The sequence below is a fragment of the Lotus japonicus genome, chromosome 6, assembly GCF_012489685.1.
Source record: "Lotus japonicus ecotype B-129 chromosome 6, LjGifu_v1.2".
NCBI classification, from domain to species: Eukaryota; Viridiplantae; Streptophyta; class Magnoliopsida; order Fabales; family Fabaceae; genus Lotus; species Lotus japonicus.
This window is the reverse complement of record NC_080046.1, coordinates 50,015,148-50,132,494: the sequence shown is the minus strand read 5'-3', so window position 1 is coordinate 50,132,494 and position 117,347 is coordinate 50,015,148. Positions and strand designations below refer to the sequence as shown.

The 117,347-nt window shown below is 35.4% G+C and overlaps 14 protein-coding genes and 1 pseudogene across 17 annotated transcripts; 10 read left to right on the top strand and 5 right to left on the bottom strand.

Moving 5' to 3' along the window:
* The first annotated feature begins 10,007 nt into the window (after window positions 1-10,007).
* On the top strand, window positions 10,008-14,279 carry LOC130723699 (probable WRKY transcription factor 32). Its single transcript, XM_057574817.1, has 5 exons — window positions 10,008-10,328; window positions 10,414-10,463; window positions 12,088-12,746; window positions 12,861-13,019; window positions 13,718-14,279. The coding sequence occupies exons 1-5, from the start codon at window positions 10,181-10,183 to the stop codon at window positions 14,070-14,072; spliced, it is 1,371 nt and encodes a 456-aa protein (XP_057430800.1). The 5' UTR covers window positions 10,008-10,180; the 3' UTR covers window positions 14,073-14,279.
* Window positions 14,280-17,678: 3,399 nt separating this feature from the next.
* LOC130722840 (uncharacterized) lies at window positions 17,679-22,669 on the top strand. Its single transcript, XM_057573689.1, has 5 exons — window positions 17,679-19,127; window positions 19,812-19,869; window positions 19,968-20,051; window positions 20,188-20,329; window positions 22,020-22,669. The coding sequence occupies exons 1-5, from the start codon at window positions 18,632-18,634 to the stop codon at window positions 22,398-22,400; spliced, it is 1,161 nt and encodes a 386-aa protein (XP_057429672.1). The 5' UTR covers window positions 17,679-18,631; the 3' UTR covers window positions 22,401-22,669.
* A 4,765-nt stretch (window positions 22,670-27,434) lies between these two features.
* LOC130721860 (putative F-box/LRR-repeat protein 23) lies at window positions 27,435-29,879 on the top strand. The gene is made up of 2 exons (XM_057572443.1): window positions 27,435-27,896; window positions 29,049-29,879. Exons 1-2 carry the CDS (start codon window positions 27,553-27,555, stop codon window positions 29,566-29,568), a joined length of 864 nt encoding a protein of 287 aa, XP_057428426.1. The 5' UTR covers window positions 27,435-27,552; the 3' UTR covers window positions 29,569-29,879.
* A 5,797-nt stretch (window positions 29,880-35,676) lies between these two features.
* Window positions 35,677-42,378, bottom strand: LOC130722419 (protein MIS12 homolog). The gene is made up of 8 exons (XM_057573141.1): window positions 42,140-42,378; window positions 41,997-42,054; window positions 41,761-41,880; window positions 41,330-41,422; window positions 41,114-41,243; window positions 40,220-40,357; window positions 40,085-40,138; window positions 35,677-36,130 (listed from the first exon to the last, which is right to left on the bottom strand). Exons 1-8 carry the CDS (start codon window positions 42,259-42,261, stop codon window positions 36,114-36,116), a joined length of 732 nt encoding a protein of 243 aa, XP_057429124.1. The 5' UTR covers window positions 42,262-42,378; the 3' UTR covers window positions 35,677-36,113.
* On the bottom strand, window positions 36,225-39,356 carry LOC130722418 (uncharacterized). Its single transcript, XM_057573140.1, has 2 exons — window positions 38,371-39,356; window positions 36,225-38,309 (listed from the first exon to the last, which is right to left on the bottom strand). The coding sequence occupies exons 1-2, from the start codon at window positions 39,269-39,271 to the stop codon at window positions 37,492-37,494; spliced, it is 1,719 nt and encodes a 572-aa protein (XP_057429123.1). The 5' UTR covers window positions 39,272-39,356; the 3' UTR covers window positions 36,225-37,491.
* Window positions 42,379-44,054: 1,676 nt separating the features above from the next.
* Window positions 44,055-47,155, bottom strand: LOC130722162 (probable 26S proteasome regulatory subunit p27). The gene is made up of 5 exons (XM_057572810.1): window positions 46,871-47,155; window positions 46,715-46,775; window positions 46,510-46,608; window positions 45,426-45,789; window positions 44,055-44,306 (listed from the first exon to the last, which is right to left on the bottom strand). The coding sequence occupies exons 1-5, from the start codon at window positions 47,009-47,011 to the stop codon at window positions 44,285-44,287; spliced, it is 687 nt and encodes a 228-aa protein (XP_057428793.1). The 5' UTR covers window positions 47,012-47,155; the 3' UTR covers window positions 44,055-44,284.
* Window positions 47,156-50,334: 3,179 nt separating this feature from the next.
* On the top strand, window positions 50,335-55,807 carry LOC130722161 (leucine aminopeptidase 1-like). Its single transcript, XM_057572809.1, has 9 exons — window positions 50,335-50,995; window positions 51,074-51,268; window positions 51,735-51,960; window positions 53,051-53,177; window positions 53,296-53,391; window positions 54,244-54,321; window positions 54,666-54,726; window positions 55,001-55,188; window positions 55,479-55,807. Exons 1-9 carry the CDS (start codon window positions 50,350-50,352, stop codon window positions 55,605-55,607), a joined length of 1,746 nt encoding a protein of 581 aa, XP_057428792.1. The 5' UTR covers window positions 50,335-50,349; the 3' UTR covers window positions 55,608-55,807.
* Window positions 55,808-59,848: 4,041 nt separating this feature from the next.
* On the top strand, window positions 59,849-61,993 carry LOC130722192 (6,7,8-trihydroxycoumarin synthase-like). The gene is made up of 2 exons (XM_057572848.1): window positions 59,849-61,008; window positions 61,260-61,993. The coding sequence occupies exons 1-2, from the start codon at window positions 60,103-60,105 to the stop codon at window positions 61,863-61,865; spliced, it is 1,512 nt and encodes a 503-aa protein (XP_057428831.1). The 5' UTR covers window positions 59,849-60,102; the 3' UTR covers window positions 61,866-61,993.
* A 2,674-nt stretch (window positions 61,994-64,667) lies between these two features.
* On the top strand, window positions 64,668-67,168 carry LOC130726507 (serine decarboxylase 1-like). The gene is made up of 6 exons (XM_057577786.1): window positions 64,668-64,806; window positions 65,025-65,225; window positions 65,355-65,586; window positions 65,720-65,913; window positions 66,042-66,178; window positions 66,408-67,168. Exons 1-6 carry the CDS (start codon window positions 64,770-64,772, stop codon window positions 66,969-66,971), a joined length of 1,365 nt encoding a protein of 454 aa, XP_057433769.1. The 5' UTR covers window positions 64,668-64,769; the 3' UTR covers window positions 66,972-67,168.
* A 2,952-nt stretch (window positions 67,169-70,120) lies between these two features.
* LOC130726506 (6,7,8-trihydroxycoumarin synthase-like) lies at window positions 70,121-72,007 on the top strand. The gene is made up of 2 exons (XM_057577785.1): window positions 70,121-71,145; window positions 71,244-72,007. Exons 1-2 carry the CDS (start codon window positions 70,231-70,233, stop codon window positions 71,847-71,849), a joined length of 1,521 nt encoding a protein of 506 aa, XP_057433768.1. The 5' UTR covers window positions 70,121-70,230; the 3' UTR covers window positions 71,850-72,007.
* Window positions 72,008-73,266: 1,259 nt separating this feature from the next.
* Window positions 73,267-75,747, top strand: LOC130721981 (serine decarboxylase 1-like; annotated as a pseudogene).
* A 10,096-nt stretch (window positions 75,748-85,843) lies between these two features.
* Window positions 85,844-87,756, top strand: LOC130724064 (6,7,8-trihydroxycoumarin synthase-like). The gene is made up of 2 exons (XM_057575234.1): window positions 85,844-86,854; window positions 86,950-87,756. The coding sequence occupies exons 1-2, from the start codon at window positions 85,940-85,942 to the stop codon at window positions 87,553-87,555; spliced, it is 1,521 nt and encodes a 506-aa protein (XP_057431217.1). The 5' UTR covers window positions 85,844-85,939; the 3' UTR covers window positions 87,556-87,756.
* Window positions 87,757-87,861: 105 nt separating this feature from the next.
* On the top strand, window positions 87,862-91,321 carry LOC130724063 (transmembrane 9 superfamily member 10-like). Its single transcript, XM_057575233.1, has 7 exons — window positions 87,862-88,076; window positions 88,627-88,791; window positions 88,884-88,993; window positions 89,092-89,200; window positions 89,290-89,402; window positions 89,515-89,665; window positions 89,765-91,321. The coding sequence occupies exons 1-7, from the start codon at window positions 87,948-87,950 to the stop codon at window positions 90,920-90,922; spliced, it is 1,935 nt and encodes a 644-aa protein (XP_057431216.1). The 5' UTR covers window positions 87,862-87,947; the 3' UTR covers window positions 90,923-91,321.
* A 402-nt stretch (window positions 91,322-91,723) lies between these two features.
* On the bottom strand, window positions 91,724-97,141 carry LOC130722158 (probable cyclic nucleotide-gated ion channel 5). 2 transcript variants are annotated; one of them, XM_057572805.1, is made up of 8 exons: window positions 96,898-97,141; window positions 96,727-96,812; window positions 94,789-95,371; window positions 94,419-94,631; window positions 93,965-94,266; window positions 93,459-93,570; window positions 92,896-93,132; window positions 91,724-92,633 (listed from the first exon to the last, which is right to left on the bottom strand). In XM_057572805.1, exons 2-8 carry the CDS (start codon window positions 96,789-96,791, stop codon window positions 91,944-91,946), a joined length of 2,202 nt encoding a protein of 733 aa, XP_057428788.1. In that variant the 5' UTR covers window positions 96,792-96,812; window positions 96,898-97,141; the 3' UTR covers window positions 91,724-91,943. The 2 variants fall into 2 exon arrangements, with proteins under 2 accessions (XP_057428788.1, XP_057428789.1); XM_057572806.1 differs by having other exon boundaries at window positions 96,654-96,812; window positions 96,898-97,140.
* A 1,557-nt stretch (window positions 97,142-98,698) lies between these two features.
* On the bottom strand, window positions 98,699-102,962 carry LOC130722160 (1-acyl-sn-glycerol-3-phosphate acyltransferase LPAT1, chloroplastic). 3 transcript variants are annotated; one of them, XR_009013801.1, is made up of 8 exons: window positions 102,741-102,948; window positions 102,613-102,656; window positions 102,460-102,520; window positions 102,133-102,318; window positions 101,631-102,037; window positions 101,380-101,481; window positions 99,383-99,682; window positions 98,699-99,120 (listed from the first exon to the last, which is right to left on the bottom strand). XR_009013801.1 is itself a non-coding variant. In XM_057572807.1 (8 exons), exons 1-7 carry the CDS (start codon window positions 102,790-102,792, stop codon window positions 99,470-99,472), a joined length of 1,065 nt encoding a protein of 354 aa, XP_057428790.1. In that variant the 5' UTR covers window positions 102,793-102,957; the 3' UTR covers window positions 98,699-99,120; window positions 99,464-99,469. The 3 variants fall into 3 exon arrangements, 1 of the variants encoding a protein (XP_057428790.1); XM_057572807.1 differs by having other exon boundaries at window positions 99,464-99,682; window positions 102,741-102,957; XR_009013802.1 differs by lacking the exon at window positions 98,699-99,120 and adding an exon at window positions 99,895-100,108 and having other exon boundaries at window positions 99,544-99,682; window positions 102,741-102,962.
* Window positions 102,963-117,347: the final 14,385 nt, after the last annotated feature.

Sequence of the window (117,347 nt, the reverse complement as noted above, 5' to 3'; positions counted from 1 at the left end):
GAAACGGTTTTATAAAACATTATAATTTTAAAAGATTTGCTTTAATTATCTAAGATTTACCTAGATTACTCCTTACTAATATTGCATCAGCCATCTCCTCCCCTATATGCCTCTACTGTGAACCGGTTGGCATGGAGGAAAAATGATGAAGATCACTCGAGTATGCAACTTGCTTCATGTGATGCTGATAATTGTGTAAGTTGATAATTGTGTAATGTTTGCCATAATTGTTGTTGAGTAATTAGATTATTTTCCTCATCCTCTTTTGATATATTTGTTAGAATATTCTCAGGTACGTCAAAATTGTGGCTCATCCGAGAATATTTCTTCATCATCCCTACTGTTCTTCATTCTTTTTAATTTTTTTTTGAGTTTTAACCACTTTCTCTGTCTTTTTAATAATGGTCCCTGGATTAAATTTTATCAAATAAAGAACCGTGAACTGCTGAAGCAGTTGAAACAACTTCCATTTTCAGGTACTACTTTCATTCCATATTTTCTTAATCCTATTGTGTCGTCACCATGGTAATCAAGTTTGTTTCCTTTATGGGCAAATTGAAAATTGAAATGATGATTAAAGAAACTTAATTATCAGTATCAATTAGTAATAATTGAACAACTTCGGTTGTGTGTGAAATCCTCCCTACTATTGCTTATTGCAGGACCTTGCCTAAAGTTCATTTGCACTGAACTATGTCAAGAACTAAATTCTATTATGTTCTCATACCTATTTTTTAGTCAACTTTTTGACCTATGATGTTTTATTCTCTTTTTTTCTCTATTTCATTAGTTGAAATTTCAGAAACAATTAGAGCTAACTGAACCATGTTACTTACTGATGCTGCTATGCTTTCATTCCTAATATTGCAGATTAGTTTGCTTCAATTGCATTTTGCGTTGGTCCAAGGTGGCTGCTGGGAAGCAACGTTATCCACCTTCTTCTGTAAAATCAGCTACTGATTATATCTATAATGTAGACAAATTTTTTTTTATCATATATGGAGTTGATGGTAGTTGCTTCCGGCGTCAATATGTAAATTCATATGTTAAGGATAGGTTTGGCAAAACTTTTCTATCAATAGTGTTGTCAATTCAGAATTAGTATAAGCAAGATAAAGAAGCAATTTAAAATCACCAAGATTCTGGAACTGGTTAAACTTGGTCAAGTTAGTCAAGCATTTATTAATTCATGAGAATGACCACCTCAATCTCTAATCTTTGATTCTTCAATTACTTTTAAGTTTTTAAGAGTTGCAAATAAATAGAATAAAAAAATCTGCAAAGAGTACTCTGACTTCTTTTTTTCTATCTATGGAACTTACCTTTAGAACTTCAGTAGGTGTTCTATGTTTTTCCTCATACACCAATTCTGTAAAAACGACTTCGAGTTTTTTGTTGATTAATGGCTTAAAAGCATATTTGGTCCCCCACGATTTACTTTCGTGCAAAATTGGTCCCTAAATTATTTTTATAGCATTTTCAATCCCCCACGTTTTCTCCCGTTATGACAGTTGGTCCCTGAGCTCTTTTCCGTCAAAAATTGGACGGATCTCTCCTACATGGAAGCTTTTTAATGATGTGGACAATATTAGGAGAGAGAAGGATCATGTGAGAGGCACGTGCTCTTCTTCTCCTTCTTCATCTACCTGATCCCAACCCAAAAAACACCAAATCCCTAATTTCCCCAAATCCCAATTCTCCAACATCGATCCTTGGCTATGGGTTGCTATGGGGGTGCGTCAAATTGCTGGGACGGAGGAGAAGCTTCATCTTCTTTCTTGAACTCTCATCTATTACAAAATTTCTTGCGCTTCCATCTTCTTCCTTTTCAGGGACAAAACAAAGGATGAGAATTCGGTTTCATTTTCAATGTTTTGGTGGTTGTGGTGGGGCTGAAATTGATGTTACGGATGAGAGTGAAGGTCTCTGGTGAGAAATGGAGGAGGAAGAGAACGTCCTCACAAGCCTGAAAAATTGAAATTGAGAGAGAACGAAAAATTGATGTTACTTGATCCATTGACTTGCTTTGCTTTGAACATCACAAGCCTGAAAATTTGAAGAGAGAAAACGAAAAAAATAGAAGGTAATTTGAGTTCTAGCTAGAAGCATTTTCTTGTGTAAGATGGTAATTTGAGTTATGTACGAAGATGGTGGTACAAATTGAGTTTTTTTTTAAATTACCTCTTCACCATTGATGGCTCTCTCACCTTCTTCTCTCTGGTTTATGTAAATGTGCAATTTTGGACCTTCACATTGCTAATTTGTGATTATGAATTAGGATTTTCAAAGGAGGGTCACGTGCAAGGCACATGTCTTCCTCTCTCTCCCACTAAGCTCCCTCTCTCTCAATAAGCTCCTTCTCTCTCCTCCACGCGAATTAAAATTTGACACGCAAAAACTTCTGTTCAAATTTTAACAGAAGGACCAACTGTGGTGACGGGAGAAAATGTGGGGACTGAAAATGCTATAAAAATAGTTTAGGGACCACTTTTGCACGGAAGTGAATCATGGGGGACCTAATCTGCTTTTAAGCCTTGATTAATCTCCATTTATGTACCCAATGGTCAATTCTTTTACTTACATCAACCATGTAACTACAGGATGGTCCAGCAGTTGCACACTCCTTTACCAAAACGCTCCAATTCTTTAAGTGAAACACACAAGTTTAAGCCCAACTTTATTTTTCCTTTATCTATTATTGTCATATAAGAGTAAACATCAAAGGTCTCATATCACTTTCCCAATATAGATGTATCAAACAAAGTAGTATGAGTATGAAATATATACAATGGACATGATCAATTGATCACAGTAGTTCAGACTACTCTTCGGTTCCTTCACAATCCTTTATGATTTACCTTTCACAATTCTGATTTGTGCTACTATCACACCCTTTTTTTCTAAGATTAATATGTGTTCTGAATGCTTTATTGGTGATTTTTTATATGTATGCTTTGTGTTATTGTCTTCATGTTCATGAAGAATGTGAAACGATTTTCTGTTGATTTGGATTAAGCTTAGTTTGATGTATCAAATACAATAGACATATTCCCCATGCAACGCGCGGGTAAAAAACACTAGTATATTAGAAAAGAAGAACTTCTATCAGGCTGATTTGATGACGTGTCATTCTCACGTTAATTCTTAGTGACGTGTCATTCTCACGTGAATTCTCATAAAAAAAAAATCCACGCGTCATTCTCATGTTAATTCTCATAAAAAATACATTTTAAAATTTTAGATTTGATTTGGATTTAGGTTTTTTATTTCTTGATTTTATCTTAATTTATTTTTTATTTATTTTTAGAGTATTAATTAATTTTTATGGTATTTTTATTAAATTTCCGGATTTTATGAGTTTTTATTGTGATTCGCTAGATTTTGATAGTTTTTATCTATATTTATTTAGTACATTTTTAAATTTTAGATTTGATTAGGATTTAGGTTGTTTATTTCATGATTTTATCTTAATTTATCTTATTATTTTTTTAGAGTATTAATTAATTTTTATGGTATTTTTGTTGAATTTTCGGATTTTTAATTTATTCAGGATTTATGAGTTTTTATTGTGATTTGCTAGATTTTTGAAATTTTTATCTATCTTTATTTATTACCTTTTTAAATTTTATATTTGATTATGATTTAGGTTGATTATTTCTTGATTTTATCTTAATTTATCTTAAAATCCTTAATTAAATAAAAATCCGAAAATTCAATAAAAATAACATAAAATTTAATTAATACTCTAAAAATAAACTTTTTCAAGGTGGTGCTGATACATGTGGTGCTGATAATTGTGTAATGCGATAGTTGTGTAAGTGTTTGACATAAATGTTGTTGAGTAATTAGGTTATTTTCCTCATCCTCTTTTGATATATTTGTTCCTCATCTCGCGTTTCAAGGTATTAAGTTCTCTACTCTTTCTTTTCTTGCTTTGGATTATCAATATTTATTTGGGTTCTTATTTTCTGTTTTCATTTTATTTCTTTGTTCTTTTCTGAGTAGGATGAAGAGAATCCTAACGAGAAGAAACTATAGGAACCCAATAATTGACAAGAGAAGAAAGAAGAATCTAAGTTCGTGTGAGTGGTGAGTTTCTGATTTAGGTTTGATGTGAGAATGTTATATAAGCTTTTCCCGTCTAGATTATGATTACTTCATTGGTGAGATTCATGCTAGATTGTGGAGACCCCAAGATACAGGTGCTCGGAGCTGCTTGCTGATTTTTCCTATAGCTTCAACTCATATATTTGGTATCAAAGATCTCTTTTATGTTTAATCATTCATTATATTTCTTTTCAAGTTGGTTATGATTCATGAAGGCTAATTAATTGATGTTCCTTATCTTTTGAGTTAATTTGCTAGCCGAGATAAGATGAGAACGCTTAAATGATGATATTCAAATCCTTTCTTCACTAGATTTCAGTTTCATTGACAGGTTGAACTTACCTGTCATTGTTTATGCTTATTTTCTTATAAGTTTTTCTTTTCATTTGTGTATCAGGTTTTTCTTTATTGTTATGAGATAATTATGCTTCATTCTATGAGTCTGTCTCCTCAATTGCGGTTGCTTTGCATTAAGGAAGTTGAGTCTGGTCAAGTATTGTGATAATTTTTAAATGTTATCATCATCATTGTCCTTGGGTTGGATCTTTGGTCTGCAAACTTTATTTTTCTGGTGAAAGAAAGTTTTGGGAGATGAGGGATTGATCTCATCTCTTAGTCCAAAGAAAAGTTGTTATGGTATTTGTAGTGAGTAGTTTCTTTTAGTTGAAGAATATAGAAGGTATAGTATCATATTTTATATTTAATCCAAGCTTTTTGATTAAAAGACAAATTTTAAGTGAACTGTGTTTTTGTGTCAGAATAACTTTGCTCTCTTCTTCCAAATTTATTAGTCGGTGATGCATCATAATAATAGGACAATCTAACTATTAAATGGTAGCTTAGTGGTGTACATTATTTGACTTGAAAGCAGGGGCAGCAGAGGCATGAGTTTCAGAAAGGGGAGACTAAGATATAAAGGAACATAATTTGTAAGAAAATTTCAATTTTTATCAACTAAAGAATGTGGAAAAAAAAACAAAACAAGAATGAAGTAGCAGCCCAACCTAAGAAAAAACTCCTTTGTTGAAGGCCAAAACTTAAAGAGGACATTTTACAAACAGTTGGTGTGCATAATTTTTATAACTTTTTTTTACAAGCAAAACACAAAACCACAAATTTAATCTCATATAATCAGACCGATTAACAAGGTTATTAAAACTGGACCGTTGATCAAATCGGTGAGGGAATTGGTTCACCGTTCATTGGATCAATCGTAGTTGAATTGTGGTCTGACCGGTATGACTGCTATAAATTAAATATATAATTTAAAACAATTATATAGTAGATTACAAAAATTGATATTAAATAATTACCAAATTTTAACTGAGAAATTAAATTTATATTTACCTTAAATATCACAGATTCAAATTGATTTCAAATAGTTTTAGAGGATTGTTTAAAAATTAACACACAAAAATGCTATCAAATGCTTCGTATAAGTTAAAACTATTCTTTTATATTTTTTATTACTATGTTGGAAAGAGGTGCAACTCTAATGTCAAAAAAAGTGCAGCCCAATAGCTTTCACGTCAAATAAAAAAGGTCCATATGTAACAAAACCCTAATATCTATTTCTAATTTTAATTGTTAGTGGATAACACAGAAGTTCAAAAGAATGTTTACTGAATCTGAAAGAGAAACGCAAACAACATAGAGATCACCTCTTCCTCTCAGCTCAACCTTCCCCTCCCTCCTCTCCTTCTCAAGTCTCACACTGCTTCAATTTTTTTTCTTGAGACATTCCAAAAATTCAGGGGTGACTAAGCATGGACAAGTCACCCCTGTGCCTCTGCCATTACTTGAAAGTGAATTATGTCATGGAAAATCTCTCTTCACTTCCATGTATGTAATTTATGGCTTATGCTCCATAAACTAATTTTAGTGTAACATTTAAAATTATGTGTCGTACGACGACTAGAGAACTATTAATCTATTCGCATACAAATAATTTCATGTTAAAACTAACATAAAAATTAATTTTAATATCATTTCAGTACTTTTTTTTTAGTTTTTAAAATCAACTTTAGATGTAAATATAATTAACTATTTGATAATTTGATGATAAAAATATTTGTGCGGAGATTAGAAAATATTAGTACAGATATAATTTATATTTATTTATGTTTAAAGAATTAAAAGTTTATACAAGGGGAACAAGCATGAAAAATTTAATAGAGAAATAAGTTTTGATATAATTTCTATATTATACAACACAATATCATGTTTTTCTTTTTGGTCAACTCTCAATTTGATGATAAATTTTTTTTGCGGAGATTTGAAAACATTAGTACATATATAATTTATATTTATTTATGTTTAAAGAATTAAAAGTTCATACGAGAGGAACGAGCATAGAGAAATAAGTTTTGATATAATTTCTATGCAACATCTGGAAGCCAAAATAAGTCTTAATGATAGTTTATCTTTTTGGCCACTTTATATTAGTTAATTCAGTATATGCTTACAAAGCACTAGAATTGAGTGTCTGAATTTATGCTCTTTAAATATCTACATCTTTATTATGATTGTTCTTACATTCTTAGTATCTTAAATTTTTTATAATTTAAAATATTGATTGATGTTTCAAATACAATAGACAAATTACCCGTGCAACGCGCGGGTAAAAAACACTAGTATATATATATATATATATATATATATATATATATATATATTAGTGCATGTCAGACCAACAAATATTTTAAACTCAAAATAAAGTAAAAAAAACATTAAACCAAAATACTAAAAAGACTTTTAAAACTAAAAGGTTTTTTAAAGTTTATTATCAACAAGCGGTAACAACAAAAGTTAACTTAAGGTGCACCTCATCACATAGAATAAAACCGTTATGTAAAGTGACAAAAAAAAATGCATGAACAGTACTCCCTCCGGTCCTATTTATAAGCAACAAAAAAAAATTCACATAATTTAAGAAATGTAGTTAAACTAGATAAAATGCATTAAATATGTCTTAAATCAAAATAAACTTCCAAAATTACCCTTTGTTATTAGTGTTGGAAAGTGGGAAAGAGAGAGAATAATTAAAGAGACACATTTTACAAGTTAGAATTAATAAGAGCATCATTGGAAAAAAATAATTAATATAGCTCAAACTTTCATTTGGTTCTTACTACCTCCGTTCTTGATCTTTTGTTGTTTAAGGTTATGCACATTGTTTAAGAGTGCAATCATTGATATATTTGTTGACATAAACACCCCTATTTAATGTTGAGATAAAGTGAAGAAAGAGAGTGATTGTTATTGGTTAAAAAAATTGTTATTATTTTGATTGGTGAAAATAAAAGGTGGTAGGTGAGAGATATAATATTATATGAGGGTATACATGGAATAAATTGTAAAAAAATGCATTGGATTTGTAAAACAACAAAAGTTTTGGAATTTAGGCCAAAAGTTAAAACAACAAAAGATCAGGAACGAAGGGAGTATAAAAAAGACCAAGATTTTTCTTCTCTTTCATGCTTATAAATAGGACCGGAGGGAGTAGAACTCTAAAACTTAAGGTAGTAGATATCTAATATGTACTTAGTAATGGAATACGAGAGTGAGGAAATTAGTCATGAAAATTCTAACTTGGAGTGCTTAATCATCGTCACTCCAACTCCTTTGCAGTATGTAAGTCTTTCAACTTTCTTAGATGATGTGTTATTGGAAATAATTAGCTAGGGATTAGGAGGAAGAGGATTGGAGTAGTAATTCAAGTGTTGGCTCCTTAGAGAATTTTTCTCGCCTCGATTCTTACACCATTCTTACCAAATTTCACCTAGCTTATGGGTTGTAGACAAGGTGAACAAGTATTCGACACTCCTAATTTAATGAAGGATGAAGATTGAATTGATCAAGATGTCCGAGAAAGAAAATGCATCTTTTCACTAGAATTTGAAAAAACAATAAAGAATGATATATGTGTGGTTTTTAGGGAGAATCATCCAAGAAATATCCCCTCTCAATCTTGGAGATGACACTTGGGCCTGCCTTGAGTGTACTAAGAAAAATGATTTCTGAACCACTGAATAGTAGAAATAACCCTAAACACCCATTTTCCTACGGATTTTGTTTCGGATCCCTAATTTAGGAATTTCAATTTTACACGGTTCTGTACTTTATGGTTAGTCATGTGTATTTAGGTGATTAGTTCAGTGTATTATTTGGCCAAATCCCTAATTTAGGAATTTCAATTTTACACGGTTCTATGCTTTATGGTTAGTCATGTGTATTTAGGTGGTTAGTTCAGTGTATTATTTGGCCAAATCCCTAATTTAGGAATTTCAACTTTACACGGTTCTGTGCTTTATGGTTAGTCATGTGTATTTAGGTGGTTAGTTCAGTGTATTATTTGGCCAAATCCCTAATTTAGGAATTTCAACTTTACACGGTTCTGTGCTTTATGGTTAGTCATGTGTATTTAGGTGGTTAGTTCAGTGTATTATTTGGCCAAATCCCTAATTTAGGAATTTCAACTTTACACGGTTCTGTGCTTTATGGTTAGTCATGTGTATTTAGGTGGTTAGTTCAGTGTATTATTTGGCCAAATCCGCAGGAAAAAGGGGTGTTTAGGAATGTTTTACTGTGTAGTGGTTCATGAATCATTACTCGTGTACTAAAGATCTTTCCTAAACTTAAGCTTAAGGTTCACTTTACCTTATCCGAATCTTTCTCATCCTTGCCCATTTAACCATAGCAATTTCCCGACTTTATCCAAACGTTTGAGCCCTTGTCAGAACCTATGAAGCTTTATTGAATCATTTCTCTATCCTAATCCCTTAATTACTCTTCTTCATATTCAATTCAATGTTTCTAACCTTAATTAGAGGAGGCTTCATTACCCTCTAAAGTCACATGAAAAGGAAGATTAGTGAGGGTTATACTCAAATCGTGCAAGAAACTACAAAGACAAGTTCATTCTAATTAATATGTCTGATATTAATACTTTCTCAAGTCAAATTGGACCAATATCTTAGTATACTCCATAGTTCTATCTTTTTTTTTTGTTTGGAGCATACACATAAAGTACAAGCCCAACTTTGTGTGTGTTTTATTTTGAAAGGACACATTGTTATCAATGCTAGTGGTCCAAAAAGGAAGAAAAGAAAGAAGAAGAAAGAAAGAGGTGGATGATTGATTGTGCAGTCAAAGAAGAAACCGCTAGAGAATAGAAGAAGAGCATACCATACGATACAACGTTGGTTAATTAATTATAATTAAGCCTTAAAGGGCTTAATTGCAACTTTGGTCCCCGACGTTTACCAATGCCACGATTTTGGTCCCCACCTAATTTAATTACATGGATAGTCCCCGACGTTGTAGGCCGTGTGCAACGTTAGTCCTACCGTTTATTTCTTAATGGAGGAAGCTTACGTGGACGTCCAGTTGGAGAGAGAAAGGAGGTATGAGGAGAGAGGGAAGCACGTGAGTATCACGTGACCCTTATCTGAACCCATTATACCCAAACCCTTGACCTCCCTGGAACGAAGAAGGTAACGCGATTTAGATCCCTAGGGTTTCAGATTTGGATATAATGGGTTCATATAAGGTTCACGTGATACTCACGTGCTCCCTTCTCTCCTCAGATCTCATTTTTCTCTCCAACTAGACGTCCACGTAAGCCTCCTCCATTAAGAAATAAACGATAGGACTAACATTGCACGCAGCCTACAACGTTGGGGACCATTCATATAATTAAATTAGGTGGGGGACCAAAATCATGACATTAGTAAACGTCGGGGACCAAAGTTGTAATTAAGCCTTAAAGAATCCATATGGCAACCAATCCATGGTGCCATTCATTCACAAACACGCACTCTGTAAAGCAACAGAGAAAGAGAGAGAAAGAAAGAGTCAATACCAGTCAAAGACACATATACCCCAAACACAAACACAAACACACAACAACAAAGTACACAACACAACAACACACACACTTCACACCTCGCTTTAAAGCAAACACATGAAACAAACACTCTCATAAATCAATCGAAACCTCAATCAAATCAAATCAAAATTCAAAACCAAACAACACACAAAATGAATTAAGAGAATTCATCAGAATCAGACCATGGCCGAGACGGCGACTCCACGACTCACTCACTCGCCGCCGCCGCCACCATCCACCGAGTTACGCACTTCCAGTCCTCCCGATGAAGCGCAGCCCAATTTGGAAACCCTAGCTACCCCCTCTTCGCCACCGCGCCATCACACCGATCGTACGTTGCGTTTCAATTACTCTCTTTCTCGTTCAATTTTTTATGAAAGTAGAATAATAGTGTGTTGTTGATGATGATCCTGCAGATTTGCAGGGAAGCTCCACCGCGCCTGAGAACGGCAAAGATGAAACTGAGGTTAGTGCATTTCTATGTTTTTTTATTAATTAATTCAACTGGAATGTTTTTTATAGAATCTTTTGACTTGAATTTAAATGCTTGTTTTGCTGTTTGATTGTTTTGACTTTTCATGGATTCTTTGTTAGTGCTCTGCTTGCGATCTCAGCTATCTTGTGAGAGATACTGCAATTTTGCTTAGTTTAACATGAATTCCAGTTCTTATTGCAAGAATCAAATAACAAATAGTATAGTTAATGTAGTTTATAACATTGAATTTGTTCTCAATTTATATTAACTTTCTGAAGTTACCATTAACCCACTTTTCTTAATTTATTTTCATCATTAATGTATAGGAGACTGGAAAGGGAGAGAGAGTCCAATTTAATAAAGGGTATTCGTGTAAGAAAATAATTAATGCACTACGCACTTCAAGTTGGTTTTTATAAAAAGGAACAAACTATACCTCAAATTTGGTTCTTATAATAAGTTCCGGAGGGAGTAAATCTGGGTCTAACCCATTTAAGGATCGATGCTTGTTGTTTAAGTTTTTTTTTTTTGATAAGCAAAGCAATATATTGATGAGCACAAGGGGTGCTAACCCATATACAAAGGGGAAGAAGAGGAAAAAATAAGAACAACATCACCTAACAAGCTAAGATTGAAAACACATGTAACAAACCAAAAAAACCAGCAATAGATACCCCCAAACAGCACCTTACACTGCACTTAACCATCGTACCAGACCTCCTAACCCCCAAACATGACAGTTGCAGCACTTCCATACTAAACCAGAAACTTCCAACACTGACCATCCAAACTGAGACCAGCCGAATCCCACAGCAACTAGAGAGAATGCAAGCATGCCGCTTGTTGTTTAAGTTATTATGAGTTGCTAAATGTATAGGTTTACTGGATTTTTCTGTCTCTGCTTGAAAGTTGTATCTATCATAAACTCTGAATGAAGTGCATCTATTCCTCAGTTTTTTTTCCTTTTAAAAAATTGGGTTTACATTTTAGAAAAGATAACAACGCGATTGAAACTTGCAACAGGACGGTAGAGATGGGTAAGTTATTCCAGACAAAGCCTTTTTGGGCCTTAAAAACATTAATAGAGGCCTACAAACTAGGGACTGCATGAAACTTGAAAGAAATTGTGGTGTCAAATCCAAATTCTGACTATAGGATAGTTTCATAATAATCCAATAATATACCATAGAGATATGATGTTGGAGCAGCGGAAGCATGTTACAAATTAACCACCATTTAATATATGAATAATTCTTAGAGGTCTTCACCCTAGCAGTTTAAGCTTCCAAAAGTCTTCACTTTGCAGTTCGGCTTCCTGTCTCAACAAGTTTATGGATTCAAAAAGTGTGTATGCTTGTATGAACAATAGAAATCATCCAGTCATGAATGGTGATTTAAAAGTGCAGTGAACAAAACTAATTTTCTTAATAATACCTCCCAGGTGGGGAACACAAGTTTTATTAAGAGAGTAGCCATTTGATTGCTTACTTGATGAACCATAACCAAGATAACTTTTAATATTTTTCAATTCAAATTAAGCTTAAGAAAGTTCCACGTTCTGTACATCCCATATTTTTTGTTTCCTTAGCACTGAAGTACTCTGTTTTATGCACAGGCGCCAGCCAGGCCTCCAGGCAATGAAATTATTGTAAAGGACGCAGTTGAGGAACCTCAAGTGGAAACAAAGAACCAACTCCAGGCGTGTTCAACTCCATTGTCTGCCCCTAGTCCAATGGTACCAGAACAGAGACTTTCTCCTCCAAAGGCTACCAGTGTATATGTGCTGGAAGTAGACAAAACAACTCCTTCAAGTGGTACAACTTTTTCTTCTGTTCCTGTTGCAAGGTCATCTGCAACCGATGGATATAATTGGCGGAAGTATGGTCAGAAGCAAGTGAAAAGTCCTATTGGTTCTCGAAGCTATTACAGGTGTACTCATTCAGCTTGTTGTGCTAAGAAGGTTGAATTCTGTGACCATTCAGGTCATGTGTCGGAGATTGTATATAAAAGTCAACACAGTCATGATCCACCACATAAAACTAATCCTGCTAAGGAAAGTAAGTCCCTGGCTTCCAAGGAACCTAATGTAGAAAACACCGTTCCAAAGCAGTCTGTCAAAGTTCTAAATGATTCTGATCCATCACCTTCTCCGAAAAACCCTCTTCAAGAAGCACCTCGCAATCCTGATAAGAAACGACAAAACTCATCTGACAGTGGGAATGGTAAAGTTACTTTTAAGGAAGAGGATATTAACGAGCCAGAGCTGAAAAGAAGGCAAGTTGCATATGCATTCATTTTCTTCATAGGAAAATAATTTTAGAGAAAGCATTTTTCCTTCTGGGGCATGATCTAGCAATTTGATGCTCTTTCCTTTAATTTGTTAACTAGAATGAAGAAAGATGATTCAACATGCTTGGATTCACCAATAAAATCTGGAAAGAAACAAAAGTTTGTTGTACATGCGGCAGGGGATGTGGGGATATCAGGTGATGGGTACCGATGGCGCAAGTATGGACAAAAAATGGTGAAGGGGAAACCTCATCCCAGGTGCATTGCTGTTTGTTTTTGGCTCTCATTTGCATTTTATTTTCAATTTTGTTCTTGATGTAATCAGTGGCTCTTGATGAAACTGTTGAAATTTGAGTTATACCATTTAACGGATTTTACATAAACAAAAGCCTTGTCCCACCAAGTGAGGTCAGTTATATGGATCACATGATAAATTATAAAAAATGAAATTATAGAATCTGATAAACAGAGGAATTTATTTACTTGCAAACTGATATCTGAAAGACTAAGATGCAAATTCCTTTAATGATTTTCAACTAGTGCTTTATTTACTTTTGCCAGTTTTAAAAATTCTTAGAAGTTGGGTTGGGCCAAGCTTTAATTCAAAGGCTAACTCATGAGTTAAGGATTGTTCAAAGCATGTATTTGCTCTACTTTGGCCATATCTATCTTGATGTGGGATCTCAACAAAAATAATGCCCATATTCATCATTCTTTTCTTCTGTTGTCTTTGTTATGTGGTGTTTGTAGCTGCACTACCGAGCTTTATAAATAAAAAGGGCTACTGTGTCTGTTAGGGTATCAAATCTTCAAAATCTGTTGCATGTGGTATTGAGTTCTTAGGAGCCCATTAGAGCAGTAGAGCTTAGGATTTTGTGCTCTTTTCAATATTGTTGTGGTCTAACCTATAACATGGCTTTAATCCATCTATCTTCCAATATGGCTTGGGTTTACAGAAACTACTACAGATGCACTTCTGCTGGATGTCCTGCCCGGAAGCACATTGAGACTGCTGTGGATGACTCGAACGATGTCATCATCACATACAAGGGAGTACATGACCATGACATGCCTGTGCCTAAGAAACGACATGGCCAGCCAAATGCTCCACTCGTGGCTGCTGCAGCACCTGCTTCAATGAGCAATTTGCAGCTCATGAAAACTGACTCACCAAAAAACCAGAAAAATTCTCAATGTTCCGGGGAAATTGGTGGAGAATTAACTGGGGAAGCCTCGGAACTTGGTGGTGAGAAAGCAATTGAATCAGCTCGAGCTCTTCTGAGCATAGGTTTTGAAATTAAACCTTGCTGAATACATGTTTCAGAACCGGTACAATTGTATCTATATAAATTAATTGGTAGAGGTCTCATGTAATTTTAGTGGTGTCCCATGTATAAATTATTTCTTGAGTTCCCCCCCCTGCGTAGTAGTGGAACAATTCATGTATGTGCTTGCATGTCTGAAACAGTTGGCTTAGTAGAGCAAATATAGAATTGATTTGTAGCCTTTATTCAGTTATTCTCCTGGAGAAGTGAGATCAGGTGAAAACAGCATTATCATTCAATTTCTCGTCTGAGACGGATGATGGCGGTGACACAGATCAAATAAACATGTTTTGGTCAAGTTGATGGGAAGAAGAGGTATGTGTTTTAAATCAAAATATTTAGTTTTAAAAAAATTATTTGAAGATGTACATGGAATCATGGATGATGGACTAACTTAGGCGTGCATTTGATGAGATGGAGCCATGGAGGGATGTACGCATTAGCTAAACTGCAACTGATTTAGTCATGACTCTAGTGAATGTTGAATATGGCTGAATGATATAAACCTCATTCTCTCCTACTCTATTTCTCTCTTCTTCCCCTGGAATGAGTATGAATATTGTTGCGCCGTGACAAGTACCTTGAAGCACAAATTTCAACGGATTCAGGGGCAAATTCTAACTGGTGGTCTCCCCCCACACCAAGATTAACACAGGTACGATCTGACCGTGTACTCGAGGCATGGTGAACCACCACTAAGATAGTTTTTGGCCTCTCTTGTGTGAACATGCTGGAAGAGTTATGCAACCATGGAGCCAACACAATCAAAGGCCTTTATTAACCAATTGATTAACATTCAATATATATTGAATGCCTTTATACGGTTATTTTTCATGGATGGAAATACCATGAATGCTAGGCTTGATACTTGAAACCAATTTTGGAGATACCATGCTAAACTAATGAGAGGCTTAACTGAAATAGGAAAAAGGGGATAAGATAATATATGGCTCTTGAATGCCATTATCCAACACCCTGTTCTTCTCTCTTTCCCTCTTCTAGTTCTGACCCTATCATCATTTTTTAACAAAACCAAGATTATAATCTAAATTTAATGAAATCCAAGTCTCTAATCATGTCAGTACACCATCTTCAAAGGTTATCACATTTCATTAAAGCCGTATGGACCAAAGAGTGGCAAACTATGGAGTCGTCCTTACCTTCTATTGTTTCCCCCCTTACTAGCCTATGAACTTGGAGAAAATGAGCTTTACCAAATTGCGGAGGCACAATATCAAAACCTAACCAAACATAAATATAGGACAAAACTAAGGAAGCATACCTACTGTCCAGAGAATAAATGAATTGAAAATTGTTGGTCATGACATGTGGTGGATCACTAATTTCTTCTTGCCAAATTGTGTTTTGTAGAAGCTAATCTAGCATCACCAACCATAAGCTTAAAACTTACATAGGAATATAACTAATCCCAAATCCAGTAAAAGGAGGAATCATTCACACTCTGAAATTCTTGAGCAGATTTAAATTCTGAAACAAGAGGAAAGCATAAGTTGACTTAGCCATATACACTTCAGTGCCATCTAACAGCTAAAACCATTCATTTAAAATTTATCAAAAAAAAAATCATTCATTTAATTATATTTTTCGGAGCATCCAATGATGAGAAATTCTTCAACCAACCAAAAATAAGAACTACTTCCATTCTACAACTAGGATTATGATGATGATTAGTATATGTAGTTGGTAAAGAGCTTGATTGATTGTTATTGTTAACTAGTTTGGTTGTTGAGCCAAATCCGAAGTTACAAATAAAAAAATTCTACATGATTAGATGGTAATTTTCAAAGCCTACTGATTTATTTATTTTTTGTAAACAAAGCCTCTTGATTGTTGAGGTTCTATTACCGCTTATATTTGTCGGCCAATGTGCTTATGAAGTTGATAAGAAAAAGATTATGGAGAAATTTGAACATGCGATCTGTATTTGTTTTGGAAAAGTGCTCCTTAATGCTCTCCAAATATTAAGGGCTACACCACTAATTGCGTGCCACTTAATGGTGTTTTAGGAAGTAAATTAAATCTTGCTCTTTTGACATGTTTTCTGCTTTTGTTCCTTGAATGCTAGCTTTCTCTCCTCACTTTTATGTGGGTACTGAATGGAGTATAACAATGTGGACTCCACAGAAATTATTAACCTATGCATTCTTTTCTCCGAGTTGATAGTTTTTTTTTTTTTCTTCTGTAGACATAGAAAGAACTTATGTGACTTTTAAGTTTTACCTATTTAGGTTTTTATTCCTGTAATTTTTTTAATTTGGATATGGGGTGAACCATATCCTAGATGTGCCAATAGAATTCAAGATAAATGAGTTTCACAATTTTTTCCTTTGTTTTATGAAAATAAATCCAATTAGTTAGACCAACAAAAAAAAAAACCATACTTGTCCCTGAATGATAATTCAAGTGATAAAAGTTGAGGGTGGAGATTGGAAGGTCCTAGAATCAATCCCTTAAGGGTGTAATTTATCTTTTCAATGTAAAAAAATAAAATTAAATCACATTCACACCACCAACCAACAAATAGAGATGAAAATATAACAAATTGTTCATAGGGGTAGGCCCAAAGCAAACTTGACCAAATCAATAAATAGACAGGTCAAGTACTTTTGAAAAATTCATTTAGTTAAAAAAATATTATAGGTCACTTAAAAAGTCTTATAAACCTATTTAAAAAATACTTAATATAATTTTTTTATATTCTTTTTTAAAATTATATTTCTGTTATAAAATTTTAAAACTATATATTTATCGCCTTATTTGTAGGTTTAAACATATTAGACTGTATGATCATTTAATATATATAATCTCAAGGAAGTATGACACAGTTTGTATCCGACAAATTATAGGTTCGAGCTCTTACTTGTTTCCTTAAGGTAAAGTAAATGTAAGCTTTTCGTTAAGTGGTGGTCGACTTTCCCTATAATCATCCTATTTATAAGTAGATTTACATAGTTCATTTTAGCTCGTTGTTGTTCGATAAATTTATTAACCTATTTACACAGGGTCAGTCCCGATATTTTGGAAGCCCTGAGCAAATAATTAAAATGGACCCCAAATAATTTTAACGTTCGAAAAAAGTAACATAAATAGTTATTAACGACTAGACCAGCTCAAGTCATTAATAACATCTTGAACATTAATTATTAGAACTAAATTTTATTTTAGGAGAAAGTTTAATGAGATTTTTTTTTGGGCCCCTTCTTTTTGGAGGCCCTGGGCTGTGAGCCTGCTTGCATAGAGTTAGGGCCGGCCCTGATTTACACATAAATTTGTTATTCAAGTAAAATGTCTTATAAAAGATACTTTTAAATAGATTATTAGATCTTAGACCTAGCAAGACTTTCAAAACAAAAGAACCATATTCACACCTAAAAAAAGTTGTATAATGAGGATCAAATCAGACAGAAGTCTTTAATTTTTAGGTCAATCATATGCAAAATCCGGTCCGGCCTAACCCGATGCTGTCCGGTTCAACCAAACATGTAACAGAATGGAAAAACATACACATGTCAATGAACAAGGAACATCCAATAAACATGTAACGGTGACAGCCGGTAAATCTAATCTCTCTGTCTCTCTCTCTCTCTTGGATTCTCTCACTTCATCAATCAACTACGATTTTACTTTCTTTTTTATTTATTATTTTTTTCAAAAAATATCTATAACTTCATTGTTGTTGTTGATGGTTTCTTAGTTCAACCCTCTCAGAAGACACCCTTTTACCCCGCATTTTCCATAGCTTTCTCTACTGTTTTCTGGGAAAATATGAACCAAGCATGAGAACTGCAAAGAATGTGTCAGCTTTATTTTTTTACTCCATGTGGGGCAGCTGAAAATTTTTGAGCTTTGATTTGTGACACATGCTTTTTCCCTTTTGAGGTTGCAGTGCAGAGGCTCTCTATCTCGTTTTCCACAATGCAGAATGGAATCTCAGAGTTTCGAGGCTCTGACTTTCTGTGAAGCTAGCTCGGTTTTGAAAACTTTCAGGAACATGAAACACAACCCTTTATTGGCTCCATTTTAAAGCCTCTAACTTTTTGGTCAAAAGGTGAGCCCATTTTTCTGACTCTTGATCGTGTCATGTTGGTAATAGCCAAATCCTATTATTTGATTCAGCTGGTTTTTCTGGGTTTTGAGCTGATTTAAAGTTCTGGGGTTTGAGAGGAATGAGGGTTTGAGTCTTCTAGTTACTATTGACTTTCAAAGTTGGGATTTTTAGTGTAGTTGGGTGATTTGAGAGTTTTAAGTGACACCCCAATACAACTTTCACATCAATTGGTGCATTTTGGAGCTAAAGTATTGAGATCTGTTTTGGGAAGTCAAGTCACTGTGTACTTGGTGTTTCCCAAAGTTTGAGATTGATTCTGGTTAGTGTGGTTTCTTTAGCCTCCAACTAGTGAAAAAAGGAATAAGGCTTTTAATGAATTTTATAGGCAGTTTGATGGATAATTAGAGCTTGAAGATTCCACTTGGTGAGATATTTAAGAGGTTGAGAAGTCAAAGGTGTAGTGTTTTTTCTTATCAATGTCTGGAGCTCCCAGATTGAGGTCTATGAATGTTGCTGATTCAGAGGCAAGGCCTGTGCTTGGACCAGCTGGAAACAAGACAGGGTCTTTGAGTTCAAGGAAATCAGCTTCAAAGCCATTGAGGAAGGTTGATAAATTGCTGGATGAGGCTGCATCAGCAGTCAAAGAGAAGAAACCCCATCAAGTGCTGTCTTCAGTTGTTTCCTCCTCTCCCAAGTCATATCCTGCTGCCAGGGTTTCTTCTCTGCTCAGCCGGCACGAGCAGTTACTACATTCTAATTTATCTCTCAATGCTTCATGTTCATCTGATGCCTCTACAGATTCATTTCATAGTCGAGCATCTACTGGAAGATTGACACGGTCCTATAGCCTAGGTACCCGAAGGAAACCGTATGTGTCGAAGCCGAGAAGTGTTGCTTCTGATGGGGTGTTAGAATCTCCCCCTGATGCTTCACAATCCAAGAAGAGGTGTGCCTGGGTCACTCCCAATACTGGTTTGTTCTTCTTCTTTGAATTTTCCTAAATTATTCAGGAAACATTAGTATGGATTGTGAAATAGCATGATGTGAATGTATTTATCAGTGATTATACTATGCTTAAGCCTTTGTCATATACTTCAGTTTCTTTTGGATGTTGAATTAGTCAGGAGAATGAGAGTACATTGTAGTTCATTCCAAGTTTGACTTGCATTATTAGATATTTTTACATGTTTTTGAGCTGATCTTGTCAATAATTTGATTCTCATTTTCAACATATAACATTCTTGAATATTTAGGGTTGCATTGACTATATATCTCATTGGGATAGCAGAGTATGTGTTTCCATATAAATTGTCAAATTAGCATGACCAGGGGGTGCTTTTGCTACAAATATTCGTGTATGCTATGGATTTCTCACACAAATATAATAAAATATGTTTTGGAATTGGATGCATACCTTTTTACATGGATTTTAATTGGTGTTTTTCCTTGTTGAAAAGAAAATTGGAAAATCTTAGTGTCTACATGATATGAACCTGATATGCTGATGAGTGTTGAGATAACTGCACAGGAGCCAGCTATAACTTTCCTTGAAATTCCTCCACTACACGTCTACACTTGTTGAGTTTTAAGTTCTGAATTATATATCTGGTATTTTTCAGTTTTGTTTTCTGACCAAGTTCACTTTTTTAATACCAGAACCATGTTATGCTACTTTCCACGATGAAGAATGGGGAGTTCCGGTACATGATGACAAGTATGTGTTACACTGAAATAATCTTTTTTGCTGGTTGTAAAAGGAATATTCATTCTCTATTTTAGTTGCCATGCTTGAACATTTTTAATCTCATGCAGGAAACTATTTGAGCTACTTGTACTTTCGATTGCTCTGGCTGAACTTAGTTGGCCAGTCATTCTAAGCAAAAGGCATAGTTTTAGGTATTCTTCTCTGTATAAACTCTTTAGTTCTTCTCTCTTACATAGTCTCAAATCTTTACTGACCAGCTACTTGATGACTTTATTCTCAGCTCTAGCCTATTATGTTTGCATCATTTTTTAATAAGGTTCTTTGCAGGGAAGCTTTTGCAGACTTTGATCCGGTTGCTGTGTCAAAGTTGAATGAGAAGAAGATGATGGCACCAGGAACAGTTGCGAGCTCCCTACTTTCTGAGCTTAAATTACGTGCTGTGATCGAGAATGCACGTCAAATATCAAAGGTAAGTTAATTTTCACTTGAATTATGCAACCGTCTAAATGTGCAAACTCTTGGGTTGTTCATCAAAATTGTTTATTACTTCCTGTTAGAATATAATATAAAACCATTAAAGTGGCCCTTACCCAACAGCTTAAGCTTTTGGGATTAAGTGGTTATTTGACATGGTATCAGAGCCTCTATGGCCGAGAGGTCTAGAGTTCGATCATTGCTCCCCTCACTTTCTAATTAAAAAGTGGAATTTAATTAAGCACATGGTAGGTGGGCCTGTGCAGTTATCCACGCTTCAAGCCCAAAGAGCTCTTGCGTGAGGGGGCGTGTCAGAATATAATATAAAACCATTAAAGTGGTCCTTACCCAACAGCTTAAGCTTTTGGGATTAAGTGGTTATTTGACACTTCCTGTACCCTTGGAGACAACCATGGGATTCAAGTTTTGCATTTTGCAGCATTTCACTGCCATGAGCCATCTCTAAATTATTTCTCCTGTTTTATGGGGCCCCTGGGGTACCTGCATGGTTATCCTGTTTGCTTTTGTTTGTTAGGATGGTCAAATACTTTATTCACTGCAAGAAGATAATAGCCTTTTTTTAAAACAAAATTGCTTCATTTTCTGCATTGATCTTTGGAAGAATTACCAAAACAGGAAATCAAGTCATAACTATTCCAATAGAGGGAAACGGAAAGCATTAACTGTCAATGTGAAACTGAATGATCCTTCTTACTGTGTCATATTTCACAAAATGTGCACCAACTGTTTATATGACTGGTGGTATTATATCTGCAAACTACTTTAAACTTTGGTGGTTTTATGAGAGTACATCTCTCTCTCTTAGCCATGATAAACATAAAATATCATTTTCTCCTTCCTATGTAAGTGGCTTTTCCCTTGTACCGCTGTACTTGTATTTGGCACAATAGTGGGGCCACTTGAACTTAAATGCAGTAACATTAGCAGTTTGTGCATAGTTTACAAAACTAATTACATGAGTAGAATCAATCATGTCTGTTTTGGAAATTGACACATTTTCTTCCCCTTTTTAAGAAAGATTTGAAGTTATTTTTCCTACCCATAGAACTTTGACTTGTTGAGATGTTTTGAGTTTTGCTCAATCAATCGGATGACTGTCTAAACCTTCCATTTATTGTTCTTGTCTCCCTGATGAACAATTGAATGACATACTGCTGCTGTTTATTGATAATTTGATCAGGTAGGTTAGGTAGCAAATATCAATAGGATGGTGGTCCTGATCTTTATTCAATTTGCATGACCCCATATGGAACAGAATATGATTTTAATCTTCTGTACAAAGTGAGCTTGTAGTATCTAATTTATAACAATGATGTGCTACTCAATTATTTGGATTCTTTATGCTGCCAGCTCGCTTTGGCTAAGCTTGTACGTCTCAACTCATGCAGTGCATGTTTGGAAAACCTTTTATAATTGACACTGAAGTCAGAATCAATTCTTGGGAGTAACTTATGAGAATAGCTTCTGGATTTCATAATTGATTCTGATGAAAGAGAAGCTTATCCAAACATGCTAGTGAACTTGAAGCTTTTTCCAAACATCAATCAGCACTAGAATGCCCTTTCTCACCTAGTAGCCATTATTGCAGATTGCAGAATTTACATTATTGCTATAGCTTTAATTATCATGGCAACTAACCTTTTGCAGGATTTTCCTGGTGCCAGGTCATAGATGAGTTTGGGTCTTTTGACAAGTACATTTGGAGTTTTGTGAACCATAAGCCAATAGTTAACAGGTTCCGCTATCCAAGACAGGTCCCTGTGAAAACTCCAAAGGCAGATGTCATCAGCAAAGACCTGGTGAGAAGAGGTTTCCGTGGCGTTGGCCCCACGGTGATATATTCTTTCATGCAGGTTGCTGGTTTCACCAATGACCATCTCATGAGCTGCTTCAGATTCCCGGAGTGTATTGCTGCAGCTGAAGGAAAGGAAGGGAATGGCATCATGGATAATATTAACTCTGAACAAAAGGAGGGTTGTGATAACATGATGGAATCCAATCTGTCTATTGCCATTGATGAATTGAGTTTCTCCTCTGAATCCTAGTTCAACAGTGTTGCTAGTGTACTTGTCTCTTAGCCTTGGATTAAGTGTGATGATGGAGGGGAATTTGTGTAAAAATCTCATGCATTATTCCCTAAACATGATGGATTCTTAGATTGTAGGTTACTAAAACCAGTTAACTGGGTATCCTTCTGCTGTACTAAGCTTCTGCATTACCAATTGGTGTACAATTTTTTGTACAGTTAAAAAGATTAGTGATTAGTATTTTCTTTGAAGCCAATGGCAGCTGGCAATAGATAACCATTCTAGTTCTTGTTTTGTGTCACCATCTCGTTACAGAAAATAAAAATGGTAAGTAGACACTCATAGTGGCGCCGATGTCCAAAATTACTAGTGTGATAAAAGAAGAGAACAGAGAAAAGTGATAGATATAACATATGATTTGCTAGGAAGATAGAAATAGTGTGAATGTGGGTAAAGATCAGAATTGTACAAAAAAAATATTATAGGTGCTTTTCTGGAGGTGCTTCCAGAGTTGAACATAAATCTTACTCAGCTATTTATTGTTAGAACATGAGGTTTGTGGACCATTCTGGTATAGAAAACTTAGAAACAGACAACAAAGGCCTAGACAACATTAATGACTCATAACAAAGATAGTTGCTTTACTCTGAGAACACGAATCTTTTAATATTATCATGCATGCTTAAAATTTCACTTGATTTCATCACATTAATATGGGTTTTGTAAATATTGATTGAATAAAAGGCATGTCTACAAAGTGTTAACATTACAAGAATGTGAATTTTAAGTGAATGAGGGTAATATTTGAATGATAGTGCCTCTTGTGATGAGTGACAGTGATAGAACACTGGACACTGGTTTTCCATGTCACAGTGGAGCAGGGTGCATGTTGAATGTTGATAAACATCTGCTGCGTTTGGTCTCCAGATCAGCAACAATTGTGGGGTATTACTTGATGTCTTAAAATGATAATTGTAACGTGTGGTCGCTCGTGACATGGAATAGTTGAGAGTTTTTTTTTTTTTTCTTAGTCTTGTTGTTTGATTTGGGTGATGATATGTAAACATCGAGGTTTGGAGCAGGCATTCAATAGACATACGCATTAGCGGGATTTTTAACCACCGTAAATATTAGTGACCTTTTTTAACCGTCACTAATGTGTATGTCTAAAGAATATCGGCTAATATTGTATGTCTATATAACATTTTCTGTTTGATTATTATATGATTATTTTGCTGGATACCAAAATTTGTAAAATAGAAATTAGATCCTGATTTTTTTTTCTTCAGAAATGAGAACGGAACCTCCCAAAATTTATTAACAGGCCTATTTATGGTAGAGGAAAACCGTGGTAACACCTGAAACACGGATTTACTCATGAAAGGAGCAAAAACAATATCTCAAATATCAAAACCAACAAAACTAAAGAACAAACTAAACGAGTCTAACACAAACAATACCCATTTTATGTGCCTAATCAAACCTTTTATAAGGCTAGGGAGATTCTCCTGATTGTTAAATAATAAGGTGGTTTCACTAGCACCACTACTCGTCAACACATCCGCCGTCTTGTTCCTCTCTATAAATGTGATAAATAGAATTATCCAGAATATCTAATAACTCTTTAAGTTGTTCCCAAAAGTCCCAAAGACACCAAACCTTACAAGAATGAGTCTGAATCCAACTAACAACAACATTACAACCACATTCAACGTCTATACCATCATATCTCAATTGCTTAGACACAAGCAAGCCTTTAAGAACCACGCGTAATTCAATTTTATTATTCGAGCAATTGCCAAAAGATTGCAAAAGCTAAAAATTAAGTTACCTCAATAATATGGATGTTGTGTCACCGAATGATAACTCAAGTGGTAAGAGTTAATGACATATGGGTTAGGGAGAGAAATGTTCATGATCAATCTTTAGAATGTGATTTATCTTTCCAATGTAAAAAAAATAATATAAATATTGTTCTAACTAAATTAATTATCGACCTCGAGGCAGGTAGTTAGTTGTATTTAATAGTTAAAAAAATTGAAGTTTTGCAGCTTTCTATAGGAAGAAGACTCATGAGCATATACTGTTTTTTATTTATAAAAAAACATAATTTTATTTCAATTTAAGTAGTTAAATTTATAACTAATATAATTGGTCATTACATGATTAAAATTGTTGTTTGGTATTGAAGAGCAAGAGATAGATTCAAAAGTTCAAAACCCACTGTATTAAGGGCACTGACAATCAATCATTGACATTAGGAAAATGAGTTTGGTCTCTTAACAAAACATTTTTAGGACATACGACTACGTGTTATCCAATTCTCTACCAACTATGTAAGACTTTCTGAGTAGATACAAAGGAGTGGGAGTAATGATATATACACACCTCATTTTTTAAACACTTCATTTCCACCTCTTTTTATTTCTATCTCTCTCATCTTATTATCTATCGCATCTCATATTTTCTCTCTCTTACTTTTTCTTTTCTTCCTATCTCTCTCACCATTCCACCTCTCCACCTCAAAAGAGAAGTGTGGATGAAACATTATCCGATACAAAGCCTAGAGGAGAGGCCGTCCACATAATTAAATTGGATTGTTTCACTTAACATGGCACACTAATTAGTAATTACAGGTTACCTGAATGATTAAATCACAAAAGTACTCGCTTCAAAAAAAAAATTCACAAAAGTACTCATGATACGACCGTTCAGAACACACCCTCCGGTCACTATTATAAGCTAAAGTTAGCTCTGTAGATTCATTCAATAAATGATGTATGTGATCATTAAAATGGTCACATACATTATTTATTGAATGAATCTAAAATACTAACTTTTACTTATTCCAGTTTAACATGTAATGTAATGTCAAGTTTGACAATTTCATACCAAATGTAATGGAGCATTTAATAATAAAATGGTTAGTTTTAAGATGTTGTGCAAGCAATATGAGGTAAACAACTGTTTCAAAAAAAAAAAAAGAGATAAACAACTACTTTAAATGTGAACACCTAATTTTGTCATATCCTAATAATATTAGTAAAAATTTAAAATAAATAAATAATAGTTAATACATCTAAAATATATAATGTTCAACACTCAAAATTTTAATAACACTAATTAAATTAATAAAATAATTCCGAAAATTGATAATAATAATTAAGTAAATAAATTTGAAAAATTAAAAATAATAATTAATTAATTACGAAAATAATAAATAAATACTGCAAATAATTAAAGATCTTCTACAAAAATAATTGGAGAATGATTTCAAGGAATAATTAGAATATGCGATTTAATTTAGGAAATGATGAATAAAATATAAGGTGAATCAGAGAGAGGTCAATTAGGGGCACCAAACCTTAGGCAGACAGTTATAAATAGATGAGATTATTGGTAGTAGAGGCAGGCTCAGAGGGGCAGAAAGGAAACAGTTGAGTGACATTTGTGAGTTGTGGTTATACATTTGAGTGTGAGAAAAGGATATTGAAGTGGAGGGAAAGTTCAATGAGTAAAAAGGTTTTGTGCTTCCACTAAGTAGGTACCCTTACCATCTTTATGTGTGTTTATACATGTGATCTTGAATTTGTGAATGATGTAACGGCATGATGATTTTCTTATGTGTATTTCATTGCCAAATTTCTTGAACTTCTTTGAGTTCTTTCCAATGTTTTTAATTTGAAATATCTCTAAATCACTAAAAGGGAAATAAATTTAGAAAATAAATTTGAATCGCAGAGGGAGTAACGCGAGATCGAACGCGAGCTGGAAAGAGAGTAACTGAGTTGTTTTCTCATTTTGGTCCCTCAAACAACATATGGATCTCATTTTTGCCCGGTCTTTATTTTTTTTTTCTGGCCTAACAATTAACTATGGGCCAGGCTGCTTAAGTGATTAAAAAAATGAGTGCCTTGCCTTATGTTTTTGCCCAGGTTGACCTTAAGAAAACCAGATTTTCTCTCTTTGGCCAAATTAAATTTTTTTTGGGCCCGAAGCCTGGGCAAGTGCCCAGGCAAGCCGGGCCCTAAGTCCTCCCCTGGCCGCCGCCAACAAGAATATGATTCGTGGTTCGAGGAGCTCAACTGAGAAGGAAGATGCTCTCAATCTTGCTTGAGATGAGAAAAAAAAGAATGAGAGACGAAGTGTCTCTTAATAATGCAAACAATAAGATCGCTAAGCTGGAAACGAGGATTGCATATGGAATAAAGGTGCATATATATGCATTCGCGTCCGTCAAACACGTAAGCAAGTTGTCTGAGCTCATGGTCAAACGAGACCAAAGTCCGCGAGTTTCCTAATCATGAGGATTAAAACCCAAAAATTCTCTAGTGAAGAACTCATGACAACTGAATTTCACTCATTTTAGAGGGAACAAAAATTAGTTAACACAAAAAGTGTATTCACTAATTTATTATTTGATATTAAATGCTAATATTAAATAAAGGCTTAATTGCAACTTTGGTCCCCGACGTTTACCAATGCCACGATTTTGGTCCCCCACCAAATTTAATTACATGGATGGTCCCTGACGTTGTAGGTCGTGTGCAACGTTAGTCCTACCGTTTATTTCTTAATGGAGGAGGCTTACGTGGACGTCCAGTTGGAGAGAGAAAGGAGGTATGAGGAGAGAGGGAAGCACGTGAGTATCACGTGACCCTTATCTGAACCCATTATACCCAAACCCCTGACCTCCCTGGAACGAAGAAGGTAACGCGATTTAGATCCCTGGGGTTTCAGATTTGGGTATAATGGGTTCATATAAGGTTCACGTGAGTTCACGTGATACTCACGTGCTTCCCTCTCTCCTCATACCTCATTTCTCTCTCCAACTGGACGTTCACGTAAGCCTCCTCCATTAAGAAATAAACGGTAGGACTAACGTTGCACGCAGCCTACAACGTCGGAGACCATCCATGTAATTAAATTAGGTGGGGGACCAAAATCGTGGCATTGATAAACGTCGGGGACCAAAGTTGTAATCATCGTGCTACCCACGAAACTCATTACATACAAGATAAGCTTTGTGGTTAGTTTCCAAAAAAAAAGACTTTGTGGTCTGTGGAAACCGTGTGGCTCTTTGAAGTTTGAACACGCTTTTGTTTTTCAGACATTCCAATTTCCTTTTTCATAAAAGGTTATACCCAGTGTCCACCGTTTTGTTTTCGTGATGGGGCGTTCCAGAGGAAGAAAGAACAAGAGCAAGAAGAAGAAGAAGAAGGAGAAAAAGCCTAACTGGCTTGAACTTCCATTAGACGTGACTGCAAAGATACTACACAACCTTGGTACCGTTGAAGTCGTGAAGACTGCATGTCATGTGTGTTCTCTATGGCGGAACATCTGCAAGGACCCTCTCATGTGGCGCACCATTGATATTCCGGCCAGCCCTGCAACTTCACGTTCTTGTTCGGTTAACGTATGTCGCTTTGCCGTTGACCAGAGTTGCGGTCTTCTCCAAGAAATCAATATTGAGCTTTTTGGCACTGATGTTCTGCTCAAATACATAGCTGATAGGTAATATATATATCCATCGATCATCATTTTATTTTTGTTTTCTCTAGCTCTTATGCTTCGTGATTGAGCTGGGAACAACTAGTATAGGCAGTTTCTACTTATATTTTCTATGGTCGTCGTGGAGAATGGAGATATTTATAATCTTTTGGTGGTGCTTAATTTTCAAAGTATCATATTATCTTGGGCATTAATTTTGGTAACAAATTATACACCGCAAAATTGCGCAATACAAAACATACCTTCCGCAATCATATTTGCGCAAAAATTCAAAATAAAGGATGATATAAGAATGTAAAGGGGTGGTACCAAAATTAATCCATGTTATCTTAGGTACACTTACAAATGAGGTGTTTTTTATTTTTAATAAAAAATGTAGAATAGAAAGAAAACACTCGAAACAATTGTGTAAGGTCGTTCAATTCCTATCATGCTTAAAGACCAGCAGAGATTTAATCTTAGATAGAAGCGCCAGGAAATATTCTTGAAAGAGTACCCACCAAATAAAATTTACTAGAGATAGGGATCTCCCTCATGTGTTTTTATTACACTCCTATTATAACATGATACTTAGGTTGAAAAATAACAAATCAATGGAAGTTAAATATTACGAATGTTAGTGGGTAAGGTTTTTTCTTAGGCAAAGACATCAACAATACATTTAGAATTGTACTCAATTGGTGTTGACATCCATAGTGCGTAAGAAAGAAAAGACATAGAGTAATGAGTCATAATACATTCATTTCATTTTCACTTTACCTTTTATCTATTTCTATTCTTTTTTAGTCACATCACTAATCATGTTCTTTCTTTTCTTTGTATCTCTTTCTTCTCTCTACACCATTCACACTTATTAAAGAGTATTAATCAAACTTAACTAAAGAAGACTAGGCGTGATATATAATGTACTTTGATAGGATAAGAATGAGAAATAAAGAAAAAAAATGTGTACGCCAGATGTGTATAAATAGTTGGGGTCTAGGTTTAGCCGTTTATGGATGGATTTAGTCCGCGAAAATCCCTCAAACTCAATCAATATCAACACCATGTCATGACCGTTTAGGTTTGGTTGATTTTGTTAAAAAAGAAAGTAGGTTTCTGAGTATACTGATTTATATATCATCTTATACTTTTAACTTCTTACAAATTTTACAGAGCAACTCACCTACGACGCCTACGCCTTTACAAATGTTGGGCAGTTTCAGAAAGAGAGTTGATTCAAGTCGTAAAGAAACTTTCTCTATTAGAGGAGATTGACCTTTCATTTTGCTACCTATCTAGACATGCACTTGAAGTTATTTGCCGATGTTGCCCTCATTTGAAAGTGTTGAAATTCAACAAGAAGAGAGCATATGAGTGTTTCAAGAATAATAATGTGGCATTTGCTATTGCAAAAACATTGCATGAGCTTCGTCATCTCCAGCTCCTGGGAAACTGTCTCACAAATGATGGCTTGCTTGCCATTCTTGATGGATGCCCTCACCTTGAATCACTTGACCTGCGAGCTTGTTCTAATGTTGATCTGAGTGGAGCTTTGGGGGAAAGGTGTCATAAACAGATAAAAAAATTGCTGCTTCCATATGAAGATCTAGATGATATTTACTGCAATGATATTGATGAGGATGGTGGTAACTATTATTATGATGATGAACGTGATCTTTGGGTGTCATTCTAAATGGCATGATTTATTATTATTTTTCTTGTTTGCTATGGAGATTTGGAGCTATGTAGACCGGGAATGGGAGATGTCCTTGTGTCGTATCCCGCAAGAATGCAATTCAGTGGCGGATCACATTGCGAAGGTCATTGCTAGAACCTTGAATCAGGAGTTTTGGGTAATTGATATTCCTTCCTTTGAGTTGAAAACCCATTTGCTTTGTGATGCGCTTTCTGTAGTGTAGTGTGTCTTTGTTTGTTAGTTTTCCGATGGAGAAAAAAATATGAATATTGTTTAATTTTTTAAGGTTTTGTTTTAATTTCCTCCGATTTCATAATTTGGGCATCAATCCATGATCCTTCACCATGATGGAATAGAGCCCTGTTTTGGAAGAGCATAAAAAACAAACAACAAAATATACATAATACATTTAGCAATTAGCAGAAACAGAAAGTTATGCAATAATATAATCTAACCCATTTAATTAGGAACTAACACAAACATTTTCAAAGTATTGATACTTGAATCTCGCAAATTCAGCTTTGTAATTTGTATGCAGTTTTAAGTTTCACCGATTTGCCCACAATAATTTTAGCACTATAGAAGCAAATTCAAACTAATCACTAATCAGCATAGAGAAAAGACTTAAGAGTAAAGGGAGCAGTCATCAAGTCCAGTCCAACTAGACATACTCTTATAATAGCTACAAATTCTTGAAGATCTTCTAACTTCCCATTTGAGAGGCTTGCAAATAGAATGATCAACTCGATCGGAAACATAAATGTTAGAACAATAATGCGAATACATATTAGAGTAGTGAGAATCGCATAAGATTTTATTCACACAGTTCAACCAAATTACCTACGTCTGCACCTATAGAGCAGATATATTTCCATTTATATTAGTATTCAGAAAACTCCAGGGTTACAATGTTTTTTTTTTGGCTTAAATAAGTTTTTCGTCCCTAACCTTTACGAAATGCTTGACTTTGGTCCCTCGCCGGAGTAAAGGTAGGTTTTAGTCCCTAACTTTTGTCAAAAGGTTTGGTTTTGGTCCCTCCGGAGCTCTGGGTCAACGCCGGAGCTCCGGTGGCCCATGTGGCATTGCCACATGGGATTAATGAGGCCAGGTGTTATTATTATTTATTTTTTTTAAAAGGAAATTAATTAGGGTTTCTGACTTTCTGGTCAATTCAGCCCTCTTCTTCTCGTCTTCATCTATGAAACCTCCACTACCAGCCCTTCTCTGACTTGCAGGAGCTTGAAATCATCAGATTCTATGTATATCCATATCCAACTATGAAGAAAGAAGAAAATAATTTAAACATTAAGACAACACGAACTATATAGTTGAAGACAACAACTTGGTGAACAACTTCAAGTATAACATAGAAACAAAATTTAAATGTCACCGGGAACAATCACATTTGCAGTAAGGGTGCTAAAAAACCCATTTACAAGAGGAAAAAGAAGAAACAGTACAGGATTCAACAAAACAAAAAACATCTCCCAGCCCAGTTGCAGAACACAACTGCCATCAGCAGGGTACACTGGAGCCAAACAGAGAACACCAGCAACATTCAGATCTTCGAATCCTAACTTTGTAGTGACCCAAGGTTTGGGTTGGGAAGAAACCCATAAATTTTTGGGTTATGGAGAAACCCAAAATCAAGACGAGACCGCACCACCATCACTGCATCACCATTGCAGGTCTGAATGTTGTTGCTCTTCCCTTTCTTCCTCTGAAATCGAACAAACAACCACACGCGAAGGGTTGGCTCGATCTACTCTCCAAAGCTTCCCTTCATCCTTCACTCGGTTGGCTCGATCTACTCTCCAAAGCTTCGAACTTTCGATTGTTCGATTTCAGCAGATCTGGCGTTTGGGAAAAGGGAATTAATGGCTAATTTGGTGGGGGTGAAGACTATGGTCATGAGGTTTTTTGCCGAGTAAACAGCCATTTTGGTCCTTGATTGTGTTCACTTATGACGGACTGGTCCTCATATTTTCAAAATGGTTGTTTTTCATCCCTGAATGTGTTGTCGTCGGTCAAGTTCGTCCTTGGTTGAGTTTTCCGTTAGTCCCTGAGACGGAAAATGTCAAATGTCACGTTTTTTACACGTAAGCGTCCTACGTGGCACGTTTTCATTTTCCCTCCCAAAAAATAATGTCAAATTCGTCCCTCATTGGTACCAAAATAGTCCATCAAGCTTCCGCACTCTCTCTCTCCCTCTTCCTTCTTCTTCTCCCTCATCCCATCCCAGAAAATAATGTCAAGTTCGTCCTTATTCCTCATCTTCAAATATATTCATCATTATGGAGTTCTTCATCTTCAACCATCTTCATCATCTTCTTCAACAAAATCCAGAAAAAACCCAAATAGATTGGTCATTGATGAAGAAGAACATACTAAAGTAAAAATCCTAAATTTACCCACTTTCAATCCTTCAATTCAACACCATCTCCATCCAACACTCCTCACCTCCAATCCACTTCTCCCTCCAATAATTCATGACAGTGTCATTCCCACTTCCCCTGCCACTAAACCACCAACTCACCAAGCAACAACCAACCTCACCGTCCTTGAGCCATCGACCACCACCATCGCTTCTTCCTCACAAGAAATTGGTCCCTGCCACATTAACCACAAATCCTCAACCAAGCCCTTCACCCAGCCACAAGATGATGAATAATCGAACCAGGATAAACCCCAACACCAACACTTGAATAAATCGAACCCAGAAGCCTCCGTCGATGCTGCCGTTCGACCCGGCCACTACCGTGAGTTCTCCACGCCTCGCCGCACCTTACCACTTCAAGCTCCGCCGTGAACCCAGAGAGAGGAGCCTTCGTCGGCGCACCAGATCTGACCACCGCGCCATGCGTCGTCGCTTTTCTTCGATGGATCTGTGATGTTGGATTTTTGATCGAGAAGGGGAAATAATTAGCTGGGTTATACAGTATGTGGGGGTGGGATTTACTATTTCATTCTATATGGGTAAGGCTGCTGCATAATCACTAAAGTGGTAGCCTTGTGGGTGGGTATTCATTATATTAAATCTGGTGTTGTATGGTGAAATTTTTGTGAGTTTGAGCTCAGATTCATCACTGAAATTGAGTTCTATAGAGAAGTTTTTGGTTTGTGAATTTTGATTACTTTCTTTATTTACGGGTTGGTGTTTGTGAACAAAGGGGCTTATTTTGATGGCACATGTTCATGTATTTAGGTGGAAGATGCGAGTGGTTGGTGCGGTGAAGATGATGAAAGATGAGGAGGATAAAGAAGATGAAGGATGATGAAGATGAACATAATGAAGAAGAAGAGCAGGAGGAAGAAGAAGCATAAACTAGGGATTAGTTTGACATTATTTTCTAGGAGGGAAAAAGAGAAGGTGCCACGTAGGACACTTGCGTGGAAAAAATTCTTGTCATTTGGACATTTCCGTCTAAGGGACCAACGGAAAATTGAACTGAGGACTAACTTGACCGACGGCAACACATTAAGGGATGAAAAAAGACCATTTTCAACAGCTGAGGACCACTTCGTCATAAGTGAACACAACCAAGGACCAGAATGGCTGTTTACTCGTTTTTTGCCTGAGATAATGGCGCTTGGGTAGCAGCACTGGTTTTGGAAGAGGGCACTAGTTAGTGGGTAGGGTTTTCAGTTTTTTGATATGGGAAAGACGAAGGGGATTTTACTTTTAGGGGTTTGGGTTATTTAGGGATTTTAATTTGGAGTTTGGGGTTATTGAAGGTAAAGTTATTTGAAGATGAATGATGAAGAGGTGGATAAATTTCTCAGATGAATGATGGAGTTTGAGGTTAGGTTAAATGAGTTATTAATTATTGAGTTAATTTTTTTTTTTAAATAATAACACATGGCCTCATTAATCCCATGTGGCATTGCCACATGGGCTACCGGAGCTCCGGCGTTGACCCAGAGCTCCGGAGGGACCAAAACCAAACCTTTTGACAAAGGTTAGGGACTAAAACCCACCTTTGCTCTGGCGAAGGACCAAAGCCAAGCATTTCGTAAAGGTTAGGGACGAAAAACTTATTTAAGCCTTTTTTTTTTTGAAATTGGGTTACAATGTTACAAGCATATATAGGGATACTAGTGATCCAGATTACAACAATACCCCTAAACTGTACCGCGGAGGGCTTCACCCCCCGCACCCCCAAGCAAACAATTGGGCCAAACGCAAGGGCAAGAGCCTTGCCCATTTGACATTATCCATGAGCCATACTCAACAATCTCCACATTTTCCAATATCAAATCCCTTTGAAGACAATCTTTGCGTTGACTTTTTCTTGTACACCCACTTGCAACTTATAGTTGTCTTTCCCTATGGCAGCTGAACAATATCTCATGTCTCATTATGTTTTAAGGACTTCATCTCCTCTGCCATAGCACCCATCCACTTATCTTTCTAGCTCCTAGCTAGCCATAGCCTCTCGAAGGTAGAAGGGTCTCCTAAACTGGTAAGAAGAGCATATGCAGCTAAGTCTTCAAACCCATGTCTCACTGGAGGCGTAATACAACTCCGTGTCACGCACAAATGTATAGCCTTTTACTCCACTTGAATCATGTACTCCACATGAATTTGAGTCTGGTTCATCCTGATGTTGAGGTACAATCCACTTTGGACTGTTTCAATATCGACTCAATGTCCACCTGAATCTTGTCTTGACTGAAATTTTCTACCTCGGTATCTGGCACAACTGTCACATTGGACTGTTTCAATATCGACTGCTCATTAAATACAACATCTCTGCTAGCAACCACCTTCCTCTTAACCGGATCCCACAAATTATACCCCTTCACACCTTTATTGTACCCAATAAAGATGCATTGTTTTGACTGGGGTCAAGTTTATACCGATCTTCACTAAAAATATACATGTGTTGGACACCAAAAAATCCTCAAGTTACTTAGATCAATGGGTTACATGTTCACACCTCCTTTGCAACTTTGTCATCCAATGAAGCCCGCGGTGATTTGTTGACTAGATAGCCTGTCATATTGAGTGTTGCTGCCCATAAACCTTTTGAAAAACTAACATTCAACCGTGGCGAGTTTATTTACTTTTTTTCAAATATTTTTCAATTAAACTCCTCAATTCAAAGATTTATAAAAGGAAAAAAAAACTCGGTATAATCAGATTATTTTTTAAAAATTAACTAATATTCCCAACTCATTTTATTGCAACTTCATCCAAATATTAATGGACAACATCTGATCTGGTCAAGCACCTCTTAAATCTTTTGATATGACAAGAATAATTGAAGTAACCTGCTCAATAACATCACAAAATTTTGGAATTAATGAGGGATCATGAAAAACGGGTTCACTCAGAGCCCCTGAAACACAATTTCCAACTCGATCTAAGAGAGAACTTGCGTGCACACCCATAGCAAGATAATCTCTCATCTGCAAAGCCTGTTGAGTGTCATCAATATCACCAAGAGCACCTTCCCCAAAAAACTTCAAGCAATTTTCATAATGGGCTTTTGCCTTTGGATCTCTACTACTTATTTCAACCAAAGATTTGAGTAGAGTAATTGCATTGGTCACATCGGCACGAACCACATCAATTGTGAACTGGCCAAGGCTAACAAGATCTTTTTCACCTGGGCTTGAATTTAAAAGGGTTGAACAAAATAAAGGATTTTTAGTTTGCTTGCAAAGCTCACTGATACTCACTATTTTGTTGGTTGCATCGAAAGATGCAACAAATAGAAGAAAAGCTAGCACAAGGGATGAGAAGAAGTTAGACATTGTGTGGTTTTCCATCACTTCTAGGTTTGATATTTTCAAGTTTAACAAGAGTGATTTTATAGTAGTTGTCCTTAGAATAAATGTACTGATTTTTTTTTTTTAGAAAAAGTAATGAATATTATTAATATAAGGAGTCTGAGCCAAAAGCAACCGCAGACAAGAAACAGTGTACAATACGAGCTGAACCTGAAACAAGGCGACCAAGCTTCACTCTGCCCTAAGGAAAATAAACCCACCATCAACCCACAAAATGACTATGGATAGTTCCCAAAAAAGAGTCTCAGTAAAACCTTGCTAGGCAAAACCCAATGGGAAAAAAACCTAGCAAGGAAAAAGAGTACACAATCCTGGGAAAGCCATTCTGCATCTGAATACAAATTTATAATCTAGTAGCAGCTATCATGGTCCCAAAATTACATACAAATGACCAACATCAAGGTAGTATGCACATATCCTATAACACTTGTTGCTAACAAATACAAGAATAAGATCCTCCACCATTTTGCACACCCGCAACTTATAATTGCAATTTGCAGCAACACCAATTTGTTTTGTGTGAACCAACAGCACCAGCACCTTAAATGATATTCAGCAGCAATAAAAAGCACATCAGCAAAGCCACAAACATAAAATCAACAACAATTTCCATAACAGCATCCTCATAGAAGCACCCAACAGCAACAACACATTTTAGTTTGTATGAGCCAGCCCTCTAGAACAGCAGCACCAGTACTCAAATAAATGCTCAGCAACAGTAAAAATCATCTCCTCTAGGCATCAATCTAAACCGCAACACCCCCTGTAATAATTCAGCAGCCGTAAAAATAATGCTAGCAAGGCATCCAAGACATAAGCACAACAGCATTCTCATTGACACACCACAGCACCCGTCCTTTTCCTATTTCAGTAGCCCAAATTTTATAACATGAACAACACACTATTCCATGTAGCAAAGTACAAAACAGCAAACAACAACATAAATCTGTCAAATCAGCAACAGCTAAAAGGCAAAACAGCAACCAACAACAGCAAAAACAGCCTCCATTTCGAGTAACAACAGCAACAACACATAACAGCAACATCACATAACAGCAAAGCAATGACAGCAGCAGCGTATATCAGCACCAGCAATGACAGCATCAGCAACCAGCAATGACAGCACCAGCACCAGCACCAGCATCAAACACATATCAGCAACAGCAAAGACAGCACCAGCGACAACAGAAAAACAGCGATTCCAATCAGCAGTAAAAACAACAGCATCAACGCCAGCATGAAAATTCTGGCTTCAGCTGTTGAATTGCTTTTTTCACAATCTCCCTCTTTGTTGTTCCACCTAGCCTACGAACATTCCATGTGAACCAAGGTCCCGACATCTCAATTGAGGTGTGGGTGATTTTCACGGATTTGGGCTTCCAAACCTCTCAACATTAGTGCTTCTGAACCGCGCGGTTTTAATCCTAGCTCCTGACCAAGCAACCAAGCTCGCTGCGCGCGTGTTGTGACGCCATCCTCACCTGTAACTGGTTCTAAAAAATCAATCGGCAACGCTATAGGTTTATTTTTGCTACCCTTAGGCCGTCCCCTCTGTGAGCTTTTCTTAGAGGAATTTGTGTTTGGGGAATTGTGAGGCGTTGGTGTAGTTAAGTCAGCCAGCGATAGTTCTACTTCTTTGAACGAAGACTGAGGTTCCTGGAGAGGAGAAGAAGATTGATGTTGTGTGTCGCATCTTTGAGGGAGTGGAACGTTGCCAGTGGAATTCTGCCGTATTATTTGATGAGGAGAAGTTCGAACGTATTGTTCTTGACTTGCAGCTTCTGTCACGTTAAAAACAGAACCAAACGGTGCTGGTAGATAAGTTGCAAACCTCAATAAATCAAATTTATTGTGAATTCCTTGAGGCAAACAGGGCCTTTGCAATTGTTGAACTTGAAGTGGGTCCCAGAAAGTTGAGTAAAGAGGCCAACTATATTTTTGAGGAATATCCTGTGAATTGAATGAAAAACCTGTAACAGAATAGAATTTATTTGAAATAAAATCAGGAGATTTGAAAACAAAAGGAAAGATTTGTTTTTTGAATAACATATTTGCTTCTGTTCTTGTATTTCTCCTCCATTCCTCAATTTCCTCCACCGTATAGCCAGTTTCTTTCAGAACCTGTTACTGCTCCAAAACTTCCTTCCCTGCGTTGAAAGCTCCATTCAATGCAGTAAAATTTGAATTTTTTTGTTGCACCCCCTCCTGGTGCAAGGACGGGCAGACTAAGGCTGCCGCTGCCGCTGCGTGCGTGTCCTGTAGCTGTGCTTCACAATCACCACAATCACCGGAATGCAAAACTGAGTTCGTTCCTGGATAAATTCCTTCCACGTCCACCCTATTTTGGAGCCCTTCCATTGTATCATTCCTGAAAACCTTATCCTCTTCTCCTGAATCAACATCAGCAACAGCATCAAACTTTTCATCCAAACGCAAGACTGGTTCATGTACCTCCTGACTGAATATGTCATTATCATTTTCCGAATAATCGCCGAAGTCAGTAGCATCCTCCGAGTTGTATAGCTTTACCGGAGTCGACGGCATGGTTTCCATCTTTCCATAATCATAAGCATAGACATCTTTCTCTACTAGAATCACACATGTTGTTCCCTCCATATCTACTGACATTGAAAAACAGTGAAGAAGCGGATGATGCATACGAACAAGAATGCGAGCAAAATCCGCCCGATGGCGCTGTTTAGTTGCGACATCCACTTCCACAAATTTGCCCAGCCTATTTCCAATAGCTGTAAAAAAGGAATCCGACCATAAACCTAGCGGAACTTGCCACAGACGAATCCACACCAGATGAGCAACCCCAAAAGTTAGCGAAGTACAGGGGTGTAAATCCGTTAATTTCTGTTCCAGGAAGAAACTACACTCTTCGAGAGTTTCTGTCATCTCCTCCTTGCTCTCAAATTCTAACAGAAGCTCCTCTGCACCTAATGGTATTAAGCGAAAGTTGTACATACCAATTCGAGCAAGTTCGTCCTGAATCTGCACCTAATGGTATTAAGCGAAAGTTGTACATACCAATTCGAGCAAGTTCGTCCTGAATTACATCGACTGGTTTCGCCTCAAGAGTGCGAGCTCGTGCACAGCGTTGGTACCAGATAGTATCCATATCAGAAGGCAAAAATCTCAATTGCCCAACATCTGGTTGTCGTGGAGCCTCACGAATACTGACTTCTTCCTTGAGTGTCTCCTTTTTTATGATCGGAATTGCTTGTTTCTGCTCTTTCTTAGGCCGCCATATTTTCCTGGGCACGGAGTTAGTGGTGGCTTGTTTTGGGTTTGCCCTTTTAACCACCAAATAGTTGCCATCTATTCGAAGGCCATTCAGAGTTCGAATTGCCCGCCAAGCCTCTTCATCGTTCTGAAACCGAACAAATCCGTACCGAAAACGCCGCTGAAATTTTCTCTTGAATTGGATGAAGACATCCTTCACTCTCCCTGCCTTTCCGAAAATTGTTTTCAATTTTATCAAGGTAATCCTGTCACTCAAACCATCTACATAGACTGAGAAAGACTGGCCCTGTGTCTTCACGTCCTGACCAACACGAGATACCGTCTTGCGCTGGCTATTTTTTTTTACTGAGTCCGCTGGTATACTCCTCTGATAGTGCTGATCCTCTCGATCGCTCCCAAGCCATGGCCGCCACTCACGCTGTGATGTTTGGTGCTCCTGCTTCCATCGTGGCAACCAGTTTTGCCGTTGCGTGTTCCAGGAGCTCTGGTGCCTCACTCGATTGTTTGGTTCGTAGCCATTGGACTGAATCTCCGTTCGCAACCACCGATTCGCCCGCCAGACATGACCTTGCGCCGGCCACCGCCGTGATTGGGGCCACTGCCGTGATTGGGGCCACCACCGTGAAGGCAACCCGTCAGAGCCTCTCTCTCTCATACGAGTAATTGCTTATTGAATTTATTGAAACATGGTAAAAAATGCATGAAGAACCCTAATAGGAAAAATGACAAGAAGCAAAAAACACTTCATCTAGGTTCAGAGGCTGAAGGCGATTGTACTGATTTTAAAGTAGGAGTATTGATTTTTAATATTTTACTTACTTTTATATTGATTGTTTTCAAACTTTCCAAATCAAATCTAAGCATTCAAACTTTGACTAACAAATCTAGTCATATTATTTTTTGTAAAGTAATGAGTAAACGGAATTAATCAATAAATATAATATATTGAATAAATAAATTTAATATTCTGATAATTAACAAGATATGATTTATCTTTGGATCTTACCAAGATTCAACTAGAGCTTTTGGTATGCATGCGTCATTGTGATGGCTTTTTTATAATTTTGTTTCTGAATCCTTTGGTTCAAAACTTGGATTTTCTTTAATTTTGAAGGTTCTGTTTTTTCTCCACTTTCGTCACCATCTATCCATCATCTCTTGATGGAATAGTAGGTCTTGCAATCCATGATATTGGCAGTTCTTGAGATTTAAGTTTATGCTCATCACGAGTTCCAAAGAATAAAAAGCTAAAACAACAAAATATACATAATGCATTTAGCAGACACAGAAAGTTATGCAATAATCTAACTCATTTAGGAACCAACACAAACGTTTTCAAAGTATAGATACTTGAATCATGCAAATTCAAACTAATCAGCAGAGAAAGAATTAAGTAAAGGGCAACAGGTACAACATCCATCAAGTCAAGTCCAACTAGATTGAAGAAAATATACACAAGTTCACATACTCTTCATAATAGCTACGAATTCTTGAAGATCTTCTAAGTTTACATTTGAGAGGCCTGCAAACAGAATGACCAACTCAGTAATATAAACTTAAGCCTGCAAGGTTAATGCATGAAATTGAATGATTATTTTGTTACCTTTGACCGGATTTATAGCAGATTGGTCCATTTCAGGGCTGCAAATACTTTTTCCTTTCATTTGTTCAGTGTCTTTAATCAGGCTAGGGTTTAGATTTTTCACCTTCATTCCAAGTTCTGAGGCGGTTGTCATAATCTCTGGAGGAAACAAAAGAATAGTATATTTAAAGATCTGTCCACTTGAAAAATTCAACAAAGTAATATCAGCTATCACTTTGACAATATTGTCAATTACAAAATACACTTTCATTCCTGTCTATTTTCGTAAAAGAACAATGTAGGGCTCCAGGAATATGTTGTTGGTATTATTTGGTTAATACTTCACTTGAGATTCATGGTTTAAGATTCATCCCTCAAGTCCATGGCCACTCTAGTGGTGCTGGTGCCCCTAAATGCTTGATATGGTTTTGAGAAATTATAAATGAAATGAAGTTGTGCTCCCTTGCATGTAAATATTGAAGACATTCTGTGAAGTATTAAAGACAGTGAAAACCTGACATTTTCTAAAATGTACATTATTGGCAAAATGTTGAGATACTAGTTACTTACTTGACTGCCTACCTAATTGGGGAAAACAAAAAAAGCCAAGACAAAAGAAATGCCCTTTCTGAAGAGTTACTTAGAAAACAATTTCCAAATCAATCAATCAAATCTAATGCTAAATAAACTGCACAAATCCTAGGAATTCAATGTTCTTTTGGATCGTCAAATTTCAAAAAAAAGCATTATGCAGATGTTGATACATGCAGATTCAGGAATAAAAATGGAGCATCCCCCACTTAATTAAAATAAAAATCATACATACAATATCAGAATTACTTTCCAGTGGAAGAGAATGTTGCATGCTAAAGGTCAAAACATGAACAAAAAATTGATGAGAAGTTCTTCAGTTACCCTGAAACAACTCATGAGAAGAGTTTTGCTCATATGATTTCACCGCCTCATTGATATACCGAGCATTCAAAGTAGTCTGCCTCTCCAATGCCTGAACTTCTTGATTCAGCATTTCAGACTCCTTCCCCACCTGAAAGACAAATTAACCAAGAAAAACAAAAAAAGTAAGTATCAATTTTGCAAAAGAAACAATCTCACAATAACCATTCTTATTACCTCTGCTAGTTTCTTTCTCAACGAATCTAACTGAGCATCTACATCCGGATCAAAAAGAGCGCCTGGATCAACGTCATTCTTACTTGATTCATCCTGGAAGTACATTTTCTCCCAAGGTTAGCTAATTTAAAATACCAAAAGTGAAAAATATAAATATAGGCTAGGAAGCCTCGGCGCAACAGCAAGGTTGCTGCTATTTGACTTTGCAAGTTCGAGGCGTGGAATTAGTCTCTTGCAAAAATGCAAGCTAAGACTGCCTACATTAGATCCACAAAGTGGATCCGGCCCCACCTCAGACCTCGTGCATAGCGAGAGCTTTATAGCACCAGGTTTGCCATTTTTGGTTTAGGAAACCAAAGCAATAATTCTCAATTGTTACCAATGCACACGACAAGTTAAGCAAAGAAACGAATGCAGTAAAACATACATACAGTGTTAGGCATAGTAAAACCTTGGGGAAGAGCAAAACAGTGATGAAGACAGTATTTCTCCCAAACATCAAGCTGTGTGTCCAGCACAGATTGAACCCGTTGGCGAACGCGATCGACACCCTATTTCACAAACAAAATCAACCATGTTGAGCAATTAGCACAAATTCTCAACTAAACATAACCAATTAACCTAATTATCATTGAATTGAGTACAAATAAAACAAAACTAGACTAACCTGTTTCAGATTTTGGGATCTTTGGGTGGTTTCAGAGTTCAGGTGAGTCGATGCTTCCCTGCAAAACGAACATGAGTAAGAAATCGTGGAATTTCGTGATTTGAAGGGGAAAACGAAAAGGGAGAAAAGGAGGTTGGGGTTACTGGTAGAAGAAATTGAAGGCTTGTTGGACGACATCGTCGACGGTGTTGAGAACTTCGTTGAGGTAGAGTCGGGGATTCAGATTCAGCGATTCAAGAACTGCTTCACTCTCACTTCCTTCCATTTCCCGCCAATTTTCACTCTGTGACCCCGGTTTCCCCTTTCAAATGTTTTCAAAGAAACCGAAATGAACGTGCTTTTGTGAGAAGCTGCGGTGGTTGGTTCTAACTCGTTGTTTGCCACTTGTGAATTTAATTTTGGACGTCTCATATTAATAATCCTTTATGCCATTTTTTTTTTAATCCTTAATGCCATTTTTTTTGTGACATTAAGGATTATACACACAAAAATTCGGATGACGTGACGTGAGGTACCTCAAGTTCTTCTGTTTTAATCACCAAAACTTCTTCCATTGCCACCAACAGTCAATTAGAGTATCTCCATGTCACCATCGAGATGGAGAAAGAAGACAATGAGGAAGATAAGAATGCTAAGGAATTCGATGATTACAACGACGATGGAGGGAAAAATAGGTACGGTAAAAAATTTAAAGACAAGGATGAGTTCACAAAGAAGAAGGGGAAGCCAGCTTTGGTGTGGTTCTTCTTCTTTGAATATAAGCTCTAGATCGAATTGAATAGATGCCCTATCAGGCAAGATGAAAGGGAGTTGGTTTCGGCTGCCCCCTTCCTCTTTACGGATGGATAGATAGAAATCCCAGAAATCCTCCTGGCCCTACCTCTTTTGGTTAACGCCTCTCTGAAGATCTGTTTAGGGTGAGGGTGGGTCTAGGCTTCGGAAGCATAATAGAAATAGCCTAAATCTTCCTCAAAAGGTATGGGGTGGTTCGTCCTCTCTCCAACTATGAGCGCGCCCTATGTGAAGTTCTTGTTTGGAATAAGTGACTACTAGTGGGGTTTTATGAGGATGTGCCCACATTGTGAAAAATGGTTGGAATTTGTTAACATGTACACTAAAGGTGGAGTTTTGAGAATTGTAAGAATGATTTGTGAGTTGATGTCTCATAGAAATAGAGATGTCTTGTCTTGAACAACAATGATTTGTGGCACTACCCAATGGGGTTTCTATGAAGAAGCACCGGTGTTTGGGAAGATGTAGATTGGGTGGGTGTGGCGGTGGATACAACGAGGATTCGAAATGATAAAAAAATTTGGAGTGACTAAAATTGATCAAAAAAGTTCAAGTAGATGAATGACCGCCATCTAGTCCAAGGTTCGATTCCTGGACGGTGTGTATGGAGAAGCATTTGTTGAGAGAGGTCTACTCACTTAACGTGATCTCAGAGCCTCGAATGATTAGTCTCATGACTTTCGACCGTGGAGATACCTTGAAAAACCAAAAAAAGATTAATGACCGAACAAAAATGAGTCATGTAAGCAACGTGACATTACTTGTCCTCATTTCAAATAAAGGTTTTTTTGGCCCAAAAAAACGTCAAAGAAAATTTACAAGAGACCAATTTAAATTCACCCTTATTTTAGAACACTAAAACATAGCCAAATATTGAAAAGTACAAATAATGATAAATAGTTCTCTTTGGACCTAGAACTCTCGTTGTGGTCAAGTAAAATCCTCCTTGAAGTGAGGATTTCATGATTCAAACTAGGTTTAGAATCCACTTCCATAGTGACCAACTAAACTACAAAAATATTTTTAAATCACAAGAAAATGTAGCGGTCGCAGTAGTAGGTCAAAAGTTTAATTATTAGGAGACGCGTGCTCTTGGGAAGCCTTTGATCTTTACCACACCCGGGTCAAATAGGATTACCTCTAGAGGATATTATGGTTAAACCAAAAAATTGTACTTGCAAAAATCTTTTAAGTTAATAATTTAAAAATTATCATTGAATAAATTTATTCAAATTTAAAATATAAGTATTTTTGTTTGATAAGAAGGATGGTCCGAAAAAGGATAACGCATCATTCAGTCATCATAAACGAGCTACACAGTCTAAGGTCAATTGTTCTTTTCCAATATCTATTACATAAACACAGTCTTCCCTAAAGAAATAATTAAGGTAAAAAACTCCCAATGGAAAAGGCAAAAAAAAAAAAAAAATTAAACGAACAACTGTCTTCTGAATTGTAAGATGAATAAAATCATCAGATGAATAAAATCATCTTACCTACAAGATCCGAAAATGACATCTGCAAGCATCAAACAGAAAGATTAGCATTAAATATAATATACCAGCACTAGTAGCAGCTAATTTAGATTAGTGGTAAAAGAATATGTTCTATATATATGGTCTATTGCCTATTGGCATGACCATACCAAAAGTAGTTCTTAAAATGGTGTCTAGCAGTTTAAGATAATAACAAACATAAATATTCCACAGCCAATTAATTAAACTGAGATCCACGAACAATCATATACAGACATTTTGGTGCGGGAAATAGAGTTAATCAACAATGACTTCCAGCAATGAGTGTTAAATGGTCTAGACAAAGTGATTTCGTGACTCAAAAGAATGCTTACCGGTATAGCACTAAGAAGAGCAAAATATCAGCCCATGTACAATAAGAAGGACCAGATTAACAAGCATGATGAATTATAATGACCATAAGTTACCAGTAGAATGATGTCCAGGAAAACATTAACAATGCAAAATCAATTGGATCTTCAGGGCCTTTTAGTTTCTATTTTCATTGAAAGCATGAAAGAAAATAAAAAAACAAGATACAAAAACTAAAAACAGAAAATCAAAATCAGACGGAGCCTAAATGTGATTCGAACTTTCCCATTGCCCGCTTTACCTTCAATTTTTAGCTTATCACTCCTCCCTCCACAGTGCCAAACTCATAGACCTCAATTATTTACTAGATGTATAAAAATGATCGAAGTAGGAAAATCAAGCATACTTCCTTAGTGAGGCAGCTCAATAGGAGCGTAGAGAAAAATCATAGCATTTAAAGCAAAAAAAAGTACAGGTCAAAGTAAGATGACTCCTGAAGACTTGGAGAGAAAAAAAAATTGTTTTTTCTAAATAGAGATTAATACATCAAAAAGGTCGTATTACTCTTAACACCCTATGACATTTATTAAATTGGCTTACTGAATATACTAATATTTTCCTACATATAGACAAGATTTCTATGTAGAATAAATGGCCTATTATTCGGGTATGGGGCTCAGGAAAGACAGAAACACGTATAAAGAATGCATTTTTGTTTACTTGTGTTTACCTCTTTTCTTATATAAAACTGGAACGATACTAAAAGCACATAAGATAATAAAGAACAAAATTACAGGGACAGAAGGCATACCCCAGTAGACCTCTGCCTTGCCAAGTTCTAGGCGTGATAGTTAGGTTGACCACTGTGCCTTGCCTCGTGATAACAACAGGAATTGGACGATCCAGGTTTGACTGAGACTCAGAAGAAAGCCTTTGGAGTAAATCATCACCAGCTTCCACGTTGCCAAATTTCAAAATTTGATCTCCAAGTTGTAAACCATCCTCTACTGCTGGTGATGCATCTGCTATCTCGTCCACCATTGCAAAGGGTCTACTAACCAACACATCCACATCCATTGAGTTGGGGTTTTGTCTCAGAAGGACATTTTGACCTGGTGTTGAGGCCAAGGTGTCTACAGCTGTTGAGGTCTGAGTATCTGAACCCTCGTCATTACCTTAACAGAAAGGTCACAAACAATTCAACATGATGTAATTAATTAATAGCAATCTAATGTCAAACAGAAGATAGAACAAAGGAAAAAAGCTAGCACATTAGTTCACACTGCAAGAAACACTACTTTTGCAAAAACTAAAAATTAGTCACTTTAACAACAAAATGCAATGACAAACTACATTGGATATTAATGCAAGGCTGCATAGTTTGCAATCAGATTTCGGCATCTCTGAGGAGACATGGTTGCTTTGTCCAGAAGATATATACAGAAGGGGGGGGAGGGGGGGGGGGGGGGCACCAGGCATAACAGAAATATGTGATAAGAACCAAGTAACCAAGAGTAATATGCTATCATAAGGAATAAAAACCATGCATAACGGAGAGATGTGATAAGAACCAGGAGTAATATGCTATCATAAGGAATAAAGACTCGGCTAATAACACCCAGTCCATAACATCAAATAGACATAGAGGCGGAATGGCCATAACTAGATTTTTGTGGTTAAAGGTGCAGGTAGATAAATATTACACAACTCATTAACAAAGAAAAATCACGTCTACAAGAGAGTATGAAAGCCTAGAAACAAGTTATATCTATCAGAATAATCTGAACAGCTATCTCAACCAATAAACCATCTATACCAAGTCCAAAAAAATCATTTCTATATAGTTACCAGTAACAAACAATACACGGGACAAGTGATTCTCCAGCAGTCAGTACCTGAATTCTTGAAGGGTGATTTTCCAAGTCTTGCAGAATGCAAAATTTGTATATTTTGATTAATTTTCTCAGTCACCTCCTTGTGATCATTACGCAGCTCTGCACATAACATTTAACCATGAGATTATAGCCCCTAAACCCAAGTATTCATAGCTAGTAGCATCAAAAATTCCAGCGCAAACTGAAGGTAATTGAAGATGCGTACCTTCGAGACGGCGTCGTTCGGCTCGAACAGCTGGGATGTCGATATCAGAACGAGGAAAGCCCTAGAAAACGAAGCAAGCATCATGAATGAAGAGTTATGCAGAAGAACACATGAAATTTATGGTGAGATAGGATGTGAGAAGAGAAAAGAGGGAACCTCAGAATCGATGAGGTTGCCGGAAAGGCCAGGAGCGCCGGGCTGAGTGAGGTGAGTGATGATGGCGTTCATCTCAGCCTCCAACGAGGTCCGTTTGTCCATCAGAGACATGGTTTCGGCCTTCACGTTCGTCGCCACCATTGTCAGTAAGCTAGATCCTTCGGAGGGTTTTGTGGTTTGGTATTGTATGCCTAGCTTTGCCTTGTGTCTTGGTTCGGTGGACTGAGATTTTTATCTAGTCTTTGCTCGGTGAGAGTGAGAGGAGAAAAGAAAGGTAAAAAACAAAAGGGGGTGGAGTATAAGGTGCAATAGCTTAGGGGTCTTGCACGGGTGCCATAGAGGTGAGGACCAATGAGATCAAAGCACCTGTCTAGAGGGAAAATTGGAAACCGGCTCTTTCTAAAAACTGAAAATTTAGATATATTTAAAATATAATATGTGAATGACACTTGCACCCCTACCTTTCTCCCTCATTACTTGAAGAAAGACACAACCTCCTTCACTGGCAAACTCGCCGCAGCAGCCATCTTTGGCCAACCACCGCGGCGGCGGCGGCACTGAGATCCGGCACGGTGAAAACCACCGTACAACCATCCTCTTCATCTCAGCATTCACAACCACCAACCACTCCGCAATCTGGGCACCACAACTTTACTGATCTGAAACAAGAACGCCCCCATTCACTTGTTGCTCCAACTTCAAAATGAAATGGAAGGTTAATGTTTTGCAACAGGTTTTCATCCTTGTTTTGTTCACAAAGGACCATCTTGCTTGAACAAGAACGCCCCCATTTAACTTGTTGTTATAAGACTCATCCAAAACTTGAACAAGTAACTTGTATTTAGAATTTTTTTAAAAAAACTTGTATTTAGGCCAATCCAAATTACAACAAGCAGTAATTGATGCAAATAAACCTCAACAAATACATAGATCAACACACAACACAAATAGATTTCCCCCTTTTTCCTTCCAGATCCACCACCAGCAATTTTCCCTTTCCTCTTTTATCAACTCAACCATCGCCGCCGAGGCACATGAGGTCGACGCCGAACGTGAATCGTTACAGGAGATTCTCATAAACTTGTTCATCTTCAGAGCTTTGGGGAGAACGGGAAACACAAACCCATCATCGCGCGGCGGTGGCTCCGTGGTGGTTGGGGACGATATCCAAGATCTGAAGAGTGGAGCTGAACCTCGCACGGTGAACTCGCCGATGGCGGTGGCTACGTGACGGTGCTCGCCGCGGTTCCAGGGGAAGATTTTGGTGATCCAGACAGAGGAGAGAGGTAGAGCATATGACGGTTAGGTCCACCTGCTTTGCAAGTTGGGGATGGAAAGAGAAGGGGGATTGAGCCTGAGGAGGATGATGAAGAAGATGGAAGAGAGAAATCTAAGGAGACCTGGGTTATTGCAGAGAGAGAGAAAGAATAATTTGAAGGGTGGCTTCGTAATCTTCTATTTTTTTATTTTTTTTAACAACAGGTCACCTTACCCACTATTATGGGTCATTTCTACTCTTGCATGATGCAAGACCTAAGGCACACTTGCACCCTAACAGCCACCAAAAAAAAGTATTGAGAAGAAATATAATTTTATAAATTATAAGTTATTGAAAAGTTGTGATATAAAATTATTATAAAAACATACTAAAATCATGTTAATTTAATAATTTGTAATTTTTTTTACAATAATTCAAAAAATGTTTACTATTTGTTAAATTAATCATTCATGTAATTACCAAAAAAAATTATTCATGTGTATTATACTTTTTTTTTATACATCGAAAAAGGTGTAGTATACTTTTATTTTGAAATTTTTATATTAATTAGATTATATGTAAATAGTAAGTAAACTGTTTTTTTTATTGACATTTTCTTTTTTATACAAGGAGGAAAAGAAAATAGACAACACTGTCCTCTAGACTTGAACACACCAAAGTATAGTTTTCAAATATTAAGCAGTGCATAAGTTTTGTTAAGTTTACACATAGAATACACAAAAATCCCTTACTAGGTTTTGAAGATAGCAAAAACATAAGTTAGAAGAGTTATTGTGTAAGATGGAACTTAACTTTGGTATTTTGAAATGTAAAATCAAAATCATTTAAGCACTACTGTGTTTATGAAGCAAGCAGAATCAAATTATTTGTTGTCTTACTTTAGAGAACGTATTGTCCTAATTACAATATAGAAAGACTTCATCTCACGTGATCCGTGAGGAATGCATCACTTATCTCACATGTGAATATTTTGTCTCCTGGTCTTAGGGACATTTGGTCCGAACTCAAGAACTCGCATGGTTCAAGGTCCACTTTGTTTTACCAAGTACAACACAAGACTTAGACCTAGTACAGGTTAGAGAGAGATAGTGAAATCTATTATAGAATATGAAAAATGACTTACGTGTTCTGTGCACTTTATATTAGACAAAGAGCCTACTCACGGGAGTCAATCATAGACATTGCACAAAAATGAAAAAAAAATCGTACTCCCACTTTTGGTAAAGATCAAATCTAATGTTGTAATGAAGATTTCGTAGGACATAAACAACCATATGCATTAAATGATGATTTAGAGATCGTTTGGCACTTGGAGAAGAGCGTGAAGACCTACCCCTAATTTCCCAACAATCATGTTTTTTTTCAAGGGGGGTATATAAAGACGTTTTGAATAAAGTTTGAAGACTAGTTCTTTACACTGCATATTTTCAAACGACATATTCAATACTCTCAAATCTTTCATTCTGTCACTTATAAAACTCTTTGTGTTGTTTTTTATAGCTTAAACAATTAATTTAAACACGAGTTCCTACAAGTTACACATTTTACACTTTCAAAAAAAAAAAGCTTACACATTTTACTATCATATGTTAGAGTCTCATTGTAAAAGTTGTTGAGCTGAAGAGACTTAGTAAATGAATATTTGCATAAAAAAAAATCTTAAAAAATAAAATTCCCTTAAGATAAAAAGTCTTTTAAAGAGTGATAGTTTGAACCTCTAAAGTAAAATCGAAAGTTTGATCCTTTAAGATTTTCTAGAATATCTTTAACCTTTACAACCTTCAAGTCTAATGAAATTATTTTAAGTGTTAATGATCAAATTAGTCTCTAAGTTTGTAAGTGAGTTTGATTTTATTCATATGAGGAAAAATAATGTTTAGTAGCAGTAAAAACTGTTAAAAATGATCGCCACTACCCATCATTTTTTCTCAGATGGACTGAAATGAAACTCACTTGCAAACTCAATGACTAATTTGACTATTTATCATTGTTTTAAGGGGATACTTATGATTAAAACCGAAAACACATTTACGTTTAAAATTTATTTTTTCAATGTGGAAACAGCCATTAAATGTGAATTAAATCATTAAATGTGAATTAAATCCATCGGCGATAACGATGTCAAAGCCACCCGTCACGCAAACACTACACAATCACCCACCCAGTTGAACTTGACCCGTTACCTCACCATCCATAAATAATGGCATCCAGATTCGCAGCCACCTCTACTCTCACTCTCACCACTTCACTTCTCCTCACTTCTCCCTCTCGTCTCTTCCTCAACTCTCTCCCTCTCCCTCTAACCCCCACCACCACCACCACCTCCACCTCCCTCCTCCGCCTCTCCTCCACCGCCACCCCTCTCCGCAACCTCATGGCCCACGCCACTCTCGGCCTCACAAACCCCACCACCACCGAAACCCCTAACCTCTCCTTCACCGCCAAGGACCTCGACGTCGCCGAATGGAAAGGCGACCTCCTCGCCGTCGCCGTCACGGAAAACGACGTCGCCAGAAACAGCGACTCGAAATTCGAGAATCCCATCCTCAACTCGCTTGACTCCAAATTGAACGGTCTGTTATCCGAAGCCTCCTCCGAAGAGGATTTCACCGGAAAATCTGGTCAGTCCACGGTTCTCAGAATCGCCGCCGGACTTGGATCTAAGAGACTCGCCTTGGTTGGACTCGGCAAGTCCGCTTCCGGTCCTGCTCCGTTTAAAACCCTCGGCGAGGCGGTTGCCGCTGCTGCGAAGTCTGCTCAGGCTGCGCACGTCGCTGTTGTTCTCGCTTCTTCTCAAGGACTCTCTGCTCAGTCCAAGCTTAGCACCGCCTCTGCAATCGCTTCAGGTATTTGTTGCTGAATTCTGTTTTGTCACAATATGTGGTGTTGTTTTGTGAATTGAAGATGAGTTGTGTGTGTGGTAGGGACTGTGCTGGGGACATTTGAGGATAACAGGTACAAGTCAGAGTCGAAGAAACCGGCGCTGAGATCGGTTGATATTATTGGTCTTGGGTCAGGGCCGGAATTGGAGAAGAAGCTTAAGTTTGCTGGAGACCTTGCTTCTGGAGTTGTGTTTGGAAGGGAGCTTGTGAATTCTCCTGCTAATGTGCTCACACCAGGTTCATATCAAACTTGTATTGTGTTTAGTTCTAGACACACAACACTTGTATTATTTGGTAGTAATGTAGTATAAATGTATACAAGTGAAATGATAAATAAATTTCAACTACTCGATGAAATTGGCGAAAAATGTGTGTTTTGAAGACGAAACCATGTGTGAATTCCAGCTGACAAATTTGCTAGTAGAATTGGGAATTTACTGAATTTGCTAGTGTATGTGAACTTGTACAGTTGTAATAGTATAACGAAAGAGAGTTTACATGCATCTTAACTTGTTTCTGCATATTAACGTTGTAAACTTTAAGAGATTTAGAGTTATTCAGGAGTTTACTCGTGTGGGTAGTTCCTTGGCCTTTCATTATAGGCCTGGCAGCTGATTATTATTATTTTTTGTTCATTGCAACATGAATGGACACTTTTATTTTTCTAAGAATTGACTTGTCCTCGATGAATTGTTTGCCTCAGGGGTATTGGCTGAAGAGGCATCAAAGATTGCTTCAACATATAGTGATGTTTTTACTGCAAAAATATTAGATGCCGAGCAGTGTAAAGAATTGAAAATGGGGTCCTATCTGGCTGTTGCTGCAGCCTCAGCAAATCCTCCTCATTTTATCCATCTATGTTATAAACCACCAAGTGGACCTGTCAATGCCAAGTTGGCATTAGTTGGAAAAGGTTTGACTTTTGACAGGTAATTAATTTAAAACCAAGCTTTTTTGTATTCTAGCTACAACTCAAAAATAGAGTGATCAATATGAAGTGAGATTCTTATTGGTATGAAGTCATAGATTAATGGCTTTGTTTGTTATGGATATGATATTATGATTGACCATGTCGTTTGCTTCATTGTCTTCTTTCTATGCAATTGGTGCTGTGTGTGTGTGTGTCTGTTTTAAGGACAACAAAGCTCCTACCATGGAAGGGTTGGACCCTTAGTGGGTCTACTCAGAGAGTCTTACCTTGCACAACACACACAACACTTCTTGAGGTGCTTCAATTTTGGCGAGGTGTTGTATGCTTCAACCATTGAAGAGTATGGTGCACTATATATTGCTAGGAAGTAGAAACTATCTTGGAGTTTATTACCAATTAGAATGTTAACTACTTGACCATTGATTTCTATTTGTATTTTGAAACCATAATATAAGATATGCTATTTATGAACAATACTTCAATTTTGAGATTCCATTTCAATCTGCACAACCCATTTCTAAGCACTGAATATATTCTATTAAATTATGTATTCACTTATTTCTATTTTCTATACTTGATGGCTTAATTCTATAGATTACTTGTGCAAGACACGGGCTCCTTACTAGCTACCTCAATTACACTTCGTAAAGTATCAACTGGTCTATTTCTATCATGAATCATTTCATTACTAACTGTCACCTGATGTTCACATTGCATGTGAAGCACTTGTCCTTCACTTTGTGTGAAAGGAAATAACTTATCCCACTTATGATACTTATGGGAGTTATTGTGAAAAGAAGTGTTTTATTGGCTTTTCACCATAGAAGCAGTCATGTGAGGCCATATGATGGTTGTTTCCATTACGATTACAATTTATAGACAACTTGATGGGTTGGTGGCTATAGATAAATAGGATGATAGATCAATATTGAGTATGTTGAAAGTGATAGTTTGGAGGGGAAACCATTTTGAAGTGATAAATCTTTCGGGGGTGGGTGGGTAAAGTGTGATTTCTCCATTTTCTTTATTGTTTAGATATAATATAACAGTAATTTTTCTTTGTTCTTATTCTTTTAATTTGTTATCAGTGGTGGCTACAACATCAAGACCGGCCCTGGCTGTTTGATTGAACTCATGAAATTTGATATGGGTGGTTCTGCTGCAGTTTTTGGAGCAGCAAAAGCTCTTGGTCAAATCAAACCTCTTGGAGTGGAGGTTTGTCATTTATAATTTTATATCATTGTGGATGACTTTTTCCTTTTCAAAGAATAGTATTTAAATTTGTTGATTTGCGCAGAATTTCTGTTACCCTTCTAACTTCTTGCATGTGCAGGTTCATTTTATTGTTGCTGCTTGTGAGAATATGATAAGTGGAACAGGTATGAGGCCTGGAGACATTGTCACAGCTTCAAATGGAAAAACTATAGAGGTGAGGGTATATTAGGTTTATTGTTTTAAATTTTCACATGTTATTTAATGTGTATGGTATTGAGTCATAGTATTGGCCTATGCGGTTTTTTCATTTTTTTGCAATTAAACTTGTAATAAGTTCCGATTGTTCATTAGTTGAGTCTTAATCTTGGGATGGTGAGCTTGAGTGTGCTAGACTAGCCCAAATGACAGCATGAGTCTTGCGTTGGTTGGCAGAGTTAAAGAAAAGACGAGACTTAATTCCCTCTATTATGTTTATAAGCCATTTTTAACCAATTCATACAGATCAATAAAGTTTGTTAAAATTAATTAGTTAATAGTATTAAATCTATAAAAAATATTATAACGTATCAAAATTACCCATTTTAAAAATCCATCAATTCCATTAATTTCTTTTCCCACCTTAATTATCTCTTTCAACATCCTGTTAATTTCTCTCTGCACCTTAGTTATCTCTTTCATTCTTCTCCCAAAATATAGTGATTTATGTTTGAAAAATATAGCCGCCAGTATTGGAAAAAAACTCACTGGAAAGCGTGAAATAGTGAAACACAATTTATTAGAGATTAAGGGTAAACTTGAAAAAATTTATTTAATGCTTCATAGATTTTTTATATTAACTTGTATAAAGAAACAACTTAAGCTTCTTGGGCGACTTTATAAAGGGTGTATCAATAGAAGTAGGAAAAGTGGCGAAAGATGCAATATTTCCGCTATTTTTGGTTTGAAAAGAAAGTGAGAGGAAAAAAAGTGGAAGGAAAGATAGTAAAAGGAAAGTGAGATGATTTTTTAGGTTTTTTGGCGCTGTTTATTTGTGAAGAATATGACATTAACTTATTGTCCGGTGTAGGTTAACAACACAGATGCTGAGGGAAGGCTTACCCTGGCAGATGCTTTGGTGTATGCTTGTAACCAAGGGGTTGAAAAGGTATGCAGCTATGCATCTGAATCTTTTCTACATTCTCGTATTTCACAATGGGTTTGCTTGACCTTTAATATTCAATGTTTAATGTGTCAATTAATTATTTCATTTAACCATTCCAATTTGTCCTGCTGAACTAATTCAATTATCTGTTGAATATATATTATTTTCCTTGTTAATACGTACGGAGTAAACATCTACTGAACAAGTACTTTGTGACTTTTGTTTTTCACAAACATCTAGTGCATCTGTCATTTGGATTATGCAATCGTTATAAACAAGCTTACAAATTGTTAGGTGTGTAGCATGGTTTTAGAACTCTACTAACAAAATGATCAACTGCTTTTCAGATAATTGACCTGGCAACATTAACTGGGGCCTGTATAATTGCTCTGGGACCCTCAATTGCAGGTAACTTTTAAGCTTCAAGTTGTAAAGTATTGTGTATGAATTTTAATGACAATGTACCAATATTTTTCAAATCTCAAAATATGGCTCAACATCTACTTTGGCACTCGTGGGAGGAAGAGAAAAACATAATCTCTGGAAGATTCAGAACCTGAGAGAGATGTAACCAATAATGGGGGCTTTTCCACTACGCGTTTACATGGTTATTAATTGCTGAACTCATGCTATGAATTATTCAAGATCAAGTGATTACTGACGTTAAATATTGTTTTTAAAGGTGTGTTTACACCCAGTGATGAACTAGCAAAAGAAGTTATTGAGGCTTCAGAAGCGAGTGGGGAGAAACTATGGAGGATGCCATTAGAAGATAGTTATTGGGAGTCAATGAAATCAGGAGTAGCTGATATGGTGAACACTGGTGGTCGGCAGGGTGGTGCTATCACTGCTGCTCTTTTCTTAAAGCAGGTATATACTTAATGAATCATTTAGTTGTTTTGACTTTCTCCTGTGTTCCTCTGCTACATGTTGGGAGGAGGGTTGCATATGAACTGGACTGGATAATTTGTGACCTGTCTTGATTTGGAGGGATATTCAATGTATAAACTATTTTATAGAGGAACTTATTGGGAGGAAAAAAAGCTGCTTTGTTTTTATACTTACAATATGTGCTTAGTTTCTGACTTCTATGTGTAGTCATCAACTCCTCTTGCATATCATCTATGTTATGGTTTTCTAAAAGAATTGTGCTTTTGCAGTTTGTTGATGAAAAGGTTCAATGGATGCATATCGACTTGGCTGGTCCAGTGTGGAGTGATAAGCAGCGCTGTGCAACAGGATTTGGTGTTGCTACTTTAGTGGAATGGGTATTGAAGTACTCATCTTAAGGGCAGACTGGAATATTCAAATCTTGTTTAATCGTTGTTTTTCTGTTTTGGAGAGGTCAGTTATATTATCAGTTATGTTAGTATATTTTAGGCTAGCTACGTTTGAATCCATGGCACGTGATAAGAACAGAACCGAATGAAATATATAAAGGAACAGAATAAAATGAAATGTAATAAATATTCATTTCCATAGTTCTACATATTCACCTCTTCTTTTATCTATACTCATACTCATACATGTGTTCTCAAAAAGTACCCCCGACCTTTATGCTGGTAATTGTAATTTACAAAAATAGCTTTTCCACAATTTGCATTTTTTAATGGAAAATCAAAATACAAATGTTATGATAAAATAAAGTTTTAAAAATACAAAATACCATCTAAATACTTAATAAGTAAAATCATTCAAGTTTTTTAAAAAATCATTCAATTAAGTAAACTTTTTCTGAAAACAGTAAGCAAGTGTGACAATTAAAAGTTCAAATTTATAATTATAGATTTGTCAATATATTTCTAAAGTTGTATGTTTTTTTTTTTGGTACAGCGACTAAAAGAAACAAAACTAAGGCCTCACAAAGGAGACACCCGCTGCATCCGCAAGGAGAAGCAAACCCAAGGCTGCCACTGGCTGCTCAACCAACACCAAGGCTTCATTCTGACTCGCGCCATGCTTAGCTAGAAAATCTGCGCACGCATTCCCTTCACGCAAAGTATGACAGAGCTTCACCATCCAAGTCCTAGATATGAGATCCTTAATATCCCAAATCAAAGACGCATAAAGATGTCTGGAAGGAGGCACAGACAAAATAAGGTTCACAGCATCTAAAGAGTCAGATTGACACTCAACAACTCGATACCCTCGCTCCCACGCAAGAGTTAAGCCCTGATGGATTCCCAGTAATTCAAGATGAAGAATACACGCATCATCTCGATAGCCAAAGAAACCACCCATCCACTGCCCCTCAGTACTGCGGAAACAACCACCTAATCCACCACGACTAGGCACATCCCGGACGCTGCCATCCACATTAAGAACGACACTACCCGGAAGCGTTGGCAACCACTGAACCAATCTAGGCGATCCATGGTGACCTGTCTCCAGCCCTGTAAACGCGCTTACCACCTCCATGGCCAAGCTAGAGATGTTCGAATCAAGGACCCGACAAGGAAGCCACTGCATTTCCATACACCAGGTGTTGCGTCTCCTCCAAATCCACCAAAGAGTAGCCACCGCCGTAGGATCCGAGTTCTGCAACAAGCTACGAAGCCACACCTTGGAATCCATAACCGAGAACACGTTCCCCACCGTATCAAAGCCCAAACGCCTCCAAACGTCTTGAACCCGAGAGCAGTCTCTAAGACAGTGCAGCACTGTCTCATCCCCGGTATTACACAGCCGACACACCGCATCAGGCGACATTCCCCGCCGGAATCTGCACTCATTCGTAGGTAAAGCATTATGACACGCTAACCAGATGACGATAATACACTTAAGCGGAGCTTTGAGACGCCAAATCCAACCCCAACTCGACCCTGAATCCAAGGAGCCATGCCCTAGAATACCTCTGCTCTCTAGAAGCTAGTTATAGCCCGAGCTGGTAGAGTAATTCCCCGAGATGTGGCCCTTCCACCGCACCCCATCACACACACGCGCGGTGAGCCTAGCCGGAAACTGACGGATTAAGCTCCCTACGTGACCCGGAACCTGAGTCCACAACCACTCAAGCCTCCAAACCCCATTATCCAAGATATCCCTGATTCGAAGCTCGATATCATGAATATCCACAAACGGGACTAATTGACATAGCGGAACAGGGGAACACCAGGGACGGTACCAAAGCGATGACTGGCCATCCCCAACTTGAAACTCAAAACCCGAGTGGAATATATCACGCGTCTTCAAGAAAGCACGCCACACCGGGGACCCTGGTTTAGCCTCGGAAGATAAGAAACACCCTCCTGGAAAATACTTTGCTTTCATCAGACTCACCCACGGTTTCTCACAATCAGACACCAACTGCCACACCTGCTTCCCCAAGAGCGCAACATTGTGATCCCTCGCCTTCCTGAGACCAAGACCCCCACACTTCTTTGGCTGAGCAATACGATCCCAACCCACCAAGTTTATCCCACGACCATGCCTATCCTTCCACACAAAATTCTTCACCACAACATCCAATCTATCACAAATACCTTGCGGCACCCACACTTGGCTCATGCAATAGGCCGGCATAGCGGACACTACCGATTGCGTAAGGGTTAAGCGCCCCGCTCTATTCAGAAGCTTACTCTTCCAGCTAGCAAGTCTGCCATTTATCCTATCAAAAATATACTCAAAGTCCCTAGCGGTAACCCGACGTTGGAAGATGGGGAAGCCAAGGTACCGACCAATATCCGACGTAAACTGGATACCGGCAATGGCAGCTATACGGTTCTTCTTCTGCAAGCTCATGCCATTACAACCCAGAATTTTGGACTTAGCCTCATTCACCTTCATTCCATAAGCACGACAAAAGGTGTCTAAGAGGGTCTTCAAGAATCTCACTTGATTATTCCTAGCTTTCACGAAGAGGAGAACGTCATCCGCAAAAAATAAATGGGATAATCCTGGACCATTCCGCACAGTACAGATAGGATCCCATCTCCCCTGAAGGACTGCGGAAGATATTGCCGAGCTCAGCCTCTCCATACAAAGGACAAACAGGTAGGGAGACAACGGGTCACCTTGCCTCAGACCCCTCTTGGCGGCGAAAGTCTCACTACGCTCCCCATTCCAGAGAATAGACAATTGAGAAGCTGACACACACCTCATAATCAAATTAATACAAGCCTCAGGGAAACCAAAAGCCACCAAAGTCGCCTCAAGAAACCGCTAGTCAACCCGGTCATAAGCCTTCTCAAGATCAAGTTTAAAAACCAAATTACCCCCTTTTTTCCTAGCTTTCCGCTGATGATAGACAATCTCCTGAAGGGCAATCGCATTATCACTAGTGCTCCTCCCTGGGATAAAGCTACTCTGCATGGGGCTAATGATATCATTAAGAATGGGTCGGATCCTGTTCACCAGAATTTTAGTAATCAACTTGTAGAGGACATTGCACAAGCTGATGGGCCTAAAATCCTTATACGAAGCCGGACAGTCACACTTAGGGATAAGAACCACAAGAGTCTCCCCTAGCGCCGGATCCACCTGCTGCGTTTCAAACACCTTTTTGATGTACAAGAAGACATCGTCCCCGACGACATCCCAATAAGACTTATAGAAAGCAGCATGAAACCCATCGGGACCAGGAGCTTTATAGGAGCCCATTTGCTGCAGCGCCGCAAAGACCTCATCCTTAGAAACCTCCTGAACAAGAAGAGGGACATGCTCAGACGGAATGACTGGCAAATCCGGTGTGGGAAGACAAGTAGTGTCCACATCTACAGTACCTGCAAAAAGAGATTTAAAAAAGTCAATAGCTCCTTGTTGGAGCCTATCAGCATCATCACACCGCGACCCATCTGGAAGGATGAGACTTGTGATACGGTTCCTCTTCCTTCTGATAACAGTTTGAGCATGGAAGAAAGCTGTGTTTCTATCACCATATTTGACCCACTTCTCCCGGGATTTTTGGAACCAAAGCATCTCTTCCTGGGCTAGAATGTCACTATGCTCCTTCTAAAGTTGTATGTTACTAACTCACTTATTTTAAAAAAGTGCGAGTAAATTTGCAATTGTATCTAACTCTCTATAATATTAAGATTTAACTTACTTATTTAGGCTTTCCTAAAAGAAGTAAGTTAGAAAATTTTAATTTTGAGTATGTTAGTATATTACCCATACCTGAACTCATACTCACAACCTTTTGTTAGGATTTATCCATGCCTATTCCCATATACATCTACCGGATTTTACCTGTATTTTTTTTATGGGTAGCAAATCACCATCCCTAATATCAATCTTTCTTGTTGATTTCAGTGATCTCTACTAGATAGTATACCATAAAAAATGGTTAGATAATTTAGAAACTAACGAAGAACGAGAGATCGGGTATGAGAATGAAATAAAAGTGCTAAGATGACAACATTGATGATTATTTTTTAAAAAAGGAATCATGTTAAGTGTCTCACTTAATTAATTAAGGTGCCTACATAGTTTAAACTACAAAAGGACAAAAGAGATGACAGTCGCAGATTATTTTTCTTATGATTATGAGCCCAATCACATGGCGTACTTGATATAATTTTTATTGTGGCAGACTTAATTTGAAGAGATCATGAAATATACAAATCAAGGCATCATACTTCTAGGAAAAGAGCCAGTACTCCCAGACAAATAATTGGCCTGCAGAATCTGAAAATGAAATGGTTAGAAAACAAAAATCATCCAAATATTAAATTATAATTATCCCCTCAATTATTAAACTTACACTTGTACTTAAAAGTTGATGTGTAAATTGGTTTATGCGACCCAAAAAACAAGTTAAGATATTATATATCCCTAGCTACCTGAATGTGTCTGCAAAACTCTTCCACAATGGTGTCATTTCTTCACTTGCTCCTAGCTCTTCCACTCCTGATATTCTTCACTCTCCTGTTAAAGAAATCCATCAAGAAGAAACTTCCACTTCCACCTGGTCCAAGAGGCATTCCTATCATTGGTAACCTTCATCAACTTGACAGTTCAAATCTCCATTTTCAACTGTGGAACTTCTCAAAGATCTATGGTCCAATTTTTTCCCTTCGAATGGGGTTCAAGCGAGCCATCATTATTTCCACACCTAAACTGGCTCAAGAGATCCTTAATGACCATGATCTTGATGTTTGCACCAGACCTATGACACTTAGCCAGAAAATGTTTTCTTACAATGGGATAGACATGAATTTTTCCCCACAGTGGAAAGAAATGAGAAAAATTGCTGCCATCCATTTCTTCAGTGCTAAAAAGGTCTCTAGCTTTTCCCATGTAAGAAAATCTGAAGTCAAGAAAATGATTCAAAAGATATCTGGGCACGTTTCTTCTTCCAAAATCACAAACTTGAGTGAGATCATAATGTCGGTCGCCACTGCTATAAATTGTAGGATTCTTTTTGGGAGAACGTATGAGGAGGATGGAGCTGAAAAAAGCAGGTTCCATGGCATTCTTAATGAAGGACAGGCCTTGTTTCTTACATTCTTCATTTCAGATTATATCCCTTTCTTGGGATGGATCGATAAAATCACAGGCTCGCTCGCTCGTCTTGAAAGCACTTTCAACTCATTCGATGTGTTTTTCCAACAAGTCCTTAATGACCACCAAAATCCAAATAGGCAGAAAGATGCCGATGAGGGTGATGTAATTGATGCCTTACTCCAGCTAAAGAAGCAGGGCTGTCCCTTGATAGATCTCACCGATGATCAAATCAAAGCTATCTTAATGGTATATATATTCTTACATTTAGCACAACACACCTTTATCTTCTACATTATACCACCATCAATCATGAGACATCTATGAAACTTCAATGTTGTCATCATATTCAAAGCAATTTAATTCTCCATTTGTGACATGACTCAGAGGATACAAAAGACTTTTATTTTATTTAAAAAAATAGGAATTTCCTTGATTAGTTTTTTTCTTCTTCTTTCAAACTAGATTAGTTACTGAATACTCGTTCTTGCTAATCACAGGACTTACTTATGGGATCAATCGACACAAGCGTAGCCTCATCAGTTTGGGTGATGACCGGATTAATAAAGAATCCAAGAGCAATGAAGAAAGCCCAAGAAGAAGTTAGAAATCTCTGTGGCAACAAAGAGTTCATTGATGAAGATGATATTCAAAAACTTGAATATTTCAAGGCAGTGATAAAAGAGGCTCTCAGATTTTATTCACCGGCACCACTACTACCAAGGGAAGTCAATAAAAGTTTCATTATAGATGGGTATGAAATACAATCAAAGACATTGGTGTTTGTGAATCTTTGGGCCATCCATAGGTATCATGAGGCTTGGAAAGACCCAGAAGAGTTCTATCCTGAAAGATTTTTAGACAACAATATAGATTTTAAGGGGCGAGATTTTGAGTTGATTCCATTCGGTGCTGGCCGTAGAATTTGCCCCGGCATACAAATGGGAATCGCCACAGTTGAGGTCATAATTGCAAATCTTCTAAACTCGTTTGATTGGGAAATGCCTATTGGGATGATACGGGAAAACATAGATGATGAAGGGCTACCGGGACTTGCCCGACACAAGAAGAACCACCTCTGTCTTGTTGCCAAGAATTATATGTGAACTAGCACTCATATAATTATGCAATTTTAGTTTGGCCTACTATCATGATTATGAATTTGCTAAATGTATTGCCTATCCGTCTGTGTATAGTCCATTTATATTTTATAATTTAGAATAATCCATGTCAACTCTCCCTACTCTTTCTCTTCTCTTAAATCAAAGAACACCACTCAAAACATGTTATATTTATATGTTTGTGTATGCTTAAAAAAAATAGAAAAAAACAGAAATTTGATTATTTAATTTTTAAAACTATTTTGAGTAGCTTCTGAAAAAACCGACAATGGTTAAAGAGAGAAAAAATGATCACTTGAATTCAAATTCGCAATGTTAATGAAACGTGTTTTTAAACAGATATTTGATTATTTTTATCCTTACAAAAGCGTTTTTTTTTTTTTACCCAAACATGTTTATGAAACGTGTTTATTTATTTATTTATGTTCTTTAATGTAATTTCGTCTGAAAAAAAGAACTTATATAGTTTTTACAGTTTACTTTTCCTCTTGTAACAAAAAAAAAAAAGTTTAAAATTACTTTTTAAAGAAAAAATACTTATTATATTTGTTTAATAAGCTCCCAAAAATTCGCAGTTATTAATAGCAAAAAGCGTTTACTTGTAGAATAACCTCCGTTTAGCTGCCAAAATGTTGGTAGAATGAAATTAGTGGCTGATTGGTTGATGTTAGAAAATTGGCAGCAAATTTTAAAACATCGTAGCTATATATGGCAGTTAAAGTGCATGTAGCAATAGATATTTTGTTTCAATAGCAGGAAAATTTACAACTCCACAGGTAGCAATTTAGCCAAGTGTAAATGCCTATATAAAAAAAAGGTAATGTAAATTATTTCATGTTGAAGCTAATTTTAAACTCATACTATCTACTTGATAATAATATTTTTATTTGAATTTAATTTGTATATAGCTGATGTTAATTTAATTTTTTTTATATCAGAAAGATATTGCACCCGCCAAAGATCAATCCCCGAACCTCCCCCACCCAACCCACATGTCCCATAACTATTACCTCTTGAGCTATCATTCAGAGACAATATTATTTAATTTTAATTCATTTGCACATTTTTGTAAGTTAATGATCAAATTAATATTATTTCTAAAATTTTCTCTATCTCTGGAACTATTTCTTTTGAAAATAAAAAGGAATTTTAATTTTTTTTATAGGAAAATGTTAGTTGTTAGTAGATTAGTTATGGCCTGTTTGATTGCAGTTTTAGTTTTCAGTTTTTAAAATAGTTTTCAGAAACACTTTTAAAAACAGTTTTCAGAAGAAGAAAACAGTTTGAATGACATGTTTTCCAACATCTAGAAAACGGATATCTGAAAACTAAAAACTGAAACTGAAAACATCTTTTAGCTGTTTTGGTTTTTTAGTTTTAAAAACCGAAAGTGAGAACTGTTTTCAATTTTGAAAACAGGTCGTACCAAATAGGTTTTCAGTTTTTAAAAACTGAAAACTGTTTTAAAAACAGCAAACAAACAGACCCTTAGTGTCGCTAAATGATAGCTCAAGTGGTAAGAGCTCAAGACATATGGGTTGAGGAGGGAAATTTCCAGAGATCAATCTCTGGGGGGTGCAATTTATCTTTTTAATGTACTACAAAAGTAAATTAGTTTATTCACCAAGTTTATATCCCTTAATTCTTACCATATGAGCTAGTCCTGAAAATTTTGATGACAACTCGCTTAAGAAGGTCCACAACACCCCAATCAAGATAAATTGAAGACCCACCAGAATAAAGCCAAAAAAAAATTCAAAGCTAGCATGGACCAACTAAAATAATGGTGCATATCGTGCACCAACAGTAAAAATTTTAAAAACTCAAAATTAAATAATCCTCAATTTATCAAAATATCCCTTTCTTCAACCTCTCCTATCTCTTCATCATTCTCTCTTCTTGTATTTATCCATGGCGGCGGAGCCATTGCCAAAGTGAGTTCCGGTTCGCCAAAGGGAGTTCCCACCATTTTCTGTTGATATTAAATATGAACCGTTTAAACTTTTTTATTATATCCCATGGTCACAATTTTTTCTTCAAAATTTACAATTAGTGCTGTTCATGGATGGAGCATTAGAGACTAAAATCCATGCTTATAAAAAAAAAGAGACTAAAATCTATTTACTTTTATGATAACTTAAATCATTTTAGAAGTAATGTGATGATGTAGGCTTCCATCTATAAATTAAGAGAAATAAAACATAAGGTTCAATAATTTTTTTTCTTTTGAAAATAAATATTAGTTTAAAATTTTTAGGAAATTTGAAATGAAAAATATCAATGAAAATATTAATATAGTGATCTTATACATATTATAGAAATGGTTTTCCTATTCACCAAAATACATTATAGAAATTATATATATATATATATACAAATATTATAGAAATGAAAAATAAATGGCTATTCTTTAATCCAAGACATTTAATTTCATATTTCAGTTAGTGGCCAGTCAAATGTAGCTAGTGATATATATCCAGTTACAAATAGAACTAATAGAATCGACTAACTTTGACTCCTATATATATGTGTGTGTCATGTGTGTATAAATAAATAAATTAATGTTTTGTTTGTCTCAAATCTCAAATAAAACAGAGAAAACACATTTTAGTAACTGGTCAATACTCGACCAATATATAGAATATAGAATTGTAGATGGGAGGAATGGACCCACCAGCGTAAGGATTTTCCGGTTTCGGCGTACGTGCGGGGAAGCAGCAGTAGCAGTGTAGCACCTTATATATATATATATATATATAAGTGCACTCCAAAGTTCCAAACAACACACATAAACAGAACTGAAAATACAGTGTGAGGTACTTCACAGCTAGCTAGAGAGAAAGCAATACAGAGAGAAAGAAAGGAGAATTCAGATATATATTCAGAGACATGAAGGACATGATTCTTGAATCCCTTTTACAATCAGGTAAGAATTAATTCATTCTTCCCCTTCTGCATCCTTTTATTACTTGTTTCTTTTCTTTCCTTTTTTTTGGATAAAGTATGATTTGAATCTTTATATATAACACCTATATATAGTTATCTGTTTCTGTTTCTAATAAAGCTTTTATTTAGTTTTAATCCTACGAAATATTAAAACCATGAGATTTTAGTCTCTCATATCAATATCTTTTGACATTCCAGCATTCAAAGAGTATTTACATAAAGAGGTACCAAAAAACAACATGCCCTCAGCAGGAACAGAGAAGAATTGGGAAATTCAAGAGAATGAAGGACATATGAACCTTGACATCACCAAGTGCTTCGGGGAGTCACGTGCCAATTTGTCTAAAACAATTGCCAAATATGTGGTGAAGCTAAATCAAAACAAATCGCAATGTTTAGGTATGTTGTACTGTACTTATACATAGCATATGATTATACTTAAACTTTTTATATAAAAGCTTTTATATCGCAAGTATGTATCCACATTTGTGTGTACGACATTTTCACTAACGATATCCATCAAAGCAGGCTTCCCAGTTAATCAAGAATTTAACTATGACGCATTGACACCGTTGTTGCATTATCACTTAAACAATGCTGGCGACCCATTTCTCGGGAGCGGCTATGGTCAAAATTCAGTAGAATTTGAAGTCTGTGTACTTGATTGGTTTGCAAAACTATGGCAGATGGAGAAGGGGGATTATTGGGGATACGTTACAACCGGTGGAACTGAAGGAAATTTACACGGAATTTTAATGGGGTAAGTTTAATTTGTTGAATTTCATTTCTATATAGAATTTTCAAATTTTACTAATAACTAGAAATGAAGCCCTTAGAATAGGTTTATATATGTTCCAAACAAGATCACTAAATTGTGTGTTTACTGTATGTAGGAGGGAAAAATTTCAAGACGGAATTTTATATACCTCAGAGAACTCGCATTATTCATTATTCAAAATAGCAAGGATGTACAGAATGCAATGTGTAAAGGTCAACACATTAGTCTCGGGCGGGATTGATTGTGCTGATTTAAAGGCTTTACTTCTATTGCACAAGGACAAACCAGCTATCATCAACCTAAACATAGGTATGTTATCTATGATAATTTACTTTATGCACATCACACATAAATATTTTCCCTCAATATAACCCATCTACAAAAATATATGGACGCTTGACTAAATCTATTTTCCTTTTGTGTACTTAAATATATAGGAACAACTATGAAAGGAGCAATTGATAACATTGATCTCGTAATAGAAACACTTGAGGAATGTGGCTTTCCTCAGGATCGATTCTATATTCATTGCGATGGAGCTCTATCCGGAATAATGTTGCCGTTTCTTAAACAAGTGAGTGAAGACTATTAACCTAAATTCTAAGTCTAATCAAAGTATTACTTCGATGTCTCACATACGAAGAACAATGAGAAAGTGCAATAAATTGTGAAGAACTACACAAATGCTACATATAGATACGAAGTGCATACCTATATATAAAAGCATCTAACTTTTTTTTAGTATAAACATGATTCCTCGTTCAATATAACTCATTTTATAATATTGTCTGGATGATCTACAGGCTCCAAGGATTAACTTCAAGAAGCCGATTGGAAGTATATCTATTTCTGGCCATAAGTTCTTAGGATGCCCAATTCCTTGTGGTGTTATATTAACACGTTCAGAACACGTCAACGCTCTATCTAGAGATGTTGAATATATTGAATCAAGGGATGTCACAATCACAGGTAGCCGTTGTGGGCTTGCGCCAATCTTCCTTTGGTATGCACTCCAAGAAAGAGGTTTAATAGGACTTAAGAGAGAAGCACAAATGTGCATAACCAATGCGCAACACTTACTGGATAAACTACATGATAACGGTATTGGTGCCATGCGAAATGAGTTTAGTAATACCGTTGTGTTTGAAAGGCCTAAAGATGACTTTGTGCGAAAGTGGAATTTGTCATGTGAAGGAAATGTTGCACATGTGGTCGTGATGCAACATGTCACTATTGAAATGATAGACTCCTTTGTTAGTGAACTTGTTAACAAACGGACCATTTGGTTTCAAGATGGATTGCCTCCTTGCATTGCGAACAACATTGGTGGTGAAAATTGTGCTTGTGCAGTGCATTGCTCATTTTGACCGGGAAGAATGCTTTGTATAAGAGGGAAGAATGCATTGCCAAAATGGGTGTATTCATCAACCATTAGACTCTTTTTATTTTTTACAAATATTCATAGATTTTTTTTAAAGCAAAACAAAATTGTATTCCAAAGAGAATCTTGAGAACAATTCTCTCAACTGAGTATATTGAAGATACACCTGAAACTTATCTTGTAGTTACCTCTTTCAATTTAATTGGCAAAATCACGTACGGTGACAAAATTCAGTTGCAAATCCATAAAATTATTGTAGTATATGTGCTTTGGAATAATCACTTACAATCTGATTAATTTTTTATTCAATTTTAAAATTACTCTGTTTTAGTGAAAATAAACTGTGTATAAAATTTAACATAATATCATGTGTGATATGAGAGAATTCAAAATCAAATCCTTTATCGGCTTTTTCAAAGTTATTTGACCTTTTATAATTGAAGGAACAACATAATTGCAATAAGAGAAGTTATTTTTAATAAGAGAAAATAATTGATTTAGTGTAAATTTCTTTGAGACATGCATCCATTTAATCTATTTTTTAATTAAAATAAAAAAGAAATATAACTACTTAGATATGTGTGACATAATGTAATTGAATGTCAGTGTAAAACTTCTTTACACGGACTTTACATATTCATTCATCTCAATAGGAGGAAATGCAAATAAAAACAAGGCATTGTGCCCAAAATAAGGGGATTGTTTTTGTACACTACACTTTTACTTTTTGCACACTTTAGTACATTCTTTTACCAAAATACCCATACCCATTGATTTAAAAGAAACCAGACACCAGTTTTACTATTTGTCAAGAGCTTAATATCTTTTCTCATGCATTCTCTAATTATGTCTTGTAGTGATCATAGTAATTTTTTAACCTTATAGAAATGTTATATCCAATTTGATTCGCTTAATTACAACATGAATGACATGTTTTATTTATAGCACCTTAATTTCCTCATAACCACTATGCAATAATCACTTCTAAAAAACATGGAATAAGTAACAGACAAATTTTATCACAAAGTATTACAAATTCTGTCACAAACATGTTAGGGACGGAATTTATGATATATTATGTATCTTTTTTTGACGTCAAAATAGGAATATCATTGAAAATGAAAGGCCAAAACATCGGACCGAATACAAGAGGTAAAAAACAAAGGAAAATTCCCCACGCAAACCTCGTCTCCAAGAGACTCTGAATACTTAGCTATCGTATGAGCCACCTTATTAGCATCCCTAAACATATGACTTAAAGAAATATGAGTGAACAAAGGTATCAGGCCCTGAATCTTCTGGACTAGAGGATCTAGAGATATGAATTATGCCGAGCTTGATTATTGACAGCACGAATGACTTTCTGGGAATCAAACTCGACCTGCAGCTTAAAGTTTCCATGAACCAAAGCCAGCTTCACACCTTGGTAAACAACCATAGCCACTGCGAAATCAACTCCAAGCTCATGTTCACAAGACAGGGACGCTACCGAAACAACATCACCCTCCTTGTTACGTACCACCACACCATTCCGCCACCTATTGTTAATCAAAGCTGCATCAACATTCAACTTAAACCCATCATCACTCGGCGGTTTCCAACGTTTCTCAGGTGGAGGAGGTTGATCCATCGAATCCATAGCAAGAGAAGCTCGGGCCTCATGAAATTCACGAAGCTCATATAATATGTATCTTAACATAAAGTGTTGTTGTTAATGATATTCTTGACGAAATTTATAGCATGTAGCAAACTAGTAATGAAAAATTGTCCATCATTGAAGATAAAATTCTGTTACTAAAATTTCAAGAAACTGAGTTTGTTTGTTTTCAGTTTTAGTTTTTTTGGTATTTGAAAACAGTTTTTAGAAACTTTTTTCCAAAAGAAAAGAAGAAAAAAACTATTTGAATGATTTGCTATCCAACATTAAAAAAACTAAAATTTGAAATCTAAAAATTAAAACAGAAAACATCTCTTACCCATTCTAATTTCTTATTTGGAAGCATCAGTCAGTACATTTCATTAATAATCGGTGACGCTATGGTCCGTCACAAATGGGTGGATATGGTGACTGGTGTATTCCGTCACTCTTAAGTTTTTTTTAAAACTTCCGTCACTCTTAAGTTACAAATGACTTTTCATAACAAATTAACTATGGGGTATTCTATCACAACTTTCGATTTTTTTGGAAACTTTTGGCAGCAAAAGTCAGAACTTGCAGGGATAAATTAATATTGGAACATCTATACCCGTTAATCCATTTTTTTTTTGGCAAATTGGAAAGATAAATTGCTTCTTCCAGGAATTGTACCGCCGGGACAAATAATTAATGACCAGATTTTGAAAATTTTAGTTGTTAACAATCTTCAATTTTCTTTGTTCCCGAGCAAGGTGCTTGCTGTGGTACCTTAATTTAAATGAGGGTACGGTATCTTAAATGATGTAAAACCTCTTTATCTCCAAATTTTTTAACTTTTAAAAGTTTCTAGCATCATCATTCATGAGCATTTTAGTAGATTATCTCATTATCTTATCGTTTTACAAACACCAATTTCCATATCTCGCCCTTATTGCCGTTAATAACTCTCTTATTCTTACATCGCATACATTTCTACTTCCACCACTAGATTCTGACTTAAAAAGAGCGGCAACAACCGGCATGACATCTAAGATTCCAACAAAAGTTAAAAGATCTAATCTTCTCTATTTCTCCGCCCTTCAATTTCACAATTTCACCTAGTCGAAGTACCGTACCCAAAAAAATTTCAGGGTACCACAGAATTTGCCCCCGAGCAATTATTGAAACAAGTAGAATATAAAAATCACCTAATAATTATCATGATAGTAATAAACTACACTTACGGTCTCCACCAAAAGTTTCCTCATATTTAATATGCATGAATTCCAAAACATGACATATTTATCTACCAAAAACGTAACATATAATAAAATTTGTTTATTTGTGATCGAGCACAAAAAAGAAGACATTCAATTCTTACTTGTGTCTGTCTACCACAATTTGACTTTGCATTTCAAACGTGATATATTTCCTAGTAGCTAGACTTATTATATTATATGATATCCGAAGCAGCAGAGGCATGTAAGTATATAAATAGGATTAGAGAGCAGGAACAAAAACATAAGACATTTGATCTATCCCTTCTTAGGTTCTTACACAGCGAAAAATCAAAATCAGCTGATAAGATATTTATTCAATTCCCAGCTTGATCTGTCTTTGTGTCTGCAAAATGATACTGTCATTCTCATTTGTTCAGTACTTGGTTCTAGCTCTTCCTCCTCTGTTGCTATTCTTCATTATCCTGTTGAAGAAGAACAAATCCAGCAACAAGAAACTTCCACTTCCACCAGGTCCAAGAGGCCTTCCTATCATTGGTAACCTTCATCAACTTGACAGTTTAAATTTCCATTTTCAACTCTGGAACCTCTCAAAGATCTATGGTCCAATTTTTTCCCTTCGATTCGGCATCAAGAAAGCCATCATTATTTCCACACCTAAAATGGCCCAAAAGATCCTCAATGACCATGATCTTGCTGTTTGCACCAGAGCTCCCACACTTAGCCAGAAAAGAATTTCTTACAATGCCATGGACATGAATTTTTCCCCATACAATGATTACTGGAGAGAAATCAGAAAAATTGCAGCCATACATTTCTTCAGCGCCAAAAAGGTCTCTAGCTTTTCCCCTGTAAGAAAATCTGAGGTCAAGCAAATGATTAAAAAGATATCTAGCCATATTTCTTCTTCCAAAGTCACAAACTTGAGTGAGATCATAATGTCTGTGGCAAGCTGTACTATTTCCAGGATTGCTTTTGGGAGAATCTATGATGAGGATGGAGCTGAAAACAGCATCTTCCATAGCCTTCTTGTTCAGGGACAAGCCATGTTTCTAACCTTCTTCTTTTCAGATTATATTCCTTTCATGGGGTGGATTGATAAACTCACAGGCTCACTCGCTCGTCTTGATAAAACTATCAACTCGTTCGATGCCTTTTTCCAACAAGTCCTTGACGAGCACCTCGATCCTAATAGGATCAAAGATCAAACCCAGGAGGATGATATAGTTGATACGCTACTCCAGCTTAGAAATCAGGGTTCCCTCTCAATTGATCTCACCGATGAACACATTAAAGCTTTCATGATGGTATGCATCATTTAATTTAATTTTCATTATTAATTCATATACTCTTACATTTATTTTGCCCAACACACCTACTTAATACTTGCTTTTCTTTATCATAGGACCTTCTTATAGGATCAACTGACACGAGTGTAGCCGCATCAGTTTGGCTCATGACTGGATTAATGAAGAACCAGACAGCAATGAAGAAAGTCCAAGAAGAAATAAGGAATCTTTGCGGCAACAAAGACTTTATCGATGAAGTGGATATTCAAAAACTTGAATATTTGAAGGCAGTTATAAAAGAGACACTCAGATTTTATCCGCCGGCACCGCTAATACCAAGAGAAACAATGAAAAGTATCATCGTAGATGGGTATGAAATACCGGCCAAGACAATAGTTTATGTGAATGTTTGGGCTATCCATAGGGACCCTGAGGCTTGGAAAGGCCCACATGAGTTTAATCCTGACAGATTCTTAAACAAGGACATAGAGTTTAAGGGACGAGACTTCGAGCTCATTCCGTTCGGTGCTGGGCGTAGAGTTTGCCCTGGCATGCCACAAGGAATCGCCACGTTAGAGCTCATAACTGCAAACCTACTAAATTCATTTGATTGGGAAACACCTCCTGGGATGACACGGGAAGACATTGATGATGAAGGGCTACAAGGACTCGCCCGACACAAAAAGAATCACCTTTGTCTTGTTGCCAAGAACCGTATGTGAAAGTCAACATGACTTACAATGATGCAATTTTTTTCCCTCTTATCTTTCACTTGTTTACCAGAACCATTAGTGAAAGTCTATTAGACTTCTAATGTTCTAATAATGTAATTTTAGTTTGGTTTCTCATCATTGAAATGAAATTCTAAATATATTTCCTATGAGTTTGTATTGCGACCATAAACATATAATTCTAAATATAATATTTTTCTGAACCCATTTTTAGAATTTTATATTAAAATTGAATAGTAATTATTTTAAAATAAATAGGGTTTTGTACTTTTATAAATAAAAAAAAGGATAATGATGGAATTTAATAAAACGATAAGGTTAAAAATGAGAATAAATTCAATAAGCTTTAAGCTATAAGCTACCTCATGTAGCTAACTAAAAAAAGTTTTTTACCAAACCCTAAAAGAACATTTAAACTAGTTAAGTAAGCTTTAAATTAGCTGAAATGTCATGTTAAACATAACCGTTGTAGATGCATTTATTGTAACAGGAAAAACACATACGTAACAAAATGTGATCAAATTTTATTTACAGTGAAAAGAAATTTTATCAACCAATTTGCTGAAGTCTCTTGTTCCACTTCGCTTTCATTCATCCTCTTTCATCTTGTACAGTTGTACCAAGAAAAAAAGAATCCCTTTCATCTAATTTTTGGATGAAGCATTTGAGGACCTAAAATGCTTCCTTCAAGTCTTGGATTAAACATTTTAGGATGAACGAAAGTAAGTGGAGCATGAAGCTTTGTTGATAAATTGTGTTGTCAAGGTTTGTGTTTCTGCAAATGAACTACATCACAATCTATGAAGTGTTTTTCGTATTAAGTACATGTTGATAATGTTGATGAACTAACCGTCTCTTTGTTTAATTAAAAATATATTAGCATTACCGATGACAAAGTCGTCACTAATGCCGTCGATATTATTATAACGACAGATTGCAGTTGTAAGTAATATAGCGACGCTCTAAACCGTCGGTAATAATTATCAAGAAATCAAATACTTCAAATACTTATGTAGTATTAAAATCCCTATCCTTTAGTCCAGGCCATTTTCATTTTCAGCGTTGATGAGTCCATGCATGATTGAATTGATAATTAAGTCACATGTAGCTAGTGATATATATGTATATATATCCTGTTACAAATGGAGTTAAGACTTAAGACAGTCGACTAATTTTGACTCATATATATGTGTAGATAAATAAATTAATACTATATGTTAGTTGTCTCAAATAGAAAAGAGAAAACACATTTTAGTAACCGGTCAATACTCGATCGATGTATAGATTATAGTAATGGACCCACCAGCGTAAGGATTTTCTGGTTTCGGGGTACGTGCAGGGAAGCAGCAGTAGCACCTTATATATATAAGTGCACTCCAAAGTTCCAAACAACACACATCAACATAAACAGAACTGAAAATACAGTGGGCTAGAGAGAAAGCAATACAGAGAGAAAGAAAGGAGAATTCAGATATATTCAGAGACATGAAGGATATGATTCTTGAATCCCTTTTACCATCAGGCAAGAATTAATTCAGTCTTCCCCTTCTGCATCCTTTTACTGGTTTCTTTTCTTTCCTTTTTTTTTGGATAATGTATGATTTGAATCTCTATATATAACAACACCTATAATTATCTGTTTTTGTTTCTAATAAAGCTTTTATTTAGTTTTAATCCTACGAAATATTAAAACCATGAGATTTTAGTCTCTCATATCAATATCTTTTGACATTCCAGCATTCAAAGAGTATTTACATAAAGAGGTACCAAAAAACAACATGCCCTCAGCAGGAACAGAGAAGAATTGGGAAATTCAAGAGAATGAAGGACATATGAACCTTAACATCACCAAGTGCTTCGGGGAATCACGTACCAATTTGTCTAAAACAATTGCTAAATATGTGGTGAAGCTAAATCAAAACAAATCGCAATGTTTAGGTATGTTGTACTGTACTTATACATAGCATATGATTATACTTAAACTTTTTATATAAAAGCTTTTATATCGCAAAGTTTGTATCCACATTTGTGTATACGACATTTTCACTAACACTATCCATCAAAGCAGGCTTCCCAGTTAATCAAGAATTTAACTATGACGCATTGACACCGTTGTTGCATTATCACTTAAACAATGCTAGCGACCCATTTCTCGGGAGCGGCTATGGTCAAAATTCAGTAGAATTTGAAGTCTGTGTACTTGATTGGTTTGCAAAACTATGGCAGATGGAGAAGGGGGATTATTGGGGATACGTTACAACCGGTGGAACTGAAGGAAATTTACATGGAATTTTAATGGGGTAAATTTAATTTGTTGAATTTCATTTCTATATAGAATTTTCAAATTTTACTAATAACTAGAAATGAAGCCCTTAGAATAGGTTTATATATGTTCCAAACAAGATCACTAAATTGTGTGTTTACTGTATGTAGGAGGGAAAAATTTCAAGACGGAATTTTATATACCTCAGAAAACTCGCATTATTCATTATTCAAAATAGCAAGGATGTACAGAATGCAATGTGTAAAGGTCAACACATTAGTCTCGGGCGGGATTGATTGTGCTGATTTAAAGGCTTTACTTCTATTGCACAAGGACAAACCAGCTATCATCAACCTAAACATAGGTATGTTATCTTTGATAATTTACTTTATGCACATCACACATAAATATTTTCCCTCAATATAACCCATCTACAAAAATATATGGACGCTTGACTAAATCTATTTTCCTTTTGTGTACTTAAATATATAGGAACAATTATGAAAGGAGCAATTGATAACATTGATCTCGTAATAGAAACACTTGAGGAATGTGGCTTCCCTCAGGATCGATTCTATATTCATTGCGATGGAGCTCTATCTGGAATAATGTTGCCGTTTCTTAAACAAGTGAGTGAAGACTATTAACCTAAATTCTAAGTTTAATCAAAGTATTACTTCGATGTCTCACATACGAAGAACAATGAGAAAGTGCAATAAATTGTGAAGAACTACACAAATGCTACATATAGATAAGAAGTGCATGCCTGTATATAAAAGCATCTAACTTTTTTTTTAGTATAAACATGATTCCTCGTTCAATATAACTCATTTTATAATATTGTGTGGATGATCTACAGGCTCCAAGGATTAACTTCAAGAAGCCCATTGGAAGTATATCTATTTCTGGCCATAAGTTCTTAGGATGTCCAATTCCTTGTGGTGTTATATTAACACGTTCAGAACACGTCAACGCTCTATATATCTAGAGATATTGAATATATTGAATCAAGGGATGTCACAATCACAGGTAGCCGTTGTGGGCTTGCGCCAATCTTCCTTTGGTATGCACTCCAAGAAAGGGGTTTAATAGGACTTAAGAGAGAAGCACAAATGTGCATAACCAATGCACAACACTTATTGGATAAACTACATGATAACGGTATTGGTGCCATGCGAAATGAGTTTAGTAATACCGTTGTGTTTGAAAGGCCTCAAGATGACTTTGTGCGAAAGTGGAATTTGTCATGTGAAGGAAATGTTGCACATGTGGTCGTGATGCAACATGTCACTATTGAAATGATAGACTCCTTTGTTAGTGAACTTGTTAACAAACGGACCATTTGGTTTCAAGATGGATTGCCTCCTTGCATTGCGAACAACATTGGTGGTGAAAATTGTGCTTGTGCAGTGCATAGCTCATTTTGACGGGGAAGAATGCTTTGTATAAGAGGGAAGAATGCATTGCCAAAATGGGTGTATTCATCAACCATTAGACTCTTTTTACTTTTTTACAAATATTCATAGATTTTTTTTTAAAGCAAAACAAAATTGTATTCCAAAGAGAATCTTGAGAACAATTCTCTCAACTGAGTATATTGAAGATACACCTGAAACTTATCTTGTAGTTACCTCTTTCAATTTAGGCTTAATTGCACTTTTGGTCCCCCAACTATGGCCTTCCTGCGCAAATCGTCCATAAACTTCAAAATTAGCAAAAAACGGCCCTGAAGTTTACACCTGGTTGCAAAATTGGTTTTCCATCCAACTTCCGTCCAAAATATAACTGAAAATGATGACATGACATTTCTAAATTAATTTTAACTGAAAAAAATAAATTTTTAATTAAATAACAGCCAGGTATTTTTAAAAAAAATCAAAAGTATTTTTAAGAAATTCAAAAATACCTATTTAGTAATTAATGATTAGTGAATTAGTTAATTAAATCTTCTTCTTTCATCTTAACCCTATTCATCTTCAACTTCTTCTTTCAGAACCCAAATTCCAGAATTTCAGATCCCATCATTCATCTTCTTCATCCTTTAATTAAGAAACAGAACCCATCTCGCCTTTTCCCTGCACCAGAACCCATCCCTAAATTAATTATATGCGTACACCCTAAATTAATGATTAGAAACAGAACCCATCTTCTCCATCTTGGTTCTACTCTAGGTTTCACCCTCCACCACCTCCCTGAACCAGATCTGCGTGGCGAACCAAAATGACGGTGATGAGATGGTGAAGCTTGCGGCCATGGGAAAGGGAGGAGCTTGGTGGTTGGCTGTGCAGATCTATGGATGGGCTGACTGGGTTCGATGTGAATTTCGTCACAGCCTTGGGAGCGTTTGATAGCGGCCAAGAGGGAGTTTGACACCGGAGGCTCATCCGCCGTCGGTGAGCTTCTCGACAACGGACAACTCCAGCACACGCAGTTGGAGCTGCGGCGGCGAAGAGAACTTCCCGCAGCATGGTGGGCCGCAGGCGTCGCGGAGGTTGGAGGATGGCATAGGAAGGAGGGCCGACACGGCGTGGCACCGGAGACGCGCAACTACCACCGCGTCGTCCAGCGCACGCTCGGCCTCATTCGTGTAAAGAGAACCAAACACACATCGGTCTGTATCTCACGAGAGGTGATGGTTGGCTTCTTGTTGTACCATTGATTCTCATCTCTTCGTGTTTGTGCACCATAGCAGAACCAAGATGGGTTCTATTTCTCCTAAAATCGAAGATGGAACAGCCAAATCTGGTTCTACCACCGCCACCGCTCCTTGGTACCACGTTGTGGTCGTAACTCGTCCCTAGTGGGTTTTGGGAGTTGCAGCAGGGATGAAGTTTTGGGTGATTTGTTTGGGGTGATGATTCTGGGTTCTTCATTCTGGGTTTTGGGTTGATGATAGAATTCAGGAAAAATAACTTAGATTTTATTTTTATGACAAACACTTATTAATTTCCTTTTAATTGGTCAGGCAATTTCATCTTGTATATATGCGGTGATGATGACGGGTATTTTGATGATGATTTTGGGAAAGGTTTCAGTGATGGTGGTATTTTGATGATGTTAGGGAAAGAGGTTGATGAAAATGCTCACTGTAATGTTGAGGAAGATGAAAAAATTTAGTGACTGAATTGTGAATTGTGACGGATTATCTCCGTCACTAGTCCCAAAAATAAAAATTCTACTTCTTAATTAAATTATTAATATTTTTCAATTAAAATATTATTAAATAATACCACATCAGCAATCTGTTAGATTTTGGACGGAAGTTGGACGGAAAACCAATTTTGCAACCGGGTGTAAACTTTAGGGTCGTCTTTTGCTAATTTTGAAGTTTGGGGACGATTTTCGCAGGAATGTCATAGTTAGGGGACCAAAAGTGCAATTAAGCCTTCAATTTAATTGGCAAAATCACGTACGGTGACAAAATTCAGTTGCAAATCCATAAAATTATTGTAGTATATGTGCTTTGGAATAATCACTTACAATCTGATTAATTTTTTATTCAATTTTAAAATTACTCTGTTTTAGTGAAAATAAACTGTGTATAAAATTTAACATAATATCATGTGTGATATGAGAGAATTCAAAATCAAATCCTTTATCGGCTTTTTCAAAGTTATTTGACCTTTCAACTCGTTCGATGTCTTTTTCCAACAAGTCCTTGATGAGCACCTCGATCCTAATAGGATCAAAGATCAAATTCATGAGGATGATATAGTTGATACGCTACTCCAGCTTAGAAGTCAGGGTTCCCTCTTATCTTTTTCTTATTTACAAGAATCACATGTGAAAGCCACTATTCCTTATAATAATGTTATTTTAATTTAGTCTCTTATCATTGATGTACAATTTCTAAATGTGTTTCTCTCTACCACATGTTATCCATCTTTATTTTTTCACTTCTCTTCCTCCGTCTCTCTCCCTGGTCTGTCGCCATCCGCCTTGTCCACCGTTGTTTTCTCAATTTTCTGTTCCTCCACTGCCACCTTTCGCCCATCATCCTCCTTCGCCGCCCGTACAATACCCACACCCTTACTACCATGGTACCACCCCTCCCCGTCTTCCACCAAGTTTGTTGCTACTTTTCCCTCCGCCGATCCTCCAACATCACATCCGCCCCCTCCGCTGACTCTAGATCTGCCCTCCCCCACAACCAGATCAGTCCCCTATCCATCACTATGTGATCCCCATCCACCGGAACGTTAATCCTTCCCCCAACTCCACCAGATCGGTCATCCTCTCACCTCCACCTCTCGTTTGGCCACCCCCTCCACTTGTTATGCAATTGTTTGTAGAAACCATTTTTCTTCCAAACCTTATTTTCATGAGCCAACATAGATCATGGTTTGGAGATACAAACTTTTCAATAGAAAGATGCGTCCCATTGGGAATTCTAATTTGTTTGTTCAAATAAATTTTGGTCTTGGGGTTGTCGTTTGAGTCGACTGAGAAACCAACGCAATGATCCCCTAAACAAGTTATTACTTTAGGAAAGAACTTTATTCCTCAATGCATGATACCACGACACTCCAAAAAGTTCTTAGAGATTTCTATTGAGAGGTTGAAGACGAGCTAGGTAATTGCATGCAACTAAGGTTATGGAGAAAAAAGCTAATAAATAGCTGAAAATGGTGAAATAAATGAATAAAGACTTAAAGTAAAGGCTGAAAGAATAAATAAAGGCTGACATAAGTAAATAACTAATGAAAATAAACATAGAAATACGGGAAACTAGATATAATACCCGTGTGTTGCACGGGTTTACTTACAATATTTTTATACAATAGATATAACACGTTGTACGGGTTTATTTACAACATTTTTAATATTGTATAAAATGATTATCACTTGAATTAATACATAAATATTAAAATATCTTTATTATGAAATAAAATAAAAATTGTGTTTATAACCAAGAAAATTAAAATCAGATTACCAAAAAATAGTTAAAATCTTTGCTATTGGTTCATGTATTTTAATACAAATGTAGGACGCTTTTACTTCTTAATGTATTTAATGATTTTTTACGTTAATTAAATTAAAAAATAAAAATATTATGACTAATATATTTTTTTATTTTTTTAAAGTAAACAAATATTTTTATATCATTATATTAACTCATATTAAACTTCCTATCACAAATAAATATTTTTTAACTCTTTTTTTGTGCTTACATGTATCCTCCTTTCTAGGCAATCCTGCTCGAGCCAAGAATTTTCACATGTTGGTGGAGTTAACTTTTTCAACAAAGGTTTTCATCCATAAAACTCGAATCTGAGACATTGCTTAAGGGAAATCAAGCATCCACATATATTTTTTAAAATCAATGTTTTATTAAGATATTTATTTGTATAAATTATTTTCAATATTTTTTTATCATTATATAACTAAAATTGTTCACATGTAAATTATGGGTACTTTTATCAATGTAATTTTTTTATTAGAGTGTTTGTTTCATTCTTTTTTGTTTCACACTTTTTTAAATAACTAAAGTGTTATGTTCCGTTCTACCTTATACAACAAACTCATAAATTATTTGGTAGTTGATTAACTTATTGCGTTGTAAATTTTGTTGATCTGTTTTTATTTTAATGTATATAATACAAAATGAATTTTTTTTATTTCTCTATGTATTTGTAACAAACTTTCAAGTGAGTTTTACATTTAGTAGGTAGTTGAATAGTTAATGACTTAAACAATTTTATTCATTTTTAATATTTTAATTTAATGTATTTCATATGAAAGTTCAAAGTGACTTTTACAATTTAGTAGGTAGTTGAATAGATTATGATTTAAGAAATTTTATTTAGTTTGTAATTTTATTATTAAAGGTATTAATACAAAATAAATGTTTTACTATTTAATACATTTAATGTAAAGGAGTGCAAAAAACTCAAGTCTCCTTTACATATAGATACTAGTATTTTTTACCCGTGCGATGCACGGGATATTCATTTTTATTTATTTTATGTGTTTTTATGATTTTTGTGTTATTTTCTAAAATATATTTTGTATTTATATATTATTTTTATATTAGATTTTTTTAAGTTTTGTTTTGTGATAAATGTGCTTTTTGTTGTCATGGCATGGTGATGGATTTATTGTGTCTGTGTGTCTTGTGTCCCTTGATAAATGTGTTTTTTGTTTTGTGATACATGTGCTTTTTTATGTGAGATAAAAAAAATCAGATAGCACGGAGTTCATACGTACATCGAGATGGATGAACAATCTCATTCATTTATATAGTAAGCAATCGGAAATGAAGTTATAGAAGCAAAATGATTTTTTCCCCTTGAACTTAATCCTTAAATTTGGTGTCATGATTTGATACTTTGATGTGAGATTTAAATACAATTTTGAAGGTTATAAACTTTTCAACTTCTATATAACTACTTAATGACATTAGTTCATACTATGTAACCACTGTTTTTTTGTGAGGGTAAAACAAAGAAAACTTATTTATGTTTATGATAATGATGTGTAGCCAATATATATTTTTTAAATGAATTTCAGAAACATTTCTATCTATTTTTAATTTTAAATTCAAATTTGAAATTAATTTATTGTTCAATACTATTTTTTAAGTCACAAATAAATTGAAGTGCCTTGTTAAGAATAGTTTGTCAATTTTATAAATTATATATAATAATAAGCACATGTAAATATAATTGTAGAAGCGGAATTTTTTTTACCTTATGGATTTAATTGTTGAATTGTGTCATGATTAAGCACTTTGAAGTTGGGTTTAAATTCAATCTTTAAGATTTTTACTTTTTGAGCTTCTACATAACTCCTAAATGATATCAATGCATAACATATAACTATTATTTGCATGCTTATATTTTAAATTTTATATAATATAATAAATAGATATATTAATTTCTAAGACCTTCACAATATTAAATTTTAAGACATTTTAATAATATTTTTATATATTTTTTGTTTTTGTACTTTTCAAATCATTATTTATAAATTTTACTTTATTTTTATATATTTAGTTTTATAATTTAAATTAATAGATATATAAACAATATGTATTTTATATTTGTTTATCCACGAACAAAATAAATCACAGTTCTAAGAAATTTTCCTTTTCTTAAATTTTAAAATCAAATTGTTAATTTTCTATTTGTTAATTTGTTATTTTTTTTTTATTTTAGACTCATCAGAATATAATGTTTTTTATATATTAAATTTATGTAAATGTTACACATGTTTTATGGAGTTGGGGATTGTAAAAGTTTTTTGCCTCATGGATTTAGTTCTTTATTTCTTATGATGACTTGACACTTTGATTTGATATTTAAATTCACTCTTGAATGTTACATTTTCTATCTAACTTTTAATTTATTTTTTAATTAAGGTTACAAAGAACGGTCAAGATGAACACTAACGAACGATCATATTGATCTCCGATAAAATAATCTACACAATTACAAAAATATACATGGTAAAAATATATATTCATGAGTCATGGTTAATTGTAGGACAATTTTGCCCCTCGGGTTGCCAAACTTCTTATTTATATTATATATATATATATATATATATATATATCATCACCTAAATACTATCCCATTTTTTCCAAACAAATTATGCCCTTGAAAGATAGAAAAGTCACAAAAAGTCTTTTAACATTGTTTGCAATACCCCAATGCAAAACTTATATTTCTCCATCAATGTATTCTCTATGTCTTCAAGTAATCTCATCGCATAACACACGTCCTTGAAGATGTCATGTGTAACTTCATATGTTTAATTTTCTTATGCTTGAAAATGAATGAAAGCCCCTTTGTGAACTTTAGCAATAACCTCAATTAATATTCACTATTTTTATACTTTATAATTCCTCAAAATCTGTGTTATTTTTATTACATCTATTAAAAAAAGTTTATGAATTAAAAGAATAAAATTTAGCATAGATATAAGATATCACAAATTTGATTTTTTTTTTTACCATGAAATAACGCAAAGTCCTATTTGTAAACCATAACAAATTAGGAATATTTAGTTATACATGAAAGCCACCTTGAAATCAAAGAGGAAATCATTAGGAAATCAAAGAGAAAGTTATAGCACATTTAGACATTCTCTGGTTGTATTTTACTATCAAACTCTTGCTTATATATACCTGAAAAATGACTAAAAGTTTGTGCCTTAATCGAATGTAAATACCTCACCATGGGCTATGTGAAATGTATGTGTTACTAAATTATATAGTTGTAGGAAAATGGTTAGTGAAAATTTTATTTTTTTGGAGTGATATTGTATTTATCATTAAAACCACCACCTCTAAATTTTATGAATTAATATTAATATTGATTATTAAATAATTAATAATTCTCTAGATCAAAAATAATTAATTGTGTCATATGGAATCCCATAACTTATATTAATTAAATACGGATGAGCTGAATAATAATAAACGGATAGTTAGAAGGTTATATTTTATATTTGGCATTTTAAATAAAGGCATGTATAATTAATTGACACAATAATATTTAGTATTTATATAGTTGCGGGGAAAAGAGATAGTGGGAAGGTTATTTTTTATATTTAATATTATTTTCACCACCACCATTAATTTTTATGGATTAATATTATTTATTATTTATTTATTAATTCTATAAATTCAAAGTTATTTTGTGTGTCCTATGTATTGTGTAACCGACGTTTTTTTTAGAAAAGAAAAAAAAACATCGGTGTGTAATATTAAATATGATTTTAAAAAGAATTGGTGAAGATGAAAGGGCTAGTCCAATATTTATTTTGCATTCTCATATCAAATTTAATACTTTTTTAGAATCTAATTTAATGATAAAACTCATACCTCTAATTGTTACAGATTAGTATTAATATCAATTGAAAAATTCTATAAATCAAAAATAATTCACATGTCTCATTGAGTTCTATAACTAATATTAACTAAATACACAATATTACAAATATGTTATCCGGTCTATGAAATTTTGTCACACATATTCACTTTTTAAAGATTAATATTAATATTAATTGTATGTTTTCTAAAATTTAAAAAGTCTATAATTTCCTATGGAATACCATATAACTATTATTTTTATTTTGGTGAGTAATTTTTGTATCCATATAAAATGTAATGTCAAAACATCCACCTTCATTTTCTTTTATTTCAAACTTGAAAAGCAAAAATAGTTGTAGGAAAAAGTGCTAATGGAATGTTTTTTCTGCATTTATATGCAATTTAATGTGAAAACATCGAATTAAAAAATTTTATTATATAATGAATCCTTCCAAAAACTTCTGCATCTTAAAGAAGACAAAGAGTTGTATGTGAGAGAATTTAACAGATGCAACATATTGTGGAGTGCAAAGAATTCATTAGAATTTACTATATTAGTTTATCATTAAGGCATACAAAAAGTGCAAGAAACTTATATGTTTTCAAAATAATACATGGGAAGAAGGGAAGCAATAGCGGCAAAGTCTGAAAGAAGAAAACAGTGAAACAAAATCAGTTAAATGTAAAGGGAGAACGAAGACTTCATCATATTAGATTAGAAGAAAAGACAATCATTTGGTTAAAATCTAAATTACGAATTAACACTAAATTTTACCGCAATGAAAGATTAGGAATGAGAAGAATGAATGAGAAAAAAGAAGTCCTACTGAAAAGAACATAGCCTGAGAATGAAACGTGAAGAAAAAATGATGGTGAAATCAGAATAAATAAATCAAAAGGGAGAAAAAATGGGCTCTTACCTGATGGACGAAGTTAATTGAGAAGAATATCAAAGCCTAAGAATGAAAGTGATGAAGAATAAGTGGTTGATGAAGTAGAAAAGACGAAGAAATTTTCTAACCTGATGGAAGATCTTCTTATGGAGGGATCATGCTATTGGAGAATCTAGACGGGAGAGATTTCTTGCATAGAAATAGAGATTATGGAGGAAAGATGAATAGAATTTAAAAGGAGAATGGAATGACGTTTCATATATAAGAGAAAAGGAAGAGACTCTTACACGTATTTTTGTAACCAAATTAAAGAGTTACAAATGCAACAATGAAAACAACTAAGAATGTGAACAGACGGAAGATGAGAGGTTGCAATGGAATGGACGATTGTGATTGCATCTTTAGAAAATAATCAATGGTTAAGATTGATTTATTCTCAAATTTACATATATGTCCATGGAAAAATATTCACTTATGTGCATTACTATATTGAATGACTGATTTACCCTTAAGGCTGCAGAAACTCTCCCTTTATATATGTTATAGATAGATAGATAGATAGATAGATAGATATGTTATAGATAGATAGATAGATAGATATATAGATTTATACGTTTGATTGATGATTTGATTGTGTGTTTTGTACAAATAACTCTCTCCCAAATTATACAGAGTTTGGCTGACTATAACAATTACCTAGGCATCATTTTCCAGGTTTTCTCAAGTGGGTTTTTCCTGGTAAGGTTTTAACGAGGCATGTTTTCTTTAATCTGTCTCCAAGAAGGTAGTGGGTGGTGGGCTTTTTACTTTTAGGAGGACCTTTGTCTCTGTTTTGTAAAAATTACTACTCTGTTTCTTTTTTTCATTCCTTTCTACTTGTATTGGGTTGAAGTACTCCTTGTACTTCTATTCAATATATTTCATATGACTTATAAAAAAAAAACCACAACCCCCGCATCCTATTTCCAGCAAACCACTACAAATTGTTGGGTGTGGTTCCATATCCCCTAGTCAGCTTGGAAGACTGATCTTCCCTGTATCGAGGGTTCCTAAGACATAACCATTCCTATTATAAAGGAAATGATCCATATTTAATATTTCACATGCCAATACATGAATTTTGAGAATAATCTTGAGAATATCTCGATCACCAGTCCTAAGTTGCTTTAATTATCCATAAATTTCATCTAGATGCTTGATTTCTTCCACTTCGACTAACCTACTCATATCCAACTATCAACTAGCTATTTCCTTTGGCTAATCCATCTTTTTGACTCCATTTATAGCCATTAAGGATTTTTCATTTATCTCTCTTCAATTTCTACAACATTTAAAGTGAGCGGAATGAGTGTGGATAAATTATTATTAGAACATATGTATACCCTTTAATCAATTAATCATATACAAATGAGAGGCAAATTTTTTTATTCTTCGGAAAATACAAAGCAAAAAGACACTAAGGCACCTCTTCATAATAAGAGTCTTTAACTCATGCTGAGAAAGAGAGTATTAAAATAAAATAATTCAGTTTAAAAACAATTGAATTCAATCTTCAAGAAAATAAATTAAACAGCCAGCTCCTCCCAGACTTGTCCAGACTTTGAAAATTTTAGTTGTTAACAATCTTTCAATTTCTTTATGCACGAGCCAAGCAACGATGAAGATGGTTAGAATATAAAAATCACCTTAATTATCATGATATCATCGAAGTACTATTAAAGTAAACTACAGCCCACTGTATCCAACAAAAAAATTCAACAAATTTAATATGCAAGCATTGCTTGGAAACGTGACATATTTAGTTATAATAGTAATATATATAAATTTGTCTGTTTGTTTTCGCGATACTGCGAGGTCCAAACGTGACTATGCATTCCCCACAAATTGACTATGCATTCCAAACGTGGTATATTTCCTAGCTACTTGCATTTGACTGCTAAATATGATATCCGAAGCAGCATAGGCATGTATATAGGTATATAAATAGGATTAGAGAGCAGGAACAAAAACATAAGACACTTGATCTTTCCCTTCTAGTTTCTTACACAGAAAAATCACAATCAGATAAGATCTTCATAATTCCCAGCTTGATCTGTCTTGTGTCTGCAAAATGATACTGTCATTCTCATTTCTTCAGTACTTGGTACTAGCTCTTCCTCCTCTGTTGCTATTCTTCATTATCCTGTTGAAGAAGAACAAATCCAATAACAAGAAACTTCCACTTCCGCCAGGTCCAAGAGGCCTTCCTATCATTGGTAACCTTCATCAACTTGACAGTTTAAATTTCCATTTTCAACTCTGGAACCTCTCAAAGATCTATGGTCCAATTTTTTCCCTTCGATTCGGCATCAAGAAAGCCATCATTATTTCCACACCAAAAATGGCCCAAAAGATCCTCAATGACCATGATCTTGCTGTTTGCACCAGAGCTCCCACACTTAGCCAGAAAAGAATTTCTTACAATGCCATGGACATGAATTTTTCCCCATACAATGATTACTGGAGAGAAATCAGAAAAATTGCTGCCATCCATTTCTTCAGCGCCAAAAAGGTCTCTAGCTTTTCCCATGTAAGAAAATCTGAGGTCAAGCAAATGATTCAAAAGATATCTAGCCATATTTCTTCTTCCAAAGTCACAAACTTGAGTGAGATCATAATGTCTGTCGCAAGCTGTACTATTTCCAGGATTGCTTTTGGGAGAATCTATGATGAGGATGGAGCTGAAAACAGCATCTTCCACAACCTTCTTGTTCAGGGACAAGCCATGTTTCTAACCTTCTTCTTTTCAGATTATATTCCTTTCATGGGGTGGATTGATAAACTCACAGGCTCACTCGCTCGTCTTGATAAAACTATCAACTCGTTCGATGCCTTTTTCCAACAAGTCCTTGATGAGCACCTCGATCCAAATAGGATCAAAGATCAAACCCAGCAGGATGATATAGTTGATACGCTACTCCAGCTTAGAGACCAGGGTTCCCTCTCAATTGATCTCACCGATGAACACATTAAAGCTTTCATGATGGTAGGTATCATTTAATTTAATTTTTATTATTAATCAATCTCTTACATTTGTTTTGCCCAGCACACCTACTTAATACTTGTTTTTCTTTATCATAGGACCTTCTTATAGGATCAACTGACACGAGTGTAGCCGCATCAGTTTGGCTCATGACTGGATTAATGAAGAACCCGACAGCAATGAAGAAAGTCCAAGATGAAATAAGAAATCTCTGTGGCAACAAAGACTTCATTGATGAAGTGGATATTCAAAAACTCGAATATTTGAAGGCAGTTATAAAAGAGACACTCAGATTTTATCCGCCGGCACCGCTAATACCAAGAGAAACAATGAAAAGCATCATCGTAGATGGGTATGAAATACCGGCCAAGACAATAGTTTATGTGAACGTTTGGGCCATCCATAGGGACCCTGAGGCTTGGAAAGACCCACATGAGTTTAATCCCGACCGATTCTTAAACAAGGACATAGAGTTTAAGGGACGAGATTTCGAGCTAATTCCGTTCGGTGCCGGGCGTAGAGTTTGCCCTGGCATGCCCCAAGGAATCGCCACATTGGAACTCATAACTGCAAACCTACTAAATTCATTTGATTGGGAAGCACCTCTTGGGATGACACGCGAAGATATTGATGAGGAAGGGCTACAAGGACTCGCCCGACATAAAAAGAATCACCTTTGCCTTGTTGCCAAAAACCGCACGTGAAAACTTGTGTGCCTTACAATTATGCAATTTTTATTTTCCTCTTGTCTTTCACTTGTTTACAAGAACCATTTGTGAAAGCCACTAGGACTTCTAATAATGTAATTTTAGTTTGGTCTCTTATCATTGATATGTAATTGCTATATATGAAATTAGTTTGGTTTCACATATAATATAATCTTATATTTTTTCTTGGTGGACTAATCTTGTATATAATTAATATTTTTGACATTATGATAGAATAATAATGGTCACTCTTGGTGTTTGCTTTGGTCCAACGACTATAACACCCTTTGTGTAACGAACAATGCAAGAAAACTTGACACAATAACTAACTAACTAACTAACCAACTACAAAGAAAGAGAGAAAGAGAAGTGTTCTCTGATCTGAAACCATGGCGACAGAGCTTCTCGCAGGTCGTCAACTCTGGCTATGGATCTGTGCGTGGTTCGTGCTCCTTCTCCATGTCCACATTGGAACTTGCTTTTACCTTCCTGGTGTTGCACCCGAGGATTTCCACAAGGTCCATTCCTTTTTCTTTTTCTCTGTTTTTTCAAGAAATGCATTTGTGTCATTGTTGAATTTGCATGTTCATGACCCTTTTCATTGAATTTCGTGGTCACATAAGTATTGAATCCTCATGATTTTCTGGTATGTCAATTTTTTTGTTGGTTTGAGAATTGAGATCTTTTTTTTGGATTTTGAAATTTGGGTGATGATGATTTTGGCACATTGTACGTGGGATTTGTGAGATCCCAACATTTTGGTGTTCTGGGTATGAAATCCTTTGTTATTGAAGGATTATAGAGCTTAAATTTGCATAACTTCTTGCATGTTTCATTTTCTGAGCTTAGGTTTACACAATTGACATTCAGAGCTTATAAACTGTTTGAATAAATGCTTAGTTCATCAGAATAGGCGTTTCCGATCATACTACATTCTGTGAATTCGTTAGGAGGGCTAGCCTCACTATGTGGATGTTGCTGACTCGAGATGATTATCCAACATGCAGGATGTATGTATTAGAAGAGGAAAAAATACTACATGTTATGATCTTTGTTCATTGGTGACAGGGGGATCTGCTCAGGGTGAAAGTGAACAAATTATCTTCTACAAAAACACAGCTTCCTTACTCCTACTATTCACTGCCTTATTGTCGTCCAGATCAGATTGTTGACAGTGCTGAGAATCTTGGCGAAGTTCTTCGGGGCGACCGCATTGAAAACTCTCCTTACACGGTTGGTTAAATTTTGTACACATTTCCCATTCTTCTTCCTTTCATTTAGTATGTTTCAGTTTCAAAAATATTGAAACAATTTTATTCTTCCAGTTCAAAATGAGGGAGCCACAGATGTGCAATGTTGTTTGTCGTCTAACTCTTAATGCAACAACAGCCAAAGAGTTCAAGGAAAAGATAGATGATGAATATCGGGTGAACATGTAAGTCACCACTAATTAATGACCTTAAATTTTACTTAGTTTTTCACCACTTATGTCTTTGTGACAAATTTATATGTTCAATCCTTTAATTGCTGCAGGATTTTAGACAATCTTCCTTTGGTTGTTCCCCTAAGGCGACCTGATCAAGAATCTTCCTTAGTGTATCTGCATGGCTTCCTAATTGGTCTTAAAGGACAGTATGCTGGAGTAAGTGCCTCAACATAATGAACATTTCTTTTTTGGTCATTGATTTGAATTTGAATTCATATTTACCTCTTCTACACAAATGTTGACAGAACAAGGATGAAAAGCATTTTATCCACAACCATTTAACATTTGTGGTGAAGTATCACAGAGATCCAGTGACAGAGACATCAAGGATCGTAGGCTTTGAGGTTAAACCTTTCAGGTTGAGCTATTTCTTTCCTTCTTTGTTGTATATTATGTTTGTGATAATTTCTTAAATTTATGGCTAATAGTACATTAGTACTAAGAAATTAAAATTGTTCCTATGAATGCAGTGTAAAGCATGAATATGAAGGTGAATTTGATGAGAACACCCGCTTATCTACATGTGATCCCCATGCAAGGAAGATAGTTTCAGGCTCTGAACCTCCTCAAGAAGTTGAAGACAAGAAGGAAATTCTTTTTACCTATGATGTTGAATTCCAGGTTAATTCCAAAATTCATTAGATTTTAATTAGGCTGGAACAAAGAATTGGATTTTAATGTTGATTTTCTTCCCCCCCTTCTTGTGTAACATCTTTGTAGGAGAGTGATGTGAAGTGGGCATCTCGCTGGGATTCCTATCTTCTAATGGCAGATGACCAAATTCACTGGTTTTCCATTATTAACTCTTTAATGATTGTGCTTTTCCTATCCGGCATGGTGGCTATGATAATGTTGAGGACACTTTACCGTGACATCTCAAAGTATAATCAATTAGAAACTCAGGAAGAAGCTCAGGAAGAGACAGGGTGGAAACTTGTACATGGAGATGTTTTCAGGCCTCCTCCAAACTCAGATTTACTGTGTGTATATGTTGGAACAGGTGTTCAGTTTTTTGGGATGATTCTTGTAACCATGTTGTTTGCTGCATTTGGATTTCTGTCTCCTTCCAATAGAGGAGGGTTGATGACCGCCATGCTCTTGCTCTGGGCCCTTATGGGGCTCTCTGGTGGGTATTCTTCGGCACGTCTCTATAAGATGTTCAAAGGAACAGAATGGAAGAAAATCACTCTCAAGACAGCAGTCATGTTTCCTGCTATTGCCTTTGGGATATTCTTTGTGCTAAATGCTCTTATCTGGGGTCAGAGATCTTCTGGGGCTGTGCCCTTTGGTACAATGTTTGCTCTTGTTTTCTTATGGTTTGGCATCTCAGTTCCACTTGTGTTTGTTGGTGGTCACATTGGTTTTAAGAAAAAAGTGATCGAGGATCCTGTGAAGACAAGCAAGATCCCCAGGCAGATACCAGAGCAGCCTTGGTACATGAACTCAGTATTCTCCATTCTAATTGGAGGCATACTTCCCTTCGGCGCCGTCTTCATCGAGCTTTTCTTCATCCTCACGTCTATCTGGTTACATCAGTTTTATTACATATTTGGGTTCCTGTTCATTGTGTTCATCATCCTCATTGTTACATGTGCTGAGATCACAATAGTTCTCTGCTACTTCCAGCTATGTAGTGAGGACTATAATTGGTGGTGGAGGTCTTACCTGACTTCAGGTTCCTCTGCACTCTATCTTTTCCTGTATGCTGCATTTTACTTCTTCACAAAGCTTGAGATCACAAAACCAGTATCTGGAGTCTTGTACTTTGGGTACATGCTGCTTCTTTCATATGGTTTCTTTGTGGTGACTGGTACAATTGGTTTCTATGCATGCTTCTTGTTCACAAGGCTGATCTATTCTTCTGTAAAAGTTGACTGATTCATGGATGGTGAAGGAAATAGCTGGATCGGTAACTCATTTCAGGAAGCTTTTACATTTTTCTTGGAACGGGGATTGCAGGCATTCTTCAGCTAGACCTTTTGATCCCGCATAAACATCAGAAATTCTTAGTCTCCTCAGTATAGGTTGTTTTGCAGTTCTGATTTTGTTCACATATATTTTACGAGTATCATATTTTGTATCTTAGCATTCTTCTTCCCCCAACCCCCTCTTTTTAATTGAATATTTTCATTGTTTTTGTTTTTAATGAGACATTCATGAGAATCTCTTCTTGTCCTCAATGTCCATCTAGGAAAGAAAAGGAATTACCGTTGGTGGTAAATGTATACCTTGATATAGATGTTGGGAAATAAAAAATAAGTTCCTTTTATCAGTGAAGGGGAAATGTGTTGTGTAAATCTAGCCACAAGGAAGCATTTTAACTTTGAATTTTCCGGCACACCCTTTCTTTTCATTGAAACGTTGCGTGGTTTTCTGTACATGTACGCAGCCTAGTTCAACACTAATGTTATATTTACGCTTCATTTTCACCTACATTACACTTGAAGTGAGAAGAAAATAGAAAATAAGAAAGATAAATATGAGACATGACCGATGACGTGAAGTGAGTGTAAATGTATCACAATTAATAAGGAAGTGAAATCATGTTTGGATATTTGGTAGCATGCATTATGATTGTCCAAGTATTTTCAACTATGCGAAAAGCGGTTCCAATCATTAAATCCCATAAGCATGTTAATCTAACTTCCATTATATCTCTCAACCAATAACCTCAAAAGGTTGTAAAATTGTGAGCAGTTTTATTGCATTCTCTGAGGCAGGCCTAACATGACCGCTTGTTGCTTTAATGTATAATTTATGAGGAACTACACGCTCAGTACAACTCTGGCAATCCTCACAAATGTAACTCGAATGATTTGTATAATTCCTTTACCTTTGAACAGAAAAATTTACTTAGTAGTAAGGTTTATCAATGAAAACATGCATTTTAAGAGAGTGGTTACATATCATCAGCAGTAAAGTCAGGCTCTGGAGGTTTCTGTAGTTTGACCAACTCCCTAGCAGTCTTAGCATTCCGATTGTGATGCACCCCACGAAGAGCATTCACGGCAAATCTTGAGGCCAAGATGGTGGCACCAAGGCTGTATGAACTGCCACCAGCATTGCTGCGGGTTCCTTCTGACTCCTCTGATTCTTCCTTTCGACGAAGCTCCATAATTTTCCTTTTGGAATAGCGACGCCATGCTGCTTGAATGAAGCATGCAGCCCAGGTCCTCCATTGTTGGGAGTAAAAGCGGAAGGTGTGCTGAACCTGTCTGCTGTGAAGGCGCCTAAACTGACTGGCAACAAATTTTAGCTCTTCAGCAGTTAAAGCAAAAGCCTCAACTTCTGTTAAAGCCTTAACTGTTCGAGTAGATGACGGGAGGTTAGAGCCAGTTTTGGGATCCAGTGCCCAGGTTAAAAGCTCCTCACCACAAAAGTCAGTCTCTTTTAAAAAACTGCGATTAAAAAATCCACTTCTCCCACCATCTGTGGTGACACTCTCAAGGCGGCCTCGTATGATGAAAAGCATTTCATCAACTGGATCTCCTTCCCGGACAATATAAGTACTCTCCGTAAATAAACTTGGCTTCAGTCTCTCACATATGGCATCAAGCAATCTCTCATCCATGTTCTCAAATAGTGGAACCTACAAATCAGAGAAAGGAAATTAATATGTTAACAAATTCAGATGCTCAGGAACCAATTTGGTGAGATAAATTTAAGAGTGAGAACAATTCTGAAAAATATAAGCCTAAAAGATCTCATATTTACTTCCAGTAATATAGGTGCTCTACTCTAGGCCTGTCATTAATTGCTTAATTCCAGTAATTTTGGGACTTTTTTAACTGAAAATTTGACAGAGGGCCCTTCATGGTGTTTTGCAAATTTTCAAGTTGTTGATAGCATACCCTTCTAACTAAAGCTAGGCAGAGGTGACGCTTAATGTCTCTTTGAAGATCCTTTGGGAGACTCTGAACTAAAATTTCTTCATCTACACCTCGTGTTGCTAACCACTTATATTGATCATATCGTCTCACACGCTCTCTGAGCTCTTGTGGGAGCAAGCGATGATGCATCCACTGTTCTGAATCACGTCTTTTGATTCTCATTTCCTCAAGCCTAATGGTAAGAGACTGGAGATAAGTCTGCAAACATGAAAAGAAAGAAACCACAGGAACGGTAACAAATAGTTAGCTTTTCATGCTTTGGTGAACATAAACCTTGAAAGCTATTTACAAAGAGAGTCTTTGATAAGGAGAAACATCTAGAAACAAACAAATAACTTCCACTGATCTCTCCACGGAATCTGGGTGGCACAGATATTGGCTTATTTACATGAGCCAAAAACTAAGGAATGAATTAAGAGAAACTGAAGCAAATCCATAGAACAGACTAGACATTCTCCTAAAGATCCAAAACCATCGTCCATCCATATGCTTATTCTCGACATGTTAGTAATTGGTAAGTATACCTGCATGTTACCAATCAGAAGTGCAAAGAGGATAAGGCCAGCTATGGCTAATGCTATTGAAAAGATAATCTCCCCAGTATAAGTGCTAGTTTGAAGCCCTTGGCCAAGAGTACTGCAGTGGAATAAATGAATAAACTATGAGTATGGGCATCTGAATAATCTTAGTGAGCCATGAAATGGAAAGAACATCACATACAGGAACAAATATCACTTTACAGCCAACACTAATCGTTGGGAGTAAAAAACACAATTTCAGTGAACATCTAATGTCTAAAATTAGCGTCTGAAAAAGTAAACAATTCAAACAAGTATATACCCAGAAATGTAGTCAGAATGTTTTCACATTGAACCTATAACCAAATATTCGATGAAAATAAAATGATAAAATTCAAGGACTTGGAATGTACTCAGTTCGGACAGAACATATATATGTCTTGATGTTTTGTTTTGTTTTGTTTTTTACATGACACGTGATGAGAATCACCATAGAAAATAAAATTCAATACCTCAAATTCTGGAGCCCCCACCATAAACAGTAACAGTACTTGGAAAAGAACTTCTTAGATGAAACAATACCGGATGACAAGGCTTGTTGGAAAATTCCATAGTCAAAAGGTGGATTATCATCATCTGCAGAGCACTGTGATGTAAGAATAGCTTTACTTCTATTCTGCCAGGCACTATAACCTTCCATGTATTGGTTGCCACAGTACAAGAATTTCTTGTTGTATCCATCATCACTACAAGCCTTCTGCCAGCAAAAGTCGTTGCGTTCAACAGCTAACAAGTACCAAAAAGATCCAACTATCTGCAAAGAATAATTGATGGAAAATGACGTTAAATAAATTCCTGCAAGAGTTGGTCGCCATAAAGCTAGGTAGCAAAAATACTAGTGAACTGCAGGTACAATAACTCAAAAGTTGAACAAAAAATAAAACTAAGAAACAAAGCAGAACTTACATGACTGGCAAGCATGAACAATAGCAAATAATTTGCAGCACCTGCCCAAGCAGTTTCAGCAAAGACACCAGCTGTTCTCTTAAGTTCCGAACTTAATGGTACCATCCGGAGAAATCTAGGAATGTACTGAAGCAAGATAAGGAAAAGCAAGGCCTGCTTGGTTGCAAGTACATCTGAACCTTTTGACCTCTGAAGAAATCTCCAAACCACAATCTGAATGCAAGAAAATAGAAGGAAAAGAAGGCTTAAATATTTCCATACTCCATAAAGTTGCTGTTGCAATGATGACAATTTACGTGATAAAAGACTTAAAATACATATTGTCAATTTTTTCAAATGAATGATATGAAATCAATGAAGAAATATTGACCTGTGGTAATGGCAACACTGATAAGAAATCAATGATGAAATATCGCTGTAAGTACCGTTTAGCTATCTGTGCAGGATCTATCACAAGCTCACCCCGTCCAAAAACACGAGATGATGGAGCAATATAAGCAGTACGAAATTGGAGAGCCATGTGTATAAGATAGAAAGCATCGATAACTGTCCTCAAGGTGGTAACTATAATTGCTAACTTCCGGTCTATACCAAGACAGAGTAATGAATCATTAATGACAGGGAGATAAAAAAACAGTGGATCCACAGACACAGACAAAATGCATGAGATAACAAAAAGCTTGTTCCACAAGAGCAAAAACTTGTCTTGAGGATCAAATATCTTCTTCTCTGATACTTTAAGATCTTCCGGGAATACAGCCTTAGATACCCCAAATCCAAGTGATCGGCCAATTGACTTCAGTCCTTCAGATCCCTTTTTCATTCCTCTTTTAAAAGACCTAGAGGGTGTACTACTTCCACGGCCACCATGGCTTAATTTATCAATACTAAATCCACATGTTTTAACTCCAGCATCAGAAGATGAAGATAGGCTAGAATCCAAGTCACCAAACCTAGAGAAATAAATGAAAAGAATCCACAAAAAGATGTCATGTTCCATAGTTCCTCTTACACTGGAGCAAAGTTAATGCCTATTCATATCGAGGAACAAGAAAAAAAACCAAAGTATGCTCGATAGGAGATCAACCTCAGGTTATGGTATCTTTTTTGTGAAAGTTCAGTAACATGGAGTGTGAAACAAAATACATTTACTCAGTCAATTATGGAGGATAAATTTTGAGCTATGCAACAAGGGGTGTCTAAATTGTTAAGGCGGAAATTCATATTCGACAATAGTAGAACAAAACTTGGTGGTCCTATAAAGCTGTAATATGATAGCAAAATTGTCATTAGCATAGGTTATTAGCCCATTCACCATAACACAACAAAACACATTGAGATTCATAGTCATTTCATCATAGAGGAATTGGCTAGTGGGCTGATTGCTACACTATTTATTCCTTCAGGAACTAAGCTGGTTGAAGTGTTGATCAAGGGAATTCCTGTGGAGATGTTTCAAGATCTTACTAGAATGATAGATATCCATCCATCAGCTTGAAGAAGAGAGTAATAACTCATAAACATAAAGTCAATATTTATGTATTTACAGCTGATTCCTCTATTATTACCATAGATTTAGCTCTAAATCAGACCTAGGTCTAACTGATTTAAAGTCACATTGCAGAAAACATACAGAGAATAACATTCAAATATTTCAAATTAAATATCAAGGCCTCAGATTGTAGTAATAATCAAGTTAAATATCAAATTAAACATCAGTTTATGTAATTTTCTAATGTCACCCACAAGTTCACATAATGATGCAAATTTATTCTGAAGTTGAATGGGTAACTTAGGAAAGGCATCAACATAAAATTGATTCCGGGAAAAAAACCATAAAGTAAAAAATCATGGATTAAAGGAGTATGCATCGCCAGTGTAAACACACATACATCCAATTGAATTCCGCCACGTCAGAAAATTTTTTTTTTGTTTTAATTAAAATTTAAAGCAAATGTAACAGATTCTCTTATGGTGCCATACTGTGATTGGTTGTCTTTACATTGACGGTGCATATCTATTAAACTCGACAATCATTGATAATAACCATATTAAATGTGATCTAAATTCCATGTAGAACATAAAGAAAAATATGATCATTATTTCTAAATTTCTTCAAAACTAAACTGAGCTTAGAAAGGGGGTAAATTTCACATGAGAGAGTGAAAAGCAATACTTATGGTGAATTAATATAAAGAGCAAGTAAGAAAGAAAAAGTGGGTAAAAGAGCATTACGTATAAACACTACTAAGTCTCTTGTCCTTCATATTGCAATGAATGAAGTTGAAGTTATATTGGATTTGGATACCTCACAAATTTTTCCCGATGGCCATTCACAGACTGTGACTTGTAACCACCACCACAGTCAAACATCTCGCAATGCACCGCCACAACCTGCAACAAAACCACCGATCATGTTAACATTCATTGGTGCAATTGGAAATGGTGAAACCTGAAAACAGAGATCTAATTGAGTTACCTCAATGGAAAATGGGAAGGAGGAGCATTGCAGAGAGAAAGGGGAGTGAATATCTAATACTAGTGCAGTGGTTGTGGGAAAGGAAAAGTGGAAAACAGAGAGAAATGGATCTTTGACTTTGTTGGAATGAGGAGGGGAAAATTGCAGCGGAATCTCCGGAAGACAGAAAATGGAGAGAAAACTTTAAGAGGTGAAAAATGGTAGTAAGTCAATTCAACTAGGACTCCAAAAAAGTGTGGCCTACACGATTGCTAACTTCTATTCTACTCTACCGTGAGTTCACTACACGATGGATGCTATTTATTTATTTACTATTTTCGTTTTAAATTAAAAATATATATATTACATTCCATAAAAAATATATATATATATATATACATATATATATATATTACATGAGTTTTTTTTTCTTCACCAAAGTATCCCTACAGCCGTGAGACCAATCTATCACCCCACGGTCAGCGCATTAAGCGGTAGGGGCTGGTCAAGGAGTTTTTTCTATTCGCAAGAGTTATATATTACAGGAGTTTGAGTGTGATTTACACTTACTTTCAGACTTACAGCGTTTATATTTTAATTTTATACATAAGTTTTTGTTAAAAAAAAGTATTGTTAATAGAGAATTAAAAATTTAAACATAGGCTGCATCATTGTCAAACGTCATTGCCGTCGCTTCGAGCCTGCTACCATTTGTTTTTTATTATTTGAAATAGGGGCTGCCCATGTTGGTGTCTTGGGCTGTGTCCCTTTCCTAGTAGGGCTTAGTCCGTATTTCAAATATCTTTGACTGAGAAAAACAAAAAAACCTTTACATTCGTGTTGATAATTAACATGCCACCTTTGAATACTTTCTTAAAAATGAGAATATAATTCAATTATTTCTAATACTCACTCTTTAATTGATTAAAATTTAAGTAGATCTCTCCAAATTGAAAGTGAGGCGCATATAGCTTAGTAGAGACCAAAAATAAAGTGTAGCAATCAGATAACATGAAAATTTGATTTTATCTTAAGTTATGATAACATTCAAATACTTAAAAAATCTAAATATTAATTTCTTTTTTAGCACTTAAAATCGTAATTGTGTGAATTTGAGTTAAGAATTAATATAATAAAAAAATTTGTTTCTCAATTATATTGAATTAGGCACGAATTTCACCAAGCAAAGGTAATGACAATCAAAAGGTTAAATTTCAACTTCAATCCTGAAATTTGAACCAGATTACATGCACCAAATATCACCTTAAAATAAAGTGTATATTGATAATTCCTTATATAGCAAGAGCATCCTGCTCAATTTACTTACAATTATTGAATGAGTCAGATGCACTGGTTATATGGTTGGGCAAGAGACCAAAAATAAGGGGAAGCAGCATAATTCCTATCAACCAATGTCAATTACCTTTGTGGCTTTTTCAATCAATCCACAATTATAAGGAAAAGTTAAAAATTTGCATTGTAAAGTAGTCTGAGCAATTCTTATTAATTACTAATATTAATTATAACATTATATACATGCATGCATCAAAAAATAGTTATAAATATACAGATCAACTTCTAATTAAATAACTTGTCTAAATAATTATTTGCACTGCTAAATTTTTATCTAACAAAACTGTTAAAACAAACTTATAATGTAAAACATTCACTTGTGGAATGAAAAAACAACTGGCTATTTTATCATGATATTAGAAATCTACTAAGCTGTTTGCCAAACTGTATACAGAAATTGGCTGTAGCAAAAGGAAGTTTCTTTTATTAACACACCAAACTCACTCACAACCACAAAGAGATATGAATATAAGAGAGTGAAATGAGAGATAAGATAAATGATGTGACAGGAAAATAAGAACTATACGAAGAGAAAGTGATTAAAAATTGAATAGAAGAGAAAGTGGTGTGTGAATGTATAGAAAGTTTATTGCAAAACCGTGTGTGGACTGTAAATGCTTCATATTCCTATACTCATTTTCCTAAAATCGCAAAATTTTCAGTAGGTATATAGGTAGTTAGATACAGTTACCCAACCATCTGACACAGCAGATGCACAGAAAAACCTCACTGCACCCCCTCCCTCCCTACCAGAAGAAAAACGTGGAAGAACAATAGGACTGATGAAGCTTCAAGAAAGAACCTCAATGGCTGAACAGGTGCAAACTCAAAGCTAGTACACCTGGTGCCCCAACATGAATTATAGTTCCATTCCACCTAAGCAAAGCATTACTGCACCACATGAAGTGACAAAAATTTTAGTATAAACATACTTCATTCATTTCAAGTTTTCAACCAAACCCCCTCCTAAAAAGGACACACAAGACTAACTTGCAAAATTTGGATCTTTATAATTATAACAGTGATGAATTGTGCATCTAAACCTAAATAATATCATATTTGGCCCCAGTTGAACTAACAATGTTGAAATTTACTTGCTACAAGGTACCAATGGTCTCTCATCAATGAATGAGACCAGCTTTTGATTATTTACCTTCCCAAATCATTTCAAGGAACAGGGTGTTTGGTTTGACTCTCATGCAATAGAGATGAAAAAAGAACTCTTTTGTCGTACATTTCCTCAGGTTTCAGTCAGGACACTAGCAATCGCCTTCCTAGCTTCTTTGCATAACATTTCAGCATTGTTTCCATCTATTGGTTTATGTATAACAACTTTCACGGAACCTGGGTTCACTATACCCTCCCACCCTGGAGGCATGATTTGGCCAGTTCCAATAAGGGTAATCGGAACCACTGGTGCATTTGTCTTTGCAGCAATGCTGAAAGCACCTTTCTGCACATCCCAAAGGAAAGATAATATAAAAGTTACAGTTAGTTAAATGACATGAAATCTCAGACAGCACAGATATTGTTAAAAAATAAACAGGAGAACAAATTGAGTTATTTTTATCAGGAAAAAAAAATTCAACATAACATTTTAATCATCATAATTCATATAAGCTTGGGGCCTGTTTCTATTTTTATTCACAGCTGAGGTGTGCCAACCATGTTGAAACTTGCCAGAAAATTAACTGTCCTGATCCCCTTCCAATCATCCATCATCCGTGTGCTGGGTCCAATAGAGAAAGGAATAGCAAAAGGTCTGTATGTAACACTTCGTCAAGTATCACGTTGGTCATGCTCCCATCTAGTTGAACTAAGTATCCCAGTCCTAAGCATGCGTGTCATTCCCAAGCAAAGACAGAAAGGAAAAAGAGACCTGAACCCCAAGGGAAATGAAATATAAACAGAGTTCAGCCAATGCTTCATTTTAGAATATTATTCTTATCGTTTCATGAGTCCTGTTATGTTTGAAATGTTATTAGGTTTTTCTTGTTCTAGTTTTCTTACTTTAGTTCATGAATACATTACCAATATCTATATCTATATTATGAAACACATTTTATGCCTTGTCAATAATGCCACATGTTGAATTCCTATGAGTCAATATCACTCCAAAAACTTTACTCCATAAGCGGCTTCGTTCTAAAATACAGTCCACATCATTCCATCAAGTTCCCATATGTTCCATCCTAATTTTCATAACCAACCTTCTTAGTTCTTAGTTGTCTTCTTTTATCTTTTTAACGACCATCAACCCATCGTTCGAAGGAAACTCAAAGACTATTTTCTGTATTATTCAAGGTAAGTCTTCTTCTTTCACCAATGATAGGTATTACTCCCATTCTACTGTCCTAAATGTTATCATTATTTTACTACTTCTCCGACCCACAGCAATGGCTGCACCTTATGGAATTGGACACTTTTCTGACAGATTTTATCTTCCCTGACCACAGTGGCTTCTGACTCTGATTCTTCGCCTCCTTCATAGTCAGTAAATGAACTCACACTCCACTGGACTTAGGGGGAATAATCAATTAGGACCCAAATTCTTGCCAATAAAAACTTAGCTACATGAGATGTTGCCTTCACCTCCTCAATCATGCAACACTTCAAACAGCATGTATGTCATCATTCTCATTTTGTTATCTCACCCACAGTCATCTGGAGTTGGATACTGCATTTTATTGTGCTGTCTCTCCAGAAAAATTTATTTGGACTATGGAGCCAATTAAAGAGCTTCAAGTCATTTTCTTTAAGTGATAAATTTGATCTTAAAGGGTAGCATGGGAGTATTAGTATTCTAATCATTTTAGAATTCATGTTATGTTAGTAGCATTATTTGGTTAGGCTTGTAAGAATTGTACCATGCTAGTACTTGACCTACATGGCTAGATTATTAGTATGAACAATTGTACCATATCTTGTTATCAGTGAAATATAATACATCACACTTTCACTACTTCCATCCTTTGGCTGTAATTTTGACACCTAATTTATTTGAGTGACCCTACTTGTGCCCAAGGTTATGTGTTCTTTCTATCTTTTCCCCCTCAATAACACATAGCTCATCACAATCTATAATTGTTTGCCTCTTAAATCATGATTATCTACAAAGACAAAAAGGATTGTAAACATACATATACTCACCTTGAAAGTGCCTAGTTTTCCATCTTTACTGCGTGTTCCCTCCGGAAAGAAAAAAACTGAGGCTCCTTTCTTGATCAGATCCATGCACCGTTTGAGACATTCCTAAACGTGAAGAAGCCAACACAACCATGAGTTGAGAGTGACTGGCATTTTAAAATCCCAAAAAGGGGAAATAACTTCACATAAAACACTGACACCTAATGAAGAAATGCTGGTTAATATTAACAGCAACAACAATGGTGAAAGAATACCATCTGGCTTCGGCTATCCATGCGCTTTAAAGGAATGACCCCCAAAATAAACATCGCCCATCCAATTATTGGGTAGAGGAATATTGCAGTCTTGCTTATGAATTTAAAGCTTCTTCCTAATGTAAGAAGAGTATATATGTCTAGAAAACTCTGATGATTCGAAACATACACAGCAGGAGTATCCGGAGGAGGCAGATTCTCCAATCCCACAAAATCAATTTTGAAAAACGGGGCCACGGTCAGCTTCGCCCACACCTTGGCAATAAAATGTTGGAACTTTCTCCGGTAGGGATCGACCAGGAGCACATACGGATGTCCAACAACCATCAACACAAAAAGAAATATGGCAGCAAATGAAGTGACAGCATAAAAACCAGCTCCCCTGACTTTCGACTCAATTTTCAGCTCTACAATCAATGAAGATCAAACACATAACAAATCAGCATCCCATTTTAAACAAGACTACTCAAAACACCAACCAAACATGATTTTTAACACAAACCAGGTATTGAAAAGTCATCTCCAGCAGACCCAGCTGCAGTAAGCTCAGACCTTACAACTACATCCCTGAGGAATTTATTCTGAACAAAACTGTAATTAGGCCCACAAAACTCCATTTTGGAACAAAGAGGCACCCATGGTGCATTTCTTTGCTTCTGGGGTATACCTAGCAAACTACTTTGAGAAGCTGGACAAGAAAAGCAAGATAAACAAAATTACCAACCTTAAAACACTGAAAATGATGAATAAAATAAGCAAACATGGGGTGTCCTCAAAGTTTGAAAAGTTGAAATTTTGAAGTAGAATCCTTTGTAATCCAAGAACTTACAAATATGGGGTGTCCTCAAAATTGGATATTTATAAGTGGTTATTGCTCTAGGTGAACACAACTGCAATATAAAGAGAGAGTTTGAAAATTCCAATCAAACAAAACCAATCACAGAAAATAAGTGAATTGGGGATCAAGAAGATGGTTACGTACGAGAGTGGAAGATGATCCAGACAAGAATCTAGCTTCTTGGTGACCTGTAGGAAATGAAAAGAAGCGATTGAGTGAGAAAAGTGAAACAGAGGGAGGAGGTTAGAGAGAGAGAGAGAGAGGGGACTGACAGAGATAGAGACGAGGGATTGGAGAGGGTGACGAGAGAGAAACAATGTCCATGGCATAAGACACAGACAGACAGAGAGAGTGTGAAAGTGAAGAAGTTGGGTGTTTGAGAGGTTGGGTTATCGGAATCTCGCAAATTTCAAGGCATCATCATTTGATTTGATTTCCCACCGTGTACCCTGTTTTTTGTTTGTTTCGTAGGCGAGTGAATGAACGAATGTGAAGACGTGGAAGAAGAGAGAGATAGGAAGAAAGAAGAAAGAAGAAAGAAAGTAAAGATGTGATATGTGATTTGATTGATAGAGAAAAGAGAAATAGATAGAAATGAATGTGGAAAAGGAGTGGAGAAATATGTATATATCATAAGTAGTGAATGGAACTCTCTACTCTCTGCCTTACGGTTTTTTGACCTTTTTCTTGTCTTAGGCTCTCTAATCTTGTCTGTTTTTTTCTTTTTTATTGAAAGTAGTGTTGTCATCAAAGTATCAAAAGTTATCCTTGTTTGGTAGGAGAGAGTTAGGGTAGAGGGAGATGAGAGGAAGAGAGATAGAGGAAGGGTGAGGGAAGTTACCTTATTTGGTGGGAGAGAGATTGAGGTGAGAGAGAGATTGAGGGTGGGAAAATCCCACTTTTTTATCTCTTCACGTTTTGCAAAGAGATTCTGGTGGAGGTGCTTTTTTTTATTCCAGTGCATTTAGGCAAACTGTTGAGAGAGCACTGAGGTATTCTACTCTTTTTCTGACTTTCAAAAACAGCACCATTTTATTTTAACATAAAGACTTTTCCCAAAACAGTGGTTTGTGAGAACGAGCTACTATTGTAAGTAAACACAAGAGGTAGCTGCACAAAGACACCAGCCCACCAGTTCATCCACTTTGCTAATGTAATAAGCACAATAGGTCATACAAATAAGATAACATGAAAAAGAACATGTTTAATTTAAGGAAGCCAATAATCACAAGGATCATATATTGAAATTAGTAAACCAGATTTGTGGCCACATCTACCATTTCTCACTAAGCACATATTCATGATTATAAACTCACATCAGAGAATTCATGTGTATTTGCTGAACATTTTATAGGTCACACTTTCATGAGAAGATATATATATTTTTTTTGAAAAGGAGAAGATATATTCTTTGAACAATCCAATTTGAAGGGCAAATAAAATAAGTGACATGGAAAATGTCAAGTGATATCATCCACATGACAGATTTATAACGTTTATGCTCTAGACTTTACCACTCCAAAACAAGGTAATGAAGGTATTCGAATTAAGGCCAATGCAAACCACTTATGACAAAACAGATATGGCAATGAACCTAAAAATCAAGCTAACTTGGCTTGTAGCCTCAGTTTCAGTTTTTATGTGATCTACTTTTTGACATTGACTTTCTTTTGACTTTTCATTCATAGTTCCACTTAAGGACAACCTGTGTGCCTTTGTCTTTATTATCATTATCCCATTCTTTACTATGCATTACTCCCTGAAAATTTACCTTAAGAAGAGTAAGGAGAAACCAAATACTTAAAGAAAGCCTACTCCTTCAGAACAACACTCATTCAAGCACATAAATGCAATAGCATGGTATGTGAAGGCCAAGGCTGATAACTGAGAAATATATGGTGCAGAGAATTAAATGAGTTAAATAGGCAGTGTAACATCCATAGTAAATATCAGATAGAGGCTAAAGAAAATTTCTTTCTTAAAAGAAAAAAGTCTAGCAGCCCTGTAAGGACATTTCATGTTTATGAACAATCATGTTGTCACAATTGAGGTATATAATCAGCATATTAGAAAGAGGAAAAGTTGGATAAATGTCCTAAAATCTGATCACATATCAGTTCATGCATTTATGTGAGAGCTCATCAAGATATACTCCTCCAAAATTCCACATAAATATGAGGAAAACTAGCAAATCAATATGATATTGATTTATTTCCAAGATTAGATGAAAATTCGGGGCATTAGTCATTCAGCTATTAGAGTCTAAAATCAATAGTCATTTCTTCCATGCAAATAGTTATGGCTCGTAAATCCAGCCAAAAAGACAACTAGCTTATAGCAAACTTTCATAATCAAATCAAGTTGCAGGGTATTGTCCTTTTACTTGAAATCCAAAAGCAAGCATATAAGAGTAATGGGGACAGCAAAAGCCATAATAGACAACAAGTGAATTAGATTCAATCACTTGCAAGAAAATACTTAAAACTTCCCTCTCCTAGGTGGGGCATTTTATTAATCACTTGAAAGACGAACCTTGACCGTTATGCACTTTTTGCATGACACAGGCCTGAGCTTCTCCTCATCAATCATGAACATATGAGGAAAAAGAGATAGAATTAGTCAAGAATTTTAATGACAATACGGAGTAAAATAAGTATTTGTTGGTTAAAGCAAAGAGATTTTGAGGTATCAGCACAAATTTGCTGACTTGGAAATTGGAATATCATATGCTTGTACTTATCTTCCATTTCAGATTTATGATTGCTGTCATTATAAGACCATGGTATGCCGTTGTTTCAAAGTTCAAACCTAGCCACTTAAAGGAAATTAGTATGCTTAAAATTAGACCATAAATTAAAACAAAGTTTCACCTATGCCAGCAAGACAAACCTCATATGGACATTGGAGTTTAACACATATTAAGTCTAATAAGAAAAGGCTTTTGCCATTTCAGCTGCCATTTGACTATGTTATGGACAAGATATTTAAAACTAACACAAGAGAGTACCACGTTATTCAGTACCCAACCAATAATCTTATTTAAGCATGACGGGACTAATAACAACTTCAATTATGCATGGCAGAACTAGTGTCCTGTTTCATCATATAAGAGGGCAGAAAACTCCAAAAAGTAAGGCCACAATTATAAGTAACAAGCAACAAAATTTTAAACCTCCTTTCACTTTCCTCAAAGAAGATAAATTTGTTTAAATCCAAGAGTATAGCAGCGCTCTACAGCAAAGGCATGTTGAAGCTAAAAAATGAGGCATTTTACAGCAAATAAATTTTTGGTTTTAGAAGATGTGATCACCATTTAAAGTATGAACTCTGAATTAGGTCTTAAGTGTATGCATTTTTTAACTTAAAATCTATTTCCATGTATTAAATGTTTGAGTTTTCGAGTATATGCATGAACTCACATATGACGTTTATAGCATATAATGACAATGGTCGGACCTCGTTGTTTATTAACTGTGCCTTTTCCCCCTATTACACTTCTGGTTCACTTTTGTAAATAATTGCTACCAATGAGCACAAACCATTATGAGAGTTCTCATCCTACCTTATAGATTATTTTTTAGTTGCATCATTTATTTTCTATTTCTTAGCATAAAAATAAAAAATAAAAAGAGACAATATTGAAAGTTGAAACACAAAAATCCCCCATGCTTGTCATAGAAAGATAGCTCAGACACTCAACCTGCCTTCAGCAAATATGATATGCTTGTTCGTTGGCTGGTTATCAATGGAGTGCAAAGAAGCAGCTAACTTTTCAATTTTCTGCAACGTAAGATCCATACATTCACATGTAATGTAAACACCAACGCAAAAGATCATATGAAACCACAAGTAAAAAAAGTCAGCAAAATCAAACCGCAAGCAGCTTATGGCCTACCATAGCTTATGAAAAAAACCTTGTGCTTATATATAGTTTATTTTCGATTTATTTCAATAAAAATTTAAAATAACTTATGAATAAGCGCTTAATTAAGCTGTGCTTCCAAACGAGACCTAATTCTAGTAAATTCCCTTTCCTTGACTTGTTTGGCCGGTAAGGCTTCTTTAATGGCTTTGGGCCATTGTATTTTCCCTGATAAGGGTGGGCTTAGGCCTCTTTTCTATAAAATTTGACACATTGAACAAAAAAAAAGAAAAGAATATTTCCAGAATTATATCTTCTCTCTAATTCTTCTTCTCTCCTAACCTTCTCTGTTAGGGTTAACATCGACCCACACACAGCTCATGTCGGCCGTTCCACCACGACCAGAAAAGAGGTTGAGGGAGGAGGGTTTGTCATCTTTCAGCCCAGCGAAAAGTTCGGAGCAGTTGTAACTTGAAATGGTGGTTGGGTTGAGCATGGATCTAGGGGTTTTCCATCCTGAAACAGATCGATTGTGCTTAAAGTTGAAGAATAAAAAACTTCGATTCAGGGTTCTCTATTATGCAATTGAGGTCATATTTGAGAATCGGCTTTCTTTGGAGACCCCGAAGAACTTTTTAGCCAATTTCATCAGATTTGTGGTGTTTGCCAGCCCAAATGATCTCTCTTGGCAAATCTAGGAAGAGATCCATTCTTTCTTCAATGCTCAGTCACGGGCACAATTGGTCAATTGCGATCTGAGTTGAACACTATCACAAAAGGTGCCAAATCTGCTTCTGATTATCTCAAGCGTATTAAGACTATTGTGAATATTTTGACTTAAATTGGAGAACCAGTACAGTTTCGTGATCATCTTGAAGCCATCTTTGATGGACTTCCTGATGAGTATAGCGCTCCCGTGACTGTAATCTACAGTCGAGACACCCTTTTCATGGTAATCGCTCATGAGGCTCGTTTCGAGCGCATGAAGAAGAAGCAATTAGCAGATTCTCCTGCTAATGCGTTTCTTTCTTAGGTTCCTCCTTCACCAGCGTCACAAGGTCAGCCACAGTGGCCTCAACCACCGCCACCGGCCAATCCTCCACCACCAGCGGCTTGGCAACCTCCTTCAGAGTCGCAACCTGACGCGCGCACTGATGAGCAAGATCGCGACAATGGAGGTCGCGAAAATGGAAACTATGGAGGTGGATATGGTCGCGATCGTGGTCGTGGCAGGGGACGCAACAATCTTCAATGCACCTACTGCAATAAAGTTTGGGCACGATTTTGCCTCTTGTTGGTCTAAACCCAATTCCGTGCCAAACACTGCAATTAGTCAATGCAATTATGGAATTGACCAATCCAATTTTTGAATTCTAGCTTCAGGTTCCAATTTGGGATTTTCTGGACCCAATTTAGGGTTTCCTGGTGCTCAATTTGGGGGTTTTGGCCCTTACACCAATTTGGGATATTCTACACCCAATTTAGGGTTTTCTGGTGCTCAATTTAGGGGTTTTTGCCCTTACACCAATTTTGGTTCTTCACTGCCAGGAGCTTTCATCCCTTGGTGTGTGCCTTCTTTGCAAGGGCATTAGGGGTCACCATTCACCACTGGACCACAACAGTTTTCAGGTTCTGTTCCCAGGGCCATGCAACCAAATCAGAATGCAACTACAACACCAGTGTTTGTTCCTTCTCCAACAACACCTCAGGCCATGCTTGCTACAGTTCCAACACAACAATCATCATCTTCCATGACTACTGTTCCACTGCAATGGTGTCCAGATTCTGGAGCTACTCACCATGTCAGGGTATTCCTGGAATAAAAAAATTCATTACATATGTTAAACTTAAGATATAAGATAAAGATATAATTACATTTTATATATATATATATATATTTGATAAGCAATTACATTATTATATATGAACTCACCTTAATCTTGGCTGTCCACCACTCGTCACTTGCTACAACGGTTTGCCTATGTGATCCCATCCAAGACCAGTCTCTTTTTCAGTAAGTTTTGTCCCAGTTCTCCATTCTCCTCTCAAAAGATCTCATTTATTTTTCAATTGCTTGTACTCATAAGATAACCCAGTTTGTCTGTTAAAATCTGCTATCACATTTTCGCACCCCGATGTATTAAAATGATTATGTGGCCTATTCCCAGCGCGTACTTGCGCAACACAAGCCTTCAAAAATATGTCCAAGTTTGTATCATTCCAATCAGTCTTTATTCGTATGACACTACCATCTTTTTTTCCATTCTCTTGACATTGGATTGAGTCCATTTTTGGAGCTACTCAAACACAGGAAAATACAAACAAGATTCAAATATCATTTGACATTGCAGGGCCAACAACATTTGACACAAATCAGAGCCAACATATATACAAATTAAATTAACAACACAATAATTGGATCACAGCCTAATCTAGAACCCAAGGCATAAGCACACCATCACACCCATGGCACTCAAAAGTCAAATCTAGAACTCAAAAGTCAGCTTGTGAAAATAAGCTAAAAAGAGCTTATGGAGGGCTCATAAGCTATTTCGACAAGCTCTTCCAAACGCGCCAACAAGAGCTTATTTTATAACATAAGCTCAAATAATCTGTGCATAAGCTCTTCCAAACGGGCCCTTATGCAAGTGTTTGTGAGAGCTTATGCAGGCAGCTTATGGCCTACCATAGCTTATGAAAAAGAGCTTATGCTTATATATAGTTTATTTTCGATTTATTTCAATAAAAATTTTAAAATAGCTTATGAATAAGCGCTTAATTAAGCTATGCTTCCAAACGAGACCTAATTCTAGTAAATTCACTTTCCTTGACTTGTTTGGCAGGTAAGGCTTCTTTAATGGATTTGGGCCATTGTATTTCCCCTGAAAAGGGTGGGCTTAAGCCTCTTTTCTATAAAATTTGACCCATTGACAAAAAAAAAAAGAATATTCCAGAATTATCTCTTCTCTCTAACTTTCTCTGTGAGGGTTAACATCGACCCACACACAGCTCATGTCGGCCGTTCCACCACGACCAGAAAAGAGGCCGAGGGAGGAGGGTTTGTCATCCTCCAACCCAGCGAAAAGTTCGGAGCAGTTGGAACTTGAAATGTTGGTTGGGTTGAGCACGGATCTAGGGGTTTTCCATCCTGAAACAGATCGATTGTGCTTAAAGTTGAAGAATAAAAAACTTCGATTCAGGGTTCTCTATTATGCAATTGAGGTCATATTTGAGAATCGGCTTTCCTTGGAGACCCTGAAGAACTTTTTAGCCTATTTCATCAGATTTGTAGTGTTTGCCAGCCCAAATGATCTGTCTAGGGTATTGATTTTCCTAAAGAATCGGATTTTTTATTATGAGCGATTCAATCAAAATGATTTCGTGGATTTGGGAATGACGGCTGATCATTTTTCTCGCTGCATTTGTGAATCAATGGAATGTTCTAACATTCGGCAATTGCTCGAGGTACTTATAGTTTTAATTATTTTATTTTATTTCTATTATTGATTTTAATTTGTGAAATTAATTTTTTTGTTGTTTACTTTCTCCTCCTAAATAATAGGAAAATAATAATGATTACGGAAAGGTGGCTAAATTAGCCCGTGCTAGAACACCTCTACTTTACCCCGAGATTTTGACACTTTCAGAGGTTGTTGAAACCTTTAGTCAAATGGTAAGTTTGTGTGCTCAAACTCCTCTGTATTGCATGGTCTCCTTGTTTGGCGTTTGACATTATTTTGTTTCTAATCCTAGGAATCTTCTCTGGTTTCTCCTGATGAGAAAGTCAAATTAATGTCATCGCTTATGTGTAACGCTACGCCATTGGAAGCCTACTATTTAATCCCTCGTCAATTTGTATGGGGTTTTATCACACTACTAGATATAAAACCCGTGCGTTGCACGGGTGTTTTTACAATTTTATCAACATAATATAAAATTTATTATAGTTTAAAAAAATAAACATTTTTTACATATAAATTATAATAAAATAAAAATAATTGTGTTAAAACATTTCATTATGAGTATTAGAGTTTTCTTTAAATAATTAATACTATTCAAATTTAATAGTTAGCATTATAATAATTTTAAAAATTTAAAAATGAATTTATTAAAACATAAAATAAATTATAAAGTGCATTTCAAATATTTTAAATCAATTAATAAGTTTTAATATCACCAGTAAAATTATATCAACGTTTTCTTATACTTTTTATCAACAATTAATTAACTTTAACTTTTATAATTACAATAAATTATAATTTTAATATTCTAAAATATTATTTAGTAAAATAATTAATTTTTAATTTTATCCTTAATTATTTTTCTCTGTTATACTTCTTTAAGTTTTTTTTTTTGAAAACTGAATAACATATTATTAAAAAGCCTCCAAAAACAGGTCAGCAACGAATCACATGTCCGTGTCGCATACAAAACCCCCACCCAATGACCACATAATGACTTTGAGAGAGGGTCTCATTAAAACCTTAGTAGGAAAAAACTCATTGGGAAAAAATCCTAATAAGGAAAAAGAGTACCCAAATCTCAAAGGAGTCAAAACATCATAGTACATGGCCAAAAAACCCCATACAAACACCCAAAAGCAAATGAAAATTACACCCTCTGTATAACCTGCACCTCCAAACAAATAAAAGAAAAAAAAATAGATAAAATTTATAATTGAATAAATTTCTGAAAAAAATACACACACGTCATACTTTTTTGACATCCACGTCATACTTAATAATGTTAATTTTAAAAATATTTTTATAAATTATTGCGGCATTTTTTAATTTTAAAACTATTTGCTAATTTTTTATTAGTAAAATTAATTAATTTTAATTATAAATAATGTTTCCATATAAAAATATTATTTAATAAAATTTTATTCTAAATATCATCTTGTGTATACTCTATACACTTTTTAATGTATATAAAAAGATATTCTAAAAGACTTAAATAATTATAATATATTAATTTTTTATGTATGTAAAATTATTTTATAAAATAACACAAAACAACATTATAACAATCTATATTAAACAACACATGTAACTATTAAAAAAATTATAAGTATATCTTTACGAAGAGTATTCAATCATTGACTATTTCTGATATTTCATATATTTATTTTATATAAATTTAATTTTTTTCTCAAGTTGAGGTCAATAATTAATATTTTATCTACATATGTTTAAATTTTTTATCACATTATATTTAGCTTTTACTTAAATGTATAGGAAATTTTGTAATTAATATATAATATATAAATAATTATAAAAATGAAGATAAATAAGTTTATAAATATATTATTTAATGTTGGTAGTTGAATAGTTTTTGACATTACAATTTATTCAGTTTTAATTTTATTATTTAACATATTTATTGCAAATGAAATTCTTTATTTTTAGTGCATTTTAATGTAGAGGTAGGAATTACTTGATGTATTTAATGTAAAAAACTCAAGTCTCCTTTATATATATATATATAGATAGAATATTTTGAATTTTAAAATTATTTTATGTAAATTATTTGCTAATAAATATTATTTTCTTATTTAATTTAATTTTTAATATTTGTGAAATACAAAACTCAAGGAAATTTTAAGTTTATGAATGTTTTTATTTAATGGTAGTAGTTGAATAGTTTTTTACAATATATATTTTTTTAATTTTAGTTTTATTATTGTTTAATATATTTATTACAAAGTTTTTTATTTTTTTGGTTGCTTTTAATACACACTTGAGTTTTGCTTATGTATTTAATGCAAAAACTCAAGTGTGCTTTACATATATATAGATACTTAATTGTGTTAATTATTTGTGGACTGTAATTTTGGTTTCTTGATTGACTATTTTAATTTTTTTCTAGTCCCACTCACCACCTTTAAGTGAGTCGATTTTATGGGATTCCTTTGGGCGTGCAACAGTTAATTTATTCTGCCCCATCCCCCAATGGGGTAAGCATTTTTAATTTTTCCTGGATCATCAGAGTCATTATTCTGCATATATATATACTAGTTTTATACCCGTGCAATGCACGGGGTAATATTTATAGATATATAAATGTATTTGAAAAAGATATATATATTGAAAAACTAATGAAATTATACTTAAGTTTATTTTTATTTAAATTTTAAAATGATTCATGTAAAATATTTCTTTCAGTAAGAGCTTTTTATCATGTAATTTTATTTTAGGGTGGCAAGGAAATGAAGGGATTTGCAGGGTGAAGGGTCAGGGTTCGAATCCTGACAAAAGAACTAATTTACTAACAATTCACTACTAACATTTGCCGATAAAAAAAATGTAATTTTATCATTTATTAACATTTAATATTAACCACTCATGTTAGATCAAACGGTCACAATTTAGTGCTCTCATCTCTCACAATAAACATTGCTCTCACTTGATACGCTCAAAAAAAATGAAAGGAATAGTAAAAAAAATTAAATTATTGGACAAATAAGTACACAAAACCTGAGAGCCTCTTCTTAGCTTAGGCACCAAAAAAAAAAATGAAAGGAATAATCAAACATCTCTAACACCTTGTTAGGAGTGAGTGTCTACATAATTCATTATTTCTCTTTTCTTTTTATCACATCAAACAACCTCTAAGATATACTATTTTTACTTGTATTTTTCTCTACTCATCTTCTCTCCTCTCTTTACCTCTCGTAAACCAAACAAAGCATAAATGATACATCAATTTAAACAATCACGGAACATACTCTGTAATAAGTACATGACTAATTCAACTTGTGACTCCCTGAAAAAGACCATTAATTAATGTGGAAAGAAGATTAAACATGCTTAAAAAAATTGATAGACGGTTATTTAACCTTGACAAAGAGACAAAGAGAAGGTTAGGTTCTCATAATAAACATAAGAAATGTTCAGTGGCAAAGAAACTGAAAAAGGATAACTTAAGATCAACTCCAAATAACATACCACACAGATTGAAGAGAATGAGGAAGGAAGAAAGTTATGGAAGTTCAAAATTTTTTGTTAGTCATTAAGGGAGACAGAGGCACTAACAAAGAGAAAGGAAGAAACTGAAAAGATGACGGTTGGGACAAAGTCATAGCTACTTTGCTAGTCTGAGTAACATATGATGTGCGGGGTGCTCAATCAATAACATGACCTAAGCACCAAGATGATGCGCAAATAATGAGTTTAACATTCTACAACTCATACTAAACATTATTTTACCAATAATCCTTTTTCCAATGCTGATGTTTGTTCCAAAGCAAAAGTTCCAGTACCAAGAGCAAATGATAGGCTAATTAAAAAAACTTGCACATCTCCACTCACTCACAAAGATATAACATTTCCATCATCCATTTCCTAAAATTCTCAAGAGAAAAAATATAACAAATAAGAAATAGTTTACAACAACATATGGAAAAAGGAGAAAGAGATAGAACAGTCCCTTACAATGGCTCTATTATACTTAGTTTCTCGGAAGAATGAATCACTGAGTAACACCTGCACAGTGAAAATAACAACTCAATAACCAACAAAAGAACTTCAATAAATTGCAGACATTGAAACTTCAATAACAACTCAATTATGTTTCCTTTTTTTAGAGGTACGACAATTAATTAGTAACTTTCATTGGCATCAATTAATCCAAACAAAGCATGATGACATTTCTCGTTTGTAACTTATGTACCTTTACTATCCACTTACAAACTAATCCAAGATTCTCCAAAAATTGTCTCTAACTGACATTGTTTCATATTTAGTGAGTGATGTAGATTAATATTTTTAATATAATAAAAAATTAAAATTAATTAATAACTCATTGCACTTTATGTTTGTAACTCATTATCTAATGTTTTCTTCATTAAAAAATAACTCACTGTTTCTATTGTATGGCTAGAATAATGACGGTAATTAAAAATCCCTAATCATTTTTGGTTTGCAACTTACGTAAACTAAATTAGGCATATAAAACTTAGAAAATTGAAGTGCATAGGTAAGAGAAACTTGAATGTAAGACCAATCTCATAATGTATTTATGTTTGGTGGGCTAGTCTTTATGACTTGAATATGAAATTTAATTACTGCACTCTCTGACACCTTGATTATCTTTAGAAAACAGTTTGACTGAGGAAATGAAAATGAAACTGAGATAAAAACACCTAATGTTTTGGGAGGTGGGAACAGCCACAAAAGTTGCACCTCTAGATAAAGTATGGATTGTGTGATGGATCAAAATAAAATATTCACATAATTTACAAATTTGTTTGAAAAACAATGCATGAAGATAGTCAAAATATATAATTGTATGAAATATGTGTGAGCTACATATGCATTTCTAGTCTCTCACAAGTCACAAGAATGTATCAGTATCTCTGAACCCCTGTAGAGCATGACAATTTTCTCAAAGTATAATATGATCTAAGCTTTGTATCTCTGAACCCTGTAAAGCGTGACATTTTCCTCAAAGTATACTATGATCTAAGCTTTGTCACATCTATAGAAGCATAGACGTGATAGCTGCAAAAGGAAGTGCTTTTGAGAACTCCAAGCTTGTGGTGGCTATCTTACTTAGTAAGAGCCTTAAAATCTTCTTGTGTCCTTCTTTTGATAGTTCACATAAATAATGGATAACACTGGACACATATTCTCTAGTCTTCTCAGTGTTATTGAATAACAGCTATAGCGGTCGCGACACGCTATAGCGTAGCGGAATTTTGGCCCACAACAATCGCTACGCCGTGTCGTAGGGGCCACCGCGAGAAACGCGATCGCGGCCGCGAACGCCATAACGGCACTGGATCAGATGCGAAAATAGCGGATTTTTAGGAATCTGAACTTTTTTTTTTTTACTTTTTAGGGTTCTTAAATAGGGTATTTCTTGACTATTGAGCCACCGACTAATCCCCAATTAATTCCCGATTAATTCCTTTTCTATATTAACGCTTCATCCTGAAGAAGATTCGACATAATTGAAAAGCTTCCAAATTCTCCTTCTCTTTTTCTCCTTCGAACTTTTTTCCTACTTTCCTCCCAATTAATTCCCTATTAATTCCTTTTCTATACTAATGTTTCACGGTTTTAAGACTTGTGTTTGGTTTATGTTTTTTTAAGTCTTTTGACATTTGTTTTGAGCTGGTGGCAGCCTTTAATAATTAACATTTGGTTGTTAAAAATGATATTTTATTCGGTTTTTATTGTTATGTGATAAGCTGCGGTTTTTTATGCATTTTTTAATTGTTCATTTCAAATGTTTCTGCTCTATATTGCAATAGATGTCTGCTGTTTTTTTTATAATATTTTACTTATTTTAACTGTTTTGCGGTTTCCGCTATTTGCCCGTGACGCTATCCGCTATATGAAATAGCGGATTTTGGCCTCGCCGCGATGGTCCGCGATCGCAATTTAATAACACTGAGTCTTCTTCATGCTTTTTCCCAGAGTGTGCAACTGCATGAGAATGAATTACACGATATTGTCATTATTATAAAATTAGAAGGTCTTGTAAAGGTGCGACTAATCTCTTTGGGACTTGTGCCTATCCATCGTAGCAGTGATGAATTCTATGTAATCAACTGTGTCATTTCCATCTAAATCAGTCTAAATTAGAGCAAAGGGATGAAAGTTCAGAAGAATAAAGGACAAAAATGATAAATCTGGTAAAGCTTTCTGCTTCAGTAAGCTTTGAGCCAAGTCGTTGCAATCCTGCCCTCAGTTCCTCCTATATGATTTGTACCACTTTTGTCAATGTCTATATATGTAAATATTGTATTCAAACCTTGGATATATTTTTTCAGAAAGATTTTAAGTAAGGTCCTAAAAGATTTTTCAAAAACCACTCAGTTATTTTGAATTGGTAGAGTTACATGCCCTTATGGAATGCATTTCCTATGTTCATTCTTCCATCAACCGTGCAATACACGGGGGAGACATTCTTTAATTTTATTTACATAAATATAAAAAATTATGAAATAAACACTTTAATTATATTAAGACTTATTTTTATATTAGTTTTAATATGAAAATAATTTTTCTTGTGGAAGATTTTTACCGTATAATTTTTACTTAAATAATTGTAATTGTATAGTTTTATATATATATAGATGCACACATTCATTTTTTCCTAATCTTCGTACAACAAAATTTTTACTATATTTTTATATATGTTTACTCTTAAAATTATTAAAAGATATGAGAAATGTACTTAAATTATACAAAAAATTAAATTTTATTAGTTTTACGAATAAGTTTTTATATAATATGTTTCTCCGTGTAAGATATTATTTAATCAAAAAATTATTTAAACAATTATTTAATCAAAAAATATAAATTTTCCTAACCATTTTGATTTAAAATTTTAATGCTTTTCTATTTTTAGTTAATGAAAGTGAAATGTTTATTTTTCTACTTTCACTTAGAATTTCTTCAAATATGTTAAATTCAGGTTTGTCAAAATTCATTTTTTTTCCTTAGAGTATATATTCTTCTCCCTTCCTCTAAAATTCATTAAATACAATAAAAATTCTCATAAATATTGATTTTGTAATAAATCTGACGGTGAAGTAGTTAAGTTAATATTTTATAATAGCATGGGACATCTTAGCCCGCTCAATAAGCATCTCCTACAAACCAATTATTATTAGTTTGTCCAATTTATCCACACACTCTGATAACTTTAGCATCATTCTCAATAGAATCCCGAAAGGAAGAAAAAAAAGTAATGATAGAAGGATCTTCATACAAACTTAGTAACAGTAGCAATCTACTCTCTGTGTTTCAGAATAAGTGTCCACTTAGAAAAAATGCACACATATTAAAAAGTGCAATAAATATAGTTAACTTTTAAAAATATATTATTTTTTTTCCTAGTTTGCCCCTTAGAGTGTATTTCTATCTCTTCTTATCTATATGGAAAAACATCAATTAATGCAACCTTGGAATTCAAAGTGGACAATTATTATGAAACAAATATTTTTGCTATAAGCGGACACTTATTTTAAAACGGAGGGAGTAATTTTCTTAGTGCAACCTGTACA

Excerpts from the sequence above, each read along its gene's own strand:
- LOC130724064 (XM_057575234.1), top strand. The coding sequence starts at position 85,940 with ATGATACTGTCATTCTCATTTCTTCAGTACTTGGTACTAGCTCTTCCT. Across the intron at positions 86,855-86,949 it reads ACATTAAAGCTTTCATGATG|GACCTTCTTATAGGATCAAC; the intron begins GTAGGTATCATT and ends TCTTTATCATAG.
- LOC130721860 (XM_057572443.1), top strand. The coding sequence starts at position 27,553 with ATGGGGCGTTCCAGAGGAAGAAAGAACAAGAGCAAGAAGAAGAAGAAG. Across the intron at positions 27,897-29,048 it reads CTCAAATACATAGCTGATAG|AGCAACTCACCTACGACGCC; the intron begins GTAATATATATA and ends CAAATTTTACAG.
- LOC130722418 (XM_057573140.1), bottom strand. The coding sequence starts at position 39,271 with ATGAGAGAGAGAGGCTCTGACGGGTTGCCTTCACGGTGGTGGCCCCAA. Across the intron at positions 38,310-38,370 it reads CTTTCGCTTAATACCATTAG|GTGCAGAGGAGCTTCTGTTA; the intron begins GTGCAGATTCAG and ends TAATACCATTAG.
- LOC130726506 (XM_057577785.1), top strand. The coding sequence starts at position 70,231 with ATGATACTGTCATTCTCATTTGTTCAGTACTTGGTTCTAGCTCTTCCT. Across the intron at positions 71,146-71,243 it reads ACATTAAAGCTTTCATGATG|GACCTTCTTATAGGATCAAC; the intron begins GTATGCATCATT and ends TCTTTATCATAG.
- LOC130722419 (XM_057573141.1), bottom strand. The coding sequence starts at position 42,261 with ATGGAAGGAAGTGAGAGTGAAGCAGTTCTTGAATCGCTGAATCTGAAT. Across the intron at positions 41,881-41,996 it reads GATCCCAAAATCTGAAACAG|GGTGTCGATCGCGTTCGCCA; the intron begins GTTAGTCTAGTT and ends TTTGTGAAATAG. Across the intron at positions 40,139-40,219 it reads TGCTATAAATCCGGTCAAAG|GCCTCTCAAATGTAAACTTA; the intron begins GTAACAAAATAA and ends TTCTGTTTGCAG.
- LOC130722840 (XM_057573689.1), top strand. The coding sequence starts at position 18,632 with ATGTCTGGAGCTCCCAGATTGAGGTCTATGAATGTTGCTGATTCAGAG. Across the intron at positions 19,870-19,967 it reads GTTCCGGTACATGATGACAA|GAAACTATTTGAGCTACTTG; the intron begins GTATGTGTTACA and ends AATCTCATGCAG. Across the intron at positions 20,052-20,187 it reads AGCAAAAGGCATAGTTTTAG|GGAAGCTTTTGCAGACTTTG; the intron begins GTATTCTTCTCT and ends GGTTCTTTGCAG.
- LOC130722192 (XM_057572848.1), top strand. The coding sequence starts at position 60,103 with ATGTGTCTGCAAAACTCTTCCACAATGGTGTCATTTCTTCACTTGCTC. Across the intron at positions 61,009-61,259 it reads AAATCAAAGCTATCTTAATG|GACTTACTTATGGGATCAAT; the intron begins GTATATATATTC and ends TGCTAATCACAG.
- LOC130724063 (XM_057575233.1), top strand. The coding sequence starts at position 87,948 with ATGGCGACAGAGCTTCTCGCAGGTCGTCAACTCTGGCTATGGATCTGT. Across the intron at positions 88,077-88,626 it reads CACCCGAGGATTTCCACAAG|GGGGATCTGCTCAGGGTGAA; the intron begins GTCCATTCCTTT and ends CATTGGTGACAG. Across the intron at positions 89,201-89,289 it reads TTAAAGGACAGTATGCTGGA|AACAAGGATGAAAAGCATTT; the intron begins GTAAGTGCCTCA and ends AAATGTTGACAG.
- LOC130723699 (XM_057574817.1), top strand. The coding sequence starts at position 10,181 with ATGGCCGAGACGGCGACTCCACGACTCACTCACTCGCCGCCGCCGCCA. Across the intron at positions 10,464-12,087 it reads ACGGCAAAGATGAAACTGAG|GCGCCAGCCAGGCCTCCAGG; the intron begins GTTAGTGCATTT and ends TTTTATGCACAG. Across the intron at positions 12,747-12,860 it reads GAGCCAGAGCTGAAAAGAAG|AATGAAGAAAGATGATTCAA; the intron begins GCAAGTTGCATA and ends TTTGTTAACTAG.
- LOC130726507 (XM_057577786.1), top strand. The coding sequence starts at position 64,770 with ATGAAGGACATGATTCTTGAATCCCTTTTACAATCAG. Across the intron at positions 65,226-65,354 it reads AAACAAATCGCAATGTTTAG|GCTTCCCAGTTAATCAAGAA; the intron begins GTATGTTGTACT and ends CCATCAAAGCAG. Across the intron at positions 66,179-66,407 it reads TGTTGCCGTTTCTTAAACAA|GCTCCAAGGATTAACTTCAA; the intron begins GTGAGTGAAGAC and ends GATGATCTACAG.
- LOC130722161 (XM_057572809.1), top strand. The coding sequence starts at position 50,350 with ATGGCATCCAGATTCGCAGCCACCTCTACTCTCACTCTCACCACTTCA. Across the intron at positions 51,961-53,050 it reads AAAGGTTTGACTTTTGACAG|TGGTGGCTACAACATCAAGA; the intron begins GTAATTAATTTA and ends ATTTGTTATCAG. Across the intron at positions 53,392-54,243 it reads CAAATGGAAAAACTATAGAG|GTTAACAACACAGATGCTGA; the intron begins GTGAGGGTATAT and ends TGTCCGGTGTAG.
- LOC130722160 (XM_057572807.1), bottom strand. The coding sequence starts at position 102,792 with ATGGACATTGTTTCTCTCTCGTCACCCTCTCCAATCCCTCGTCTCTAT. Across the intron at positions 102,657-102,740 it reads AATCCCTCGTCTCTATCTCT|GTCACCAAGAAGCTAGATTC; the intron begins GTCAGTCCCCTC and ends CATTTCCTACAG. Across the intron at positions 102,319-102,459 it reads TTTGAGGACACCCCATATTT|CTTCTCAAAGTAGTTTGCTA; the intron begins GTAAGTTCTTGG and ends TTTCTTGTCCAG.
- LOC130722162 (XM_057572810.1), bottom strand. The coding sequence starts at position 47,011 with ATGGTGGCGACGAACGTGAAGGCCGAAACCATGTCTCTGATGGACAAA. Across the intron at positions 46,776-46,870 it reads GCAACCTCATCGATTCTGAG|GGCTTTCCTCGTTCTGATAT; the intron begins GTTCCCTCTTTT and ends TTCGTTTTCTAG. Across the intron at positions 44,307-45,425 it reads CAAGGCAGAGGTCTACTGGG|ATGTCATTTTCGGATCTTGT; the intron begins GTATGCCTTCTG and ends TGATGCTTGCAG.
- LOC130722158 (XM_057572805.1), bottom strand. The coding sequence starts at position 96,791 with ATGTTTGACTGTGGTGGTGGTTACAAGTCACAGTCTGTGAATGGCCAT. Across the intron at positions 95,372-96,726 it reads CATCGGGAAAAATTTGTGAG|GTTTGGTGACTTGGATTCTA; the intron begins GTATCCAAATCC and ends TTATTTCTCTAG. Across the intron at positions 92,634-92,895 it reads GCCTAGCTTTAGTTAGAAGG|GTTCCACTATTTGAGAACAT; the intron begins GTATGCTATCAA and ends TCTGATTTGTAG.